Raw genomic sequence first — 144,179 nt, 5'->3', positions numbered from 1 at the left:
CTGGCATTTTTGAGGTCTCACCCATTTCTGTGGCCTTTTTAGAACCTAAGCTTCTAGGGCACAGAGAACTTCATCTCGACGTAGGGCTGAGCAAATGCACGGAGCATTTCTCCATAAGTAGGCATTAAATTCTAAGTCCAGAAGGGGCCTTGAGATGCCCTCTCTTTACTCCTTGGTAGAACTGTTTTAACCATCCCCCGAAAACAGATTTTTTTCTTTAAATCTCAAAATTCAGAGATTCCACAATCAGAACTTACTTCTCATATTGCCTTGTGGTCTGCTGTGGGCATCTGTCGAATGGTGTGAACTCTGCGTGGGGAGCCTGGCCTACCCTCCAGGCCCACGGTTTGGGCTGCGGTGGTGCCATGCTGTGCTCAGGGGCCTTCTTTTTTGGAAGTCTGGGCTCCAGTGAGCCTTGGTCATGTTCTTTTATGGAACCTTGGGTGCTAGACCACTCTGACCCTCAGTCTCATTTGCAGGTTCTGGGGAGGATGAAATGAGCTCATGTGATATCCAGGTGACTGAGGCAGAGTCGGCTCGGGATGAACCTTTGCTTCGTTTTCATTAGCCGTGGAGAAGACGATGACAGCTTGGTGCCTCTCCAACTTTAATATGGGTATGCCTCTCTTGTGGATCTTGTTAAATGCAGGCTGGTATTCAGTAGTTCTGGGTGGGGCCTGGATTCTGTGCTTCTAACAAGCTCCTAGGTGACGGTGACGCTGAGGGCAAGGGTTTGGCACCTGTGTTTCTCCCTTTCCGGAAGAGCAGGATGTCTGCCCCGCCCCCACCCCGAGAGGAGAAAGCATCCGCAACGTGACTACTAGGAACCAGCATCCCTCACAGGCAAGGGACCTGTACCACTGCTCCCAACCATTCTGTCTGAGGCGCAGCAAGCCAAAACACTGAAATGCTGAGGTTTGCAGCAAAGAGGAGGTTTATTCACAGGGCAGCCAAGCGAGGACGTGACGTGACAATAGGTCTCAAATCCGCCTCCCCAAAGGCAAGGGGCTTTGGGTATCTGTGGGATAAAGAATAAAGAAGCAGGGCAGTATGAGGCATGGGGAGCATGAGGAAAGGTGACTGGAAAAAGGTGTGCTCATCATTGTTCTGAGCTGGCGTAACTAGGCTACAGGGCTCAGCACATTCTCAGGCTGGAGATTTCGGCCCTCTGATGGCAGGAGGTCAAAAGGCACTTGCCCAGGTGGAAGATCGGTGGTCCTCTCCACTCTAAACCAGCTCAGCCTAACCAGGCACAGCTGATTCCAAGTTCCTGGACGATCACGGGACAGACATCTTATTGCTTATGCTACATGCTACTTGGAGGACGTGCAGGTGTTCAACCTACCTTGATGAGTGAAGACGGGATTTGACTAATCATGACACATTGTTTCACCTCCAGGCGAGCAGAAGAGAGCTGTAGGCTGAGTCTGGCTCCTGGCACCTGGTATTGGAGGCAGGTGGTTTAAAAACGGGCTCTGCCACCCTCTGTGCGATATTAGGTAGATAGACTATTGAACCTTCCTGTGCCTGTTTCTCCACAAGCAGCATGGGGACGCCCAGAGTCCCTCTCTTGGGGGCTGTTATGAGGGTTCAGTGAGATATAGATGCATGCACAGGCACACGGGAGACACCCACTGTGTGTTCCCTTCGTGCTTATTTTTATTAGGACACCAGTATTGTTAGAAGATTTCTGGTTTGGACAACAAATTACATAGGTGGTCATTGCTATAGTTTATGCAACAGCAATTCACATTGCCATTTGCAAAAATGTAGTTGGTTGTCCAATGGGGATTATAAACATCCGTTTAACATGAGCTACTGAACAGATAGTTTACACAGTAGCTACTTTATTTAAAATCAATTCTCTTTGTTTTCTTAAGCAATTGTTAACCCCCAATTTCGTGAGTACTACCAAGTAAGTCACTTGAAAATCATCTAGAGCCATCTATTTCGCTTAGCAAGCCTAAAGCTATAGTTCAACCATTTTATTTACTGTTCTGTGACAAAAATTACTCTCAACAGCTATCCCCTGGATAAGTAATCAGCTAAAGCTAGTTTGACTGACTAAATCGATTTACTGAGTTAATAAGCCAGTTGTTTTAGAAAAGGTCTAATGCATATTTCTCGTCCATTCTGCATTAAACTATTTCCCATGCCTCAAATGTCTTTCTTCCCATTCGTACATACCCAAATTCCTACTTCTGTGCTGTAGGCCTTGGCTGAACTACACCTGCCTTCATTGAAACTTTTCTGCCCTGCACAATTGGAGATAATTTTAGTCTCCTCATGACTCCCACGGGGTTACCTCTGTTGTGACAATTGACTATTTGGTGGCATATTTTATTTTATTTTATTTGAAAAAGCCTTCCGTTCCTCCGTGCACATCAAACAGTAAATGCTTTCTCTTCGTACACCTGCATAACACTTTTCTGAACTCTTCTGCTCTGGGCAAGATTCATCAGTACACCAGGCAAACATAGTGAAAGAGGAGACAGTACTTGCGTTCTATTCAATTGGGTCTTGATACCTAAGTGTGACTCTTAACCAAGGATTACGCAGTAGTTAAGGACACAGATTAAAGTTGTTTAGGGTGTGTCCTAAAGTGTCAGTGGCAGAATGTAAGTCTCTACTCTGGAAATTGTAGACCTGAGACAGACTACTTCCCTAAACGTCATTTCCTACATCTGAGAAAGATAATAGTATCTACCTTGTAGTAGACCGAATAATACCATTGCCCCCAAATGTCCACATCCTACTCTCCAGAACCTGTGAATGTCACCTTAAATGGCAGAAGGCACTTTGCCAGTGGGATGAAAGTAATGGTTCTCAGATGGGAAGATTCTCCTGGACTACCTGGACGGGCCCAAATATAACCACTGGTGTTCTCGTAAGAGAGAGGCAGAGGGAATTTTTACCCCAAAGAGAATGTGATGATGAAGTTGGGGTTGGATTGATGTGGCCAGAAGTGAAGGAATGCTGGCGAGGAAACAGATTCTCGCTTAGAGCCTCTAGAAGGAGGATGGATGGCCCTGTTGACTCCTGGTTTCAGCCCAGGGAAACTGGTTTTGGACCTCTGTCTTCCAGAACCATAAGAAAATAAGTGTGTTTTGTTAGAAGCAAGCACATTTGTAGTAATTTGTTACAGCAGCCATAGCGAACTAATGCCTACCTCATAGGAAGTATTTCCCCAATTAAAATGTGTGACTGGAAACACACTTAGTGGCATGTGTGACACACACTAGTTATGCTACCGTAGGTCGTTCTTGGAAACTGAAGCCTTGGTTTTGAGGGATCATCAAAACCAGTACAATGGTTGCCATGTTTCTCCTTGTTCAGCCTGGTGACCAACCCGGTAGAGAGAGCTCCATCCTTTCCCCCAGGACACAACCTGTGGGTACGTAGAGGGGAGCGGTTATGTCTCACTTAAGGCACCTTTTTCTTTTCCTTTCTACTTTTGTCTTCGTTAATCTTCATCCAACTGACCTTTCTAAATTTTACAGGAAACAAAACCATTTCTCAGTGGATTCAGATTCTACCCCAAGTTAACATTCCAACCAAGTTCTTGTTCTTCTGGGTCTCATCACCAGAAATTTCTGAGCCTAAACCTTCTCTAGTTTCTAGGATCACTCATTTTCTCATTTCTCCCTTCTCCTTTTAGTTCAGAGTCTTGTCAATTTAGTCCCTTCCCTAACCACAACTTATAATAAGGTGACACAGCAAAGTGATGAAAGTCTAGATGGTCTGGTTTTAATCCCGGGTTTTGCCACCTACTAACTGTGTGGCATTAGGCAAGCTATTCAACGTCTCTGAGCCTCAGTTTCCCCCCAAAAAGTGAACACTATGAATATTCCCTACCACTAGGGTTGCCATTATGAGGAATAAGTGAGTTAATATTTGGTAAGCCCTTAGAATAGTACTTGTTATAGTCTAAGCACTACAGTTGTGCTTGTTAATAATAATAAATGAAATTCCAAGCGTATAACTTACTCAATTTTCTGTCATAACTTTGAAGTGTTGGTCTATCTGTTGGCTCACGTTGCAGGTAAATGAGTCGAGGCATGGGCTGAGGCATTGCTACCACTGGGTGGTGTGTTCCCAGAACTGGGAAGAGCAGTGTGAAATGGGTAGTGGTTCTACTTGGAGACAGGGCAGACTGGAAAATGACAGCCTGGGAAGGAGGTGTGGTGTCCATAGCTTTGGTGTTAGAGGTGCTGCCTGCTGAAGCACCAGTGCCGGCCTAAGCGGTAAATGGGGTGCTGGGGTAAAGAGGAGCAGGATGGAAGATGACAGCCTGGGAAGGAGGTGTGGTGTCCATAGGTTCGGGGTCTGAGGTGCTGACTGCTGAGGCACCGATGCCCACCAAAGCTGAAAATGGGGTGCTGGAGAAAACAGGAGCAGAATAGATGATGACAGCCTGGGAAGGAGGTGTGGTGTCCATAGGTTCGGGGTCAGACGTGCTGACTGCGGAAGCACCGATGCCCGCCAGGGCCGTCAATGGGGTGCTGGGGAAAACAGGAGCAGAATGGAAGATGACAGCGTGTGAAGGAGGTGTGGTGTCCATAGGTTCGGGGTCTGACGTGCTCCCTGCTGAAGCACCGATGCCCGCCAAAGCCGAAACTGGGGTGCTTGGGAAAACAGGAGCAGAATGGAAGATGACAGCATGTGAAGGAGGTGTGGTGTCCATAGGTTCGGGGTCTGACGTGATTCCTGCTGCAGCACCGATGCCCGCCAAACCCGTCAATGGGGTGCTGGGGAAAACAGGAGCAGAGTGGAAGATGACAGCGTGTGAAGGAGGTGTGGTGTCCATAGGTTCGGGGTCTGAGGTGCTGCCTGCTGAAGCACCGATGCCCGCCAAAGCCGTCAATGGGGTGCTGGGGAAAACAGGAGCAGAATGGAAGATAACAGCATGGGAAGGATGTGTGGTGTCCATAGGTTCGGGGTCAGACGTGCTGCCTGCTGAAGCCCCGATACCCGCCAAAGCCGTCAATGGGGTGCTGGGGAAAACATGAGCAGAATGGAAGAGGACAGCCTGGGAGGGAGGTGTGGTGTCCATAGCTTCCATATTAGAGGTACTGCCTGCCTGATCTGAGAGCAGAGAGTGAAAGTGGGAGAGCTTCTTCCTAGATTCTAACTCCTCTGAATTTATAGCACTGGCTCAGCCTGGCTTTATGACATATCCATTGTACGTGTCACAGAGAAAGGGCGGGCGGGGCAGGGGGTGAGGCAGGGGTCACGTGCAAGCCCAGCTGGTGGCTTAACCCAGGCCCAAAGGGAAAGGGTGGGGCCCCTTCTGGACTTTCTAGTGGCTGGGACTTCTCGCTGTGGGTGGCAGGTGTTTGGCGCCAGCTGGGCCACCATGCGGAGACTGCTGGGGACTGTGGGAGCCTCCTCCAGAGCTCACCCTGCCTGGGGACTGGCTCTGCAGGCCCCTCAGCCCTGTGTATGTATCGGCCAGGCCTTCCCCACCACGGGGCCCAGAGGCCAGAGCCTGCTCAGACCTGAGGGCAGGAGGCAGCCAGAGCTTACCAGGGTGTGGGCCACCTCGTCCGGAGACCTCCCCAGCTTCTCTGCGAGACCTGGAGACAGGATCGCCTTCTCCAGGGCTGCTCAGCTGCCAGCATCACCATGAGCCAGGTGGCCAAGGTTTCTGAGCAGGAGATGCAGAGCCCTGATCCGACTGGATACTGCACCCCACGATGTCCCTTCCCGGCAGATAGGTTCTTTCTTCACTTCTTTTTTGAAATCTGGTAAAACAACATTTAAACCTTGGCCTGTCCTTCAGGGTATATAGATGGTAGTGGCTTAGCTGGGATTCGATCCAAGCCTGTGTGATTCCAGAGCTCGTGCTCTGGACTGTGGTGCCTCCTTATCGTATATGCTTCATGTGTTACTTGTTTTTCTTTTTCTCTTGTAGTCCTTATGGTACTTAGCCCTAAGTGCCATACCTGTAACGAACAGCTACACTGCCCTGTAGGAGGTCTTCTTTTGTTCAATGCATGAATTGGTCATCCACCACACTGTGTTGTAATCTCAGAAGATACAGGTCAGGGACCACCAGTTGTCAGCATGGCACCATTCCATATTTCTAATTGAGGCTTGAAGCCCGTATTTTCCCTTTGTCTAGTTTGAAGGATCCAGATATGTCAAGATGATATTCTAGATAAATCATGGGCTATCGTGAAAGAAATTCACCAGTGAATTGTTCCGTATGGATTAGAAGCCAGCTTCTCTGGCCTTCCTGGAGTATATCCAGTAAGGCGTCTCATTCATGTCTAGAAAGCAAATATATCATTTATTGCAACTTCAGCGTGGGGCGATGTATTGGTATAAAGTACGATCAACACAATTTGGTCATTGTGAGTATGCCAGCTGGGTCCACTCTTACCACAGATATGTAACTCTAGAGATTCTTATGCCCAAGAGAGGAGACATACTCTTGGCTGTCTAGGACAAGGGAAGCATGTGTTGTTATTCAGGAGCTGGAAGCTTCAGCATGACAGGTAGGAATTGAACAATCCTGGTCTACACATCACTTGACCTTGCTTAAAACTTGTTTCTTTGGCTTGCTTCATTGGAGTGTTTTCTCCCTCCTGGGGCTGACATTGTCTGTTATGTATCACGCATGTGACATGTAGAAGTTTCAGAACCCAAAATCATATAGATCAGTAAAAATGTATATATATATATATATATATGTATGTATGTATATATTTTAAAACCTATTGAAACTCACACTGGACATAATTCATATATTCCAAAATCAGTTTGACCCTCTGCTCATGAGATTCTTTTTATGGTATGTCCCAGCAAATCTGGGCTTCCATCCCCAATAAATGTTGGGGTTGGAGGACACAAAAGCTTTTGCTCAGACCTAAATTCTGTCTGAACAAAAGGGAAATATTATAAGCCCTTTGTAACCTCTCCAAGAGCAGAAATGATTTACAGCTGTGGCATTGAACCATAATTCCTCGATCTCCTTTGAGAAGAGTTCAGTTAGAAACAATGTCTTGATTTTTGTTTCTTTTGTTTCTTCCCTGTTTTCTTGTCTTGCTTACCAACAATCCATTGTAATTCATGAGTTAGTATGGCAGCAGGCTGAGTGTTCCCTGGAGCTCATTAAATGAACTGTTTTTCCTAAAATGACGTTTTGTCTCCTTGTTTTCAGCCCCTCTTCTTTCCTCTGCCCTTTACTATAACCGGAGCTCAGCAAAAGCTGAGTGGCTTTGTGCAGACCTTACTTAGGTTCAGCCTTTTTTTCTTCATTATTTTATTCACGGCTCCTCCATTTCATTGTTTGCCTTCTCGAAATGTGTTGAAATCTTTCTGTGGTTGATGACTTCCAAAATATCTTGGCTTTTATTGGTTGATTAATTTTGGTATTTCTACAGTTTTATTGAGATATGGTTTCAGGAGGAACAGAAAGTAAATATATTTCCTAGTCTGCCATCTTGAGCTGAAAATCCCTGTGGATTTTAGCATCCAGTGTTCCCATGGGAAAACACCCAACCATGGCATTAATGGATGTAACACTCAAGATTTCAGCTTTTCTTGAGCAATCACTAAGGATTTAATATGTGGTCATTTCTAATGGGGAAATAATAACTATCTCATGACGTTGATTTGGGGATTAAATTAGATAATGAACATGAAAATGCTTTGTAAGATTTAAAATTCTGTAAAAATGTTTTTGTTATTATTTGATTTGTTGCTATTTCAACTTCACTTGACAGTTGTTTATGACCTTGCCTATGTGAGAAAATGCCCTCTGGGTTACTTTTTTGAAAGCCAGAATGTATTTTTCAATAGCTCAACGGAACTGGCATCATTTGTGAAGGTTTAGGGTGAACGGGTAAATGTTTCTTGACCCCTATCACTTTACAGTGTTTTCAGGAACGAACTGACTCATGTATTCCTCTTCCAAATTTGGTTGAGGACCTCCTACCAGCCACATGCTTTACATCAGGTGTTGGAAAGCATCTTCTGGATTTTAAATATCTTAGGCTTTGTGGGCCATATACAGTTTCTGTAGCTTCTCCTCCTCTTTCTTCTTCAACAAGCTTTCTGAACGTGAGAACCGTTATTAGCTCACAGTCCCACAGATCCAGGCTGAGAGCCTGATTTGATTTGTGGCCATTATTTGTCGATTCCTGCCCTGCGTCCTCATTGAGGAGGGGGACCAGGTTTGAGTAATCACTTCTTTGAATCAACTGTTGGTCTTCTGGGGCTTGTCCTTGCTCTCCTACAATCTCTAATCAACGTGGCATCCAGAGAGATCTTGTTAAAACATAAGTCAGATCATGTCACTCAAATTTCTTCAGTGGCTTCTTCACAGAAAGTGCAAAGTCCTCAGAGTGCCTCCACAGACCTAGAAATCTGGGCCTCTGTTTCCTCTCTGAGTGTTTCCTTCTCCTCTCCAATTTGCTCGCTCTGTTTTTCACACGCTGACATCCTTTCTGCTCCTTGGATACTCCAAGCCTACTCTTGCCTCATTGACTTTCTGCCGCAGGCCAGCCGCAGAAAGAGGATTTCACCGCCCAGGGTCAGAAGGGAAGGGGTAAGGAACTGAAGTAGCACCGACGAATGGTGTCAGAAGCCCATGCGGTCAGAAGGCTGCAATGAGAAGCCTACTCACTGCAACAAAGAATAGACCCCCGCTCGCCAAAACTAGAGAAAGCATGCATGCAGCAATGAAGACCCAATGCAGCCAAAAATAAATAAATAAAAAATAAAGTATAGAATCTTAAAAATAATCTATAAAGGATATTACAAGAATAGAATCACAGGCCAGTTTCTCCTTTGAACATGCATGCAAAATGTGTAAAGAGAAGCACAAACTGTATCCATGGTATGTAAAACAATCATATATCAAAATCAAAGTAGCTTTATTCTGGCAATGCAAGGTTGCTTTAATGTCCAAACATGAAACTGATCCCAGGAATGAATTAGAGTGGGAAAAAAGTCATTTAAAACTGAAATCTTGGGACTTCCCTGGTGGTCCAGTGTTTAGAACATGGCGCTTTCACTGCTGGGACCCTGGGGTCCAATCCCATGTCAGGGAACTAAGATCCTGCAAGACATGAGGCAGGGCCACGAGAAAAAAAAAAGGAAAGAAAGAAGTCTTAACCAGGAGAAGCACAAGATCGAATAAACATAACAGATAACACCTTATGAAAAGTAGGTGAAGATTATGGAATATTCTAAAATTTAAAACAGAAAGAACCTTTTAAAGATTCAAAAGGATGTGGCAAATATTGTACATAGGCAAAAATAAAATGAAATAAAATATACAAATGATGGGAGCCCAAAATTCCAGATGCCCAAGTCCTGTCTCTGAAGATTCTCATTCAATGGGTTCAGGATTTCCTCTATATTTATAAAGCTACAGGTGATTCTGGTACGATTCACAGACACAATGTAAAGCTTCTCTTTTACAGGAAAGAATACCAGATTATTTTGTTATCTTATAGTTATACTAACAGGTTGTACTATTGACGGATAAGTCTGCTGTCAAAATGCACCCCCACTAGGGATAAAAAAGGAACTAGTAGTCTCTACTGCTACTTGGTGGCAGCATGCATGTATTGCAAGGGCAATTATTGTAGGAATCCAAATTAGTGGAACATTTTAGAATTGGAAGGCTACATACAGATCACCTAGTCAAGCTTCCAACTATTATAGTTGTAAAAACTAAGGCCCATATAAATGAAATGATTTATCTCCAAAGAGCATTAGTGAAAGTATGAAGTAACAAATACCTCTGAAGTTTTAAATTAGTGCTGTTTTTATCAATCTCGAGTATTAGCTTCAACTTCAGTGTGACAGATTTGGGATTGAATCCTTGCTCATGTTTACTGATTGCGTGCCTTTTAGTAAGTTACTAAAACACATTTTTTTAAAAATAGACGTATTTATTTATTTATCTTTGGCTGCCTAGGCTCTTCGTTGCTGTGCGCAGGCTTTCTCTAGTTGCAGTGAGCGGGGGCTACTCTGTTGCAGTACGCGGGATTCTCATTGTGGTGGCTTCTCGCTGTTGCTGAGCACGGGGTCTAGGTGCGTGGGCTTCAGTAGTTGTGGTTCACGGGCTCTAGCACGCAGGCTCAGTAGTTGTGGCACATGGTCTTAGTTGCTCCGTGGCATGTGGGATCTTCCCGGACCAGGGCTCAAACGTGTGTCCCGTGCACTGGCAGGTGGATCCTTAACCACTGCGCCAACAGGGAAGCCCTACGAATACACTTTTAACTTTGCTTTTCACGTATGTAAAATGGTGAGCCTTGACTGATATAGAACATGAGATAACCTAGCACTGTTCTTAACACATATATGTAGTTAAATTTTTTTGGCTCTCATCCCTCTTAAGCAGCCTCTATCCTCTTAATAAGGAATGTGTCTTTCAGCTAGCAGAGCACCCCAGAGCTGACCACATTCTGGCAAGAGATATAGGATTCTTTTTCTTACTGGGGGTTCTTTATACCTGATATTTGAACTGCACTTAAACATGAACAACTCTTGTTTATACTGTATTAATGGATTTGATGGATGAAGTTTAGAAAGTAATATGCAGGAATTGAGCTGCCTTACTCTCAAGAAATATAATTCGATAGCGGTGGCTAGAACGACAAACAGTGTTTGGACAGGGAGTCCATATTGGATGTGAACTTGCTGTACTCCCTCCCATTCGTCTATTAAGAATAAATAGAATCCTTTCAAAATGTGTTTTAAAGGGCAGTTATTTCTTTCTGCCTCATTTAAGTTACCTGCAAGAGAACGACAATCTCCTGAATCCTTGTTTAATAGGCTTTTAATATAAATCAGCTAATTTTTTGCAACATTTCCCAAACTTTTCATTATCCAGTTGGCTGAGGCTTCTCAACGATTATCATTTCACAACAACATCTCCATCTTCAGCTTCTTTCAATGAATTGGCCTAATAGATGTGCCATTAAAACAGAGCTTCACTCTCAACGTATTTTTAATTTTGTATTCAAACAGTATGAAGGATTCAGCCGTAACAGTGAGTGGATTTCTGATACATGCTACATGATGGATGCAACTAAGTGAAAGAAGTCAGGCATGAAAGGCTACATATTGTATGGTTCCATTTATATGAAATGTCCAGCAGTGGCAAATCCATACACACAGAAAAGATTATACATTAGTGGTTGCCAGGGGTTTGGAAGAGAGGGAAATTGGGAATGACTCCTTAAAATGGGTGTAGGTTTCCTCTTGGTTGATGAAAATGTTTTGCAGCTAGGCAGTGGTGATAGTTGCACAACATTGTGACAGTAGTAAATTCCACTGAATGGTACAGTGAATTGTAAAATGATCCAAATGGTGAATTTTGTGTTATGTTCATTTTACTACAATAAAAAGGGAAAAGAATTGGAGAAAGACTTAGAGTTTGGGAAACTAAGGTGAACTGGTCAAGAAAATGACAGCTCTATTATTCAGTTTTCTCTCAGCTCTCCCAGTGCATTATTAATCCTCAGCAAAAAGTAGCCTGAACTTGTAGATGATAGCCATTCAACACAGTCCAGGGAAAAGTAAATAAAATAAAACCCAACTCTTCTTCTTTAACACATGTATGAAAGGTTAACTTGCTGCTCAGCCACGTGGACGTACATGAAGACGTTTCACTTTAGGTGTCCTCTACTTCAGTACTGTACTCACTTTAGCTCATTCACACATGTAGGCAACAGCATTCCTTAATTCGATGGAATCTGCAGCACTGGTTGTGATCTGTGTCATGAAAAGAAAAGGAAAGGTGGCACAGAAGCCAAGGGAAGAGATTTTCAAGACAGAGACGTTGTTTAAGGTCTAACTCGGCTTGGCGGTCACAAAGATAAGGATTGAGAAGTAGTCCCCTGGACTAGTCAACAGAGAAATCATTGGGGGCTTCAAGGAGGTCAGTTTCACGGGAGTAGTGGGGCAGAAAACAGATCGCAGTGTAGATGGGAGGGGAGAAATGGGGGGCAAGTCAAGAAATTGATGGCAAAGGGAAAGAAGGGAGGGGTGGATAGGAGGACAGGAAAATGGAATGGAGGAGAGCATTTCCTTGTGGCTCTTTAATATGGCTGGGAGGGGCCAACAGAGAAGGAGAGCGTGAAGATGTAGGAAGAGGGGGTGGCATCCCGAGACCAAGGAGGACTGGCCCCTGTCTTCAGCTCCCACCAGCTGGATGTTCCCTTCCTCTAGCTTTCCACATAGGCTGTGGAAGTTGCCCCTTGCCTCCTTGGATCAGCTGCCCTTGATTCGTTCGTCCTTTTCTTATTTCTCAGCACATCTGGGTCATACGTTATGTGAAGACAAACAAATCACCACTGATGCTTAATTTTCTTGAAAAATCCCCCAGGCAGGTACCATTTTGGAGAACTACATATTGTGCCTCAGAAAGCCAAAGTAGCCCATTTTTCCTCTGTCATTGAGAGAGACTGCTGTTTCTTGGAGAACCTGATGAAGAGGGTGACTCGCACTTAGGAATAACGTTGCTTGAAAGGTGCAAAAGGTGAGGTAGTTTGGCTATGAGGGGCCTCTGAGGCCTGAGACTTCCTGAGAGATGGCAGACTCACAGCTCCCATTTCCCTCTGACCCTGGGCTATGAGCTCATCAAATGAGATGGTAAATAAAATCACTGACATGGTTTAAAGGATAATTTTGTTCTCTCTTTTTCACTCAGAGCAAATTGAATGGAACTTGCATACAACATACGGATGAAACATCTATACGAAGGGGCTTGACCATATCCTCATGGTTCCCCTTCCCTTTTCTACATCTGGCCCCTTTAGCTCTGCAGACTTAACGCCACACCATCAGTCCACCCAGTCGGTCCGCTGAATGTCTCTTCCTCCTTCACATCTGGTCCTTGTCGTCACCTTGTTCTCCACTACCGCCCCCTGCAGTAGCTGTTAGGTCCAGAGCGGTTGGTTCACTGTGAGCAAGTAACCGTCAACTCCATGGACGGGTGGAAGTGACTTGGCAGCCGGGATGCGCCCACCCTGAGTTCATTATACCAATGAGGGTCAAGGAGAATGGGGATGCAGCTGGTCTGCAGAGCCCCAGCAGTTCTGAGACACATGCCCCTGGATCCAAACGTTGCTCCATACCCAGCCTTGCCTTTCTTTTTGCTCTCTCTTGACTCCATCCAGGTTTCTGCTCTCCTTGTCCCTTTGGGGAGGGAGGCCAGTACCAGCCCAGGTGTAGTCCCCCAAAGCTTCCTACTTCCAAGCATTACGTAGGCTTCTATATCCACTTGCTTGGGTTGCCCTGGCATTCGTGCCAACAAGTTGAGTGGTTTATGCCCTAGGCTCTCTTTTCTGGCAAGAATGTGCCTAAAAATCTCCACCTCTGGTTTGGTGGCCCCTAAACATTCCCAGTCAGTTTTGGTGAGGGGACACTTGGTGACAGTGTTGTCTTTCGAAATGAGTAGTTCCGTTACCGACAATACTTTGCTCCCCATACATTATTTATAAGGTTTCCCTGTTTGTATGTGCAAACTCTTTGTGTGTATATTTTGAGAAATACATTGTACAGGCCTCTTTTTTATTTCTTCCACACACCCTAGAGATGTCATAGAGGCAGTAAATGTGTCCAACTTTCTGAGAAATTGGAACAATCAAGACTTACCTGTATGGAATGCTGTTAAAGATGTCAATTCCCGCGACAGTACCTTTCATCTGACACACTTAGGGACTGTTAACAGGCTAAAAGTAGTAAAAGACGTGGATAGAGAGAATTTTCATTATCTTGTGCTCTGAAATCTTGGATTTTCACTGGTTTGAATGGGCCTGAAAATGTATTTTTGTTAGTAGGGACATAGAAGCCTCTAGCGGTATTCTTAATAAAGCAAGGTGAGTTGTAAGCAATCATCTGATGGAGGGTAAATGTACCACACTCCAGTTTAAGAGAAATACAATATAAAAGTTTTACCATGGAAGAAAATCTTCATATGATCTTTTGTAAAAAAAAAAAGCTTCAAGAAACGTAAAGACATGACACCATATTCAGTTTAAAGTCAGTGACTTGTAAGCAAGGCAAAGCAAAGACAGTGTGATTAAGGCCGTTGCATTGTTCTGGCATTTTTGAGGTCTCACCCATTTCTGTGGCCTTTTTAGAACCTAAGCTTCTAGGGCACAGAGAACTTCATCTCGACGTAGGGCTGAGCAAATGCACGGAGCATTTCTCCATAAGTAGGCATTAAATTCTAAGTCCAGAAGGGGCCTTGAGATGCCCTCTCTTTACTCCTTGGTAGAACTGTTTTAACCATCCCCCGAAAACAGATTTTTTTCTTTAAATCTCAAAATTCAGAGATTCCACAATCAGAACTTACTTCTCATATTGCCTTGTGGTCTGCTGTGGGCATCTGTCGAATGGTGTGAACTCTGCGTGGGGAGCCTGGCCTACCCTCCAGGCCCACGGTTTGGGCTGCGGTGGTGCCATGCTGTGCTCAGGGGCCTTCTTTTTTGGAAGTCTGGGCTCCAGTGAGCCTTGGTCATGTTCTTTTATGGAACCTTGGGTGCTAGACCACTCTGACCCTCAGTCTCATTTGCAGGTTCTGGGGAGGATGAAATGAGCTCATGTGATATCCAGGTGACTGAGGCAGAGTCGGCTCGGGATGAACCTTTGCTTCGTTTTCATTAGCCGTGGAGAAGACGATGACAGCTTGGTGCCTCTCCAACTTTAATATGGGTATGCCTCTCTTGTGGATCTTGTTAAATGCAGGCTGGTATTCAGTAGTTCTGGGTGGGGCCTGGATTCTGTGCTTCTAACAAGCTCCTAGGTGACGGTGACGCTGAGGGCAAGGGTTTGGCACCTGTGTTTCTCCCTTTCCGGAAGAGCAGGATGTCTGCCCCGCCCCCACCCCGAGAGGAGAAAGCATCCGCAACGTGACTACTAGGAACCAGCATCCCTCACAGGCAAGGGACCTGTACCACTGCTCCCAACCATTCTGTCTGAGGCGCAGCAAGCCAAAACACTGAAATGCTGAGGTTTGCAGCAAAGAGGAGGTTTATTCACAGGGCAGCCAAGCGAGGACGTGACGTGACAATAGGTCTCAAATCCGCCTCCCCAAAGGCAAGGGGCTTTGGGTATCTGTGGCATAAAGAATAAAGAAGCAGGGCAGTATGAGGCATGGGGAGCATGAGGAAAGGTGACTGGAAAAAGGTGTGCTCATCATTGTTCTGAGCTGGCGTAACTAGGCTACAGGGCTCAGCACATTCTCAGGCTGGAGATTTCGGCCCTCTGATGGCAGGAGGTCAAAAGGCACTTGCCCAGGTGGAAGATCAGTGGTCCTCTCCACTCTAAACCAGCTCAGCCTAACCAGGCACAGCTGATTCCACGTTCCTGGACGATCACGGGACAAACATCTTATTGCTTATGCTACAAGCTACTTGGAGGACGTGCAGGTGTTCAACCTACCTTGATGAGTGAAGACGGGATTTGACTAATCATGACACATTGTTTCACCTCCAGGCGAGCAGAAGAGAGCTGTAGGCTGAGTCTGGCTCCTGGCACCTGGTATTGGAGGCAGGTGGTTTAAAAACGGGCTCTGCCACCCTCTGTGCGATATTAGGTAGATAGACTATTGAACCTTCCTGTGCCTGTTTCTCCACAAGCAGCATGGGGACGCCCAGAGTCCCTCTCTTGGGGGCTGTTATGAGGGTTCAGTGAGATATAGATGCATGCACAGGCACACGGGAGACACCCACTGTGTGTTCCCTTCGTGCTTATTTTTATTAGGACACCAGTATTGTTAGAAGATTTCTGGTTTGGACAACAAATTACATAGGTGGTCATTGCTATAGTTTATGCAACAGCAATTCACATTGCCATTTGCAAAAATGTAGTTGGTTGTCCAATGGGGATTATAAACATCCGTTTAACATGAGCTACTGAACAGATAGTTTACACAGTAGCTACTTTATTTAAAATCAATTCTCTTTGTTTTCTTAAGCAATTGTTAACCCCCAATTTCGTGAGTACTACCAAGTAAGTCACTTGAAAATCATCTAGAGCAATCTATTTCACTTAGCAAGCCTAAAGCTATAGTTCAACCATTTTATTTACTCTTCTGTGACAAAAATTACTCTCAACAGCTATCCCCTGGATAAGTAATCAGCTAAAGCTAGTTTGACTGACTAAATCGATTTACTGAGTTAATAAGCCAGTTGTTTTAGAAAAGGTCTAATGCATATTTCTCGTCCATTCTGCATTAAACTATTTCCCATGCCTCAAATGTCTTTTTTCCCATTCGTACATACCCAAATTCCTACTTCTGTGCTGTAGGCCTTGGCTGAACTACACCTGCCTTCATTAAAACTTTTCTGCCCTGCACAATTGGAGATAATTTTAGTCTCCTCATGACTCCCACGGGGTTACCTCTGTTGTGACAATTGACTATTTGGTGGCATATTTTATTTTATTTTATTTGAAAAAGCCTTCCGTTCCTCCGTGCACATCAAACAGTAAATGCTTTCTCTTCGTACACCTGCATAACACTTTTCTGAACTCTTCTGCTCTGGGCAAGATTCATCAGTACACCAGGCAAACATAGTGAAAGAGGAGACAGTACTTGCGTTCTATTCAATTGGGTCTTGATACCTAAGTGTGACTCTTAACCAAGGATTACGCAGTAGTTAAGGACACAGATTAAAGTTGTTTAGGGTGTGTCCTAAAGTGTCAGTGGCAGAATGTAAGTCTCTACTCTGGAAATTGTAGACCTGAGACAGACTACTTCCCTAAACGTCATTTCCTACATCTGAGAAAGATAATAGTATCTACCTTGTAGTAGACCGAATAATACCATTGCCCCCAAATGTCCACATCCTACTCTCCAGAACCTGTGAATGTCACCTTAAATGGCAGAAGGCACTTTGCCAGTGGGATGAAAGTAATGGTTCTCAGATGGGAAGATTCTCCTGGACTACCTGGACGGGCCCAAATATAACCACTGGTGTTCTCGTAAGAGAGAGGCAGAGGGGATTTTTACCCCAAAGAGAATGTGATGATGAAGTTGGGGTTGGATTGATGTGGCCAGAAGTGAAGGAATGCTGGCGAGGAAACAGATTCTCGCTTAGAGCCTCTAGAAGGAGGATGGATGGCCCTGTTGACTCCTGGTTTCAGCCCAGGGAAACTGGTTTTGGACCTCTGTCTTCCAGAACCATAAGAAAATAAGTGTGTTTTGTTAGAAGCAAGCACATTTGTAGTAATTTGTTACAGCAGCCATAGCGAACTAATGCCTACCTCATAGGAAGTATTTCCCCAATTAAAATGTGTGACTGGAAACACACTTAGTGGCATGTGTGACACACACTAGTTATGCTACCGTAGGTCGTTCTTGGAAACTGAAGCCTTGGTTTTGAGGGATCATCAAAACCAGTACAATGGTTGCCATGTTTCTCCTTGTTCAGCCTGGTGACCAACCCGGTAGAGAGAGCTCCATCCTTTCCCACAGGACACAACCTGTGGGTACGTAGAGGGGAGCGGTTATGTCTCACTTAAGGCACCTTTTTCTTTTCCTTTCTACTTTTGTCTTCGTTAATCTTCATCCAACTGACCTTTCTAAATTTTACAGGAAACAAAACCATTTCTCAGTGGATTCAGATTCTACCCCAAGTTAACATTCCAACCAAGTTCTTGTTCTTCTGGGTCTCATCACCAGAAATTTCTGAGCCTAAACCTTCTCTAGTTTCTAGGATCACTCATTTTCTCATTTCTCCCTTCTCCTTTTAGTTCAGAGTCTTGTCAATTTAGTCCCTTCCCTAACCACAACTTATAATAAGGTGACACAGCAAAGTGATGAAAGTCTAGATGGTCTGGTTTTAATCCCGGGTTTTGCCACCTACTAACTGTGTGGCATTAGGCAAGCTATTCAACGTCTCTGAGCCTCAGTTTCCCCCCAAAAAGTGAACAGTATGAATATTCCCTACCACTAGGGTTGCCATTATGAGGAATAAGTGAGTTAATATTTGGTAAGCCCTTAGAATAGTACTTGTTATAGTCTAAGCACTACAGTTGTGCTTGTTAATAATAATAAATGAAATTCCAAGCGTATAACTTACTCAATTTTCTGTCATAACTTTGAAGTGTTGGTCTATCTGTTGGCTCACGTTGCAGGTAAATGAGTCGAGGCATGGGCTGAGGCATTGCTACCACTGGGTGGTGTGTTCCCAGAACTGGGAAGAGCAGTGTGAAATGGGTAGTGGTTCTACTTGGAGACAGGGCAGACTGGAAAATGACAGCCTGGGAAGGAGGTGTGGTGTCCATAGCTTTGGTGTTAGAGGTGCTGCCTGCTGAAGCACCAGTGCCGGCCTAAGCGGTAAATGGGGTGCTGGGGTAAAGAGGAGCAGGATGGAAGATGACAGCCTGGGAAGGAGGTGTGGTGTCCATAGGTTCGGGGTCTGAGGTGCTGACTGCTGAGGCACCGATGCCCACCAAAGCCGAAAAAGGGGTGCTGGAGAAAACAGGAGCAGAATAGAAGATGACAGCCTGGGAAGGAGGTGTGGTGTCCATAGGTTCGGGGTCAGACGTGCTGACTGCGGAAGCACCGATGCCCGCCAGGGCCGTCAATGGGGTGCTGGGGAAAACAGGAGCAGAATGGAAGATGACAGCGTGTGAAGGAGGTGTGGTGTCCATAGGTTCGGGGTCTGACGTGCTCCCTGCTGAAGCACCGATGCCCGCCAAAGCCGAAACTGGGGTGCTTGGGAAAACAGGAGCAGAATGGAAGATGACAGCATGTGAAGGAGGTGTGGTGTCCATAGGTTCGGGGTCTGACGTGATTCCTGCTGCAGCACCGATGCCCGCCAAACCCGTCAATGGGGTGCTGGGGAAAACAGGAGCAGAGTGGAAGATGACAGCGTGTGAAGGAGGTGTGGTGTCCATAGGTTCGGGGTCTGAGGCGCTGCCTGCTGAAGCACCGATGCCCGCCAAAGCCGTCAATGGGGTGCTGGGGAAAACAGGAGCAGAATGGAAGATAACAGCATGGGAAGGAGGTGTGGTGTCCATAGGTTCGGGGTCAGACGTGCTGCCTGCTGAAGCTCCGATACCCGCCAAAGCCGTCAATGGGGTGCTGGGGAAAACATGAGCAGAATGGAAGAGGACAGCCTGGGAGGGAGGTGTGGTGTCCATAGCTTCCATATTAGAGGTACTGCCTGCCTGATCTGAGAGCAGAGAGTGAAAGTGGGAGAGCTTCTTCCTAGATTCTAACTCCTCTGAATTTATAGCACTGGCTCAGCCTGGCTTTATGACATATCCATTGTACGTGTCACAGAGAAAGGGCGGGCGGGGCAGGGGGTGAGGCAGGGGTCACGTGCAAGCCCAGCTGGTGGCTTAACCCAGGCCCAAAGGGAAAGGGTGGGGCCCCTTCTGGACTTTCTAGTGGCTGGGACTTCTCGCTGTGGGTGGCAGGTGTTTGGCGCCAGCTGGGCCACCATGCGGAGACTGCTGGGGACTGTGGGAGCCTCCTCCAGAGCTCACCCTGCCTGGGGACTGGCTCTGCAGGCCCCTCAGCCCTGTGTATGTATCGGCCAGGCCTTCCCCACCACGGGGCCCAGAGGCCAGAGCCTGCTCAGACCTGAGGGCAGGAGGCAGCCAGAGCTTACCAGGGTGTGGGCCACCTCGTCCGGAGACCTCCCCAGCTTCTCTGCGAGACCTGGAGACAGGATCGCCTTCTCCAGGGCTGCTCAGCTGCCAGCATCACCATGAGCCAGGTGGCCAAGGTTTCTGAGCAGGAGATGCAGAGCCCTGATCCGACTGGATACTGCACCCCACGATGTCCCTTCCCGGCAGATAGGTTCTTTCTTCACTTCTTTTTTGAAATCTGGTAAAACAACATTTAAACCTTGGCCTGTCCTTCAGGGTATATAGATGGTAGTGGCTTAGCTGGGATTCGATCCAAGCCTGTGTGATTCCAGAGCTCGTGCTCTGGACTGTGGTGCCTCCTTATCGTATATGCTTCATGTGTTACTTGTTTTTCTTTTTCTCTTGTAGTCCTTATGGTACTTAGCCCTAAGTGCCATACCTGTAACGAACAGCTACACTGCCCTGTAGGAGGTCTTCTTTTGTTCAATGCATGAATTGGTCATCCACCACACTGTGTTCTAATCTCAGAAGATACAGGTCAGGGACCACCAGTTGTCAGCATGGCACCTTTCCATATTTCTAATTGAGGCTTGAAGCCCGTATTTTCCCTTTGTCTAGTTTGAAGGATCCAGATATGTAAAGATGATATTCTAGATAAATCATGGGCTATCGTGAAAGAAATTCACCAGTGAATTGTTCCGTATGGATTAGAAGCCAGCTTCTCTGGCCTTCCTGGAGTATATCCAGTAAGGCGTCTCATTCATGTCTAGAAAGCAAATATATCATTTATTGCAACTTCAGCGTGGGGCGATGTATTGGTATAAAGTACGATCAACACAATTTGGTCATTGTGAGTATGCCAGCTGGGTCCACTCTTACTACAGATATGTAACTCTAGAGATTCTTATGCCCAAGAGAGGAGACATACTCTTGGCTGTCTAGGACAAGGGAAGCATGTGTTGTTATTCAGGAGCTGGAAGCTTCAGCATGACAGGTAGGAATTGAACAATCCTGGTCTACACATCACTTGACCTTGCTTAAAACTTGTTTCTTTGGCTTGCTTCATTGGAGTGTTTTCTCCCTCCTGGGGCTGACATTGTCTGTTATGTATCACGCATGTGACATGTAGAAGTTTCAGAACCCAAAATCGTATAGATCAGTAAAAATGTATATATATATATATATATATATATATATATGTATGTATGTATATATTTTAAAACCTATTGAAACTCACACTGGACATAATTCATATATTCCAAAATCAGTTTGACCCTCTGCTCATGAGATTCTTTTTATGGTATGTCCCAGCAAATCTGGGCTTCCATCCCCAATAAATGTTGGGGTTGGAGGACACAAAAGCTTTTGCTCAGACCTAAATTCTGTCTGAACAAAAGGGAAATATTATAAGCCCTTTGTAACCTCTCCAAGAGCAGAAATGATTTACAGCTGTGGCATTGAACCATAATTCCTCGATCTCCTTTGAGAAGAGTTCAGTTAGAAACAATGTCTTGATTTTTGTTTCTTTTGTTTCTTCCCTGTTTTCTTGTCTTGCTTACCAACAATCCATTGTAATTCATGAGTTAGTATGGCAGCAGGCTGAGTGTTCCCTGGAGCTCATTAAATGAACTGTTTTTCCTAAAATGACGTTTTGTCTCCTTGTTTTCAGCCCCTCTTCTTTCCTCTGCCCTTTACTATAACCGGAGCTCAGCAAAAGCTGAGTGGCTTTGTGCAGACCTTACTTAGGTTCAGCCTTTTTTTCTTCATTATTTTATTCACGGCTCCTCCATTTCATTGTTTGCCTTCTCGAAATGTGTTGAAATCTTTCTGTGGTTGATGACTTCCAAAATATCTTGGCTTTTATTGGTTGATTAATTTTGGTATTTCTACAGTTTTATTGAGATATGGTTTCAGGAGGAACAGAAAGTAAATATATTTCCTAGTCTGCCATCTTGAGCTGAAAATCCCTGTGGATTTTAGCATCCAGTGTTCCCATGGGAAAACACCCAACCATGGCATTAATGGATGTAACACTCAAGATTTCAGCTTTTCTTGAGCAATCACTAAGGATTTAATATGTGGTCATTTCTAATGGGGAAATAATAACTATCTCATGACGTTGATTTGGGGATTAAATTAGATAATGAACATGAAAATGCTTTGTAAGATTTAAAATTCTGTAAAAATGTTTTTGTTATTATTTGATTTGTTGCTATTTCAACTTCACTTGACAGTTGTTTATGACCTTGCCTATGTGAGAAAATGCCCTCTGGGTTACTTTTTTGAAAGCCAGAATGTATTTTTCAATAGCTCAACGGAACTGGCATCATTTGTGAAGGTTTAGGGTGAACGGGTAAATGTTTCTTGACCCCTATCACTTTACAGTGTTTTCAGGAACGAACTGACTCATGTATTCCTCTTCCAAATTTGGTTGAGGACCTCCTACCAGCCACATGCTTTACATCAGGTGTTGGAAAGCATCTTCTGGATTTTAAATATCTTAGGCTTTGTGGGCCATATACAGTTTCTGTAGCTTCTCCTCCTCTTTCTTCTTCAACAAGCTTTCTGAACGTGAGAACCGTTATTAGCTCACAGTCCCACAGATCCAGGCTGAGAGCCTGATTTGATTTGTGGCCATTATTTGTCGATTCCTGCCCTGCGTCCTCATTGAGGAGGGGGACCAGGTTTGAGTAATCACTTCTTTGAATCAACTGTTGGTCTTCTGGGGCTTGTCCTTGCTCTCCTACAATCTCTAATCAACGTGGCATCCAGAGAGATCTTGTTAAAACATAAGTCAGATCATGTCACTCAAATTTCTTCAGTGGCTTCTTCACAGAAAGTGCAAAGTCCTCAGAGTGCCTCCACAGACCTAGAAATCTGGGCCTCTGTTTCCTCTCTGAGTGTTTCCTTCTCCTCTCCAATTTGCTCGCTCTGTTTTTCACACGCTGACATCCTTTCTGCTCCTTGGATACTCCAAGCCTACTCTTGCCTCATTGACTTTCTGCCGCAGGCCAGCCGCAGAAAGAGGATTTCACTGCCCAGGGTCAGAAGGGAAGGGGTAAGGAACTGAAGTAGCACCGACGAATGGTGTCAGAAGCCCATGCGGTCAGAAGGCTGCAATGAGAAGCCTACTCACTGCAACAAAGAATAGACCCCCGCTCGCCAAAACTAGAGAAAGCATGCATGCAGCAATGAAGACCCAATGCAGCCAAAAATAAATAAATAAAAAATAAAGTATAGAATCTTAAAAATAATCTATAAAGGATATTACAAGAATAGAATCACAGGCCAGTTTCTCCTTTGAACATGCATGCAAAATGTGTAAAGAGAAGCACAAACTGTATCCATGGTATGTAAAACAATCATATATCAAAATCAAAGTAGCTTTATTCTGGCAATGCAAGGTTGCTTTAATGTCCAAACATGAAACTGATCCCAGGAATGAATTAGAGTGGGAAAAAAGTCATTTAAAACTGAAATCTTGGGACTTCCCTGGTGGTCCAGTGTTTAGAACATGGCGCTTTCACTGCTGGGACCCTGGGGTCCAATCCCATGTCAGGGAACTAAGATCCTGCAAGACATGAGGCAGGGCCACGAGAAAAAAAAAAGGAAAGAAAGAAGTCTTAACCAGGAGAAGCACAAGATCGAATAAACATAACAGATAACACCTTATGAAAAGTAGGTGAAGATTATGGAATATTCTAAAATTTAAAACAGAAAGAACCTTTTAAAGATTCAAAAGGATGTGGCAAATATTGTACATAGGCAAAAATAAAATGAAATAAAATATACAAATGATGGGAGCCCAAAATTCCAGATGCCCAAGTCCTGTCTCTGAAGATTCTCATTCAATGGGTTCAGGATTTCCTCTATATTTATAAAGCTACAGGTGATTCTGGTACGATTCACAGACACAATGTAAAGCTTCTCTTTTACAGGAAAGAATACCAGATTATTTTGTTATCTTATAGTTATACTAACAGGTTGTACTATTGACGGATAAGTCTGCTGTCAAAATGCACCCCCACTAGGGATAAAAAAGGAACTAGTAGTCTCTACTGCTACTTGGTGGCAGCATGCATGTATTGCAAGGGCAATTATTGTAGGAATCCAAATTAGTGGAACATTTTAGAATTGGAAGGCTACATACAGATCACCTAGTCAAGCTTCCAACTATTATAGTTGTAAAAACTAAGGCCCATATAAATGAAATGATTTATCTCCAAAGAGCATTAGTGAAAGTATGAAGTAACAAATACCTCTGAAGTTTTAAATTAGTGCTGTTTTTATCAATCTCGAGTATTAGCTTCAACTTCAGTGTGACAGATTTGGGATTGAATCCTTGCTCATGTTTACTGATTGCGTGCCTTTTAGTAAGTTACTAAAACACATTTTTTTAAAAATAGACGTATTTATTTATTTATCTTTGGCTGCCTAGGCTCTTCGTTGCTGTGCGCAGGCTTTCTCTAGTTGCAGTGAGCGGGGGCTACTCTGTTGCAGTATGCGGGATTCTCATTGTGGTGGCTTCTCGCTGTTGCTGAGCACGGGGTCTAGGTGCGTGGGCTTCAGTAGTTGTGGTTCACGGGCTCTAGCACGCAGGCTCAGTAGTTGTGGCACATGGTCTTAGTTGCTCCGTGGCATGTGGGATCTTCCCGGACCAGGGCTCAAACGTGTGTCCCGTGCACTGGCAGGTGGATCCTTAACCACTGCGCCAACAGGGAAGCCCTACGAATACACTTTTAACTTTGCTTTTCACGTATGTAAAATGGTGAGCCTTGACTGATCTAGAACATGAGATAACCTAGCACTGTTCTTAACACATATATGTAGTTAAATTTTTTTGGCTCTCATCCCTCTTAAGCAGCCTCTATCCTCTTAATAAGGAATGTGTCTTTCAGCTAGCAGAGCACCCCAGAGCTGACCACATTCTGGCAAGAGATATAGGATTCTTTTTCTTACTGGGGGTTCTTTATACCTGATATTTGAACTGCACTTAAACATGAACAACTCTTGTTTATACTGTATTAATGGATTTGATGGATGAAGTTTAGAAAGTAATATGCAGGAATTGAGCTGCCTTACTCTCAAGAAATATAATTCGATAGCGGTGGCTAGAACGACAAACAGTGTTTGGACAGGGAGTCCATATTGGATGTGAACTTGCTGTACTCCCTCCCATTCGTCTATTAAGAATAAATAGAATCCTTTCAAAATGTGTTTTAAAGGGCAGTTATTTCTTTCTGCCTCATTTAAGTTACCTGCAAGAGAACGACAATCTCCTGAATCCTTGTTTAATAGGCTTTTAATATAAATCAGCTAATTTTTTGCAACATTTCCCAAACTTTTCATTATCCAGTTGGCTGAGGCTTCTCAACGATTATCATTTCACAACAACATCTCCATCTTCAGCTTCTTTCAATGAATTGGCCTAATAGATGTGCCATTAAAACAGAGCTTCACTCTCAACGTATTTTTAATTTTGTATTCAAACAGTATGAAGGATTCAGCCGTAACAGTGAGTGGATTTCTGATACATGCTACATGATGGATGCAACTAAGTGAAAGAAGTCAGGCATGAAAGGCTACATATTGTATGGTTCCATTTATATGAAATGTCCAGCAGTGGCAAATCCATACACACAGAAAAGATTATACATTAGTGGTTGCCAGGGGTTTGGAAGAGAGGGAAATTGGGAATGACTCCTTAAAATGGGTGTAGGTTTCCTCTTGGTTGATGAAAATGTTTTGCAGCTAGGCAGTGGTGATAGTTGCACAACATTGTGACAGTAGTAAATTCCACTGAATGGTACAGTGAATTGTAAAATGATCCAAATGGTGAATTTTGTGTTATGTTCATTTTACTACAATAAAAAGGGAAAAGAATTGGAGAAAGACTTAGAGTTTGGGAAACTAAGGTGAACTGGTCAAGAAAATGACAGCTCTATTATTCAGTTTTCTCTCAGCTCTCCCAGTGCATTATTAATCCTCAGCAAAAAGTAGCCTGAACTTGTAGATGATAGCCATTCAACACAGTCCAGGGAAAAGTAAATAAAATAAAACCCAACTCTTCTTCTTTAACACATGTATGAAAGGTTAACTTGCTGCTCAGCCACGTGGACGTACATGAAGACGTTTCACTTTAGGTGTCCTCTACTTCAGTACTGTACTCACTTTAGCTCATTCACACATGTAGGCAACAGCATTCCTTAATTCGATGGAATCTGCAGCACTGGTTGTGATCTGTGTCATGAAAAGAAAAGGAAAGGTGGCACAGAAGCCAAGGGAAGAGATTTTCAAGACAGAGACGTTGTTTAAGGTCTAACTCGGCTTGGCGGTCACAAAGATAAGGATTGAGAAGTAGTCCCCTGGACTTGTCAACAGAGAAATCATTGGGGGCTTCAAGGAGGTCAGTTTCACGGGAGTAGTGGGGCAGAAAACAGATCGCAGTGTAGATGGGAGGGGAGAAATGGGGGGCAAGTCAAGAAATTGATGGCAAAGGGAAAGAAGGGAGGGGTGGATAGGAGGACAGGAAAATGGAATGGAGGAGAGCATTTCCTTGTGGCTCTTTAATATGGCTGGGAGGGGCCAACAGAGAAGGAGAGCGTGAAGATGTAGGAAGAGGGGGTGGCATCCCGAGACCAAGGAGGACTGGCCCCTGTCTTCAGCTCCCACCAGCTGGATGTTCCCTTCCTCTAGCTTTCCACGTAGGCTGTGGAAGTTGCCCCTTGCCTCCTTGGATCAGCTGCCCTTGATTCGTTCGTCCTTTTCTTATTTCTCAGCACATCTGGGTCATACGTTATGTGAAGACAAACAAATCACCACTGATGCTTAATTTTCTTGAAAAATCCCCCAGGCAGGTACCATTTTGGAGAACTACATATTGTGCCTCAGAAAGCCAAAGTAGCCCATTTTTCCTCTGTCATTGAGAGAGACTGCTGTTTCTTGGAGAACCTGATGAAGAGGGTGACTCGCACTTAGGAATAACGTTGCTTGAAAGGTGCAAAAGGTGAGGTAGTTTGGCTATGAGGGGCCTCTGAGGCCTGAGACTTCCTGAGAGATGGCAGACTCACAGCTCCCATTTCCCTCTGACCCTGGGCTATGAGCTCATCAAATGAGATGGTAAATAAAATCACTGACATGGTTTAAAGGATAATTTTGTTCTCTCTTTTTCACTCAGAGCAAATTGAATGGAACTTGCATACAACATACGGATGAAACATCTATACGAAGGGGTTTGACCATATCCTCATGGTTCCCCTTCCCTTTTCTACATCTGGCCCCTTTAGCTCTGCAGACTTAACGCCACACCATCAGTCCACCCAGTCGGTCCGCTGAATGTCTCTTCCTCCTTCACATCTGGTCCTTGTCGTCACCTTGTTCTCCACTACCGCCCCCTGCAGTAGCTGTTAGGTCCAGAGCGGTTGGTTCACTGTGAGCAAGTAACCGTCAACTCCATGGACGGGTGGAAGTGACTTGGCAGCCGGGATGCGCCCACCCTGAGTTCATTATACCAATGAGGGTCAAGGAGAATGGGGATGCAGCTGGTCTGCAGAGCCCCAGCAGTTCTGAGACACATGCCCCTGGATCCAAACGTTGCTCCATACCCAGCCTTGCCTTTCTTTTTGCTCTCTCTTGACTCCATCCAGGTTTCTGCTCTCCTTGTCCCTTTGGGGAGGGAGGCCAGTACCAGCCCAGGTGTAGTCCCCCAAAGCTTCCTACTTCCAAGCATTACGTAGGCTTCTATATCCACTTGCTTGGGTTGCCCTGGCATTCGTGCCAACAAGTTGAGTGGTTTATGCCCTAGGCTCTCTTTTCTGGCAAGAATGTGCCTAAAAATCTCCACCTCTGGTTTGGTGGCCCCTAAACATTCCCAGTCAGTTTTGGTGAGGGGACACTTGGTGACAGTGTTGTCTTTCGAAATGAGTAGTTCCGTTACCGACAATACTTTGCTCCCCATACATTATTTATAAGGTTTCCCTGTTTGTATGTGCAAACTCTTTGTGTGTATATTTTGAGAAATACATTGTACAGGCCTCTTTTTTATTTCTTCCACACACCCTAGAGATGTCATAGAGGCAGTAAATGTGTCCAACTTTCTGAGAAATTGGAACAATCAAGACTTACCTGTATGGAATGCTGTTAAAGATGTCAATTCCCGCGACAGTACCTTTCATCTGACACACTTAGGGACTGTTAACAGGCTAAAAGTAGTAAAAGACGTGGATAGAGAGAATTTTCATTATCTTGTGCTCTGAAATCTTGGATTTTCACTGGTTTGAATGGGCCTGAAAATGTATTTTTGTTAGTAGGGACATAGAAGCCTCTAGCGGTATTCTTAATAAAGCAAGGTGAGTTGTAAGCAATCATCTGATGGAGGGTAAATGTACCACACTCCAGTTTAAGAGAAATACAATATAAAAGTTTTACCATGGAAGAAAATCTTTATATGATCTTTTGTAAAAAAAAAAAGCTTCAAGAAACGTAAAGACATGACACCATATTCAGTTTAAAGTCAGTGACTTGTAAGCAAGGCAAAGCAAAGACAGTGTGATTAAGGCCGTTGCATTGTTCTGGCATTTTTGAGGTCTCACCCATTTCTGTGGCCTTTTTAGAACCTAAGCTTCTAGGGCACAGAGAACTTCATCTCGACGTAGGGCTGAGCAAATGCACGGAGCATTTCTCCATAAGTAGGCATTAAATTCTAAGTCCAGAAGGGGCCTTGAGATGCCCTCTCTTTACTCCTTGGTAGAACTGTTTTAACCATCCCCCGAAAACAGATTTTTTTCTTTAAATCTCAAAATTCAGAGATTCCACAATCAGAACTTACTTCTCATATTGCCTTGTGGTCTGCTGTGGGCATCTGTCGAATGGTGTGAACTCTGCGTGGGGAGCCTGGCCTACCCTCCAGGCCCACGGTTTGGGCTGCGGTGGTGCCATGCTGTGCTCAGGGGCCTTCTTTTTTGGAAGTCTGGGCTCCAGTGAGCCTTGGTCATGTTCTTTTATGGAACCTTGGGTGCTAGACCACTCTGACCCTCAGTCTCATTTGCAGGTTCTGGGGAGGATGAAATGAGCTCATGTGATATCCAGGTGACTGAGGCAGAGTCGGCTCGGGATGAACCTTTGCTTCGTTTTCATTAGCCGTGGAGAAGACGATGACAGCTTGGTGCCTCTCCAACTTTAATATGGGTATGCCTCTCTTGTGGATCTTGTTAAATGCAGGCTGGTATTCAGTAGTTCTGGGTGGGGCCTGGATTCTGTGCTTCTAACAAGCTCCTAGGTGATGGTGACGCTGAGGGCAAGGGTTTGGCACCTGTGTTTCTCCCTTTCCGGAAGAGCAGGATGTCTGCCCCGCCCCCACCCCGAGAGGAGAAAACATCCGCAACGTGACTACTAGGAACCAGCATCCCTCACAGGCAAGGGAGCTGTACCACTGCTCCCAACCATTCTGTCTGAGGCGCAGCAAGCCAAAACACTGAAATGCTGAGGTTTGCAGCAAAGAGGAGGTTTATTCACAGGGCAGCCAAGCGAGGACGTGACGTGACAATAGGTCTCAAATCCGCCTCCCCAAAGGCAAGGGGCTTTGGGTATCTGTGGGATAAAGAATAAAGAAGCAGGGCAGTATGAGGCATGGGGAGCATGAGGAAAGGTGACTGGAAAAAGGTGTGCTCATCATTGTTCTGAGCTGGCGTAACTAGGCTACAGGGCTCAGCACATTCTCAGGCTGGAGATTTCGGCCCTCTGATGGCAGGAGGTCAAAAGGCACTTGCCCAGGTGGAAGATCGGTGGTCCTCTCCACTCTAAACCAGCTCAGCCTAACCAGGCACAGCTGATTCCACGTTCCTGGACGATCACGGGACAGACATCTTATTGCTTATGCTACATGCTACTTGGAGGACGTGCAGGTGTTCAACCTACCTTGATGAGTGAAGACGGGATTTGACTAATCATGACACATTGTTTCACCTCCAGGCGAGCAGAAGAGAGCTGTAGGCTGAGTCTGGCTCCTGGCACCTGGTATTGGAGGCAGGTGGTTTAAAAACGGGCTCTGCCACCCTCTGTGCGATATTAGGTAGATAGACTATTGAACCTTCCTGTGCCTGTTTCTCCACAAGCAGCATGGGGACGCCCAGAGTCCCTCTCTTGGGGGCTGTTATGAGGGTTCAGTGAGATATAGATGCATGCACAGGCACACGGGAGACACCCACTGTGTGTTCCCTTCGTGCTTATTTTTATTAGGACACCAGTATTGTTAGAAGATTTCTGGTTTGGACAACAAATTACATAGGTGGTCATTGCTATAGTTTATGCAACAGCAATTCACATTGCCATTTGCAAAAATGTAGTTGGTTGTCCAATGGGGATTATAAACATCCGTTTAACATGAGCTACTGAACAGATAGTTTACACAGTAGCTACTTTATTTAAAATCAATTCTCTTTGTTTTCTTAAGCAATTGTTAACCCCCAATTTCGTGAGTACTACCAAGTAAGTCACTTGAAAATCATCTAGAGCCATCTATTTCGCTTAGCAAGCCTAAAGCTATAGTTCAACCATTTTATTTACTGTTCTGTGACAAAAATTACTCTCAACAGCTATCCCCTGGATAAGTAATCAGCTAAAGCTAGTTTGACTGACTAAATCGATTTACTGAGTTAATAAGCCAGTTGTTTTAGAAAAGGTCTAATGCATATTTCTCGTCCATTCTGCATTAAACTATTTCCCATGCCTCAAATGTCTTTCTTCCCATTCGTACATACCCAAATTCCTACTTCTGTGCTGTAGGCCTTGGCTGAACTACACCTGCCTTCATTAAAACTTTTCTGCCCTGCACAATTGGAGATAATTTTAGTCTCCTCATGACTCCCACGGGGTTACCTCTGTTGTGACAATTGACTATTTGGTGGCATATTTTATTTTATTTTATTTGAAAAAGCCTTCCGTTCCTCCGTGCACATCAAACAGTAAATGCTTTCTCTTCGTACACCTGCATAACACTTTTCTGAACTCTTCTGCTCTGGGCAAGATTCATCAGTACACCAGGCAAACATAGTGAAAGAGGAGACAGTACTTGCGTTCTATTCAATTGGGTCTTGATACCTAAGTGTGACTCTTAACCAAGGATTACGCAGTAGTTAAGGACACAGATTAAAGTTGTTTAGGGTGTGTCCTAAAGTGTCAGTGGCAGAATGTAAGTCTCTACTCTGGAAATTGTAGACCTGAGACAGACTACTTCCCTAAACGTCATTTCCTACATCTGAGAAAGATAATAGTATCTACCTTGTAGTAGACCGAATAATACCATTGCCCCCAAATGTCCACATCCTACTCTCCAGAACCTGTGAATGTCACCTTAAATGGCAGAAGGCACTTTGCCAGTGGGATGAAAGTAATGGTTCTCAGATGGGAAGATTCTCCTGGACTACCTGGACGGGCCCAAATATAACCACTGGTGTTCTCGTAAGAGAGAGGCAGAGGGGATTTTTACCCCAAAGAGAATGTGATGATGAAGTTGGGGTTGGATTGATGTGGCCAGAAGTGAAGGAATGCTGGCGAGGAAACAGATTCTCGCTTAGAGCCTCTAGAAGGAGGATGGATGGCCCTGTTGACTCCTGGTTTCAGCCCAGGGAAACTGGTTTTGGACCTCTGTCTTCCAGAACCATAAGAAAATAAGTGTGTTTTGTTAGAAGCAAGCACATTTGTAGTAATTTGTTACAGCAGCCATAGCGAACTAATGCCTACCTCATAGGAAGTATTTCCCCAATTAAAATGTGTGACTGGAAACACAGTGGCATGTGTGACACACACTAGTTATGCTACCGTAGGTCGTTCTTGGAAACTGAAGCCTTGGTTTTGAGGGATCATCAAAACCAGTACAATGGTTGCCATGTTTCTCCTTGTTCAGCCTGGTGACCAACCCGGTAGAGAGAGCTCCATCCTTTCCCACAGGACACAACCTGTGGGTACGTAGAGGGGAGCGGTTATGTCTCACTTAAGGCACCTTTTTCTTTTCCTTTCTACTTTTGTCTTCGTTAATCTTCATCCAACTGACCTTTCTAAATTTTACAGGAAACAAAACCATTTCTCAGTGGATTCAGATTCTACCCCAAGTTAACATTCCAACCAAGTTCTTGTTCTTCTGGGTCTCATCACCAGAAATTTCTGAGCCTAAACCTTCTCTAGTTTCTAGGATCACTCATTTTCTCATTTCTCCCTTCTCCTTTTAGTTCAGAGTCTTGTCAATTTAGTCCCTTCCCTAACCACAACTTATAATAAGGTGACACAGCAAAGTGATGAAAGTCTAGATGGTCTGGTTTTAATCCCGGGTTTTGCCACCTACTAACTGTGTGGCATTAGGCAAGCTATTCAACGTCTCTGAGCCTCAGTTTCCCCCCAAAAAGTGAACACTATGAATATTCCCTACCACTAGGGTTGCCATTATGAGGAATAAGTGAGTTAATATTTGGTAAGCCCTTAGAATAGTACTTGTTATAGTCTAAGCACTACAGTTGTGCTTGTTAATAATAATAAATGAAATTCCAAGCGTATAACTTACTCAATTTTCTGTCATAACTTTGAAGTGTTGGTCTATCTGTTGGCTCACGTTGCAGGTAAATGAGTCGAGGCATGGGCTGAGGCATTGCTACCACTGGGTGGTGTGTTCCCAGAACTGGGAAGAGCAGTGTGAAATGGGTAGTGGTTCTACTTGGAGACAGGGCAGACTGGAAAATGACAGCCTGGGAAGGAGGTGTGGTGTCCATAGCTTTGGTGTTAGAGGTGCTGCCTGCTGAAGCACCAGTGCCGGCCTAAGCGGTAAATGGGGTGCTGGGGTAAAGAGGAGCAGGATGGAAGATGACAGCCTGGGAAGGAGGTGTGGTGTCCATAGGTTCGGGGTCTGAGGTGCTGACTGCTGAGGCACCGATGCCCACCAAAGCCGAAAATGGGGTGCTGGAGAAAACAGGAGCAGAATAGAAGATGACAGCCTGGGAAGGAGGTGTGGTGTCCATAGGTTCGGGGTCAGACGTGCTGACTGCGGAAGCACCGATGCCCGCCAGGGCCGTCAATGGGGTGCTGGGGAAAACAGGAGCAGAATGGAAGATGACAGCGTGTGAAGGAGGTGTGGTGTCCATAGGTTCGGGGTCTGACGTGCTCCCTGCTGAAGCACCGATGCCCGCCAAAGCCGAAACTGGGGTGCTTGGGAAAACAGGAGCAGAATGGAAGAGGACAGCCTGGGAGGGAGGTGTGGTGTCCATAGCTTCCATATTAGAGGTACTGCCTGCCTGATCTGAGAGCAGAGAGTGAAAGTGGGAGAGCTTCTTCCTAGATTCTAACTCCTCTGAATTTATAGCACTGGCTCAGCCTGGGTTTATGACATATCCATTGTACGTGTCACAGAGAAAGGGCGGGCGGGGCAGGGGGTGAGGCAGGGGTCACGTGCAAGCCCAGCTGGTGGCTTAACCCAGGCCCAAAGGCAAAGGGTGGGGCCCCTTCTGGACTTTCTAGTGGCTGGGACTTCTCGCTGTGGGTGGCAGGTGTTTGGCGCCAGCTGGGCCACCATGCGGAGACTGCTGGGGACTGTGGAAGCCTCCTCCAGAGCTCACCCTGCCTGGGGACTGGCTCTGCAGGCCCCTAGGCCCTGTGTATGTATCGGCCAGGCCTTCCCCACCACGGGGCTCAGAGGCCAGAGCCTGCTCAGACCTGAGGGCAGGAGGCAGCCAGAGCTTACCAGGGTGTGGGCCACCTCGTCCGGAGACCTCCCCAGCTTCTCTGCGAGACCTGGAGACAGGATCGCCTTCTCCAGGGCTGCTCAGCTGCCAGCATCACCATGAGCCAGGTGGCCAAGGTTTCTGAGCAGGAGATGCAGAGCCCTGATCCGACTGGATACTGCACCCCACGATGTCCCTTCCCGGCAGATAGGTTCTTTCTTCACTTCTTTTTTGAAATCTGGTAAAACAACATTTAAACCTTGGCCTGTCCTTCAGGGTATATAGATGGTAGTGGCTTAGCTGGGATTCGATCCAAGCCTGTGTGATTCCAGAGCTCGTGCTCTGGACTGTGGTGCCTCCTTATCGTATATGCTTCATGTGTTACTTGTTTTTCTTTTTCTCTTGTAGTCCTTATGGTACTTAGCCCTAAGTGCCATACCTGTAACGAACAGCTACACTGCCCTGTAGGAGGTCTTCTTTTGTTCAATGCATGAATTGGTCATCCACCACACTGTGTTGTAATCTCAGAAGATACAGGTCAGGGACCACCAGTTGTCAGCATGGCACCATTCCATATTTCTAATTGAGGCTTGAAGCCCGTATTTTCCCTTTGTCTAGTTTGAAGGATCCAGATATGTCAAGATGATATTCTAGATAAATCATGGGCTATCGTGAAAGAAATTCACCAGTGAATTGTTCCGTATGGATTAGAAGCCAGCTTCTCTGGCCTTCCTGGAGTATATCCAGTAAGGCGTCTCATTCATGTCTAGAAAGCAAATATATCATTTATTGCAACTTCAGCGTGGGGCGATGTATTGGTATAAAGTACGATCAACACAATTTGGTCATTGTGAGTATGCCAGCTGGGTCCACTCTTACTACAGATATGTAACTCTAGAGATTCTTATGCCCAAGAGAGGAGACATACTCTTGGCTGTCTAGGACAAGGGAAGCATGTGTTGTTATTCAGGAGCTGGAAGCTTCAGCATGACAGGTAGGAATTGAACAATCCTGGTCTACACATCACTTGACCTTGCTTAAAACTTGTTTCTTTGGCTTGCTTCATTGGAGTGTTTTCTCCCTCCTGGGGCTGACATTGTCTGTTATGTATCACGCATGTGACATGTAGAAGTTTCAGAACCCAAAATCGTATAGATCAGTAAAAATGTATATATATATATATATATATATATATATATGTATGTATGTATATATTTTAAAACCTATTGAAACTCACACTGGACATAATTCATATATTCCAAAATCAGTTTGACCCTCTGCTCATGAGATTCTTTTTATGGTATGTCCCAGCAAATCTGGGCTTCCATCCCCAATAAATGTTGGGGTTGGAGGACACAAAAGCTTTTGCTCAGACCTAAATTCTGTCTGAACAAAAGGGAAATATTATAAGCCCTTTGTAACCTCTCCAAGAGCAGAAATGATTTACAGCTGTGGCATTGAACCATAATTCCTCGATCTCCTTTGAGAAGAGTTCAGTTAGAAACAATGTCTTGATTTTTGTTTCTTTTGTTTCTTCCCTGTTTTCTTGTCTTGCTTACCAACAATCCATTGTAATTCATGAGTTAGTATGGCAGCAGGCTGAGTGTTCCCTGGAGCTCATTAAATGAACTGTTTTTCCTAAAATGACGTTTTGTCTCCTTGTTTTCAGCCCCTCTTCTTTCCTCTGCCCTTTACTATAACCGGAGCTCAGCAAAAGCTGAGTGGCTTTGTGCAGACCTTACTTAGGTTCAGCCTTTTTTTCTTCATTATTTTATTCACGGCTCCTCCATTTCATTGTTTGCCTTCTCGAAATGTGTTGAAATCTTTCTGTGGTTGATGACTTCCAAAATATCTTGGCTTTTATTGGTTGATTAATTTTGGTATTTCTACAGTTTTATTGAGATATGGTTTCAGGAGGAACAGAAAGTAAATATATTTCCTAGTCTGCCATCTTGAGCTGAAAATCCCTGTGGATTTTAGCATCCAGTGTTCCCATGGGAAAACACCCAACCATGGCATTAATGGATGTAACACTCAAGATTTCAGCTTTTCTTGAGCAATCACTAAGGATTTAATATGTGGTCATTTCTAATGGGGAAATAATAACTGTCTCATGACGTTGATTTGGGGATTAAATTAGATAATGAACATGAAAATGCTTTGTAAGATTTAAAGTTCTGTAAAAATGTTTTTGTTATTATTTGATTTGTTGCTATTTCAACTTCACTTGACAGTTGTTTATGACCTTGCCTATGTGAGAAAATGCCCTCTGGGTTACTTTTTTGAAAGCCAGAATGTATTTTTCAATAGCTCAACGGAACTGGCATCATTTGTGAAGGTTTAGGGTGAACGGGTAAATGTTTCTTGACCCCTATCACTTTACAGTGTTTTCAGGAACGAACTGACTCATGTATTCCTCTTCCAAATTTGGTTGAGGACCTCCTACCAGCCACATGCTTTACATCAGGTGTTGGAAAGCATCTTCTGGATTTTAAATATCTTAGGCTTTGTGGGCCATATACAGTTTCTGTAGCTTCTCCTCCTCTTTCTTCTTCAACAAGCTTTCTGAACGTGAGAACCGTTATTAGCTCACAGTCCCACAGATCCAGGCTGAGAGCCTGATTTGATTTGTGGCCATTATTTGTCGATTCCTGCTCTGCGTCCTCATTGAGGAGGGGGACCAGGTTTGAGTAATCACTTCTTTGAATCAACTGTTGGTCTTCTGGGGCTTGTCCTTGCTCTCCTACAATCTCTAATCAACGTGGCATCCAGAGAGATCTTGTTAAAACATAAGTCAGATCATGTCACTCAAATTTCTTCAGTGGCTTCTTCACAGAAAGTGCAAAGTCCTCAGAGTGCCTCCACAGACCTAGAAATCTGGGCCTCTGTTTCCTCTCTGAGTGTTTCCTTCTCCTCTCCAATTTGCTCGCTCTGTTTTTCACACGCTGACATCCTTTCTGCTCCTTGGATACTCCAAGCCTACTCTTGCCTCATTGACTTTCTGCCGCAGGCCAGCCGCAGAAAGAGGATTTCACCGCCCAGGGTCAGAAGGGAAGGGGTAAGGAACTGAAGTAGCACCGACGAATGGTGTCAGAAGCCCATGCGGTCAGAAGGCTGCAATGAGAAGCCTACTCACTGCAACAAAGAATAGACCCCCGCTCGCCAAAACTAGAGAAAGCATGCATGCAGCAATGAAGACCCAATGCAGCCAAAAATAAATAAATAAAAAATAAAGTATAGAATCTTAAAAATAATCTATAAAGGATATTACAAGAATAGAATCACAGGCCAGTTTCTCCTTTGAACATGCATGCAAAATGTGTAAAGAGAAGCACAAACTGTATCCATGGTATGTAAAACAATCATATATCAAAATCAAAGTAGCTTTATTCTGGCAATGCAAGGTTGCTTTAATGTCCAAACATGAAACTGATCCCAGGAATGAATTAGAGTGGGAAAAAAGTCATTTAAAACTGAAATCTTGGGACTTCCCTGGTGGTCCAGTGTTTAGAACATGGCGCTTTCACTGCTGGGACCCTGGGGTCCAATCCCATGTCAGGGAACTAAGATCCTGCAAGACATGAGGCAGGGCCACGAGAAAAAAAAAAAGGAAAGAAAGAAGTCTTAACCAGGAGAAGCACAAGATCGAATAAACATAACAGATAACACCTTATGAAAAGTAGGTGAAGATTATGGAATATTCTAAAATTTAAAACAGAAAGAACCTTTTAAAGATTCAAAAGGATGTGGCAAATATTGTACATAGGCAAAAATAAAATGAAATAAAATATACAAATGATGGGAGCCCAAAATTCCAGATGCCCAAGTCCTGTCTCTGAAGATTCTCATTCAATGGGTTCAGGATTTCCTCTATATTTATAAAGCTACAGGTGATTCTGGTACGATTCACAGACACAATGTAAAGCTTCTCTTTTACAGGAAAGAATACCAGATTATTTTGTTATCTTATAGTTATACTAACAGGTTGTACTATTGACGGATAAGTCTGCTGTCAAAATGCACCCCCACTAGGGATAAAAAAGGAACTAGTAGTCTCTACTGCTACTTGGTGGCAGCATGCATGTATTGCAAGGGCAATTATTGTAGGAATCCAAATTAGTGGAACATTTTAGAATTGGAAGGCTACATACAGATCACCTAGTCAAGCTTCCAACTATTATAGTTGTAAAAACTAAGGCCCATATAAATGAAATGATTTATCTCCAAAGAGCATTAGTGAAAGTATGAAGTAACAAATACCTCTGAAGTTTTAAATTAGTGCTGTTTTTATCAATCTCGAGTATTAGCTTCAACTTCAGTGTGACAGATTTGGGATTGAATCCTTGCTCATGTTTACTGATTGCGTGCCTTTTAGTAAGTTACTAAAACACATTTTTTTAAAAATAGACGTATTTATTTATTTATCTTTGGCTGCCTAGGCTCTTCGTTGCTGTGCGCAGGCTTTCTCTAGTTGCAGTGAGCGGGGGCTACTCTGTTGCAGTACGCGGGATTCTCATTGTGGTGGCTTCTCGCTGTTGCTGAGCACGGGGTCTAGGTGCGTGGGCTTCAGTAGTTGTGGTTCACGGGCTCTAGCACGCAGGCTCAGTAGTTGTGGCACATGGTCTTAGTTGCTCCGTGGCATGTGGGATCTTCCCGGACCAGGGCTCAAACGTGTGTCCCGTGCACTGGCAGGTGGATCCTTAACCACTGCGCCAACAGGGAAGCCCTACGAATACACTTTTAACTTTGCTTTTCACGTATGTAAAATGGTGAGCCTTGACTGATATAGAACATGAGATAACTTAGCACTGTTCTTAACACATATATGTAGTTAAATTTTTTTGGCTCTCATCCCTCTTAAGCAGCCTCTATCCTCTTAATAAGGAATGTGTCTTTCAGCTAGCAGAGCACCCCAGAGCTGACCACATTCTGGCAAGAGATATAGGATTCTTTTTCTTACTGGGGGTTCTTTATACCTGATATTTGAACTGCACTTAAACATGAACAACTCTTGTTTATACTGTATTAATGGATTTGATGGATGAAGTTTAGAAAGTAATATGCAGGAATTGAGCTGCCTTACTCTCAAGAAATATAATTCGATAGCGGTGGCTAGAACGACAAACAGTGTTTGGACAGGGAGTCCATATTGGATGTGAACTTGCTGTACTCCCTCCCATTCGTCTATTAAGAATAAATAGAATCCTTTCAAAATGTGTTTTAAAGGGCAGTTATTTCTTTCTGCCTCATTTAAGTTACCTGCAAGAAAAAGACAATCTCCTGAATCCTTGTTTAATAGGCTTTTAATATAAATCAGCTAATTTTTTGCAACATTTCCCAAACTTTTCATTATCCAATTGGCTGAGGCTTCTCAACGATTATCATTTCACAACAACATCTCCATCTTCAGCTTCTTTCAATGAATTGGCCTAATAGATGTGCCATTAAAACAGAGCTTCACTCTCAACGTATTTTTAATTTTGTATTCAAACAGTATGAAGGATTCAGCTGTAACAGTGAGTGGATTTCTGATACATGCTACATGATGGATGCAACTAAGTGAAAGAAGTCAGGCATGAAAGGCTACATATTGTATGGTTCCATTTATATGAAATGTCCAGCAGTGGCAAATCCATACACACAGAAAAGATTATACATTAGTGGTTGCCAGGGGTTTGGAAGAGAGGGAAATTGGGAATGACTCCTTAAAATGGGTGTAGGTTTCCTCTTGGTTGATGAAAATGTTTTGCAGCTAGGCAGTGGTGATAGTTGCACAACATTGTGACAGTAGTAAATTGCACTGAATGGTACAGTGAATTGTAAAATGATCCAAATGGTGAATTTTGTGTTATGTTCATTTTACTACAATAAAAAGGGGAAAGAATTGGAGAAAGACTTAGAGTTTGGGAAACTAAGGTGAACTGGTCAAGAAAATGACAGCTCTATTATTCAGTTTTCTCTCAGCTCTCCCAGTGCATTATTAATCCTCAGCAAAAAGTAGCCTGAACTTGTAGATGATAGCCATTCAACACAGTCCAGGGAAAAGTAAATAAAATAAAACCCAACTCTTCTTCTTTAACACATGTATGAAAGGTTAACTTGCTGCTCAGCCACGTGGACGTACATGAAGACGTTTCACTTTAGGTGTCCTCTACTTCAGTACTGTACTCACTTTAGCTCATTCACACGTGTAGGCAACAGCATTCCTTAATTCGATGGAATCTGCAGCACTGGTTGTGATCTGTGTCATGAAAAGAAAAGGAAAGGTGGCGCAGAAGCCAAGGGAAGAGATTTTCAAGACAGAGACGTTGTTTAAGGTCTAACTCGGCTTGGCGGTCACAAAGATAAGGATTGAGAAGTAGTCCCCTGGACTTGTCAACAGAGAAATCATTGGGGGCTTCAAGGAGGTCAGTTTCACGGGAGTAGTGGGGCAGAAAACAGATCGCAGTGTAGATGGGAGGTGAGAAATGGGGGGCAAGTCAAGAAATTGATGGCAAAGGGAAAGAAGGGAGGGGTGGATAGGAGGACAGGAAAATGGAATGGAGGAGAGCATTTCCTTGTGGCTCTTTAATATGGCTGGGAGGGGCCAACAGAGAAGGAGAGCGTGAAGATGTAGGAAGAGGGGGTGGCATCCCGAGACCAAGGAGGACTGGCCCCTGTCTTCAGCTCCCACCAGCTGGATGTTCCCTTCCTCTAGCTTTCCACGTAGGCTGTGGAAGTTGCCCCTTGCCTCCTTGGATCAGCTGCCCTTGATTCGTTCGTCCTTTTCTTATTTCTCAGCACATCTGGGTCATACGTTATGTGAAGACAAACAAATCACCACTGATGCTTAATTTTCTTGAAAAATCCCCCAGGCAGGTACCATTTTGGAGAACTACATATTGTGCCTCAGAAAGCCAAAGTAGCCCATTTTTCCTCTGTCATTGAGAGAGACTGCTGTTTCTTGGAGAACCTGATGAAGAGGGTGACTCGCACTTAGGAATAACGTTGCTTGAAAGGTGCAAAAGGTGAGGTAGTTTGGCTATGAGGGGCCTCTGAGGCCTGAGACTTCCTGAGAGATGGCAGACTCACAGCTCCCATTTCCCTCTGACCCTGGGCTATGAGCTCATCAAATGAGATGGTAAATAAAATCACTGACATGGTTTAAAGGATAATTTTGTTCTCTCTTTTTCACTCAGAGCAAATTGAATGGAACTTGCATACAACATACGGATGAAACATCTATACGAAGGGGCTTGACCATATCCTCATGGTTCCCCTTCCCTTTTCTACATCTGGGCCCTTTAGCTCTGCAGACTTAACGCCACACCATCAGTCCACCCAGTCGGTCCGCTGAATGTCTCTTCCTCCTTCACATCTGGTCCTTGTCGTCACCTTGTTCTCCACTACCGCCCCCTGCAGTAGCTGTTAGGTCCAGAGCGGTTGGTTCACTGTGAGCAAGTAACCGTCAACTCCATGGACGGGTGGAAGTGACTTGGCAGCCGGGATGCGCCCACCCTGAGTTCATTATACCAATGAGGGTCAAGGAGAATGGGGATGCAGCTGGTCTGCAGAGCCCCAGCAGTTCTGAGACACATGCCCCTGGATCCAAACGTTGCTCCATACCCAGCCTTGCCTTTCTTTTTGCTCTCTCTTGACTCCATCCAGGTTTCTGCTCTCCTTGTCCCTTTGGGGAGGGAGGCCAGTACCAGCCCAGGTGTAGTCCCCCAAAGCTTCCTACTTCCAAGCATTACGTAGGCTTCTATATCCACTTGCTTGGGTTGCCCTGGCATTCGTGCCAACAAGTTGAGTGGTTTATGCCCTAGGCTCTCTTTTCTGGCAAGAATGTGCCTAAAAATCTCCACCTCTGGTTTGGTGGCCCCTAAACATTCCCAGTCAGTTTTGGTGAGGGGACACTTGGTGACAGTGTTGTCTTTCGAAATGAGTAGTTCCGTTACCGACAATACTTTGCTCCCCATACATTATTTATAAGGTTTCCCTGTTTGTATGTGCAAACTCTTTGTGTGTATATTTTGAGAAATACATTGTACAGGCCTCTTTTTTATTTCTTCCACACACCCTAGAGATGTCATAGAGGCAGTAAATGTGTCCAACTTTCTGAGAAATTGGAACAATCAAGACTTACCTGTATGGAATGCTGTTAAAGATGTCAATTCCCGCGACAGTACCTTTCATCTGACACACTTAGGGACTGTTAACAGGCTAAAAGTAGTAAAAGACGTGGATAGAGAGAATTTTCATTATCTTGTGCTCTGAAATCTTGGATTTTCACTGGTTTGAATGGGCCTGAAAATGTATTTTTGTTAGTAGGGACATAGAAGCCTCTAGCGGTATTCTTAATAAAGCAAGGTGAGTTGTAAGCAATCATCTGATGGAGGGTAAATGTACCACACTCCAGTTTAAGAGAAATACAATATAAAAGTTTTACCATGGAAGAAAATCTTTATATGATCTTTTGTAAAAAAAAAAAGCTTCAAGAAACGTAAAGACATGACACCATATTCAGTTTAAAGTCAGTGACTTGTAAGCAAGGCAAAGCAAAGACAGTGTGATTAAGGCCGTTGCATTGTTCTGGCATTTTTGAGGTCTCACCCATTTCTGTGGCCTTTTTAGAACCTAAGCTTCTAGGGCACAGAGAACTTCATCTCGACGTAGGGCTGAGCAAATGCACGGAGCATTTCTCCATAAGTAGGCATTAAATTCTAAGTCCAGAAGGGGCCTTGAGATGCCCTCTCTTTACTCCTTGGTAGAACTGTTTTAACCATCCCCCGAAAACAGATTTTTTTCTTTAAATCTCAAAATTCAGAGATTCCACAATCAGAACTTACTTCTCATATTGCCTTGTGGTCTGCTGTGGGCATCTGTCGAATGGTGTGAACTCTGCGTGGGGAGCCTGGCCTACCCTCCAGGCCCACGGTTTGGGCTGCGGTGGTGCCATGCTGTGCTCAGGGGCCTTCTTTTTTGGAAGTCTGGGCTCCAGTGAGCCTTGGTCATGTTCTTTTATGGAACCTTGGGTGCTAGACCACTCTGACCCTCAGTCTCATTTGCAGGTTCTGGGGAGGATGAAATGAGCTCATGTGATATCCAGGTGACTGAGGCAGAGTCGGCTCGGGATGAACCTTTGCTTCGTTTTCATTAGCCGTGGAGAAGACGATGACAGCTTGGTGCCTCTCCAACTTTAATATGGGTATGCCTCTCTTGTGGATCTTGTTAAATGCAGGCTGGTATTCAGTAGTTCTGGGTGGGGCCTGGATTCTGTGCTTCTAACAAGCTCCTAGGTGACGGTGACACTGAGGGCAAGGGTTTGGCACCTGTGTTTCTCCCTTTCCGGAAGAGCAGGATGTCTGCCCCGTCCCCACCCCGAGAGGAGAAAACATCCGCAACGTGACTACTAGGAACCAGCATCCCTCACAGGCAAGGGACCTGTACCACTGCTCCCAACCATTCTGTCTGAGGCGCAGCAAGCCAAAACACTGAAATGCTGAGGTTTGCAGCAAAGAGGAGGTTTATTCACAGGGCAGCCAAGCGAGGACGTGACGTGACAATAGGTCTCAAATCCGCCTCCCCAAAGGCAAGGGGCTTTGGGTATCTGTGGGATAAAGAATAAAGAAGCAGGGCAGTATGAGGCATGGGGAGCATGAGGAAAGGTGACTGGAAAAAGGTGTGCTCATCATTGTTCTGAGCTGGCGTAACTAGGCTACAGGGCTCAGCACATTCTCAGGCTGGAGATTTCGGCCCTCTGATGGCAGGAGGTCAAAAGGCACTTGCCCAGGTGGAAGATCGGTGGTCCTCTCCACTCTAAACCAGCTCAGCCTAACCAGGCACAGCTGATTCCACGTTCCTGGACGATCACGGGACAGACATCTTATTGCTTATGCTACATGCTACTTGGAGGACGTGCAGGTGTTCAACCTACCTTGATGAGTGAAGACGGGATTTGGCTAATCATGACACATTGTTTCACCTCCAGGCGAGCAGAAGAGAGCTGTAGGCTGAGTCTGTCTCCTGGCACCTGGTATTGGAGGCAGGTGGTTTAAAAACGGGCTCTGCCACCCTCTGTGCGATATTAGGTAGATAGACTATTGAACCTTCCTGTGCCTGTTTCTCCACAAGCAGCATGGGGACGCCCAGAGTCCCTCTCTTGGGGGCTGTTATGAGGGTTCAGTGAGATATAGATGCATGCACAGGCACACGGGAGACACCCACTGTGTGTTCCCTTCGTGCTTATTTTTATTAGGACACCAGTATTGTTAGAAGATTTCTGGTTTGGACAACAAATTACATAGGTGGTCATTGCTATAGTTTATGCAACAGCAATTCACATTGCCATTTGCAAAAATGTAGTTGGTTGTCCAATGGGGATTATAAACATCCGTTTAACATGAGCTACTGAACAGATAGTTTACACAGTAGCTACTTTATTTAAAATCAATTCTCTTTGTTTTCTTAAGCAATTGTTAACCCCCAATTTCGTGAGTACTACCAAGTAAGTCACTTGAAAATCATCTAGAGCCATCTATTTCGCTTAGCAAGCCTAAAGCTATAGTTCAACCATTTTATTTACTGTTCTGTGACAAAAATTACTCTCAACAGCTATCCCCTGGATAAGTAATCAGCTAAAGCTAGTTTGACTGACTAAATCGATTTACTGAGTTAATAAGCCAGTTGTTTTAGAAAAGGTCTAATGCATATTTCTCGTCCATTCTGCATTAAACTATTTCCCATGCCTCAAATGTCTTTTTTCCCATTCGTACATACCCAAATTCCTACTTCTGTGCTGTAGGCCTTGGCTGAACTACACCTGCCTTCATTGAAACTTTTCTGCCCTGCACAATTGGAGATAATTTTAGTCTCCTCATGACTCCCACGGGGTTACCTCTGTTGTGACAATTGACTATTTGGTGGCATATTTTATTTTATTTTATTTGAAAAAGCCTTCCGTTCCTCCGTGCACATCAAACAGTAAATGCTTTCTCTTCGTACACCTGCATAACACTTTTCTGAACTCTTCTGCTCTGGGCAAGATTCATCAGTACACCAGGCAAACATAGTGAAAGAGGAGACAGTACTTGCGTTCTATTCAATTGGGTCTTGATACCTAAGTGTGACTCTTAACCAAGGATTACGCAGTAGTTAAGGACACAGATTAAAGTTGTTTAGGGTGTGTCCTAAAGTGTCAGTGGCAGAATGTAAGTCTCTACTCTGGAAATTGTAGACCTGAGACAGACTACTTCCCTAAACGTCATTTCCTACATCTGAGAAAGATAATAGTATCTACCTTGTAGTAGACCGAATAATACCATTGCCCCCAAATGTCCACATCCTACTCTCCAGAACCTGTGAATGTCACCTTAAATGGCAGAAGGCACTTTGCCAGTGGGATGAAAGTAATGGTTCTCAGATGGGAAGATTCTCCTGGACTACCTGGACGGGCCCAAATATAACCACTGGTGTTCTCGTAAGAGAGAGGCAGAGGGGATTTTTACCCCAAAGAGAATGTGATGATGAAGTTGGGGTTGGATTGATGTGGCCAGAAGTGAAGGAATGCTGGCGAGGAAACAGATTCTCGCTTAGAGCCTCTAGAAGGAGGATGGATGGCCCTGTTGACTCCTGGTTTCAGCCCAGGGAAACTGGTTTTGGACCTCTGTCTTCCAGAACCATAAGAAAATAAGTGTGTTTTGTTAGAAGCAAGCACATTTGTAGTAATTTGTTACAGCAGCCATAGCGAACTAATGCCTACCTCATAGGAAGTATTTCCCCAATTAAAATGTGTGACTGGAAACACACTTAGTGGCATGTGTGACACACACTAGTTATGCTACCGTAGGTCGTTCTTGGAAACTGAAGCCTTGGTTTTGAGGGATCATCAAAACCAGTACAATGGTTGCCATGTTTCTCCTTGTTCAGCCTGGTGACCAACCCGGTAGAGAGAGCTCCATCCTTTCCCCCAGGACACAACCTGTGGGTACGTAGAGGGGAGCGGTTATGTCTCACTTAAGGCACCTTTTTCTTTTCCTTTCTACTTTTGTCTTCGTTAATCTTCATCCAACTGACCTTTCTAAATTTTACAGGAAACAAAACCATTTCTCAGTGGATTCAGATTCTACCCCAAGTTAACATTCCAACCAAGTTCTTGTTCTTCTGGGTCTCATCACCAGAAATTTCTGAGCCTAAACCTTCTCTAGTTTCTAGGATCACTCATTTTCTCATTTCTCCCTTCTCCTTTTAGTTCAGAGTCTTGTCAATTTAGTCCCTTCCCTAACCACAACTTATAATAAGGTGACACAGCAAAGTGATGAAAGTCTAGATGGTCTGGTTTTAATCCCGGGTTTTGCCACCTACTAACTGTGTGGCATTAGGCAAGCTATTCAACGTCTCTGAGCCTCAGTTTCCCCCCAAAAAGTGAACACTATGAATATTCCCTACCACTAGGGTTGCCATTATGAGGAATAAGTGAGTTAATATTTGGTAAGCCCTTAGAATAGTACTTGTTATAGTCTAAGCACTACAGTTGTGCTTGTTAATAATAATAAATGAAATTCCAAGCGTATAACTTACTCAATTTTCTGTCATAACTTTGAAGTGTTGGTCTATCTGTTGGCTCACGTTGCAGGTAAATGAGTCGAGGCATGGGCTGAGGCATTGCTACCACTGGGTGGTGTGTTCCCAGAACTGGGAAGAGCAGTGTGAAATGGGTAGTGGTTCTACTTGGAGACAGGGCAGACTGGAAAATGACAGCCTGGGAAGGAGGTGTGGTGTCCATAGCTTTGGTGTTAGAGGTGCTGCCTGCTGAAGCACCAGTGCCGGCCTAAGCGGTAAATGGGGTGCTGGGGTAAAGAGGAGCAGGATGGAAGATGACAGCCTGGGAAGGAGGTGTGGTGTCCATAGGTTCGGGGTCTGAGGTGCTGACTGCTGAGGCACCGATGCCCACCAAAGCCGAAAATGGGGTGCTGGAGAAAACAGGAGCAGAATAGAAGATGACAGCCTGGGAAGGAGGTGTGGTGTCCATAGGTTCTGGGTCAGACGTGCTGACTGCGGAAGCACCGATGCCCGCCAGGGCCGTCAATGGGGTGCTGGGGAAAACAGGAGCAGAATGGAAGATGACAGCGTGTGAAGGAGGTGTGGTGTCCATAGGTTCGGGGTCTGACGTGCTCCCTGCTGAAGCACCGATGCCCGCCAAAGCCGAAACTGGGGTGCCTGGGAAAACAGGAGCAGAATGGAAGATGACAGCATGTGAAGGAGGTGTGGTGTCCATAGGTTCGGGGTCTGACGTGATTCCTGCTGAAGCACCGATGCCCGCCAAACCCGTCAATGGGGTGCTGGGGAAAACAGGAGCAGAGTGGAAGATAACAGCATGGGAAGGAGGTGTGGGGTCCATAGGTTCGGGGTCTGAGGTGCTGCCTGCTGAAGCACCGATGCCCGCCAAAGCCGTCAGTGGGGTGCTGGGGAAAACAGGAGCAGAATGGAAGATAACAGCATGGGAAGGAGGTGTGGTGTCCATAGGTTCGGGGTCAGACGTGCTGCCTGCTGAAGCCCCGATACCTGCCAAAGCCGTCAATGGGGTGCTGGGGAAAACATGAGCAGAATGGAAGAGGACAGCCTGGGAGGGAGGTGTGGTGTCCATAGCTTCCATATTAGAGGTACTGCCTGCCTGATCTGAGAGCAGAGAGTGAAAGTGGGAGAGCTTCTTCCTAGATTCTAACTCCTCTGAATTTATAGCACTGGCTCAGCCTGGCTTTATGACATATCCATTGTACGTGTCACAGAGAAAGGGCGGGCGGGGCAGGGGTTGAGGCAGGGGTCACGTGCAAGCCCAGCTGGTGGCTTAACCCAGGCCCAAAGGCAAAGGGTGGGGCCCCTTCTGGACTTTCTAGTGGCTGGGACTTCTCGCTGTGGGTGGCAGGTGTTTGGCGCCAGCTGGGCCACCATGCGGGGACTGCTGGGGACTGTGGAAGCCTCCTCCAGAGCTCACCCTGCCTGGGGACTGGCTCTGCAGGCCCCTCAGCCCTGTGTATGTATCGGCCAGGCCTTCCCCACCACGGGGCCCAGAGGCCAGAGCCTGCTGAGACCTGAGGGCAGGAGGCAGCCAGAGCTTACCAGGGTGTGGGCCACCTCGTCCGGAGACCTCCCCAGCTTCTCTGCGAGACCTGGAGACAGGATCGCCTTCTCCAGGGCTGCTCAGCTGCCAGCATCACCATGAGCCAGGTGGCCAAGGTTTCTGAGCAGGAGATGCAGAGCCCTGATCCGACTGGATACTGCACCCCACGATGTCCCTTCCCGGCAGATAGGTTCTTTCTTCACTTCTTTTTTGAAATCTGGTAAAACAACATTTAAACCTTGGCCTGTCCTTCAGGGTATATAGATGGTAGTGGCTTAGCTGGGATTCGATCCAAGCCTGTGTGATTCCAGAGCTCGTGCTCTGGACTGTGGTGCCTCCTTATCGTATATGCTTCATGTGTTACTTGTTTTTCTTTTTCTCTTGTAGTCCTTATGGTACTTAGCCCTAAGTGCCATACCTGTAACGAACAGCTACACTGCCCTGTAGGAGGTCTTCTTTTGTTCAATGCATGAATTGGTCATCCACCACACTGTGTTCTAATCTCAGAAGATACAGGTCAGGGACCACCAGTTGTCAGCATGGCACCATTCCATATTTCTAATTGAGGCTTGAAGCCCATATTTTCCCTTTGTCTAGTTTGAAGGATCCAGATATGTCAAGATGATATTCTAGATAAATCATGGGCTATCGTGAAAGAAATTCACCAGTGAATTGTTCCGTATGGATTAGAAGCCAGCTTCTCTGGCCTTCCTGGAGTATATCCAGTAAGGCGTCTCATTCATGTCTAGAAAGCAAATATATCATTTATTGCAACTTCAGCGTGGGGCGATGTATTGGTATAAAGTACGATCAACACAATTTGGTCATTGTGAGTATGCCAGCTGGGTCCACTCTTACTACAGATATGTAACTCTAGAGACTCTTATGCCCAAGAGAGGAGACATACTCTTGGCTGTCTAGGACAAGGGAAGCATGTGTTGTTATTCAGGAGCTGGAAGCTTCAGCATGACAGGTAGGAATTGAACAATCCTGGTCTACACATCACTTGACCTTGCTTAAAACTTGTTTCTTTGGCTTGCTTCATTGGAGTGTTTTCTCCCTCCTGGGGCTGACATTGTCTGTTATGTATCACGCATGTGACATGTAGAAGTTTCAGAACCCAAAATCATATAGATCAGTAAAAATGTATATATATATATATATATATGTATGTATGTATATATTTTAAAACCTATTGAAACTCACACTGGACATAATTCATATATTCCAAAATCAGTTTGACCCTCTGCTCATGAGATTCTTTTTATGGTATGTCCCAGCAAATCTGGGCTTCCATCCCCAATAAATGTTGGGGTTGGAGGACACAAAAGCTTTTGCTCAGACCTAAATTCTGTCTGAACAAAAGGGAAATATTATAAGCCCTTTCTCCAAGAGCAGAAATGATTTACAGCTGTGGCATTGAACCATAATTCCTCGATCTCCTTTGAGAAGAGTTCAGTTAGAAACAATGTCTTGATTTTTGTTTCTTTTGTTTCTTCCCTGTTTTCTTGTCTTGCTTACCAACAATCCATTGTAATTCATGAGTTAGTATGGCAGCAGGCTGAGTGTTCCCTGGAGCTCATTAAATGAACTGTTTTTCCTAAAATGACGTTTTGTCTCCTTGTTTTCAGCCCCTCTTCTTTCCTCTGCCCTTTACTATAACCGGAGCTCAGCAAAAGCTGAGTGGCTTTGTGCAGACCTTACTTAGGTTCAGCCTTTTTTTCTTCATTATTTTATTCACGGCTCCTCCATTTCATTGTTTGCCTTCTCGAAATGTGTTGAAATCTTTCTGTGGTTGATGACTTCCAAAATATCTTGGCTTTTATTGGTTGATTAATTTTGGTATGTCTACAGTTTTATTGAGATATGGTTTCAGGAGGAACAGAAAGTAAATATATTTCCTAGTCTGCCATCTTGAGCTGAAAATCCCTGTGGATTTTAGCATCCAGTGTTCCCATGGGAAAACACCCAACCATGGCATTAATGGATGTAACACTCAAGATTTCAGCTTTTCTTGAGCAATCACTAAGGATTTAATATGTGGTCATTTCTAATGGGGAAATAATAACTATCTCATGACGTTGATTTGGGGATTAAATTAGATAATGAACATGAAAATGCTTTGTAAGATTTAAAGTTCTGTAAAAATGTTTTTGTTACTATTTGATTTGTTGCTATTTCAACTTCACTTGACAGTTGTTTATGACCTTGCCTATGTGAGAAAATGCCCTCTGGGTTACTTTTTTGAAAGCCAGAATGTATTTTTCAATAGCTCAACGGAACTGGCATCATTTGTGAAGGTTTAGGGTGAACGGGTAAATGTTTCTTGACCCCTATCACTTTACAGTGTTTTCAGGAACGAACTGACTCATGTATTCCTCTTCCAAATTTGGTTGAGGACCTCCTACCAGCCACATGCTTTACATCAGGTGTTGGAAAGCATCTTCTGGATTTTAAATATCTTAGGCTTTGTGGGCCATATACAGTTTCTGTAGCTTCTCCTCCTCTTTCTTCTTCAACAAGCTTTCTGAACGTGAGAACCGTTATTAGCTCACAGTCCCACAGATCCAGGCTGAGAGCCTGATTTGATTTGTGGCCATTATTTGTCGATTCCTGCTCTGCGTCCTCATTGAGGAGGGGGACCAGGTTTGAGTAATCACTTCTTTGAATCAACTGTTGGTCTTCTGGGGCTTGTCCTTGCTCTCCTACAATCTCTAATCAACGTGGCATCCAGAGAGATCTTGTTAAAACATAAGTCAGATCATGTCACTCAAATTTCTTCAGTGGCTTCTTCACAGAAAGTGCAAAGTCCTCAGAGTGCCTCCACAGACCTAGAAATCTGGGCCTCTGTTTCCTCTCTGAGTGTTTCCTTCTCCTCTCCAATTTGCTCGCTCTGTTTTTCACACGCTGACATCCTTTCTGCTCCTTGGATACTCCAAGCCTACTCTTGCCTCATTGACTTTCTGCCGCAGGCCAGCCGCAGAAAGAGGATTTCACCGCCCAGGGTCAGAAGGGAAGGGGTAAGGAACTGAAGTAGCACCGACGAATGGTGTCAGAAGCCCATGCGGTCAGAAGGCTGCAATGAGAAGCCTACTCACTGCAACAAAGAATAGACCCCCGCTCGCCAAAACTAGAGAAAGCATGCATGCAGCAATGAAGACCCAATGCAGCCAAAAATAAATAAATAAAAAATAAAGTATAGAATCTTAAAAATAATCTATAAAGGATATTACAAGAATAGAATCACAGGCCAGTTTCTCCTTTGAACATGCATGCATAATGTGTAAAGAGAAGCACAAACTGTATCCATGGTATGTAAAACAATCATATATCAAAATCAAAGTAGCTTTATTCTGGCAATGCAAGGTTGCTTTAATGTCCAAACATGAAACTGATCCCAGGAATGAATTAGAGTGGGAAAAAAGTCATTTAAAACTGAAAACTTGGGACTTCCCTGGTGGTCCAGTGTTTAGAACATGGCGCTTTCACTGCTGGGACCCTGGGGTCCAATCCCATGTCAGGGAACTAAGATCCTGCAAGACATGAGGCAGGGCCACGAGAAAAAAAAAAGGAAAGAAAGAAGTCTTAACCAGGAGAAGCACAAGATCGAATAAACATAACAGATAACACCTTATGAAAAGTAGGTGAAGATTATGGAATATTCTAAAATTTAAAACAGAAAGAACCTTTTAAAGATTCAAAAGGATGTGGCAAATATTGTACATAGGCAAAAATAAAATGAAATAAAATATACAAATGATGGGAGCCCAAAATTCCAGATGCCCAAGTCCTGTCTCTGAAGATTCTCATTCAATGGGTTCAGGATTTCCTCTATATTTATAAAGCTACAGGTGATTCTGGTACGATTCACAGACACAATGTAAAGCTTCTCTTTTACAGGAAAGAATACCAGATTATTTTGTTATCTTATAGTTATACTAACAGGTTGTACTATTGACGGATAAGTCTGCTGTCAAAATGCACCCCCACTAGGGATAAAAAAGGAACTAGTAGTCTCTACTGCTACTTGGTGGCAGCATGCATGTATTGCAAGGGCAATTATTGTAGGAATCCAAATTAGTGGAACATTTTAGAATTGGAAGGCTACATACAGATCACCTAGTCAAGCTTCCAACTATTATAGTTGTAAAAACTAAGGCCCATATAAATGAAATGATTTATCTCCAAAGAGCATTAGTGAAAGTATGAAGTAACAAATACCTCTGAAGTTTTAAATTAGTGCTGTTTTTATCAATCTCGAGTATTAGCTTCAACTTCAGTGTGACAGATTTGGGATTGAATCCTTGCTCATGTTTACTGATTGCGTGCCTTTTAGTAAGTTACTAAAACACATTTTTTTTAAAATAGACGTATTTATTTATTTATCTTTGGCTGCCTAGGCTCTTCGTTGCTGTGCGCAGGCTTTCTCTAGTTGCAGTGAGCGGGGGCTACTCTGTTGCAGTACGCGGGATTCTCATTGTGGTGGCTTCTTGCTGTTGCTGAGCACGGGGTCTAGGTGCGTGGGCTTCAGTAGTTGTGGTTCACGGGCTCTAGCACGCAGGCTCAGTAGTTGTGGCACATGGTCTTAGTTGCTCCGTGGCATGTGGGATCTTCCCGGACCAGGGCTCAAACGTGTGTCCCGTGCACTGGCAGGTGGATCCTTAACCACTGCGCCAACAGGGAAGCCCTACGAATACACTTTTCACTTTGCTTTTCACGTATGTAAAATGGTGAGCCTTGACTGATATAGAACATGAGATAACCTAGCACTGTTCTTAACACATATATGTAGTTAAATTTTTTTGGCTCTCATCCCTCTTAAACAGCCTCTATCCTCTTAATAAGGAATGTGTCTTTCAGCTAGCAGAGCACCCCAGAGCTGACCACATTCTGGCAAGAGATATAGGATTCTTTTTCTTACTGGGGGTTCTTTATACCTGATATTTGAACTGCACTTAAACATGAACAACTCTTGTTTATACTGTATTAATGGATTTGATGGATGAAGTTTAGAAAGTAATATGCAGGAATTGAGCTGCCTTACTCTCAAGAAATATAATTCGATAGCGGTGGCTAGAACGACAAACAGTGTTTGGACAGGGAGTCCATATTGGATGTGAACTTGCTGTACTCCCTCCCATTCGTCTATTAAGAATAAATAGAATCCTTTCAAAATGTGTTTTAAAGGGCAGTTATTTCTTTCTGCCTCATTTAAGTTACCTGCAAGAAAAAGACAATCTCCTGAATCCTTGTTTAATAGGCTTTTAATATAAATCAGCTAATTTTTTGCAACATTTCCCAAACTTTTCATTATCCAATTGGCTGAGGCTTCTCAACGATTATCATTTCACAACAACATCTCCATCTTCAGCTTCTTTCAATGAATTGGCCTAATAGATGTGCCATTAAAACAGAGCTTCACTCTCAACGTATTTTTAATTTTGTATTCAAACAGTATGAAGGATTCAGCCGTAACAGTGAGTGGATTTCTGATACATGCTACATGATGGATGCAACTAAGTGAAAGAAGTCAGGCATGAAAGGCTACATATTGTATGGTTCCATTTATATGAAATGTCCAGCAGTGGCAAATCCATACACACAGAAAAGATTATACATTAGTGGTTGCCAGGGGTTTGGAAGAGAGGGAAATTGGGAATGACTCCTTAAAATGGGTGTAGGTTTCCTCTTGGTTGATGAAAATGTTTTGCAGCTAGGCAGTGGTGATAGTTGCACAACATTGTGACAGTAGTAAATTCCGCTGAATGGTACAGTGAATTGTAAAATGATCCAAATGGTGAATTTTGTGTTATGTTCATTTTACTACAATAAAAAGGGGAAAGAATTAGAGAAAGACTTAGAGTTTGGGAAACTAAGGTGAAATGGTCAAGAAAATGACAGCTCTATTATTCAGTTTTCTCTCAGCTCTCCCAGTGCATTATAAATCCTCAGCAAAAAGTAGCCTGAACTTGTAGATTATAGCCATTCAACACAGTCCAGGGAAAAGTAAATAAAATAAAACCCAACTCTTCTTCTTTAACACATGTATGAAAGGTTAACTTGCTGCTCAGCCACGTGGACGTACATGAAGACGTTTCACTTTAGGTGTCCTCTACTTCAGTACTGTACTCACTTTGGCTCATTCACACGTGTAGGCAACAGCATTCCTTAATTCGATGGAATCTGCAGCACTGGTTGTGATCGGTGTCATGAACAGAAAAGGAAAGGTGGCGCAGAAGCCAAGGGAAGAGATTTTCAAGACAGAGACGTTGTTTAAGGTCTAAATCGGCTTGGTGGTCACAAAGATAAGGATTGAGAAGTAGTCCCCTGGACTTGTCAACAGAGAAATCATTGGGGGCTTCAAGGAGGTCAGTTTCACGGGAGTAGTGGGGCAGAAACCAGATCGCAGTGTAGATGGGAGGGGAGAAATGGGGGGCAAGTCAAGAAATTGATGGCAAAGGGAAAGAAGGGAGGGGTGGATAGGAGGACAGGAAAATGGAATGGAGGAGAGCATTTCCTTGTGGCTCTTTAATATGGCTGGGAGGGGCCAACAGAGAAGGAGAGCGTGAAGATGTAGGAAGAGGGGGTGGCATCCCGAGCCCAAGGAGGACTGGCCCCTGTCTTCAGCTCCCACCAGCTGGATGTTCCCTTCCTCTAGCTTTCCACGTAGGCTGTGGAAGTTGCCCCTTGCCTCCTTGGATCAGCTGCCCTTGATTCGTTCGTCCTTTTCTTATTTCTCAGCACATCTCGGTCATACGTTATGTGAAGACAAACAAATCACCACTGATGCTTAATTTTCTTGAAAAATCCCCCAGGCAGGTACCATTTTGGAGAACTACATATTGTGCCTCAGAAAGCCAAAGTAGCCCATTTTTCCTCTGTCATTGAGAGAGACTGCTGTTTCTTGGAGAACCTGATGAAGAGGGTGACTCGCACTTAGGAATAACGTTGCTTGAAAGGTGCAAAAGGTGAGGTAGTTTGGCTATGAGGGGCCTCTGAGGCCTGAGACTTCCTGAGAGATGGCAGACTCACAGCTCCCATTTCCCTCTGACCCTGGGCTATGAGCTCATCAAATGAGATGGTAAATAAAGTCACTGACATGGTTTAAAGGATAATTTTGTTCTCTCTTTTTCACTCAGAGCAAATTGAATGGAACTTGCATACAACATACGGATGAAATATCTATACGAAGGGGCTTGACCATTGCCTCATGGTTCCCCTTCCCTTTTCTACATCTGGCCCCTTTAGCTCTGCAGACTTAACGCCACACCATCAGTCCACCCAGTCGGTCCGCTGAATGTCTCTTCCTCCTTCGCATCTGGTCCTTGTCGTCACCTTGTTCTCCACTACCGCCCCCTGCAGTAGCTGTTAGGTCCAGAGCGGTTGGTTCACTGTGAGCAAGTAACCGTCAACTCCATGGACGGGTGGAAGTGACTTGGCAGCCGGGATGCGCCCACCCTGAGTTCATTATACCAATGAGGGTCAAGGAGAATGGGGATGCAGCTGGTCTGCAGAGCCCCAGCAGTTCTGAGACACATGCCCCTGGATCCAAACGTTGCTCCATACCCAGCCTTGCCTTTCTTTTTGCTCTCTCTTGACTCCATCCAGGTTTCTGCTCTCCTTGTCCCTTTGGGGAGGGAGGCCAGTACCAGCCCAGGTGTAGTCCCCCAAAGCTTCCTACTTCCAAGCATTACGTAGGCTTCTATATCCACTTGCTTGGGTTGCCCTGGCATTCGTGCCAACAAGTTGAGTGGTTTATGCCCTAGGCTCTCTTTTCTGGCAAGAATGTGCCTAAAAATCTCCACCTCTGGTTTGGTGGCCCCTAAACATTCCCAGTCAGTTTTGGTGAGGGGACACTTGGTGACAGTGTTGTCTTTCGAAATGAGTAGTTCCATTACCGACAATACTTTGCTCCCCATACATTATTTATAAGGTTTCCCTGTTTGTATGTGCAAACTCTTTGTGTGTATATTTTGAGAAATACATTGTACAGGCCTCTTTTTTATTTCTTCCACACACCCTAGAGATGTCATAGAGGCAGTAAATGTGTCCAACTTTCTGAGAAATTGGAACAATCAAGACTTACCTGTATGGAATGCTGTTAAAGATGTCAATTCCCGCGACAGTACCTTTCATCTGACACACTTAGGGACTGTTAACAGGCTAAAAGTAGTAAAAGACGTGGATAGAGAGAATTTTCATTATCTTGTGCTCTGAAATCTTGGATTTTCACTGGTTTGAATGGGCCTGAAAATGTATTTTTGTTAGTAGGGACATAGAAGCCTCTAGCGGTATTCTTAATAAAGCAAGGTGAGTTGTAAGCAATCATCTGATGGAGGGTAAATGTACCACACTCCAGTTTAAGAGAAATACAATATAAAAGTTTTACCATGGAAGAAAATCTTTATATGATCTTTTGTAAAAAAAAAAAGCTTCAAGAAACGTAAAGACATGACACCATATTCAGTTTAAAGTCAGTGACTTGTAAGCAAGGCAAAGCAAAGACAGTCTGATTAAGGCCGTTGCATTGTTCTGGCATTTTTGAGGTCTCACCCATTTCTGTGGCCTTTTTAGAACCTAAGCTTCTAGGGCACAGAGAACTTCATCTCGACGTAGGGCTGAGCAAATGCACGGAGCATTTCTCCATAAGTAGGCATTAAATTCTAAGTCCAGAAGGGGCCTTGAGATGCCCTCTCTTTACTCCTTGGTAGAACTGTTTTAACCATCCCCCGAAAACAGATTTTTTTCTTTAAATCTCAAAATTCAGAGATTCCACAATCAGAACTTACTTCTCATATTGCCTTGTGGTCTGCTGTGGGCATCTGTCGAATGGTGTGAACTCTGCGTGGGGAGCCTGGCCTACCCTCCAGGCCCACGGTTTGGGCTGCGGTGGTGCCATGCTGTGCTCAGGGGCCTTCTTTTTTGGAAGTCTGGGCTCCAGTGAGCCTTGGTCATGTTCTTTTATGGAACCTTGGGTGCTAGACCACTCTGACCCTCAGTCTCATTTGCAGGTTCTGGGGAGGATGAAATGAGCTCATGTGATATCCAGGTGACTGAGGCAGAGTCGGCTCGGGATGAACCTTTGCTTCGTTTTCATTAGCCGTGGAGAAGACGATGACAGCTTGGTGCCTCTCCAACTTTAATATGGGTATGCCTCTCTTGTGGATCTTGTTAAATGCAGGCTGGTATTCAGTAGTTCTGGGTGGGGCCTGGATTCTGGCTTCTAACAAGCTCCTAGGTGACGGTGACGCTGAGGGCAAGGGTTTGGCACCTGTGTTTCTCCCTTTCCGGAAGAGCAGGATGTCTGCCCCGCCCCCACCCCGAGAGGAGAAAACATCCGCAACGTGACTACTAGGAACCAGCATCCCTCACAGGCAAGGGACCTGTACCACTGCTCCCAACCATTCTGTCTGAGGCGCAGCAAGCCAAAACACTGAAATGCTGAGGTTTGCAGCAAAGAGGAGGTTTATTCACAGGGCAGCCAAGCGAGGACGTGACGTGACAATAGGTCTCAAATCCGCCTCCCCAAAGGCAAGGGGCTTTGGGTATCTGTGGGATAAAGAATAAAGAAGCAGGGCAGTATGAGGCATGGGGAGCATGAGGAAAGGTGACTGGAAAAAGGTGTGCTCATCATTGTTCTGAGCTGGCGTAACTAGGCTACAGGGCTCAGCACATTCTCAGGCTGGAGATTTCGGCCCTCTGATGGCAGGAGGTCAAAAGGCACTTGCCCAGGTGGAAGATCGGTGGTCCTCTCCACTCTAAACCAGCTCAGCCTAACCAGGCACAGCTGATTCCAAGTTCCTGGACGATCACGGGACAGACATCTTATTGCTTATGCTACATGCTACTTGGAGGACGTGCAGGTGTTCAACCTACCTTGATGAGTGAAGACGGGATTTGGCTAATCATGACACATTGTTTCACCTCCAGGCGAGCAGAAGAGAGCTGTAGGCTGAGTCTGGCTCCTGGCACCTGGTATTGGAGGCAGGTGGTTTAAAAACGGGCTCTGCCACCCTCTGTGCGATATTAGGTAGATAGACTATTGAACCTTCCTGTGCCTGTTTCTCCACAAGCAGCATGGGGACGCCCAGAGTCCCTCTCTTGGGGGCTGTTATGAGGGTTCAGTGAGATATAGATGCATGCACAGGCACACGGGAGACACCCACTGTGTGTTCCCTTCGTGCTTATTTTTATTAGGACACCAGTATTGTTAGAAGATTTCTGGTTTGGACAACAAATTACATAGGTGGTCATTGCTATAGTTTATGCAACAGCAATTCACATTGCCATTTGCAAAAATGTAGTTGGTTGTCCAATGGGGATTATAAACATCCGTTTAACATGAGCTACTGAACAGATAGTTTACACAGTAGCTACTTTATTTAAAATCAATTCTCTTTGTTTTCTTAAGCAATTGTTAACCCCCAATTTCGTGAGTACTACCAAGTAAGTCACTTGAAAATCATCTAGAGCCATCTATTTCGCTTAGCAAGCCTAAAGCTATAGTTCAACCATTTTATTTACTGTTCTGTGACAAAAATTACTCTCAACAGCTATCCCCTGGATAAGTAATCAGCTAAAGCTAGTTTGACTGACTAAATCGATTTACTGAGTTAATAAGCCAGTTGTTTTAGAAAAGGTCTAATGCATATTTCTCGTCCATTCTGCATTAAACTATTTCCCATGCCTCAAATGTCTTTTTTCCCATTCGTACATACCCAAATTCCTACTTCTGTGCTGTAGGCCTTGGCTGAACTACACCTGCCTTCATTGAAACTTTTCTGCCCTGCACAATTGGAGATAATTTTAGTCTCCTCATGACTCCCACGGGGTTACCTCTGTTGTGACAATTGACTATTTGGTGGCATATTTTATTTTATTTTATTTGAAAAAGCCTTCCGTTCCTCCGTGCACATCAAACAGTGAATGCTTTCTCTTCGTACACCTGCATAACACTTTTCTGAACTCTTCTGCTCTGGGCAAGATTCATCAGTACACCAGGCAAACATAGTGAAAGAGGAGACAGTACTTGCGTTCTATTCAATTGGGTCTTGATACCTAAGTGTGACTCTTAACCAAGGATTACGCAGTAGTTAAGGACACAGATTAAAGTTGTTTAGGGTGTGTCCTAAAGTGTCAGTGGCAGAATGTAAGTCTCTACTCTGGAAATTGTAGACCTGAGACAGACTACTTCCCTAAACGTCATTTCCTACATCTGAGAAAGATAATAGTATCTACCTTGTAGTAGACCGAATAATACCATTGCCCCCAAATGTCCACATCCTACTCTCCAGAACCTGTGAATGTCACCTTAAATGGCAGAAGGCACTTTGCCAGTGGGATGAAAGTAATGGTTCTCAGATGGGAAGATTCTCCTGGACTACCTGGACGGGCCCAAATATAACCACTGGTGTTCTCGTAAGAGAGAGGCAGAGGGAATTTTTATCCCAAAGAGAATGTGATGATGAAGTTGGGGTTGGATTGATGTGGCCAGAAGTGAAGGAATGCTGGCGAGGAAACAGATTCTCGCTTAGAGCCTCTAGAAGGAGGATGGATGGCCCTGTTGACTCCTGGTTTCAGCCCAGGGAAACTGGTTTTGGACCTCTGTCTTCCAGAACCATAAGAAAATAAGTGTGTTTTGTTAGAAGCAAGCACATTTGTAGTAATTTGTTACAGCAGCCATAGCGAACTAATGCCTACCTCATAGGAAGTATTTCCCCAATTAAAATGTGTGACTGGAAACACACTTAGTGGCATGTGTGACACACACTAGTTATGCTACCGTAGGTCGTTCTTGGAAACTGAAGCCTTGGTTTTGAGGGATCATCAGAACCAGTACAATGGTTGCCATGTTTCTCCTTGTTCAGCCTGGTGACCAACCCGGTAGAGAGAGCTCCATCCTTTCCCACAGGACACAACCTGTGGGTACGTAGAGGGGAGCGGTTATGTCTCACTTAAGGCACCTTTTTCTTTTCCTTTCTACTTTTGTCTTCGTTAATCTTCATCCAACTGACCTTTCTAAATTTTACAGGAAACAAAACCATTTCTCAGTGGATTCAGATTCTACCCCAAGTTAACATTCCAACCAAGTTCTTGTTCTTCTGGGTCTCATCACCAGAAATTTCTGAGCCTAAACCTTCTCTAGTTTCTAGGATCACTCATTTTCTCATTTCTCCCTTCTCCTTTTAGTTCAGAGTCTTGTCAATTTAGTCCCTTCCCTAACCACAACTTATAATAAGGTGACACAGCAAAGTGATGAAAGTCTAGATGGTCTGGTTTTAATCCCGGGTTTTGCCACCTACTAACTGTGTGGCATTAGGCAAGCTATTCAACGTCTCTGAGCCTCAGTTTCCCCCCAAAAAGTGAACACTATGAATATTCCCTACCACTAGGGTTGCCATTATGAGGAATAAGTGAGTTAATATTTGGTAAGCCCTTAGAATAGTACTTGTTATAGTCTAAGCACTACAGTTGTGCTTGTTAATAATAATAAATGAAATTCCAAGCGTATAACTTACTCAATTTTCTGTCATAACTTTGAAGTGTTGGTCTATCTGTTGGCTCACGTTGCAGGTAAATGAGTCGAGGCATGGGCTGAGGCATTGCTACCACTGGGTGGTGTGTTCCCAGAACTGGGAAGAGCAGTGTGAAATGGGTAGTGGTTCTACTTGGAGACAGGGCAGACTGGAAAATGACAGCCTGGGAAGGAGGTGTGGTGTCCATAGCTTTGGTGTTAGAGGTGCTGCCTGCTGAAGCACCAGTGCCGGCCTAAGCGGTAAATGGGGTGCTGGGGTAAAGAGGAGCAGGATGGAAGATGACAGCCTGGGAAGGAGGTGTGGTGTCCATAGGTTCGGGGTCTGAGGTGCTGACTGCTGAGGCACCGATGCCCACCAAAGCCGAAAATGGGGTGCTGGAGAAAACAGGAGCAGAATAGAAGATGACAGCCTGGGAAGGAGGTGTGGTGTCCATAGGTTCGGGGTCAGACGTGCTGACTGCGGAAGCACCGATGCCCGCCAGGGCCGTCAATGGGGTGCTGGGGAAAACAGGAGCAGAATGGAAGATGACAGCGTGTGAAGGAGGTGTGGTGTCCATAGGTTCGGGGTCTGACGTGCTCCCTGCTGAAGCACCGATGCCCGCCAAAGCCGAAACTGGGGTGCCTGGGAAAACAGGAGCAGAATGGAAGATGACAGCATGTGAAGGAGGTGTGGTGTCCATAGGTTCGGGGTCTGACGTGATTCCTGCTGAAGCACCGATGCCCGCCAAACCCGTCAATGGGGTGCTGGGGAAAACAGGAGCAGAGTGGAAGATAACAGCATGGGAAGGAGGTGTGGGGTCCATAGGTTCGGGGTCTGAGGTGCTGCCTGCTGAAGCACCGATGCCCGCCAAAGCCGTCAGTGGGGTGCTGGGGAAAACAGGAGCAGAATGGAAGATAACAGCATGGGAAGGAGGTGTGGTGTCCATAGGTTCGGGGTCAGACGTGCTGCCTGCTGAAGCCCCGATACCCGCCAAAGCCGTCAATGGGGTGCTGGGGAAAACAGGAGCAGAATGGAAGAGGACAGCCTGGGAGGGAGGTGTGGTGTCCATAGCTTCCATATTAGAGGTACTGCCTGCCTGATCTGAGAGCAGAGAGTGAAAGTGGGAGAGCTTCTTCCTAGATTCTAACTCCTCTGAATTTATAGCACTGGCTCAGCCTGGCTTTATGACATATCCATTGTACGTGTCACAGAGAAAGGGCGGGCGGGGCAGGGGGTGAGGCAGGGGTCACGTGCAAGCCCAGCTGGTGGCTTAACCCAGGCCCAAAGGCAAAGGGTGGGGCCCCTTCTGGACTTTCTAGTGGCTGGGACTTCTCGCTGTGGGTGGCAGGTGTTTGGCGCCAGCTGGGCCACCATGCGGAGACTGCTGGGGACTGTGGAAGCCTCCTCCAGAGCTCACCCTGCCTGGGGACTGGCTCTGCAGGCCCCTCAGCCCTGTGTATGTATCGGCCAGGCCTTCCCCACCACGGGGCCCAGAGGCCAGAGCCTGCTGAGACCTGAGGGCAGGAGGCAGCCAGAGCTTACCAGGGTGTGGGCCACCTCGTCCGGAGACCTCCCCAGCTTCTCTGCGAGACCTGGAGACAGGATCGCCTTCTCCAGGGCTGCTCAGCTGCCAGCATCACCATGAGCCAGGTGGCCAAGGTTTCTGAGCAGGAGATGCAGAGCCCTGATCCGACTGGATACTGCACCCCACGATGTCCCTTCCCGGCAGATAGGTTCTTTCTTCACTTCTTTTTTGAAATCTGGTAAAACAACATTTAAACCTTGGCCTGTCCTTCAGGGTATATAGATGGTAGTGGCTTAGCTGGGATTCGATCCAAGCCTGTGTGATTCCAGAGCTCGTGCTCTGGACTGTGGTGCCTCCTTATCGTATATGCTTCATGTGTTACTTGTTTTTCTTTTTCTCTTGTAGTCCTTATGGTACTTAGCCCTAAGTGCCATACCTGTAACGAACAGCTACACTGCCCTGTAGGAGGTCTTCTTTTGTTCAATGCATGAATTGGTCATCCACCACACTGTGTTCTAATCTCAGAAGATACAGGTCAGGGACCACCAGTTGTCAGCATGGCACCATTCCATATTTCTAATTGAGGCTTGAAGCCCATATTTTCCCTTTGTCTAGTTTGAAGGATCCAGATATGTCAAGATGATATTCTAGATAAATCATGGGCTATCGTGAAAGAAATTCACCAGTGAATTGTTCCGTATGGATTAGAAGCCAGCTTCTCTGGCCTTCCTGGAGTATATCCAGTAAGGCGTCTCATTCATGTCTAGAAAGCAAATATATCATTTATTGCAACTTCAGCGTGGGGCGATGTATTGGTATAAAGTACGATCAACACAATTTGGTCATTGTGAGTATGCCAGCTGGGTCCACTCTTACTACAGATATGTAACTCTAGAGACTCTTATGCCCAAGAGAGGAGACATACTCTTGGCTGTCTAGGACAAGGGAAGCATGTGTTGTTATTCAGGAGCTGGAAGCTTCAGCATGACAGGTAGGAATTGAACAATCCTGGTCTACACATCACTTGACCTTGCTTAAAACTTGTTTCTTTGGCTTGCTTCATTGGAGTGTTTTCTCCCTCCTGGGGCTGACATTGTCTGTTATGTATCACGCATGTGACATGTAGAAGTTTCAGAACCCAAAATCATATAGATCAGTAAAAATGTATATATATATATATATATATATGTATGTATGTATATATTTTAAAACCTATTGAAACTCACACTGGACATAATTCATATATTCCAAAATCAGTTTGACCCTCTGCTCATGAGATTCTTTTTATGGTATGTCCCAGCAAATCTGGGCTTCCATCCCCAATAAATGTTGGGGTTGGAGGACACAAAAGCTTTTGCTCAGACCTAAATTCTGTCTGAACAAAAGGGAAATATTATAAGCCCTTTGTAACCTCTCCAAGAGCAGAAATGATTTACAGCTGTGGCATTGAACCATAATTCCTCGATCTCCTTTGAGAAGAGTTCAGTTAGAAACAATGTCTTGATTTTTGTTTCTTTTGTTTCTTCCCTGTTTTCTTGTCTTGCTTACCAACAATCCATTGTAATTCATGAGTTAGTATGGCAGCAGGCTGAGTGTTCCCTGGAGCTCATTAAATGAACTGTTTTTCCTAAAATGACGTTTTGTCTCCTTGTTTTCAGCCCCTCTTCTTTCCTCTGCCCTTTACTATAACCAGAGCTCAGCAAAAGCTGAGTGGCTTTGTGCAGACCTTACTTAGGTTCAGCCTTTTTTTCTTCATTATTTTATTCACGGCTCCTCCATTTCATTGTTTGCCTTCTCGAAATGTGTTGAAATCTTTCTGTGGTTGATGACTTCCAAAATATCTTGGCTTTTATTGGTTGATTAATTTTGGTATTTCTACAGTTTTATTGAGATATGGTTTCAGGAGGAACAGAAAGTAAATATATTTCCTAGTCTGCCATCTTGAGCTGAAAATCCCTGTGGATTTTAGCATCCAGTGTTCTCATGGGAAAACACCCAACCATGGCATTAATGGATGTAACACTCAAGATTTCAGCTTTTCTTGAGCAATCACTAAGGATTTAATATGTGGTCATTTCTAATGGGGAAATAATAACTATCTCATGACGTTGATTTGGGGATTAAATTAGATAATGAACATGAAAATGCTTTGTAAGATTTAAAATTCTGTAAAAATGTTTTTGTTATTATTTGATTTGTTGCTATTTCAACTTCACTTGACAGTTGTTTATGACCTTGCCTATGTGAGAAAATGCCCTCTGGGTTACTTTTTTGAAAGCCAGAATGTATTTTTCAATAGCTCAACGGAACTGGCATCATTTGTGAAGGTTTAGGGTGAACGGGTAAATGTTTCTTGACCCCTATCACTTTACAGTGTTTTCAGGAACGAACTGACTCATGTATTCCTCTTCCAAATTTGGTTGAGGACCTCCTACCAGCCACATGCTTTACATCAGGTGTTGGAAAGCATCTTCTGGATTTTAAATATCTTAGGCTTTGTGGGCCATATACAGTTTCTGTAGCTTCTCCTCCTCTTTCTTCTTCAACAAGCTTTCTGAACGTGAGAACCATTATTAGCTCACAGTCCCACAGATCCAGGCTGAGAGCCTGATTTGATTTGTGGCCATTATTTGTCGATTCCTGCTCTGCGTCCTCATTGAGGAGGGGGACCAGGTTTGAGTAATCACTTCTTTGAATCAACTGTTGGTCTTCTGGGGCTTGTCCTTGCTCTCCTACAATCTCTAATCAACGTGGCATCCAGAGAGATCTTGTTAAAACATAAGTCAGATCATGTCACTCAAATTTCTTCAGTGGCTTCTTCACAGAAAGTGCAAAGTCCTCAGAGTGCCTCCACAGACCTAGAAATCTGGGTCTCTGTTTCCTCTCTGAGTGTTTCCTTCTCCTCTCCAATTTGCTCGCTCTGTTTTTCACACGCTGACATCCTTTCTGCTCCTTGGATACTCCAAGCCTACTCTTGCCTCATTGACTTTCTGCCGCAGGCCAGCCGCAGAAAGAGGATTTCACCGCCCAGGTTCAGAAGGGAAGGGGTAAGGAACTGAAGTAGCACCGACGAATGGTGTCAGAAACCCATGCGGTCAGAAGGCTGCAATGAGAAGCCTACTCACTGCAACAAAGAATAGACCCCCGCTCGCCAAAACTAGAGAAAGCATGCATGCAGCAATGAAGACCCAATGCAGCCAAAAATAAATAAATAAAAAATAAAGTATAGAATCTTAAAAATAATCTATAAAGGATATTACAAGAATAGAATCACAGGCCAGTTTCTCCTTTGAACATGCATGCAAAATGTGTAAAGAGAAGCACAAACTGTATCCATGGTATGTAAAACAATCATATATCAAAATCAAAGTAGCTTTATTCTGGCAATGCAAGGTTGCTTTAATGTCCAAACGTGAAATTGATCCCAGGAATGAATTAGAGTGGGAAAAAAGTCATTTAAAACTGAAATCTTGGGACTTCCCTGGTGGTCCAGTGTTTAGAACATGGCGCTTTCACTGCTGGGACCCTGGGGTCCAATCCCATGTCAGGGAACTAAGATCCTGCAAGACATGAGGCAGGGCCACGAGAAAAAAAAAAAGGAAAGAAAGAAGTCTTAACCAGGAGAAGCACAAGATCGAATAAACATAACAGATAACACCTTATGAAAAGTAGGTGAAGATTATGGAATATTCTAAAATTTAAAACAGAAAGAACCTTTTAAAGATTCAAAAGGATGTGACAAATATTGTACATATGCAAAAATAAAATGAAATAAAATATACAAATGATGGGAGCCCAAAATTTCATATGCCCAAGTCCTGTCTCTGAAGATTCTCATTCAATGGGTTCAGGATTTCCTCTATATTTATAAAGCTACAGGTGATTCTGGTACGATTCACAGACACAATGTAAAGCTTCTCTTTTACAGGAAAGAATACCAGATTATTTTGTTATCTTATAGTTATACTAACAGGTTGTACTATTGACGGATAAGTCTGCTGTCAAAATGCACCCCCACTAGGGATAAAAAAGGAACTAGTAGTCTCTACTGCTACTTGGTGGCAGCATGCATGTATTGCAAGGGCAATTATTGTAGGAATACAAATTAGTGGAACATTTTAGAATTGGAAGGCTACATACAGATCACCTAGTCAAGCTTCCAACTATTATAGTTGTAAAAACTAAGGCCCATATAAATGAAATGATTTATCTCCAAAGAGCATTAGTGAAAGTATGAAGTAAAAAATACCTCTGAAGTTTTAAATTAGTGCTGTTTTTATCAATCTCGAGTATTAGCTTCAACTTCAGTGTGACAGATTTGGGATTGAATCCTTGCTCATGTTTACTGATTGTGTGCCTTTTAGTAAGTTACTAAAAAACATTTTTTAAAAAGTAGACGTATTTATTTATTTATCTTTGGCTGCCTAGGCTCTTCGTTGCTGTGCGCAGGCTTTCTCTAGTTGCAGTGAGCGGGGGCTACTCTGTTGCAGTACGCGGGATTCTCATTGTGGTGGCTTCTTGCTGTTGCTGAGCACGGGGTCTAGGTGCGTGGGCTTCAGTAGTTGTGGTTCACGGGCTCTAGCACGCAGGCTCAGTAGTTGTGGCACATGGTCTTAGTTGCTCCGTGGCATGTGGGATCTTCCCGGACCAGGGCTCAAACGTGTGTCCCGTGCACTGGCAGGTGGATCCTTAACCACTGCGCCAACAGGGAAGCCCTACGAATACACTTTTAACTTTGCTTTTCTCGTATGTAAAATGGTGAGCCTTGACTGATATAGAACATGAGATAACCTAGCACTGTTCTTAACACATATATGTAGTTAAATTTTTTTGGCTCTCATCCCTCTTAAACAGCCTCTATCCTCTTAATAAGGAATGTGTCTTTCAGCTAGCAGAGCACCCCAGAGCTGACCACATTCTGGCAAGAGATATAGGATTCTTTTTCTTACTGGGGGTTCTTTATACCTGATATTTGAACTGCACTTAAACATGAACAACTCTTGTTTATACTGTATTAATGGATTTGATGGATGAAGTTTAGAAAGTAATATGCAGGAATTGAGCTGCCTTACTCTCAAGAAATATAATTCGATAGCGGTGGCTAGAACGACAAACAGTGTTTGGACAGGGAGTCCATATTGGATGTGAACTTGCTGTACTCCCTCCCATTCGTCTATTAAGAATAAATAGAATCCTTTCAAAATGTGTTTTAAAGGGCAGTTATTTCTTTCTGCCTCATTTAAGTTACCTGCAAGAAAAAGACAATCTCCTGAATCCTTGTTTAATAGGCTTTTAATATAAATCAGCTAATTTTTTGCAACATTTCCCAAACTTTTCATTATCCAATTGGCTGAGGCTTCTCAACGATTATCATTTCACAACAACATCTCCATCTTCAGCTTCTTTCAATGAATTGGCCTAATAGATGTGCCATTAAAACAGAGCTTCACTCTCAACGTATTTTTAATTTTGTATTCAAAGAGTATGAAGGATTCAGCTGTAACAGTGAGTGGATTTCTGATACATGCTACATGATGGATGCAACTAAGTGAAAGAAGTCAGGCATGAAAGGCTACATATTGTATGGTTCCATTTATATGAAATGTCCAGCAGTGGCAAATCCATACACACAGAAAAGATTATACATTAGTGGTTGCCAGGGGTTTGGAAGAGAGGGAAATTGGGAATGACTCCTTAAAATGGGTGTAGGTTTCCTCTTGGTTGATGAAAATGTTTTGCAGCTAGGCAGTGGTGATAGTTGCACAACATTGTGACAGTAGTAAATTCCACTGAATGGTAGAGTGAATTGTAAAATGATCCAAATGGTGAATTTTGTGTTATGTTCATTTTACTACAATAAAAAGGGAAAAGAATTGGAGAAAGACTTAGAGTTTGGGAAACTAAGGTGAACTGGTCAAGAAAATGACAGCTCTATTATTCAGTTTTCTCTCAGCTCTCCCAGTGCATTATTAATCCTCAGCAAAAAGTAGCCTGAACTTGTAGATGATAGCCATTCAACACAGTCCAGGGAAAAGTAAATAAAATAAAACCCAACTCTTCTTCTTTAACACATGTATGAAAGGTTAACTTGCTGCTCAGCCACGTGGACGTACATGAAGACGTTTCACTTTAGGTGTCCTCTACTTCAGTACTGTACTCACTTTAGCTCATTCACACATGTAGGCAACAGCATTCCTTAATTCGATGGAATCTGCAGCACTGGTTGTGATCAGTCTCATGAAAAGAAAAGGAAAGGTGGCGCAGAAGCCAAGGGAAGAGATTTTCAAGACAGAGACGTTGTTTAAGGTCTAACTCGGCTTGGCGGTCACAAAGATAAGGATTGAGAAGTAGTCCCCTGGACTTGTCAACAGAGAAATCATTGGGGGCTTCAAGGAGGTCAGTTTCACGGGAGTAGTGGGGCAGAAACCAGATCGCAGTGTAGATGGGAGGGGAGAAATGGGGGGCAAGTCAAGAAATTGATGGCAAAGGGAAAGAAGGGAGGGGTGGATAGGAGGACAGGAAAATGGAATGGAGGAGAGCATTTCCTTGTGGCTCTTTAATATGGCTGGGAGGGGCCAACAGAGAAGGAGAGCGTGAAGATGTAGGAAGAGGCGGTGGCATCCCGAGACCAAGGAGGACTGGCCCCTGTCTTCAGCTCCCACCAGCTGGATGTTCCCTTCCTCTAGCTTTCCACGTAGGCTGTGGAAGTTGCCCCTTGCCTCCTTGGATCAGCTGCCCTTGATTCGTTCGTCCTTTTCTTATTTCTCAGCACATCTGGGTCATACGTTATGTGAAGACAAACAAATCACCACTGATGCTTAATTTTCTTGAAAAATCCCCCAGGCAGGTACCATTTTGGAGAACTACATATTGTGCCTCAGAAAGCCAAAGTAGCCCATTTTTCCTCTGTCATTGAGAGAGACTGCTGTTTCTTGGAGAACCTGATGAAGAGGGTGACTCGCACTTAGGAATAACGTTGCTTGAAAGGTGCAAAAGGTGAGGTAGTTTGGCTATGAGGGGCCTCTGAGGCCTGAGACTTCCTGAGAGATGGCAGACTCACAGCTCCCATTTCCCTCTGACCCTGGGCTATGAGCTCATCAAATGAGATGGTAAATAAAATCACTGACATGGTTTAAAAGATAATTTTGTTCTCTCTTTTTCACTCAGAGCAAATTGAATGGAACTTGCATACAACATACGGATGAAATATCTATACGAAGGGGCTTGACCATATCCTCATGGTTCCCCTTCCCTTTTCTACATCTGGCCCCTTAAGCTCTGCAGACTTAACGCCACACCATCAGTCCACCCAGTCGGTCCGCTGAATGTCTCTTCCTCCTTCGCATCTGGTCCTTGTCGTCACCTTGTTCTCCACTACCGCCCCCTGCAGTAGCTGTTAGGTCCAGAGCGGTTGGTTCACTGTGAGCAAGTAACCGTCAACTCCATGGACGGGTGGAAGTGACTTGGCAGCCGGGATGCGCCCACCCTGAGTTCATTATACCAATGAGGGTCAAGGAGAATGGGGATGCAGCTGGTCTGCAGAGCCCCGGCAGTTCTGAGACACATGCTCCTGGATCCACACGTTGCTCCACACCCAGCCTTGCCTTTCTTTTTGCTCTCTCTTGACTCCATCCAGGTTTCTGCTCTCCTTGTCCCTTTGGGGAGGGAGGCCAGTACCAGCCCAGGTGTAGTCCCCCAAAGCTTCCTACTTCCAAGCATTACGTAGGCTTCTATATCCACTTGCTTGTGTTGCCCTTGCATTCGTGCCAACAAGTTGAGTGGTTTATGCCCTAGGCTCTCTTTTCTGGCAAGAATGTGCCTAAAAATCTCCACCTCTGGTTTGGTGGCCCCTAAACATTCCCAGTCAATTTTGGTGAGGGGACACTTGGTGACAGTGTTGTCTTTCGAAATGAGTAGTTCTGTTACCGACAATACTTTGCTCCCCATACATTATTTATAAGGTTTCCCTGTTTGTATGTGCAAACTCTTTGTGTGTATATTTTGAGAAATACATTGTACAGGCCTCTTTTTTATTTCTTCCACACACCCTAGAGATGTCATAGAGGCAGTAAATGTGTCCAACTTTCTGAGAAATTGGAACAATCAAGACTTACCTGTATGGAATGCTGTTAAAGATGTCAATTCCCGCGACAGTACCTTTCATCTGACACACTTAGGGACTGTTAACGGGCTAAAAGTAGTAAAAGACGTGGATAGAGAGAATTTTCATTATCTTGTGCTCTGAAATCTTGGATTTTCACTGGTTTGAATGGGCCTGAAAATGTATTTTTGTTAGTAGGGACATAGAAGCCTCTAGCGGTATTCTTAATAAAGCAAGGTGAGTTGTAAGCAATCATCTGATGGAGGGTAAATGTACCACACTCCAGTTTAAGAGAAATATAATATAAAAGTTTTACCATGGAAGAAAATCTTTATATGATCTTTTGTAAAAAAAAAAAGCTTCAAGAAACGTAAAGCCATGACACCGTATTCAGTTTAAAGTCAGTGACTTGTAAGCAAGGCAAAGCAAAGACAGTCTGATTAAGGCCGTTGCATTGTTCTGGCATTTTTGAGGTCTCACCCATTTCTGTGGCCTTTTTAGAACCTAAGCTTCTAGGGCACAGAGAACTTCATCTCGACATAGGGCTGAGCAAATGCACGGAGCATTTCTCCATAAGTAGGCATTAAATTCTAAGTCCAGAAGGGGCCTTGAGATGCCCTCTCTTTAGTCCTTGGTAGAACTGTTTTAACCATCCCCCGAAAACAGATTTTTTTTCTTTAAATCTCAAAATTCACAGATTCCACAATCAGAACTTACTTCTCATATTGCCTTGTGGTCTGCTGTGGGCATCTGTCGAATGGTGTGAACTCTGCGTGGGGAGCCTGGCCTACCCTCCAGGCCCACGGTTTGGGCTGCGGTGGTGCCATGCTGTGCTCAGGGGCCTTCTTTTTTGGAAGTCTGGGCTCCAGTGAGCCTTGGTCATGTTCTTTTATGGAACCTTGGGTGCTAGACCACTCTGACCCTCAGTCTCATTTGCAGGTTCTGGGGAGGATGAAATGAGCTCATGTGATATCCAGGTGACTGAGGCAGAGTCGGCTCGGGATGAACCTTTGCTTCGTTTTCATTAGCCGTGGAGAAGACGATGACAGCTTGGTGCCTCTCCAACTTTAATATGGGTATGCCTCTCTTGTGGATCTTGTTAAATGCAGGCTGGTATTCAGTAGTTCTGGGTGGGGCCTGGATTCTGTGCTTCTAACAAGCTCCTAGGTGACGGTGACGCTGAGGGCAAGGGTTTGGCACCTGTGTTTCTCCCTTTCCGGAAGAGCAGGATGTCTGCCCCGCCCCCACCCCGAGAGGAGAAAACATCCGCAACGTGACTACTAGGAACCAGCATCCCTCACAGGCAAGGGACCTGTACCACTGCTCCCAACCATTCTGTCTGAGGCGCAGCAAGCCAAAACACTGAAATGCTGAGGTTTGCAGCAAAGAGGAGGTTTATTCACAGGGCAGCCAAGCGAGGACGTGACGTGACAATAGGTCTCAAATCCGCCTCCCCAAAGGCAAGGGGCTTTGGGTATCTGTGGGATAAAGAATAAAGAAGCAGGGCAGTATGAGGCATGGGGAGCATGAGGAAAGGTGACTGGAAAAAGGTGTGCTCATCATTGTTCTGAGCTGGCGTAACTAGGCTACAGGGCTCAGCACATTCTCAGGCTGGAGATTTCGGCCCTCTGATGGCAGGAGGTCAAAAGGCACTTGCCCAGGTGGAAGATCGGTGGTCCTCTCCACTCTAAACCAGCTCAGCCTAACCAGGCACAGCTGATTCCAAGTTCCTGGACGATCACGGGACAGACATCTTATTGCTTATGCTACATGCTACTTGGAGGACGTGCAGGTGTTCAACCTACCTTGATGAGTGAAGACGGGATTTGACTAATCATGACACATTGTTTCACCTCCAGGCGAGCAGAAGAGAGCTGTAGGCTGAGTCTGGCTCCTGGCACCTGGTATTGGAGGCAGGTGGTTTAAAAACGGGCTCTGCCACCCTCTGTGCGATATTAGGTAGATAGACTATTGAACCTTCCTGTGCCTGTTTCTCCACAAGCAGCATGGGGACGCCCAGAGTCCCTCTCTTGGGGGCTGTTATGAGGGTTCAGTGAGATATAGATGCATGCACAGGCACACGGGAGACACCCACTGTGTGTTCCCTTCGTGCTTATTTTTATTAGGACACCAGTATTGTTAGAAGATTTCTGGTTTGGACAACAAATTACATAGGTGGTCATTGCTATAGTTTATGCAACAGCAATTCACATTGCCATTTGCAAAAATGTAGTTGGTTGTCCAATGGGGATTATAAACATCCGTTTAACATGAGCTACTGAACAGATAGTTTACACAGTAGCTACTTTATTTAAAATCAATTCTCTTTGTTTTCTTAAGCAATTGTTAACCCCCAATTTCGTGAGTACTACCAAGTAAGTCACTTGAAAATCATCTAGAGCCATCTATTTCGCTTAGCAAGCCTAAAGCTATAGTTCAACCATTTTATTTACTGTTCTGTGACAAAAATTACTCTCAACAGCTATCCCCTGGATAAGTAATCAGCTAAAGCTAGTTTGACTGACTAAATCGATTTACTGAGTTAATAAGCCAGTTGTTTTAGAAAAGGTCTAATGCATATTTCTCGTCCATTCTGCATTAAACTATTTCCCATGCCTCAAATGTCTTTTTTCCCATTCGTACATACCCAAATTCCTACTTCTGTGCTGTAGGCCTTGGCTGAACTACACCTGCCTTCATTGAAACTTTTCTGCCCTGCACAATTGGAGATAATTTTAGTCTCCTCATGACTCCCACGGGGTTACCTCTGTTGTGACAATTGACTATTTGGTGGCATATTTTATTTTATTTTATTTGAAAAAGCCTTCCGTTCCTCCGTGCACATCAAACAGTGAATGCTTTCTCTTCGTACACCTGCATAACACTTTTCTGAACTCTTCTGCTCTGGGCAAGATTCATCAGTACACCAGGCAAACATAGTGAAAGAGGAGACAGTACTTGCGTTCTATTCAATTGGGTCTTGATACCTAAGTGTGACTCTTAACCAAGGATTACGCAGTAGTTAAGGACACAGATTAAAGTTGTTTAGGGTGTGTCCTAAAGTGTCAGTGGCAGAATGTAAGTCTCTACTCTGGAAATTGTAGACCTGAGACAGACTACTTCCCTAAACGTCATTTCCTACATCTGAGAAAGATAATAGTATCTACCTTGTAGTAGACCGAATAATACCATTGCCCCCAAATGTCCACATCCTACTCTCCAGAACCTGTGAATGTCACCTTAAATGGCAGAAGGCACTTTGCCAGTGGGATGAAAGTAATGGTTCTCAGATGGGAAGATTCTCCTGGACTACCTGGACGGGCCCAAATATAACCACTGGTGTTCTCGTAAGAGAGAGGCAGAGGGAATTTTTACCCCAAAGAGAATGTGATGATGAAGTTGGGGTTGGATTGATGTGGCCAGAAGTGAAGGAATGCTGGCGCGGAAACAGATTCTCGCTTAGAGCCTCTAGAAGGAGGATGGATGGCCCTGTTGACTCCTGGTTTCAGCCCAGGGAAACTGGTTTTGGACCTCTGTCTTCCAGAACCATAAGAAAATAAGTGTGTTTTGTTAGAAGCAAGCACATTTGTAGTAATTTGTTACAGCAGCCATAGCGAACTAATGCCTACCTCATAGGAAGTATTTCCCCAATTAAAATGTGTGACTGGAAACACACTTAGTGGCATGTGTGACACACACTAGTTATGCTACCGTAGGTCGTTCTTGGAAACTGAAGCCTTGGTTTTGAGGGATCATCAAAACCAGTACAATGGTTGCCATGTTTCTCCTTGTTCAGCCTGGTGACGAACCCGGTAGAGAGAGCTCCATCCTTTCCCACAGGACACAACCTGTGGGTACGTAGAGGGGAGCGGTTATGTCTCACTTAAGGCACCTTTTTCTTTTCCTTTCTACTTTTGTCTTCGTTAATCTTCATCCAACTGATCTTTCTAAATTTTACAGGAAACAAAACCATTTCTCAGTGGATTCAGATTCTACCCCAAGTTAACATTCCAACCAAGTTCTTGTTCTTCTGGGTCTCATCACCAGAAATTTCTGAGCCTAAACCTTCTCTAGTTTCTAGGATCACTCATTTTCTCATTTCTCCCTTCTCCTTTTAGTTCAGAGTCTTGTCAATTTAGTCCCTTCCCTAACCACAACTTATAATAAGGTGACACAGCAAAGTGATGAAAGTCTAGATGGTCTGGTTTTAATCCCGGGTTTTGCCACCTACTAACTGTGTGGCATTAGGCAAGCTATTCAACGTCTCTGAGCCTCAGTTTCCCCCCAAAAAGTGAACACTATGAATATTCCCTACCACTAGGGTTGCCATTATGAGGAATAAGTGAGTTAATATTTGGTAAGCCCTTAGAATAGTACTTGTTATAGTCTAAGCACTACAGTTGTGCTTGTTAATAATAATAAATGAAATTCCAAGCGTATAACTTACTCAATTTTCTGTCATAACTTTGAAGTGTTGGTCTATCTGTTGGCTCACGTTGCAGGTAAATGAGTCGAGGCATGGGCTGAGGCATTGCTACCACTGGGTGGTGTGTTCCCAGAACTGGGAACAGCAGTGTGAAATGGGTAGTGGTTCTACTTGGAGACAGGGCAGACTGGAAAATGACAGCCTGGGAAGGAGGTGTGGTGTCCATAGCTTTGGTGTTAGAGGTGCTGCCTGCTGAAGCACCTGTGCCGGCCTAAGCGGTAAATGGGGTGCTGGGGTAAAGAGGAGCAGGATGGAAGATGACAGCCTGGGAAGGAGGTGTGGTGTCCATAGGTTCGGGGTCAGACGTGCTGACTGCGGAAGCACCGATGCCCGCCAGGGCCGTCAATGGGGTGCTGGGGAAAACAGGAGCAGAATGGAAGATGACAGCGTGTGAAGGAGGTGTGGTGTCCATAGGTTCGGGGTCTGACGTGCTCCCTGCTGAAGCACCGATGCCCGCCAAAGCCGAAACTGGGGTGCTTGGGAAAACAGGAGCAGAATGGAAGATGACAGCATGTGAAGGAGGTGTGGTTTCCATAGGTTCGGGGTCTGACGTGATTCCTGCTGAAGCACCGATGCCCGCCAAACCCGTCAATGGGGTGCTGGGGAAAACAGGAGCAGAGTGGAAGATGACAGCGTGTGAAGGAGGTGTGGTGTCCATAGGTTCGGGGTCTGAGGTGCTGCCTGCTGAAGCACCGATGCCCGCCAAAGCCGTCAATGGGGTGCTGGGGAAAACAGGAGCAGAATGGAAGATAACAGCATGGGAAGGAGGTGTGGTGTCCATAGGTTCGGGGTCAGACGTGCTGCCTGCTGAAGCCCCGATACCCGCCAAAGCCGTCAATGGGGTGCTGGGGAAAACATGAGCAGAATGAAAGAGGACAGCCTGGGAGGGAGGTGTGGTGTCCATAGCTTCCATATTAGAGGTACTGCCTGCCTGATCTGAGAGCAGAGAGTGAAAGTGGGAGAGCTTCTTCCTAGATTCTAACTCCTCTGAATTTATAGCACTGGCTCAGCCTGGCTTTATGACATATCCATTGTACGTGTCACAGAGAAAGGGCGGGCGGGGCAGGGGGTGAGGCAGGGGTCACGTGCAAGCCCAGCTGGTGGCTTAACCCAGGCCCAAAGGCAAAGGGTGGGGCCCCTTCTGGACTTTCTAGTGGCTGGGACTTCTCGCTGTGGGTGGCAGGTGTTTGGCGCCAGCTGGGCCACCATGCGGAGACTGCTGGGGACTGTGGAAGCCTCCTCCAGAGCTCACCCTCCCTGGGGACTGGCTCTGCAGGCCCCTCAGCCCTGTGTATGTATCGGACAGGCCTTCCCCACCACGGGGCCCAGAGGCCAGAGCCTGCTGAGACCTGAGGGCAGGAGGCAGCCAGAGCTTACCAGGGTGTGGGCCACCTCGTCCGGAGACCTCCCCAGCTTCTCTGCGAGACCTGGAGACAGGATCGCCTTCTCCAGGGCTGCTCAGCTGCCAGCATCACCATGAGCCAGGTGGCCAAGGTTTCTGAGCAGGAGATGCAGAGCCCTGATCCGACTGGATACTGCACCCCACGATGTCCCTTCCCGGCAGATAGGTTCTTTCTTCACTTCTTTTTTGAAATCTGGTAAAACAACATTTAAACCTTGGCCTGTCCTTCAGGGTATATAGATGGTAGTGGCTTAGCTGGGATTCGATCCAAGCCTGTGTGATTCCAGAGCTCGTGCTCTGGACTGTGGTGCCTCCTTATCGTATATGCTTCATGTGTTACTTGTTTTTCTTTTTCTCTTGTAGTCCTTATGGTACTTAGCCCTAAGTGCCATACCTGTAACGAACAGCTACACTGCCCTGTAGGAGGTCTTCTTTTGTTCAATGCATGAATTGGTCATCCACCACACTGTGTTCTAATCTCAGAAGATACAGGTCAGGGACCACCAGTTGTCAGCATGGCACCATTCCATATTTCTAATTGAGGCTTGAAGCCCGTATTTTCCCTTTGTCTAGTTTGAAGGATCCAGATATGTCAAGATGATATTCTAGATAAATCATGGGCTATCGTGAAAGAAATTCACCAGTGAATTGTTCCGTATGGATTAGAAGCCAGCTTCTCTGGCCTTCCTGGAGTATATCCAGTAAGGCGTCTCATTCATGTCTAGAAAGCAAATATATCATTTATTGCAACTTCAGCGTGGGGCGATGTATTGGTATAAAGTACGATCAACACAATTTGGTCATTGTGAGTATGCCAGCTGGGTCCACTCTTACTACAGATATGTAACTCTAGAGATTCTTATGCCCAAGAGAGGAGACATACTCTTGGCTGTCTAGGACAAGGGAAGCATGTGTTGTTATTCAGGAGCTGGAAGCTTCAGCATGACAGGTAGGAATTGAACAATCCTGGTCTACACATCACTTGACCTTGCTTAAAACTTGTTTCTTTGGCTTGCTTCATTGGAGTGTTTTCTCCCTCCTGGGGCTGACATTGTCTGTTATGTATCACGCATGTGACATGTAGAAGTTTCAGAACCCAAAATCATATAGATCAGTAAAAATGTATATATATATATATATATATGTATGTATGTATATATTTTAAAACCTATTGAAACTCACACTGGACATAATTCATATATTCCAAAATCAGTTTGACCCTCTGCTCATGAGATTCTTTTTATGGTATGTCCCAGCAAATCTGGGCTTCCATCCCCAATAAATGTTGGGGTTGGAGGACACAAAAGCTTTTGCTCAGACCTAAATTCTGTCTGAACAAAAGGGAAATATTATAAGCCCTTTGTAACCTCTCCAAGAGCAGAAATGATTTACAGCTGTGGCATTGAACCATAATTCCTCGATCTCCTTTGAGAAGAGTTCAGTTAGAAACAATGTCTTGATTTTTGTTTCTTTTGTTTCTTCCCTGTTTTCTTGTCTTGCTTACCAACAATCCATTGTAATTCATGAGTTAGTATGGCAGCAGGCTGAGTGTTCCCTGGAGCTCATTAAATGAACTGTTTTTCCTAAAATGACGTTTTGTCTCCTTGTTTTCAGCCCCTCTTCTTTCCTCTGCCCTTTACTATAACCGGAGCTCAGCAAAAGCTGAGTGGCTTTGTGCAGACCTTACTTAGGTTCAGCCTTTTTTTCTTCATTATTTTATTCACGGCTCCTCCATTTCATTGTTTGCCTTCTCGAAATGTGTTGAAATCTTTCTGTGGTTGATGACTTCCAAAATATCTTGGCTTTTATTGGTTGATTAATTTTGGTATTTCTACAGTTTTATTGAGATATGGTTTCAGGAGGAACAGAAAGTAAATATATTTCCTAGTCTGCCATCTTGAGCTGAAAATCCTTGTGGATTTTAGCATCCAGTGTTCCCATGGGAAAACACCCAACCATGGCATTAATGGATGTAACACTCAAGATTTCAGCTTTTCTTGAGCAATCACTAAGGATTTAATATGTGGTCATTTCTAATGGGGAAATAATAACTATCTCATGACGTTGATTTGGGGATTAAATTAGATAATGAACATGAAAATGCTTTGTAAGATTTAAAGTTCTGTAAAAATGTTTTTGTTATTATTTGATTTGTTGCTAATTCAACTTCACTTGACAGTTGTTTATGACCTTGCCTATGTGAGAAAATGCCCTCTGGGTTACTTTTTTGAAAGCCAGAATGTATTTTTCAATAGCTCAACGGAACTGGCATCATTTGTGAAGGTTTAGGGTGAACGGGTAAATGTTTCTTGACCCCTATCACTTTACAGTGTTTTCAGGAACGAACTGACTCATGTATTCCTCTTCCAAATTTGGTTGAGGACCTCCTACCAGCCACATGCTTTACATCAGGTGTTGGAAAGCATCTTCTGGATTTTAAATATCTTAGGCTTTGTGGGCCATATACAGTTTCTGTAGCTTCTCCTCCTCTTTCTTCTTCAACAAGCTTTCTGAACGTGAGAACCGTTATTAGCTCACAGTCCCACAGATCCAGGCTGAGAGCCTGATTTGATTTGTGGCCATTATTTGTCGATTCCTGCTCTGCGTCCTCATTGAGGAGGGGGACCAGGTTTGAGTAATCACTTCTTTGAATCAACTGTTGGTCTTCTGGGGCTTGTCCTTGCTCTCCTACAATCTCTAATCAACGTGGCATCCAGAGAGATCTTGTTAAAACATAAGTCAGATCATGTCACTCAAATTTCTTCAGTGGCTTCTTCACAGAAAGTGCAAAGTCCTCAGAGTGCCTCCACAGACCTAGAAATCTGGGTCTCTGTTTCCTCTCTGAGTGTTTCCTTCTCCTCTCCAATTTGCTCGCTCTGTTTTTCACACGCTGACATCCTTTCTGCTCCTTGGATACTCCAAGCCTACTCTTGCCTCATTGACTTTCTGCCGCAGGCCAGCCGCAGAAAGAGGATTTCACCGCCCAGGGTCAGAAGGGAAGGGGTAAGGAACTGAAGTAGCACCGACGAATGGTGTCAGAAGCCCATGCGGTCAGAAGGCTGCAATGAGAAGCCTACTCACTGCAACAAAGAATAGACCCCCGCTCGCCAAAACTAGAGAAAGCATGCATGCAGCAATGAAGACCCAATGCAGCCAAAAATAAATAAATAAAAAATAAAGTATAGAATCTTAAAAATAATCTATAAAGGATATTACAAGAATAGAATCACAGGCCAGTTTCTCCTTTGAACATGCATGCAAAATGTGTAAAGAGAAGCACAAACTGTATCCATGGTATGTAAAACAATCATATATCAAAATCAAAGTAGCTTTATTCTGGCAATGCAAGGTTGCTTTAATGTCCAAACGTGAAACTGATCCCAGGAATGAATTAGAGTGGGAAAAAAGTCATTTAAAACTGAAATCTTGGGACTTCCCTGGTGGTCCAGTGTTTAGAACATGGCGCTTTCACTGCTGGGACCCTGGGGTCCAATCCCATGTCAGGGAACTAAGATCCTGCAAGACATGAGGCAGGGCCACGAGAAAAAAAAAAAGGAAAGAAAGAAGTCTTAACCAGGAGAAGCACAAGATCGAATAAACATAACAGATAACACCTTATGAAAAGTAGGTGAAGATTATGGAATATTCTAAAATTTAAAACAGAAAGAACCTTTTAAAGATTCAAAAGGATGTGACAAATATTGTACATAGGCAAAAATAAAATGAAATAAAATATACAAATGATGGGAGCCCAAAATTCCAGATGCCCAAGTCCTGTCTCTGAAGATTCTCATTCAATGGGTTCAGGATTTCCTCTATATTTATAAAGCTACAGGTGATTCTGGTACGATTCACAGACACAATGTAAAGCTTCTCTTTTACAGGAAAGAATACCAGATTATTTTGTTATCTTATAGTTATACTAACAGGTTGTACTATTGACGGATAAGTCTGCTGTCAAAATGCACCCCCACTAGGGATAAAAAAGGAACTAGTAGTCTCTACTGCTACTTGGTGGCAGCATGCATGTATTGCAAGGGCAATTATTGTAGGAATACAAATTAGTGGAACATTTTAGAATTGGAAGGCTACATACAGATCACCTAGTCAAGCTTCCAACTATTATAGTTGTAAAAACTAAGGCCCATATAAATGAAATGATTTATCTCCAAAGAGCATTAGTGAAAGTATGAAGTAAAAAATACCTCTGAAGTTTTAAATTAGTGCTGTTTTTATCAATCTCGAGTATTAGCTTCAACTTCAGTGTGACAGATTTGGGATTGAATCCTTGCTCATGTTTACTGATTGTGTGCCTTTTAGTAAGTTACTAAAAAACATTTTTTAAAAAATAGACGTATTTAATTATTTATCTTTGGCTGCCTAGGCTCTTCGTTGCTGTGCGCAGGCTTTCTCTAGTTGCAGTGAGCGGGGGCTACTCTGTTGCAGTACGCGGGATTCTCATTGTGGTGGCTTCTCGCTGTTGCTGAGCACGGGGTCTAGGTGCGTGGGCTTCAGTAGTTGTGGTTCACGGGCTCTAGCACGCAGGCTCAGTAGTTGTGGCACATGGTCTTAGTTGCTCCGTGGCATGTGGGATCTTCCCGGACCAGGGCTCAAACGTGTGTCCCGTGCACTGGCAGGTGGATCCTTAACCACTGCGCCAACAGGGAAGCCCTACGAATACACTTTTAACTTTGCTTTTCTCGTATGTAAAATGGTGAGCCTTGACTGATATAGAACATGAGATAACCTAGCACTGTTCTTAACACATATATGTAGTTAAATTTTTTTGGCTCTCATCGCTCTTAAACAGCCTCTATCCTCTTAATAAGGAATGTGTCTTTCAGCTAGCAGAGCACCCCAGAGCTGACCATATTCTGGCAAGAGATATAGGATTCTTTTTCTTACTGGGGGTTCTTTATACCTGATATTTGAACTGCACTTAAACATGAACAACTCTTGTTTATACTGTATTAATGGATTTGATGGATGAAGTTTAGAAAGTAATATGCAGGAATTGAGCTGCCTTACTCTCAAGAAATATAATTCGATAGCGGTGGCTAGAACGACAAACAGTGTTTGGACAGGGAGTCCATATTGGATGTGAACTTGCTGTACTCCCTCCCATTCGTCTATTAAGAATAAATAGAATCCTTTCAAAATGTGTTTTAAAGGGCAGTTATTTCTTTCTGCCTCATTTAAGTTACCTGCAAGAAAAAGACAATCTCCTGAATCCTTGTTTAATAGGCTTTTAATATAAATCAGCTAATTTTTTGCAACATTTCCCAAACTTTTCATTATCCAATTGGCTGAGGCTTCTCAACGATTATCATTTCACAACAACATCTCCATCTTCAGCTTCTTTCAATGAATTGGCCTAATAGATGTGCCATTAAAACAGAGCTTCACTCTCAACGTATTTTTAATTTTGTATTCAAACAGTATGAAGGATTCAGCTGTAACAGTGAGTGGATTTCTGATACATGCTACATGATGGATGCAACTAAGTGAAAGAAGTCAGGCATGAAAGGCTACATATTGTATGGTTCCATTTATATGAAATGTCCAGCAGTGGCAAATCCATACACACAGAAAAGATTATACATTAGTGGTTGCCAGGGGTTTGGAAGAGAGGGAAATTGGGAATGACTCCTTAAAATGGGTGTAGGTTTCCTCTTGGTTGATGAAAATGTTTTGCAGCTAGGCAGTGGTGATAGTTGCACAACATTGTGACAGTAGTAAATTCCACTGAATGGTAGAGTGAATTGTAAAATGATCCAAATGGTGAATTTTGTGTTATGTTCATTTTAGTACAATAAAAAGGGAAAAGAATTGGAGAAAGACTTAGAGTTTGGGAAACTAAGGTGAACTGGTCAAGAAAATGACAGCTCTATTATTCAGTTTTCTCTCAGCTCTCCCAGTGCATTATTAATCCTCAGCAAAAAGTAGCCTGAACTTGTAGATGATAGCCATTCAACACAGTCCAGGGAAAAGTAAATAAAATAAAACCCAACTCTTCTTCTTTAACACATGTATGAAAGGTTAACTTGCTGCTCAGCCACGTGGACGTACATGAAGACGTTTCACTTTAGGTGTCCTCTACTTCAGTACTGTACTCACTTTAGCTCATTCACACATGTAGGCAACAGCATTCCTTAATTCGATGGAATCTGCAGCACTGGTTGTGATCAGTCTCATGAAAAGAAAAGGAAAGGTGGCGCAGAAGCCAAGGGAAGAGATTTTCAAGACAGAGACGTTGTTTAAGGTCTAACTCGGCTTGGCGGTCACAAAGATAAGGATTGAGAAGTAGTCCCCTGGACTTGTCAACAGAGAAATCATTGGGGGCTTCAAGGAGGTCAGTTTCACGGGAGTAGTGGGGCAGAAACCAGATCGCAGTGTAGATGGGAGGGGAGAAATGGGGGGCAAGTCAAGAAATTGATGGCAAAGGGAAAGAAGGGAGGGGTGGATAGGAGGACAGGAAAATGGAATGGAGGAGAGCATTTCCTTGTGGCTCTTTAATATGGCTGGGAGGGGCCAACAGAGAAGGAGAGCGTGAAGATGTAGGAAGAGGCGGTGGCATCCCGAGCCCAAGGAGGACTGGCCCCTGTCTTCAGCTCCCACCAGCTGGATGTTCCCTTCCTCTAGCTTTCCACGTAGGCTGTGGAAGTTGCCCCTTGCCTCCTTGGATCAGCTGCCCTTGATTCGTTCGTCCTTTTCTTATTTCTCAGCACATCTGGGTCATACGTTATGTGAAGACAAACAAATCACCACTGATGCTTAATTTTCTTGAAAAATCCCCCAGGCAGGTACCATTTTGGAGAACTACATATTGTGCCTCAGAAAGCCAAAGTAGCCCATTTTTCCTCTGTCATTGAGAGAGACTGCTGTTTCTTGGAGAACCTGATGAAGAGGGTGACTCGCACTTAGGAATAACGTTGCTTGAAAGGTGCAAAAGGTGAGGTAGTTTGGCTATGAGGGGCCTCTGAGGCCTGAGACTTCCTGAGAGATGGCAGACTCACAGCTCCCATTTCCCTCTGACCCTGGGCTATGAGCTCATCAAATGAGATGGTAAATAAAATCACTGACATGGTTTAAAAGATAATTTTGTTCTCTCTTTTTCACTCAGAGCAAATTGAATGGAACTTGCATACAACATACGGATGAAATATCTATACGAAGGGGCTTGACCATATCCTCATGGTTCCCCTTCCCTTTTCTACATCTGGCCCCTTTAGCTCTGCAGACTTAACGCCACACCATCAGTCCACCCAGTCGGTCCGCTGAATGTCTCTTCCTCCTTCGCATCTGGTCCTTGTCGTCACCTTGTTCTCCACTACCGCCCCCTGCAGTAGCTGTTAGGTCCAGAGCGGTTGGTTCACTGTGAGCAAGTAACCGTCAACTCCATGGACGGGTGGAAGTGACTTGGCAGCCGGGATGCACCCACCCTGAGTTCATTATACCAATGAGGGTCAAGGAGAATGGGGATGCAGCTGGTCTGCAGAGCCCCGGCAGTTCTGAGACACATGCTCCTGGATCCACACGTTGCTCCACACCCAGCCTTGCCTTTCTTTTTGCTCTCTCTTGACTCCATCCAGGTTTCTGCTCTCCTTGTCCCTTTGGGGAGGGAGGCCAGTACCAGCCCAGGTGTAGTCCCCCAAAGCTTCCTACTTCCAAGCATTACGTAGGCTTCTATATCCACTTGCTTGGGTTGCCCTGGCATTCGTGCCAACAAGTTGAGTGGTTTATGCCCTAGGCTCTCTTTTCTGGCAAGAATGTGCCTAAAAATCTCCACCTCTGGTTTGGTGGCCCCTAAACATTCCCAGTCAATTTTGGTGAGGGGACACTTGGTGACAGTGTTGTCTTTCGAAATGAGTAGTTCCGTTACCGACAATACTTTGCTCCCCATACATTATTTATAAGGTTTCCCTGTTTGTATGTGCAAACTCTTTGTGTGTATATTTTGAGAAATACATTGTACAGGCCTCTTTTTTATTTCTTCCACACACCCTAGAGATGTCATAGAGGCAGTAAATGTGTCCAACTTTCTGAGAAATTGGAACAATCAAGACTTACCTGTATGGAATGCTGTTAAAGATGTCAATTCCCGCGACAGTACCTTTCATCTGACACACTTAGGGACTGTTAACGGGCTAAAAGTAGTAAAAGACGTGGATAGAGAGAATTTTCATTATCTTGTGCTCTGAAATCTTGGATTTTCACTGGTTTGAATGGGCCTGAAAATGTATTTTTGTTAGTAGGGACATAGAAGCCTCTAGCGGTATTCTTAATAAAGCAAGGTGAGTTGTAAGCAATCATCTGATGGAGGGTAAATGTACCACACTCCAGTTTAAGAGAAATATAATATAAAAGTTTTACCATGGAAGAAAATCTTTATATGATCTTTTGTAAAAAAAAAAAGCTTCAAGAAACGTAAAGCCATGACACCGTATTCAGTTTAAAGTCAGTGACTTGTAAGCAAGGCAAAGCAAAGACAGTCTGATTAAGGCCGTTGCATTGTTCTGGCATTTTTGAGGTCTCACCCATTTCTGTGGCCTTTTTAGAACCTAAGCTTCTAGGGCACAGAGAACTTCATCTCGACGTAGGGCTGAGCAAATGCACGGAGCATTTCTCCATAAGTAGGCATTAAATTCTAAGTCCAGAAGGGGCCTTGAGATGCCCTCTCTTTACTCCTTGGTAGAACTGTTTTAACCATCCCCCGAAAACAGATTTTTTTCTTTAAATCTCAAAATTCAGAGATTCCACAATCAGAACTTACTTCTCATATTGCCTTGTGGTCTGCTGTGGGCATCTGTCGAATGGTGTGAACTCTGCGTGGGGAGCCTGGCCTACCCTCCAGGCCCACGGTTTGGGCTGCGGTGGTGCCATGCTGTGCTCAGGGGCCTTCTTTTTTGGAAGTCTGGGCTCCAGTGAGCCTTGGTCATGTTCTTTTATGGAACCTTGGGTGCTAGACCACTCTGACCCTCAGTCTCATTTGCAGGTTCTGGGGAGGATGAAATGAGCTCATGTGATATCCAGGTGACTGAGGCAGAGTCGGCTCGGGATGAACCTTTGCTTCGTTTTCATTAGCCGTGGAGAAGACGATGACAGCTTGGTGCCTCTCCAACTTTAATATGGGTATGCCTCTCTTGTGGATCTTGTTAAATGCAGGCTGGTATTCAGTAGTTCTGGGTGGGGCCTGGATTCTGTGCTTCTAACAAGCTCCTAGGTGACGGTGACGCTGAGGGCAAGGGTTTGGCACCTGTGTTTCTCCCTTTCCGGAAGAGAAGGATGTCTGCCCCGCCCCCACCCCGAGAGGAGAAAACATCCGCAACGTGACTACTAGGAACCAGCATCCCTCACAGGCAAGGGACCTGTACCACTGCTCCCAACCATTCTGTCTGAGGCGCAGCAAGCCAAAACACTGAAATGCTGAGGTTTGCAGCAAAGAGGAGGTTTATTCACAGGGCAGCCAAGCGAGGACGTGACGTGACAATAGGTCTCAAATCCGCCTCCCCAAAGGCAAGGGGCTTTGGGTATCTGTGGGATAAAGAATAAAGAAGCAGGGCAGTATGAGGCATGGGGAGCATGAGGAAAGGTGACTGGAAAAAGGTGTGCTCATCATTGTTCTGAGCTGGCGTAACTAGGCTACAGGGCTCAGCACATTCTCAGGCTGGAGATTTCGGCCCTCTGATGGCAGGAGGTCAAAAGGCACTTGCCCAGGTGGAAGATCGGTGGTCCTCTCCACTCTAAACCAGCTCAGCCTAACCAGGCACAGCTGATTCCAAGTTCCTGGACGATCACGGGACAGACATCTTATTGCTTATGCTACATGCTACTTGGAGGACGTGCAGGTGTTCAACCTACCTTGATGAGTGAAGACGGGATTTGACTAATCATGACACATTGTTTCACCTCCAGGCGAGCAGAAGAGAGCTGTAGGCTGAGTCTGGCTCCTGGCACCTGGTATTGGAGGCAGGTGGTTTAAAAACGGGCTCTGCCACCCTCTGTGCGATATTAGGTAGATAGACTATTGAACCTTCCTGTGCCTGTTTCTCCACAAGCAGCATGGGGACGCCCAGAGTCCCTCTCTTGGGGGCTGTTATGAGGGTTCAGTGAGATATAGATGCATGCACAGGCACACGGGAGACACCCACTGTGTGTTCCCTTCGTGCTTATTTTTATTAGGACACCAGTATTGTTAGAAGATTTCTGGTTTGGACAACAAATTACATAGGTGGTCATTGCTATAGTTTATGCAACAGCAATTCACATTGCCATTTGCAAAAATGTAGTTGGTTGTCCAATGGGGATTATAAACATCCGTTTAACATGAGCTACTGAACAGATAGTTTACACAGTAGCTACTTTATTTAAAATCAATTCTCTTTGTTTTCTTAAGCAATTGTTAACCCCCAATTTCGTGAGTACTACCAAGTAAGTCACTTGAAAATCATCTAGAGCCATCTATTTCGCTTAGCAAGCCTAAAGCTATAGTTCAACCATTTTATTTACTGTTCTGTGACAAAAATTACTCTCAACAGCTATCCCCTGGATAAGTAATCAGCTAAAGCTAGTTTGACTGACTAAATCGATTTACTGAGTTAATAAGCCAGTTGTTTTAGAAAAGGTCTAATGCATATTTCTCGTCCATTCTGCATTAAACTATTTCCCATGCCTCAAATGTCTTTTTTCCCATTCGTACATACCCAAATTCCTACTTCTGTGCTGTAGGCCTTGGCTGAACTACACCTGCCTTCATTGAAACTTTTCTGCCCTGCACAATTGGAGATAATTTTAGTCTCCTCATGACTCCCACGGGGTTACCTCTGTTGTGACAATTGACTATTTGGTGGCATATTTTATTTTATTTTATTTGAAAAAGCCTTCCGTTCCTCCGTGCACATCAAACAGTGAATGCTTTCTCTTCGTACACCTGCATAACACTTTTCTGAACTCTTCTGCTCTGGGCAAGATTCATCAGTACACCAGGCAAACATAGTGAAAGAGGAGACAGTACTTGCGTTCTATTCAATTGGGTCTTGATACCTAAGTGTGACTCTTAACCAAGGATTACGCAGTAGTTAAGGACACAGATTAAAGTTGTTTAGGGTGTGTCCTAAAGTGTCAGTGGCAGAATGTAAGTCTCTACTCTGGAAATTGTAGACCTGAGACAGACTACTTCCCTAAACGTCATTTCCTACATCTGAGAAAGATAATAGTATCTACCTTGTAGTAGACCGAATAATACCATTGCCCCCAAATGTCCACATCCTACTCTCCAGAACCTGTGAATGTCACCTTAAATGGCAGAAGGCACTTTGCCAGTGGGATGAAAGTAATGGTTCTCAGATGGGAAGATTCTCCTGGACTACCTGGACGGGCCCAAATATAACCACTGGTGTTCTCGTAAGAGAGAGGCAGAGGGAATTTTTACCCCAAAGAGAATGTGATGATGAAGTTGGGGTTGGATTGATGTGGCCAGAAGTGAAGGAATGCTGGCGCGGAAACAGATTCTCGCTTAGAGCCTCTAGAAGGAGGATGGATGGCCCTGTTGACTCCTGGTTTCAGCCCAGGGAAACTGGTTTTGGACCTCTGTCTTCCAGAACCATAAGAAAATAAGTGTGTTTTGTTAGAAGCAAGCACATTTGTAGTAATTTGTTACAGCAGCCATAGCGAACTAATGCCTACCTCATAGGAAGTATTTCCCCAATTAAAATGTGTGACTGGAAACACACTTAGTGGCATGTGTGACACACACTAGTTATGCTACCGTAGGTCGTTCTTGGAAACTGAAGCCTTGGTTTTGAGGGATCATCAAAACCAGTACAATGGTTGCCATGTTTCTCCTTGTTCAGCCTGGTGACGAACCCGGTAGAGAGAGCTCCATCCTTTCCCACAGGACACAACCTGTGGGTACGTAGAGGGGAGCGGTTATGTCTCACTTAAGGCACCTTTTTCTTTTCCTTTCTACTTTTGTCTTCGTTAATCTTCATCCAACTGATCTTTCTAAATTTTACAGGAAACAAAACCATTTCTCAGTGGATTCAGATTCTACCCCAAGTTAACATTCCAACCAAGTTCTTGTTCTTCTGGGTCTCATCACCAGAAATTTCTGAGCCTAAACCTTCTCTAGTTTCTAGGATCACTCATTTTCTCATTTCTCCCTTCTCCTTTTAGTTCAGAGTCTTGTCAATTTAGTCCCTTCCCTAACCACAACTTATAATAAGGTGACACAGCAAAGTGATGAAAGTCTAGATGGTCTGGTTTTAATCCCGGGTTTTGCCACCTACTAACTGTGTGGCATTAGGCAAGCTATTCAACGTCTCTGAGCCTCAGTTTCCCCCCAAAAAGTGAACAGTATGAATATTCCCTACCACTAGGGTTGCCATTATGAGGAATAAGTGAGTTAATATTTGGTAAGCCCTTAGAATAGTACTTGTTATAGTCTAAGCACTACAGTTGTGCTTGTTAATAATAATAAATGAAATTCCAAGCGTATAACTTACTCAATTTTCTGTCATAACTTTGAAGTGTTGGTCTATCTGTTGGCTCACGTTGCAGGTAAATGAGTCGAGGCATGGGCTGAGGCATTGCTACCACTGGGTGGTGTGTTCCCAGAACTGGGAAGAGCAGTGTGAAATGGGTAGTGGTTCTACTTGGAGACAGGGCAGACTGGAAAATGACAGCCTGGGAAGGAGGTGTGGTGTCCATAGCTTTGGTGTTAGAGGTGCTGCCTGCTGAAGCACCAGTGCCGGCCTAAGCGGTAAATGGGGTGCTGGGGTAAAGAGGAGCAGGATGGAAGATGACAGCCTGGGAAGGAGGTGTGGTGTCCATAGGTTCGGGGTCTGAGGTGCTGACTGCTGAGGCACCGATGCCCACCAAAGCCGAAAATGGGGTGCTGGAGAAAACAGGAGCAGAATAGAAGATGACAGCATGGGAAGGGGGTGTGTTGTCCATAGGTTCGGGGTCAGACGTGCTGCCTGCTGAAGCCCCGATACCCGCCAAAGCCGTCAATGGGGTGCTGGGGAAAACATGAGCAGAATGTAAGAGGACAGCCTGGGAGGGAGGTGTGGTGTCCATAGCTTCCATATTAGAGGTACTGCCTGCCTGATCTGAGAGCAGAGAGTGAAAGTGGGAGAGCTTCTTCCTAGATTCTAACTCCTCTGAATTTATAGCACTGGCTCAGCCTGGCTTTATGACATATTCATTGTACGTGTCACAGAGAAAGGGTGGGCGGGGCAGGGGGTGAGGCAGGGGTCACGTGCAAGCCCAGCTGGTGGCTTAACCCAGGCCCAAAGGCAAAGGGTGGGGCCCCTTCTGGACTTTCTAGTGGCTGGGACTTCTCGCTGTGGGTGGCAGGTGTTTGGCGCCAGCTGGGCCACCATGCGGAGACTGCTGGGGACTGTGGAAGCCTCCTCCAGAGCTCACCCTGCCTGGGGACTGGCTCTGCAGGCCCCTCAGCCCTGTGTATGTATCGGCCAGGCCTTCCCCACCACGGGGCCCAGAGGCCAGAGCCTGCTGAGACCTGAGGGCAGGAGGCAGCCAGAGCTTACCAGGGTGTGGGCCACCTCGTCCGGAGACCTCCCCAGCTTCTCTGCGAGACCTGGAGACAGGATCGCCTTCTCCAGGGCTGCTCAGCTGCCAGCATCACCATGAGCCAGGTGGCCAAGGTTTCTGAGCAGGAGATGCAGAGCCCTGATCCGACTGGATACTGCACCCCACGATGTCCCTTCCCGGCAGATAGGTTCTTTCTTCACTTCTTTTTTGAAATCTGGTAAAACAACATTTAAACCTTGGCCTGTCCTTCAGGGTATATAGATGGTAGTGGCTTAGCTGGGATTCGATCCAAGCCTGTGTGATTCCAGAGCTCGTGCTCTGGACTGTGGTGCCTCCTTATTGTATATGCTTCATGTGTTACTTGTTTTTCTTTTTCTCTTGTAGTCCTTATGGTACTTAGCCCTAAGTGCCATACCTGTAACGAACAGCTACACTGCCCTGTAGGAGGTCTTCTTTTGTTCAATGCATGAATTGGTCATCCACCACACTGTGTTCTAATCTCAGAAGATACAGGTCAGGGACCACCAGTTGTCAGCATGGCACCATTCCATATTTCTAATTGAGGCTTGAAGCCCGTATTTTCCCTTTGTCTAGTTTGAAGGATCCAGATATGTCAAGATGATATTCTAGATAAATCATGGGCTATCGTGAAAGAAATTCACCAGTGAATTGTTCCGTATGGATTAGAAGCCAGCTTCTCTGGCCTTCCTGGAGTATATCCAGTAAGGCGTCTCATTCATGTCTAGAAAGCAAATATATCATTTATTGCAACTTCAGCGTGGGGCGATGTATTGGTATAAAGTACGATCAACACAATTTGGTCATTGTGAGTATGCCAGCTGGGTCCACTCTTACTACAGATATGTAACTCTAGAGATTCTTATGCCCAAGAGAGGAGACATACTCTTGGCTGTCTAGGACAAGGGAAGCATGTGTTGTTATTCAGGAGCTGGAAGCTTCAGCATGACAGGTAGGAATTGAACAATCCTGGTCTACACATCACTTGACCTTGCTTAAAACTTGTTTCTTTGGCTTGCTTCATTGGAGTGTTTTCTCCCTCCTGGGGCTGACATTGTCTGTTATGTATCACGCATGTGACATGTAGAAGTTTCAGAACCCAAAATCATATAGATCAGTAAAAATGTATATATATATATATATATATATATATGTATGTATATATTTTAAAACCTATTGAAACTCACACTGGACATAATTCATATATTCCAAAATCAGTTTGTCCCTCTGCTCATGAGATTCTTTTTATGGTATGTCCCAGCAAATCTGGGCTTCCATCCCCAATAAATGTTGGGGTTGGAGGACACAAAAGCTTTTGCTCAGACCTAAATTCTGTCTGAACAAAAGGGAAATATTATAAGCCCTTTGTAACCTCTCCAAGAGCAGAAATGATTTACAGCTGTGGCATTGAACCATAATTCCTCGATCTCCTTTGAGAAGAGTTCAGTTAGAAACAATGTCTTGATTTTTGTTTCTTTTGTTTCTTCCCTGTTTTCTTGTCTTGCTTACCAACAATCCATTGTAATTCATGAGTTAGTATGGCAGCAGGCTGAGTGTTCCCTGGAGCTCATTAAATGAACTGTTTTTCCTAAAATGACGTTTTGTCTCCTTGTTTTCAGCCCCTCTTCTTTCCTCTGCCCTTTACTATAACCAGAGCTCATCAAAAGCTGAGTGGCTTTGTGCAGACCTTACTTAGGTTCAGCCTTTTTTTCTTCATTATTTTATTCACGGCTCCTCCATTTCATTGTTTGCCTTCTCGAAATGTGTTGAAATCTTTCTGTGGTTGATGACTTCCAAAATATCTTGGCTTTTATTGGTTGATTAATTTTGGTATGTCTACAGTTTTATTGAGATATGGTTTCAGGAGGAACAGAAAGTAAATATATTTCCTAGTCTGCCATCTTGAGCTGAAAATCCCTGTGGATTTTAGCATCCAGTGTTCCTATGGGAAAACACCCAACCATGGCATTAATGGATGTAACACTCAAGATTTCAGCTTTTCTTGAGCAATCACTAAGGATTTAATATGTGGTCATTTCTAATGGGGAAATAATAACTATCTCATGACGTTGATTTGGGGATTAAATTAGATAATGAACATGAAAATGCTTTGTAAGATTTAAAGTTCTGTAAAAACGTTTTTGTTACTATTTGATTTGTTGCTATTTCAACTTCACTTGACAGTTGTTTATGACCTTGCCTATGTGAGAAAATGCCCTCTGGGTTACTTTTTTGAAAGCCAGAATGTATTTTTCAATAGCTCAACGGAACTGGCATCATTTGTGAAGGTTTAGGGTGAACGGGTAAATGTTTCTTGACCCCTATCACTTTACAGTGTTTTCAGGAACGAACTGACTCATGTATTCCTCTTCCAAATTTGGTTGAGGACCTCCTACCAGCCACATGCTTTACATCAGGTGTTGGAAAGCATCTTCTGGATTTTAAATATCTTAGGCTTTGTGGGCCATATACAGTTTCTGTAGCTTCTCCTCCTCTTTCTTCTTCAACAAGCTTTCTGAACGTGAGAACCGTTATTAGCTCACAGTCCCAAAGATCCAGGCTGAGAGCCTGATTTGATTTGTGGCCATTATTTGTCGATTCCTGCCCTGCGTCCTCATTGAGGAGGGGGACCAGGTTTGAGTAATCACTTCTTTGAATCAACTGTTGGTCTTCTGGGGCTTGTCCTTGCTCTCCTACAATCTCTAATCAACGTGGCATCCAGAGAGATCTTGTTAAAACATAAGTCAGATCATGTCACTCAAATTTCTTCAGTGGCTTCTTCACAGAAAGTGCAAAGTCCTCAGAGTGCCTCCACAGACCTAGAAATCTGGGCCTCTGTTTCCTCTCTGAGTGTTTCCTTCTCCTCTCCAATTTGCTCACTCTGTTTTTCACACGCTGACATCCTTTCTGCTCCTTGGATACTCCAAGCCTACTCTTGCCTCATTGACTTTCTGCCGCAGGCCAGCCGCAGAAAGAGGATTTCACCGCCCAGGGTCAGAAGGGAAGGGGTAAGGAACTGAAGTAGCACCGACGAATGGTGTCAGAAGCCCATGCGGTCAGAAGGCTGCAATGAGAAGCCTACTCACTGCAACAAAGAATAGACCCCCGCTCGCCAAAACTAGAGAAAGCATGCATGCAGCAATGAAGACCCAATGCAGCCAAAAATAAATAAATAAAAAATAAAGTATAGAATCTTAAAAATAATCTATAAAGGATATTACAAGAATAGAATCACAGGCCAGTCTCTCCTTTGAACATGCATGCAAAATGTGTAAAGAGAAGCACAAACTGTATCCATGGTATGTAAAACAATCATATATCAAAATCAAAGTAGGTTTATTCTGGCAATGCAAGGTTGCTTTAATGTCCAAACGTGAAACTGATCCCAGGAATGAATTAGAGTGGGAAAAAAGTCATTTAAAACTGAAATCTTGGGACTTCCCTGGTGGTCCAGTGTTTAGAACATGGCGCTTTCACTGCTGGGACCCTGGGGTCCAATCCCATGTCAGGGAACTAAGATCCTGCAAGACATGAGGCAGGGCCACGAGAAAAAAAAAAGGAAAGAAAGAAGTCTTAACCAGGAGAAGCACAAGATCGAATAAACATAACAGATAACACCTTATGAAAAGTAGGTGAAGATTATGGAATATTCTAAAATTTAAAACAGAAAGAACCTTTTAAAGATTCAAAAGGATGTGACAAATATTGTACATAGGCAAAAATAAAATGAAATAAAATATACAAATGATGGGAGCCCAAAATTCCAGATGCCCAAGTCCTGTCTCTGAAGATTCTCATTCAATGGGTTCAGGATTTCCTCTATATTTATAAAGCTACAGGTGATTCTGGTACGATTCACAGACACAATGTAAAGCTTCTCTTTTACAGGAAAGAATACCAGATTATTTTGTTATCTTATAGTTATACTAACAGGTTGTACTATTGACGGATAAGTCTGCTGTCAAAATGCACCCCCACTAGGGATAAAAAAGGAACTAGTAGTCTCTACTGCTACTTGGTGGCAGCATGCATGTATTGCAAGGGCAATTATTGTAGGAATCCAAATTAGTGGAACATTTTAGAATTGGAAGACTACATACAGATCACCTAGTCAAGCTTCCAACTATTATAGTTGTAAAAACTAAGGCCCATATAAATGAAATGATTTATCTCCAAAGAGCATTAGTGAAAGTATGAAGTAAAAAATACCTCTGAAGTTTTAAATTAGTGCTGTTTTTATCAATCTCGAGTATTAGCTTCAACTTCAATGTGACAGATTTGGGATTGAATCCTTGCTCATGTTTACTGATTGCGTGCCTTTCAGTAAGTTACTAAAACACATTTTTTTAAAAATAGACGTATTTATTTATTTATCTTTGGCTGCCTAGGCTCTTCGTTGCTGTGCGCAGGCTTTCTCTAGTTGCAGTGAGCGGGGGCTACTCTGTTGCAGTACGCGGGATTCTCATTGTGGTGGCTTCTCACTGTTGCTGAGCACGGGGCCTAGGTGCGTGGGCTTCAGTAGTTGTGGTTCACGGGCTCTAGCACGCAGGCTCAGTAGTTGTGGCACATGGTCTTAGTTGCTCCGTGGCATGTGGGATCTTCCCGGACCAGGGCTCAAACGTGTGTCCCGTGCACTGGCAGGTGGATCCTTAACCACTGCGCCAACAGGGAAGCCCTACGAATACACTTTTAACTTTGCTTTTCACGTATGTAAAATGGTGAGCCTTGACTGATATAGAACATGAGATAACCTAGCACTGTTCTTAACACATATATGTAGTTAAATTTTTTTGGCTCTCATCCCTCTTAAGCAGCCTCTATCCTCTTAATAAGGAATGTGTCTTTCAGCTAGCAGAGCACCCCAGAGCTGACCACATTCTGGCAAGAGATATAGGATTCTTTTTCTTACTGGGGGTTCTTTATACCTGATATTTGAACTGCACTTAAACATGAACAACTCTTGTTTATACTGTATTAATGGATTTGATGGATGAAGTTTAGAAAGTAATATGCAGGAATTGAGCTGCCTTACTCTCAAGAAATATAATTCGATAGCGGTGGCTAGAACGACAAACAGTGTTTGGACAGGGAGTCCATATTGGATGTGAACTTGCTGTACTCCCTCCCATTCGTCTATTAAGAATAAATAGAATCCTTTCAAAATGTGTTTTAAAGGGCAGTTATTTCTTTCTGCCTCATTTAAGTTACCTGCAAGAAAAAGACAATCTCCTGAATCCTTGTTTAATAGGCTTTTAATATAAATCAGCTAATTTTTTGCAACATTTCCCAAACTTTTCATTATCCAATTGGCTGAGGCTTCTCAACGATTATCATTTCACAACAACATCTCCATCTTCAGCTTCTTTCAATGAATTGGCCTAATAGATGTGCCATTAAAACAGAGCTTCACTCTCAACGTATTTTTAATTTTGTATTCAAACAGTATGAAGGATTCAGCTGTAACAGTGAGTGGATTTCTGATACATGCTACATGATGGATGCAACTAAGTGAAAGAAGTCAGGCATGAAAGGCTACATATTGTATGGTTCCATTTATATGAAATGTCCAGCAGTGGCAAATCCATACACACAGAAAAGATTATACATTAGTGGTTGCCAGGGGTTTGGAAGAGAGGGAAATTGGGAATGACTCCTTAAAATGGGTGTAGGTTTCCTCTTGGTTGATGAAAATGTTTTGCAGCTAGGCAGTGGTGATAGTTGCACAACATTGTGACAGTAGTAAATTCCACTGAATGGTACAGTGAATTGTAAAATGATCCAAATGGTGAATTTTGTGTTATGTTCATTTTACTACAATAAAAAGGGGAAAGAATTAGAGAAAGACTTAGAGTTTGGGAAACTAAGGTGAACTGGTCAAGAAAATGACAGCTCTATTATTCAGTTTTCTCTCAGCTCTCCCAGTGCATTATTAATCCTCAGCAAAAAGTAGCCTGAACTTGTAGATGATAGCCATTCAACACAGTCCAGGGAAAAGTAAATAAAATAAAACCCAACTCTTCTTCTTTAACACATGTATGAAAGGTTAACTTGCTGCTCAGCCACGTGGACGTACATGAAGACGTTTCACTTTAGGTGTCCTCTACTTCAGTACTGTACTCACTTTAGCTCATTCACACATGTAGGCAACAGCATTCCTTAATTCGATGGAATCTGCAGCACTGGTTGTGATCTGTGTCATGAAAAGAAAAAGAAAGGTGGCGCAGAAGCCAAGGGAAGAGATTTTCAAGACAGAGACGTTGTTTAAGGTCTAACTCGGCTTGGCGGTCACAAAGATAAGGATTGAGAAGTAGTCCCCTGGACTTGTCAACAGAGAAATCATTGGGGGCTTCAAGGAGGTCAGTTTCACGGGAGTAGTGGGGCAGAAACCAGATCGCAGTGTAGATGGGAGGGGAGAAATGGGGGGCAAGTCAAGAAATTGATGGCAAAGGGAAAGAAGGGAGGGCTGGATAGGAGGACAGGGAAATGGAATGGAGGAGAGCATTTCCTTGTGGCTCTTTAATATGGCTGGGAGGGGCCAACAGAGAAGGAGAGCGTGAAGATGTAGGAAGAGGCGGTGGCATCCCAAGCCCAAGGAGGACTGGCCCCTGTCTTCAGCTCCCACCAGCTGGATGTTCCCTTCCTCTAGCTTTCCACGTAGGCTGTGGAAGTTGCCCCTTGCCTCCTTGGATCAGCTGCCCTTGATTCGTTCGTCCTTTTCTTATTTCTCAGCACATCTGGGTCATACGTTATGTGAAGACAAACAAATCACCACTGATGCTTAATTTTCTTGAAAAATCCCCCAGGCAGGTACCATTTTGGAGAACTACATATTGTGCCTCAGAAAGCCAAAGTAGCCCATTTTTCCTCTGTCATTGAGAGAGACTGCTGTTTCTTGGAGAACCTGATGAAGAGGGTGACTCGCACTTAGGAATAACGTTGCTTGAAAGGTGCAAAAGGTGAGGTAGTTTGGCTATGAGGGGCCTCTGAGGCCTGAGACTTCCTGAGAGATGGCAGACTCACAGCTCCCATTTCCCTCTGACCCTGGGCTATGAGCTCATCAAATGAGATGGTAAATAAAATCACTGACATGGTTTAAAGGATAATTTTGTTCTCTCTTTTTCACTCAGAGCAAATTGAATGGAACTTGCATACAACATACGGATGAAACATCTATACGAAGGGGCTTGACCATATCCTCATGGTTCCCCTTCCCTTTTCTACATCTGGCCCCTTTAGCTCTGCAGACTTAACGCCACACCATCAGTCCACCCAGTCGGTCCGCTGAATGTCTCTTCCTCCTTCGCATCTGGTCCTTGTCGTCACCTTGTTCTCCACTACCGCCCCCTGCAGTAGCTGTTAGGTCCAGAGCGGTTGGTTCACTGTGAGCAAGTAACCGTCAACTCCATGGACGGGTGGAAGTGACTTGGCAGCCGGGATGCGCCCACCCTGAGTTCATTATACCAATGAGGGTCAAGGAGAATGGGGATGCAGCTGGTCTGCAGAGCCCCAGCAGTTCTGAGACACATGCCCCTGGATCCAAACGTTGCTCCATACCCAGCCTTGCCTTTCTTTTTGCTCTCTCTTGACTCCATCCAGGTTTCTGCTCTCCTTGTCCCTTTGGGGAGGGAGGCCAGTACCAGCCCAGGTGTAGTCCCCCAAAGCTTCCTACTTCCAAGCATTACGTAGGCTTCTATATCCACTTGCTTGGGTTGCCCTGGCATTCGTGCCAACAAGTTGAGTGGTTTATGCCCTAGGCTCTCTTTTCTGGCAAGAATGTGCCTAAAAATCTCCACCTCTGGTTTGGTGGCCCCTAAACATTCCCAGTCAGTTTTGGTGAGGGGACACTTGGTGACAGTGTTGTCTTTCGAAATGAGTAGTTCCATTACCGACAATACTTTGCTCCCCATACATTATTTATAAGGTTTCCCTGTTTGTATGTGCAAACTCTTTGTGTGTATATTTTGAGAAATACATTGTACAGGCCTCTTTTTTATTTCTTCCACACACCCTAGAGATGTCATAGAGGCAGTAAATGTGTCCAACTTTCTGAGAAATTGGAACAATCAAGACTTACCTGTATGGAATGCTGTTAAAGATGTCAATTCCCGCGACAGTACCTTTCATCTGACACACTTAGGGACTGTTAACAGGCTAAAAGTAGTAAAAGACGTGGATAGAGAGAATTTTCATTATCTTGTGCTCTGAAATCTTGGATTTTCACTGGTTTGAATGGGCCTGAAAATGTATTTTTGTTAGTAGGGACATAGAAGCCTCTAGCGGTATTCTTAATAAAGCAAGGTGAGTTGTAAGCAATCATCTGATGGAGGGTAAATGTACCACACTCCAGTTTAAGAGAAATATAATATAAAAGTTTTACCATGGAAGAAAATCTTTATATGATCTTTTGTAAAAAAAAAAAGCTTCAAGAAACGTAAAGACATGACACCATATTCAGTTTAAAGTCAGTGACTTGTAAGCAAGGCAAAGCAAAGACAGTCTGATTAAGGCCGTTGCATTGTTCTGGCATTTTTGAGGTCTCACCCATTTCTGTGGCCTTTTTAGAACCTAAGCTTCTAGGGCACAGAGAACTTCATCTCGACGTAGGGCTGAGCAAATGCACGGAGCATTTCTCCATAAGTAGGCATTAAATTCTAAGTCCAGAAGGGGCCTTGAGATGCCCTCTCTTTACTCCTTGGTAGAACTGTTTTAACCATCCCCCGAAAACAGATTTTTTTTCTTTAAATCTCAAAATTCAGAGATTCCACAATCAGAACTTACTTCTCATATTGCCTTGTGGTCTGCTGTGGGCATCTGTCGAATGGTGTGAACTCTGCGTGGGGAGCCTGGCCTACCCTCCAGGCCCACGGTTTGGGCTGCGGTGGTGCCATGCTGTGCTCAGGGGCCTTCTTTTTTGGAAGTCTGGGCTCCAGTGAGCCTTGGTCATGTTCTTTTATGGAACCTTGGGTGCTAGACCACTCTGACCCTCAGTCTCATTTGCAGGTTCTGAGGAGGATGAAATGAGCTCATGTGATATCCAGGTGACTGAGGCAGAGTCGGCTCGGGATGAACCTTTGCTTCGTTTTCATTAGCCGTGGAGAAGACGATGACAGCTTGGTGCCTCTCCAACTTTAATATGGATATGCCTCTCTTGTGGATCTTGTTAAATGCAGGCTGGTATTCAGTAGTTCTGGGTGGGGCCTGGATTCTGTGCTTCTAACAAGCTCCTAGGTGACGGTGACGCTGAGGGCAAGGGTTTGGCACCTGTGTTTCTCCCTTTCCGGAAGAGCAGGATGTCTGCCCCGCCCCCACCCCGAGAGGAGAAAACATCCGCAACGTGACTACTAGGAACCAGCATCCCTCACAGGCAAGGGACCTGTACCACTGCTCCCAACCATTCTGTCTGAGGCGCAGCAAGCCAAAACACTGAAATGCTGAGGTTTGCAGCAAAGAGGAGGTTTATTCACAGGGCAGCCAAGCGAGGACGTGACGTGACAATAGGTCTCAAATCCGCCTCCCCAAAGGCAAGGGGCTTTGGGTATCTGTGGGATAAAGAATAAAGAAGCAGGGCAGTATGAGGCATGGGGAGCATGAGGAAAGGTGACTGGAAAAAGGTGTGCTCATCATTGTTCTGAGCTGGCGTAACTAGGCTACAGGGCTCAGCACATTCTCAGGCTGGAGATTTCGGCCCTCTGATGGCAGGAGGTCAAAAGGCACTTGCCCAGGTGGAAGATCGGTGGTCCTCTCCACTCTAAACCAGCTCAGCCTAACCAGGCACAGCTGATTCCAAGTTCCTGGACGATCACGGGACAGACATCTTATTGCTTATGCTACATGCTACTTGGAGGACGTGCAGGTGTTCAACCTACCTTGATGAGTGAAGACGGGATTTGACTAATCATGACACATTGTTTCACCACCAGGCGAGCAGAAGAGAGCTGTAGGCTGAGTCTGGCTCCTGGCACCTGGTATTGGAGGCAGGTGGTTTAAAAACGGGCTCTGCCACCCTCTGTGCGATATTAGGTAGATAGACTATTGAACCTTCCTGTGCCTGTTTCTCCACAAGCAGCATGGGGACGCCCAGAGTCCCTCTCTTGGGGGCTGTTATGAGGGTTCAGTGAGATATAGATGCATGCACAGGCACACGGGAGACACCCACTGTGTGTTCCCTTCGTGCTTATTTTTATTAGGACACCAGTATTGTTAGAAGATTTCTGGTTTGGACAACAAATTACATAGGTGGTCATTGCTATAGTTTATGCAACAGCAATTCACATTGCCATTTGCAAAAATGTAGTTGGTTGTCCAAAGGGGATTATAAACATCCGTTTAACATGAGCTACTGAACAGATAGTTTACACAGTAGCTACTTTATTTAAAATCAATTCTCTTTGTTTTCTTAAGCAATTGTTAACCCCCAATTCCGTGAGTACTACCAAGTAAGTCACTTGAAAATCATCTAGAGCCATCTATTTCGCTTAGCAAGCCTAAAGCTATAGTTCAACCATTTTATTTACTGTTCTGTGACAAAAATTACTCTCAACAGCTCTCCCCTGGATAAGTAATCAGCTAAAGCTAGTTTGACTGACTAAATCGATTTACTGAGTTAATAAGCCAGTTGTTTTAGAAAAGGTCTAATGCATATTTCTCGTCCATTCTGCATTAAACTATTTCCCATGCCTCAAATGTCTTTTTTCCCATTCGTACATACCCAAATTCCTACTTCTGTGCTGTAGGCCTTGGCTGAACTACACCTGCCTTCATTGAAACTTTTCTGCCCTGCACAATTGGAGATAATTTTAGTCTCCTCATGACTCCCACGGGGTTACCTCTGTTGTGACAATTGACTATTTGGTGGCATATTTTATTTTATTTTATTTGAAAAAGCCTTCCGTTCCTCCGTGCACATCAAACAGTGAATGCTTTCTCTTCGTACACCTGCATAACACTTTTCTGAACTCTTCTGCTCTGGGCAAGATTCATCAGTACACCAGGCAAACATAGTGAAAGAGGAGACAGTACTTGCGTTCTATTCAATTGGGTCTTGATACCTAAGTGTGACTCTTAACCAAGGATTACGCAGTAGTTAAGGACACAGATTAAAGTTGTTTAGGGTGTGTCCTGAAGTGTCAGTGGCAGAATGTAAGTCTCTACTCTGGAAATTGTAGACCTGAGACAGACTACTTCCCTAAACGTCATTTCCTACATCTGAGAAAGATAATAGTATCTACCTTGTAGTAGACCGAATAATACCATTGCCCCCAAATGTCCACATCCTACTCTCCAGAACCTGTGAATGTCACCTTAAATGGCAGAAGGCACTTTGCCAGTGGGATGAAAGTAATGGTTCTCAGATGGGAAGATTCTCCTGGACTACCTGGACGGGCCCAAATATAACCACTGGTGTTCTCGTAAGAGAGAGGCAGAGGGAATTTTTACCCCAAAGAGAATGTGATGATGAAGTTGGGGTTGGATTGATGTGGCCAGAAGTGAAGGAATGCTGGCGCGGAAACAGATTCTCGCTTAGAGCCTCTAGAAGGAGGATGGATGGCCCTGTTGACTCCTGGTTTCAGCCCAGGGAAACTGGTTTTGGACCTCTGTCTTCCAGAACCATAAGAAAATAAGTGTGTTTTGTTAGAAGCAAGCACATTTGTAGTAATTTGTTACAGCAGCCATAGCGAACTAATGCCTACCTCATAGGAAGTATTTCCCCAATTAAAATGTGTGACTGGAAACACACTTAGTGGCATGTGTGACACACACTAGTTATGCTACCGTAGGTCGTTCTTGGAAACTGAAGCCTTGGTTTTGAGGGATCATCAAAACCAGTACAATGGTTGCCATGTTTCTCCTTGTTCAGCCTGGTGACCAACCCGGTAGAGAGAGCTCCATCCTTTCCCACAGGACACAACCTGTGGGTACGTAGAGGGGAGCGGTTATGTCTCACTTAAGGCACCTTTTTCTTTTCCTTTCTACTTTTGTCTTCGTTAATCTTCATCCAACTGACCTTTCTAAATTTTACAGGAAACAAAACCATTTCTCAGTGGATTCAGATTCTACCCCAAGTTAACATTCCAACCAAGTTCTTGTTCTTCTGGGTCTCATCACCAGAAATTTCTGAGCCTAAACCTTCTCTAGTTTCTAGGATCACTCATTTTCTCATTTCTCCCTTCTCCTTTTAGTTCAGAGTCTTGTCAATTTAGTCCCTTCCCTAACCACAACTTATAATAAGGTGACACAGCAAAGTGATGAAAGTCTAGATGGTCTGGTTTTAATCCCGGGTTTTGCCACCTACTAACTGTGTGGCATTAGGCAAGCTATTCAACGTCTCTGAGCCTCAGTTTCCCCCCAAAAAGTGAACACTATGAATATTCCCTACCACTAGGGTTGCCATTATGAGGAATAAGTGAGTTAATATTTGGTAAGCCCTTAGAATAGTACTTGTTATAGTCTAAGCACTACAGTTGTGCTTGTTAATAATAATAAATGAAATTCCAAGCGTATAACTTACTCAATTTTCTGTCATAACTTTGAAGTGTTGGTCTATCTGTTGGCTCACGTTGCAGGTAAATGAGTCGAGGCATGGGCTGAGGCATTGCTACCACTGGGTGGTGTGTTCCCAGAACTGGGAACAGCAGTGTGAAATGGGTAGTGGTTCTACTTGGAGACAGGGCAGACTGGAAAATGACAGCCTGGGAAGGAGGTGTGGTGTCCATAGCTTTGGTGTTAGAGGTGCTGCCTGCTGAAGCACCAGTGCCGGCCTAAGCGGTAAATGGGGTGCTGGGGTAAAGAGGAGCAGGATGGAAGATGACAGCCTGGGAAGGAGTTGTGGTGTCCATAGGTTCGGGGTCAGACGTGCTGACTGCGGAAGCACCGATGCCCGCCAGGGCCGTAAATGGGGTGCTGGGGAAAACAGGAGCAGAATGGAAGATGACAGCGTGTGAAGGAGGTGTGGTGTCCATAGATTCGGGGTCTGACGTGCTCCCTGCTGAAGCACCGATGCCCGCCAAAGCCGAAACTGGGGTGCTTGGGAAAACAGGAGCAGAATGGAAGATGACAGCATGTGAAGGAGGTGTGGTGTCCATAGGTTCGGGGTCTGACGTGATTCCTGCTGAAGCACCGATGCCCGCCAAACCCGTCAATGGGGTGCTGGGGAAAACAGGAGCAGAGTGGAAGATGACAACGAGTGAAGGAGGTGTGGTGTCCATAGGTTCGGGGTCTGAGGTGCTGCCTGCTGAAGCACCGATGCCCGCCAAAGCCGTCAATGGGGTGCTGGGGAAAACAGGAGCAGAATGGAAGATAACAGCATGGGAAAGAGGTGTGTTGTCCATAGGTTCGGGGTCAGACGTGCTGCCTGCTGAAGCCCCGATACCCGCCAAAGCCGTCAATGGGGTGCTGGGGAAAACATGAGCAGAATGGAAGAGGACAGCCTGGGAGGGAGGTGTGGTGTCCATAGCTTCCATATTAGAGGTACTGCCTGCCTGATCTGAGAGCAGAGAGTGAAAGTGGGAGAGCTTCTTCCTAGATTCTAACTCCTCTGAATTTATAGCACTGGCTCAGCCTGGCTTTATGACATATCCATTGTACGTGTCACAGAGAAAGGGCGGGCGGGGCAGGGGGTGAGGCAGGGGTCACGTGCAAGCCCAGCTGGTGGCTTAACCCAGGCCCAAAGGCAAAGGGTGGGGCCCCTTCTGGAATTTCTAGTGGCTGGGACTTCTCGCTGTGGGTGGCAGGTGTTTGGCGCCAGCTGGGCCACCATGCGGAGACTGCTGGGGACTGTGGAAGCCTCCTCCAGAGCTCACCCTGCCTGGGGACTGGCTCTGCAGGCCCCTCAGCCCTGTGTATGTATCGGCCAGGCCTTCCCCACCACGGGGCCCAGAGGCCAGAGCCTGCTGAGACCTGAGGGCAGGAGGCAGCCAGAGCTTACCAGGGTGTGGGCCACCTCGTCCGGAGACCTCCCCAGCTTCTCTGCGAGACCTGGAGACAGGATCGCCTTCTCCAGGGCTGCTCAGCTGCCAGCATCACCATGAGCCAGGTGGCCAAGGTTTCTGAGCAGGAGATGCAGAGCCCTGATCCGACTGGATACTGCACCCCACGATGTCCCTTCCCGGCAGATAGGTTCTTTCTTCACTTCTTTTTTGAAATCTGGTAAAACAACATTTAAACCTTGGCCTGTCCTTCAGGGTATATAGATGGTAGTGGCTTAGCTGGGATTCGATCCAAGCCTGTGTGATTCCAGAGCTCGTGCTCTGGACTGTGGTGCCTCCTTATCGTATATGCTTCATGTGTTACTTGTTTTTCTTTTTCTCTTGTAGTCCTTATGGTACTTAGCCCTAAGTGCCATACCTGTAACGAACAGCTACACTGCCCTGTAGGAGGTCTTCTTTTGTTCAATGCATGAATTGGTCATCCACCACACTGTGTTCTAATCTCAGAAGATACAGGTCAGGGACCACCAGTTGTCAGCATGGCACCATTCCATATTTCTAATTGAGGCTTGAAGCCCATATTTTCCCTTTGTCTAGTTTGAAGGATCCAGATATGTCAAGATGATATTCTAGATAAATCATGGGCTATCGTGAAAGAAATTCACCAGTGAATTGTTCCGTATGGATTAGAAGCCAGCTTCTCTGGCCTTCCTGGAGTATATCCAGTAAGGCGTCTCATTCATGTCTAGAAAGCAAATATATCATTTATTGCAACTTCAGTGTGGGGCGATGTATTGGTATAAAGTACGATCAACACAATTTGGTCATTGTGAGTATGCCAGCTGGGTCCACTCTTACTACAGATATGTAACTCTAGAGATTCTTATGCCCAAGAGAGGAGACATACTCTTGGCTGTCTAGGACAAGGGAAGCATGTGTTGTTATTCAGGAGCTGGAAGCTTCAGCATGACAGGTAGGAATTGAACAATCCTGGTCTACACATCACTTGACCTTGCTTAAAACTTGTTTCTTTGGCTTGCTTCATTGGAGTGTTTTCTCCCTCCTGGGGCTGACATTGTCTGTTATGTATCACGCATGTGACATGTAGAAGTTTCAGAACCCAAAATCATATAGATCAGTAAAAATGTATATATATATATATATATGTATGTATGTATATATTTTAAAACCTATTGAAACTCACACTGGACATAATTCATATATTCCAAAATCAGTTTGACCCTCTGCTCATGAGATTCTTTTTATGGTATGTCCCAGCAAATCTGGGCTTCCATCCCCAATAAATGTTGGGGTTGGAGGACACAAAAGCTTTTGCTCAGACCTAAATTCTGTCTGAACAAAAGGGAAATATTATAAGCCCTTTGTAACCTCTCCAAGAGCAGAAATGATTTACAGCTGTGGCATTGAACCATAATTCCTCGATCTCCTTTGAGAAGAGTTCAGTTAGAAACAATGTCTTGATTTTTGTTTCTTTTGTTTCTTCCCTGTTTTCTTGTCTTGCTTACCAACAATCCATTGTAATTCATGAGTTAGTATGGCAGCAGGCTGAGTGTTCCCTGGAGCTCATTAAATGAACTGTTTTTCCTAAAATGACGTTTTGTCTCCTTGTTTTCAGCCCCTCTTCTTTCCTCTGCCCTTTACTATAACCGGAGCTCAGCAAAAGCTGAGTGGCTTTGTGCAGACCTTATTTAGGTTCAGCCTTTTTTTCTTCATTATTTTATTCACGGCTCCTCCATTTCATTGTTTGCCTTCTCGAAATGTGTTGAAATCTTTCTGTGGTTGATGACTTCCAAAATATCTTGGCTTTTATTGGTTGATTAATTTTGGTATTTCTACAGTTTTATTGAGATATGGTTTCAGGAGGAACAGAAAGTAAATATATTTCCTAGTCTGCCATCTTGAGCTGAAAATCCCTGTGGATTTTAGCATCCAGTGTTCCCATGGGAAAACACCCAACCATGGCATTAATGGATGTAACACTCAAGATTTCAGCTTTTCTTGAGCAATCACTAAGGATTTAATATGTGGTCATTTCTAATGGGGAAATAATAACTATCTCATGACGTTGATTTGGGGATTAAATTAGATAATGAACATGAAAATGCTTTGTAAGATTTAAAGTTCTGTAAAAATGTTTTTGTTATTATTTGATTTGTTGCTATTTCAACTTCACTTGACAGTTGTTTATGACCTTGCCTATGTGAGAAAATGCCCTCTGGGTTACTTTTTTGAAAGCCAGAATGTATTTTTCAATAGCTCAACGGAACTGGCATCATTTGTGAAGGTTTAGGGTGAACGGGTAAATGTTTCTTGACCCCTATCACTTTACAGTGTTTTCAGGAACGAACTGACTCATGTATTCCTCTTCCAAATTTGGTTGAGGACCTCCTACCAGCCACATGCTTTACATCAGGTGTTGGAAAGCATCTTCTGGATTTTAAATATCTTAGGCTTTGTGGGCCATATACAGTTTCTGTAGCTTCTCCTCCTCTTTCTTCTTCAACAAGCTTTCTGAACGTGAGAACCGTTATTAGCTCACAGTCCCACAGATCCAGGCTGAGAGCCTGATTTGATTTGTGGCCATTATTTGTCGATTCCTGCTCTGCGTCCTCATTGAGGAGGGGGACCAGGTTTGAGTAATCACTTCTTTGAATCAACTGTTGGTCTTCTGGGGCTTGTCCTTGCTCTCCTACAATCTCTAATCAACGTGGCATCCAGAGAGATCTTGTTAAAACATAAGTCAGATCATGTCACTCAAATTTCTTCAGTGGCTTCTTCACAGAAAGTGCAAAGTCCTCAGAGTGCCTCCACAGACCTAGAAATCTGGGCCTCTGTTTCCTCTCTGAGTGTTTCCTTCTCCTCTCCAATTTGCTCGCTCTGTTTTTCACACGCTGACATCCTTTCTGCTCCTTGGATACTCCAAGCCTACTCTTGCCTCATTGACTTTCTGCCGCAGGCCAGCCGCAGAAAGAGGATTTCACCGCCCAAGGTCAGAAGGGAAGGGGTAAGGAACTGAAGTAGTACCGACGAATGGTGTCAGCAGCCCATGCGGTCAGAAGGCTGCAATGAGAAGCCTACTCACTGCAACAAAGAATAGACCCCCGCTCGCCAAAACTAGAGAAAGCATGCATGCAGCAATGAAGACCCAATGCAGCCAAAAATAAATAAATAAAAAATAAAGTATAGAATCTTAAAAATAATCTATAAAGGATATTACAAGAATAGAATCACAGGCCAGTTTCTCCTTTGAACATGCATGCAAAATGTGTAAAGAGAAGCACAAACTGTATCCATGGTATGTAAAACAATCATATATCAAAATCAAAGTAGCTTTATTCTGGCAATGCAAGGTTGCTTTAATGTCCAAACATGAAACTGATCCCAGGAATGAATTAGAGTGGGAAAAAAGTCATTTAAAACTGAAATCTTGGGACTTCCCTGGTGGTCCAGTGTTTAGAACATGGCGCTTTCACTGCTGGGTCCCTGGGGTCCAATCCCATGTCAGGGAACTAAGATCCTGCAAGACATGAGGCAGGGCCACGAGAAAAAAAAAAGGAAAGAAAGAAGTCTTAACCAGGAGAAGCACAAGATCGAATAAACATAACAGATAACACCTTATGAAAAGTAGGTGAAGATTATGGAATATTCTAAAATTTAAAACAGAAAGAACCTTTTAAAGATTCAAAAGGATGTGACAAATATTGTATATAGGCAAAAATAAAATGAAATAAAATATACAAATGATGGGAGCCCAAAATTCCAGATGCCCAAGTCCTGTCTCTGAAGATTCTCATTCAATGGGTTCAGGATTTCCTCTATATTTATAAAGCTACAGGTGATTCTGGTACGATTCACAGACACAATGTAAAGCTTCTCTTTTACAGGAAAGAATACCAGATTATTTTGTTATCTTATAGTTATACTAACAGGTTGTACTATTGACGGATAAGTCTGCTGTCAAAATGCACCCCCACTAGGGATAAAAAAGGAACTAGTAGTCTCTACTGCTACTTGGTGGCAGCATGCATGTATTGCAAGGGCAATTATTGTAGGAATCCAAATTAGTGGAACATTTTAGAATTGGAAGACTACATACAGATCACCTAGTCAAGCTTCCAACTATTATAGTTGTAAAAACTAAGGCCCATATAAATGAAATGATTTATCTCCAAAGAGCATTAGTGAAAGTATGAAGTAACAAATACCTCTGAAGTTTTAAATTAGTGCTGTTTTTATCAATCTCGAGTATTAGCTTCAACTTCAGTGTGACAGATTTGGGATTGAATCCTTGCTCATGTTTACTGATTGCGTGCCTTTTAGTAAGTTACTAAAACACATTTTTTTAAAAATAGACGTATTTATTTATTTATCTTTGGCTGCCTAGACTCTTCGTTGCTGTGCGCAGGCTTTCTCTAGTTGCAGTGAGCGGGGGCTACTCTGTTGCAGTACACGGCATTCTCATTGTGGTGGCTTCTCGCAGTTGCTGAGCACAGGGTCTAGGTGCGTGGGCTTCAGTAGTTGTGGTTCACGGGCTCTAGCACGCAGGCTCAGTAGTTGTGGCACATGGTCTTAGTTGCTCCGTGGCATGTGGGATCTTCCCGGACCAGGGCTCAAACGTGTGTCCCGTGCACTGGCAGGTGGATCCTTAACCACTGCGCCAACAGGGAAGCCCTACGAATACACTTTTAACTTTGCTTTTCACGTATGTAAAATGGTGAGCCTTGACTGATATAGAACATGAGATAACCTAGCACTGTTCTTAACACATATATGTAGTTAAATTTTTTTGGCTCTCATCCCTCTTAAACAGCCTCTATCCTCTTAATAAGGAATGTGTCTTTCAGCTAGCAGAGCACCCCAGAGCTGACCACATTCTGGCAAGAGATATAGGATTCTTTTTCTTACTGGGGGTTCTTTATACCTGATATTTGAACTGCACTTAAACATGAACAACTCTTGTTTATACTGTATTAATGGATTTGATGGATGAAGTTTAGAAAGTAATATGCAGGAATTGAGCTGCCTTACTCTCAAGAAATATAATTCGATAGCGGTGGCTAGAACGACAAACAGTGTTTGGACAGGGAGTCCATATTGGATGTGAACTTGCTGTACTCCCTCCCATTCGTCTATTAAGAATAAATAGAATCCTTTCAAAATGTGTTTTAAAGGGCAGTTATTTCTTTCTGCCTCATTTAAGTTACCTGCAAGAAAAAGACAATCTCCTGAATCCTTGTTTAATAGGCTTTTAATATAAATCAGCTAATTTTTTGCAACATTTCCCAAACTTTTCATTATCCAATTGGCTGAGGCTTCTCAACGATTATCATTTCACAACAACATCTCCATCTTCAGCTTCTTTCAATGAATTGGCCTAATAGATGTGCCATTAAAACAGAGCTTCACTCTCAACGTATTTTTAATTTTGTATTCAAACAGTATGAAGGATTCAGCCGTAACAGTGAGTGGATTTCTGATACATGCTACATGATGGATGCAACTAAGTGAAAGAAGTCAGGCATGAAAGGCTACATATTGTATGGTTCCATTTATATGAAATGTCCAGCAGTGGCAAATCCATACACACAGAAAAGATTATACATTAGTGGTTGCCAGGGGTTTGGAAGAGAGGGAAATTGGGAATGACTCCTTAAAATGGGTGTAGGTTTCCTCTTGGTTGATGAAAATGTTTTGCAGCTAGGCAGTGGTGATAGTGGCACAACATTGTGACAGTAGTAAATTCCGCTGAATGGTACAGTGAATTGTAAAATGATCCAAATGGTGAATTTTGTGTTATGTTCATTTTACTACAATAAAAAGGGGAAAGAATTAGAGAAAGACTTAGAGTTTGGGAAACTAAGGTGAACTGGTCAAGAAAATGACAGCTCTATTATTCAGTTTTCTCTCAGCTCTCCCAGTGCATTATTAATCCTCAGCAAAAAGTAGCCTGAACTTGTAGATGATAGCCATTCAACACAGTCCAGGGAAAAGTAAATAAAATAAAACCCAACTCTTCTTCTTTAACACATGTATGAAAGGTTAACTTGCTGCTCAGCCACGTGGACGTACATGAAGACGTTTCACTTTAGGTGTCCTCTACTTCAGTACTGTACTCACTTTAGCTCATTCACACATGTAGGCAACAGCATTCCTTAATTCGATGGAATCTGCAGCACTGGTTGTGATCGGTGTCATGAACAGAAAAGGAAAGGTGGCGCAGAAGCCAAGGGAAGAGATTTTCAAGACAGAGACGTTGTTTAAGGTCTAACTCGGCTTGGCGGTCACAAAGATAAGGATTGAGAAGTAGTCCCCTGGACTTGTCAACAGAGAAATCATTGGGGGCTTCAAGGAGGTCAGTTTCACGGGAGTAGTGGGGCAGAAAACAGATCGCAGTGTAGATGGGAGGGGAGAAATGGGGGGCAAGTCAAGAAATTGATGGCAAAGGGAAAGAAGGGAGGGGTGGATAGGAGGACAGGAAAATGGAATGGAGGAGAGCATTTCCTTGTGGCTCTTTAATATGGCTGGGAGGGGCCAACAGAGAAGGAGAGCGTGAAGATGTAGGAAGAGGGGGTGGCATCCCGAGCCCAAGGACGACTGGCCCCTGTCTTCAGCTCCCACCAGCTGGATGTTCCCTTCCTCTAGCTTTCCACGTAGGCTGTGGAAGTTGCCCCTTGCCTCCTTGGATCAGCTGCCCTTGATTCGTTCGTCCTTTTCTTATTTCTCAGCACATCTGGGTCATACGTTATGTGAAGACAAACAAATCACCACTGATGCTTAATTTTCTTGAAAAATCCCCCAGGCAGGTACCATTTTGGAGAACTACATATTGTGCCTCAGAAAGCCAAAGTAGCCCATTTTTCCTCTGTCATTGAGAGAGACTGCTGTTTCTTGGAGAACCTGATGAAGAGGGTGACTCGCACTTAGGAATCACGTTGCTTGAAAGGTGCAAAAGGTGAGGTAGTTTGGCTATGAGGGGCCTCTGAGGCCTGAGACTTCCTGAGAGATGGCAGACTCACAGCTCCCATTTCCCTCTGACCCTGGGCTATGAGCTCATCAAATGAGATGGTAAATAAAATCACTGACATGGTTTAAAGGATAATTTTGTTCTCTCTTTTTCACTCAGAGCAAATTGAATGGAGCTTGAATACAACATACGGATGAAATATCTATACGAAGGGGCTTGACCATATCCTCATGGTTCCCCTTCCCTTTTCTACATCTGGCCCCTTTAGCTCTGCAGACTTAACGCCACACCATCAGTCCACCCAGTCGGTCCGCTGAATGTCTCTTCCTCCTTCGCATCTGGTCCTTGTCGTCACCTTATTCTCCACTACCGCCCCCTGCAGTAGCTGTTTGGTCCAGAGCGGTTGGTTCACTGTGAGCAAGTAACCGTCAACTCCATGGACGGGTGGAAGTGACTTGGCAGCCGGGATGCGCCCACCCTGAGTTCATTATACCAATGAGGGTCAAGGAGAATGGGGATGCAGATGGTCTGCAGAGCCCCAGCAGTTCTGAGACACATGCCCCTGGATCCAAACGTTGCTCCATACCAGCCTTGCCTTTCTTTTTGCTCTCTCTTGATTCCATCCAGGTTTCTGCTCTCCTTGTCCCTTTGGGGAGGGAGGCCAGTACCAGCCCAGGTGTAGTCCCCCAAAGCTTCCTACTTCCAAGCATTACGTAGGCTTCTATATCCACTTGCTTGGGTTGCCCTGGCATTCGTGCCAACAAGTTGAGTGGTTTATGCCCTAGGCTCTCTTTTCTGGCAAGAATGTGCCTAAAAATCTCCACCTCTGGTTTGGTGGCCCCTAAACATTCCCAGTCAATTTTGGTGAGGGGACACTTGGTGACAGTGTTGTCTTTCGAAATGAGTAGTTCCGTTACCGACAATACTTTGCTCCCCATACATTATTTATAAGGTTTCCCTGTTTGTATGTGCAAACTCTTTGTGTGTATATTTTGAGAAATACATTGTACAGGCCTCTTTTTTATTTCTTCCACACACCCTAGAGATGTCATAGAGGCAGTAAATGTGTCCAACTTTCTGAGAAATTGGAACAATCAAGACTTACCTGTATGGAATGCTGTTAAAGATGTCAATTCCCGCGACAGTACCTTTCATCTGACACACTTAGGGACTGTTAACAGGCTAAAAGTAGTAAAAGACGTGGATAGAGAGAATTTTCATTATCTTGTGCTCTGAAATCTTGGATTTTCACTGGTTTGAATGGGCCTGAAAATGTATTTTTGTTAGTAGGGACATAGAAGCCTCTAGCGGTATTCTTAATAAAGCAAGGTGAGTTGTAAGCAATCATCTGATGGAGGGTAAATGTACCACACTCCAGTTTAAGAGAAATACAATATAAAAGTTTTACCATGGAAGAAAATCTTTATATGATCTTTTGTAAAAAAAAAAAGCTTCAAGAAACGTAAAGACATGACACCATATTCAGTTTACAGTCAGTGACTTGTAAGCAAGGCAAAGCAAAGACAGTCTGATTAAGGCCGTTGCATTGTTCTGGCATTTTTGAGGTCTCACCCATTTCTGTGGCCTTTTTAGAACCTAAGCTTCTAGGGCACAGAGAACTTCATCTCGACGTAGGGCTGAGCAAATGCACGGAGCATTTCTCCATAAGTAGGCATTAAATTCTAAGTCCAGAAGGGGCCTTGAGATGCCCTCTCTTTACTCCTTGGTAGAACTGTTTTAACCATCCCCCGAAAACAGATTTTTTTTCTTTAAATCTCAAAATTCAGAGATTCCACAATCAGAACTTACTTCTCATATTGCCTTGTGGTCTGCTGTGGGCATCTGTCGAATGGTGTGAACTCTGCGTGGGGAGCCTGGCCTACCCTCCAGGCCCACGGTTTGGGCTGCGGTGGTGCCATGCTGTGCTCAGGGGCCTTCTTTTTTGGAAGTCTGGGCTCCAGTGAGCCTTGGTCATGTTCTTTTATGGAACCTTGGGTGCTAGACCACTCTGACCCTCAGTCTCATTTGCAGGTTCTGGGGAGGATGAAATGAGCTCATGTGATATCCAGGTGACTGAGGCAGAGTCGGCTCGGGATGAACCTTTGCTTCGTTTTCATTAGCCGTGGAGAAGACGATGACAGCTTGGTGCCTCTCCAACTTTAATATGGATATGCCTCTCTTGTGGATCTTGTTAAATGCAGGCTGGTATTCAGTAGTTCTGGGTGGGGCCTGGATTCTGTGCTTCTAACAAGCTCCTAGGTGACGGTGACGCTGAGGGCAAGGGTTTGGCACCTGTGTTTCTCCCTTTCCGGAAGAGCAGGATGTCTGCCCCGCCCCCACCCCGAGAGGAGAAAACATCCGCAACGTGACTACTAGGAACCAGCATCCCTCACAGGCAAGGGACCTGTACCACTGCTCCCAACCATTCTGTCTGAGGCGCAGCAAGCCAAAACACTGAAATGCTGAGGTTTGCAGCAAAGAGGAGGTTTATTCACAGGGCAGCCAAGCGAGGACGTGACGTGACAATAGGTCTCAAATCCGCCTCCCCAAAGGCAAGGGGCTTTGGGTATCTGTGGGATAAAGAATAAAGAAGCAGGGCAGTATGAGGCATGGGGAGCATGAGGAAAGGTGACTGGAAAAAGGTGTGCTCATCATTGTTCTGAGCTGGCGTAACTAGGCTACAGGGCTCAGCACATTCTCAGGCTGGAGATTTCGGCCCTCTGATGGCAGGAGGTCAAAAGGCACTTGCCCAGGTGGAAGATCGGTGGTCCTCTCCACTCTAAACCAGCTCAGCCTAACCAGGCACAGCTGATTCCAAGTTCCTGGACGATCACGGGACAGACATCTTATTGCTTATGCTACATGCTACTTGGAGGACGTGCAGGTGTTCAACCTACCTTGATGAGTGAAGACGGGATTTGACTAATCATGACACACTGTTTCACCACCAGGCGAGCAGAAGAGAGCTGTAGGCTGAGTCTGGCTCCTGGCACCTGGTATTGGAGGCAGGTGGTTTAAAAACGGGCTCTGCCACCCTCTGTGCGATATTAGGTAGATAGACTATTGAACCTTCCTGTGCCTGTTTCTCCACAAGCAGCATGGGGACGCCCAGAGTCCCTCTCTTGGGGGCTGTTATGAGGGTTCAGTGAGATATAGATGCATGCACAGGCACACGGGAGACACCCACTGTGTGTTCCCTTCGTGCTTATTTTTATTAGGACACCAGTATTGTTAGAAGATTTCTGGTTTGGACAACAAATTACATAGGTGGTCATTGCTATAGTTTATGCAACAGCAATTCACATTGCCATTTGCAAAAATGTAGTTGGTTGTCCAAAGGGGATTATAAACATCCGTTTAACATGAGCTACTGAACAGATAGTTTACACAGTAGCTACTTTATTTAAAATCAATTCTCTTTGTTTTCTTAAGCAATTGTTAACCCCCAATTTCGTGAGTACTACCAAGTAAGTCACTTGAAAATCATCTAGAGCCATCTATTTCGCTTAGCAAGCCTAAAGCTATAGTTCAACCATTTTATTTACTGTTCTGTGACAAAAATTACTCTCAACAGCTCTCCCCTGGATAAGTAATCAGCTAAAGCTAGTTTGACTGACTAAATCGATTTACTGAGTTAATAAGCCAGTTGTTTTAGAAAAGGTCTAATGCATATTTCTCGTCCATTCTGCATTAAACTATTTCCCATGCCTCAAATGTCTTTTTTCCCATTCGTACATACCCAAATTCCTACTTCTGTGCTGTAGGCCTTGGCTGAACTACACCTGCCTTCATTGAAACTTTTCTGCCCTGCACAATTGGAGATAATTTTAGTCTCCTCATGACTCCCACGGGGTTACCTCTGTTGTGACAATTGACTATTTGGTGGCATATTTTATTTTATTTTATTTGAAAAAGCCTTCCGTTCCTCCGTGCACATCAAACAGTGAATGCTTTCTCTTCGTACACCTGCATAACACTTTTCTGAACTCTTCTGCTCTGGGCAAGATTCATCAGTACACCAGGCAAACATAGTGAAAGAGGAGACAGTACTTGCGTTCTATTCAATTGGGTCTTGATACCTAAGTGTGACTCTTAACCAAGGATTACGCAGTAGTTAAGGACACAGATTAAAGTTGTTTAGGGTGTGTCCTGAAGTGTCAGTGGCAGAATGTAAGTCTCTACTCTGGAAATTGTAGACCTGAGACAGACTACTTCCCTAAACGTCATTTCCTACATCTGAGAAAGATAATAGTATCTACCTTGTAGTAGACCGAATAATACCATTGCCCCCAAATGTCCACATCCTACTCTCCAGAACCTGTGAATGTCACCTTAAATGGCAGAAGGCACTTTGCCAGTGGGATGAAAGTAATGGTTCTCAGATGGGAAGATTCTCCTGGACTACCTGGACGGGCCCAAATATAACCACTGGTGTTCTTGTAAGAGAGAGGCAGAGGGAATTTTTATCCCAAAGAGAATGTGATGATGAAGTTGGGGTTGGATTGATGTGGCCAGAAGTGAAGGAATGCTGGTGAAGAAACAGATTCTCGCTTAGAGCCTCTAGAAGGAGGATGGATGGCCCTGTTGACTCCTGGTTTCAGCCCAGGGAAACTGGTTTTGGACCTCTGTCTTCCAGAACCATAAGAAAATAAGTGTGTTTTGTTAGAAGCAAGCACATTTGTAGTAATTTGTTACAGCAGCCATAGCGAACTAATGCCTACCTCATAGGAAGTATTTCCCCAATTAAAATGTGTGACTGGAAACACACTTAGTGGCATGTGTGACACACACTAGTTATGCTACCGTAGGTCGTTCTTGGAAACTGAAGCCTTGGTTTTGAGGGATCATCAAAACCAGTACAATGGTTGCCATGTTTCTCCTTGTTCAGCCTGGTGACCAACCCGGTAGAGAGAGCTCCATCCTTTCCCACAGGACACAACCTGTGGGTACGTAGAGGGGAGCGGTTATGTCTCACTTAAGGCACCTTTTTCTTTTCCTTTCTACTTTTGTCTTCGTTAATCTTCATCCAACTGACCTTTCTAAATTTTACAGGAAACAAAACCATTTCTCAGTGGATTCAGATTCTACCCCAAGTTAACATTCCAACCAAGTTCTTGTTCTTCTGGGTCTCATCACCAGAAATTTCTGAGCCTAAACCTTCTCTAGTTTCTAGGATCACTCATTTTCTCATTTCTCCCTTCTCCTTTTAGTTCAGAGTCTTGTCAATTTAGTCCCTTCCCTAACCACAACTTATAATAAGGTGACACAGCAAAGTGATGAAAGTCTAGATGGTCTGGTTTTAATCCCGGGTTTTGCCACCTACTAACTGTGTGGCATTAGGCAAGCTATTCAACGTCTCTGAGCCTCAGTTTCCCCCCAAAAAGTGAACACTATGAATATTCCCTACCACTAGGGTTGCCATTATGAGGAATAAGTGAGTTAATATTTGGTAAGCCCTTAGAATAGTACTTGTTATAGTCTAAGCACTACAGTTGTGCTTGTTAATAATAATAAATGAAATTCCAAGCGTATAACTTACTCAATTTTCTGTCATAACTTTGAAGTGTTGGTCTATCTGTTGGCTCACGTTGCAGGTAAATGAGTCGAGGCATGGGCTGAGGCATTGCTACCACTGGGTGGTGTGTTCCCAGAACTGGGAACAGCAGTGTGAAATGGGTAGTGGTTCTACTTGGAGACAGGGCAGACTGGAAAATGACAGCCTGGGAAGGAGGTGTGGTGGCCATAGCTTTGGTGTTAGAGGTGCTGCCTGCTGAAGCACCAGTGCCAGCCTAAGCGGTAAATGGGGTGCTGGGGTAAAGAGGAGCAGGATGGAAGATGACAGCCTGGGAAGGAGGTGTGGTGTCCATAGGTTCGGGGTCTGAGGTGCTGACTGCTGAGGCACCGATGCCCACCAAAGCCGAAAATGGGGTGCTGGAGAAAACAGGAGCAGAATAGAAGATGACAGCCTGGGAAGGAGGTGTGGTGTCCATAGGTTCGGGGTCAGACGTGCTGACTGCGGAAGCACCGATGCCCGCCAAGGCCGTAAATGTGGTGCTGGGGAAAACAGGAGCAGAATGGAAGATGACAGCGTGTGAAGGAGGTGTGGTGTCCATAGGTTCGGGGTCTGACGTGCTCCCTGCTGAAGCACCGATGCCCGCCAAAGCCGAAACTGGGGTGCTTGGGAAAACAGGAGCAGAATGGAAGATGACAGCATGTGAAGGAGGTGTGGTGTCCATAGGTTCGGGGTCTGACGTGATTCCTGCTGAAGCACCGATGCCCGCCAAACCCATCAATGGGGTGCTGGGGAAAACAGGAGCAGAGTGGAAGATGACAGCGTGTGAAGGAGGTGTGGTGTCCATAGGTTCGGGGTCTGAGGTGCTGCCTGCTGAAGCACCGATGCCCGCCAAAGCCGTCAATGGGGTGCTGGGGAAAACAGGAGCAGAATGGAAGATAACAGCATGGGAAGGAGGTGTGGTGTCCATAGGTTCGGGGTCAGACGTGCTGCCTGCTGAAGCCCCGATACCCGCCAAAGGCGTCAATGGGGTGCTGGGGAAAACATGAGCAGAATGGAAGAGGACAGCCTGGGAGGGAGGTGTGGTGTCCATAGCTTCCATATTAGAGGTACTGCCTGCCTGATCTGAGAGCAGAGAGTGAAAGTGGGAGAGCTTCTTCCTAGATTCTAACTCCTCTGAATTTATAGCACTGGCTCAGCCTGGCTTTATGACATATCCATTGTACGTGTCACAGAGAAAGGGCGGGCGGGGCAGGGGGTGAGGCAGGGGTCACGTGCAAGCCCAGCTGGTGGCTTAACCCAGGCCCAAAGGGAAAGGGTGGGGCCCCTTCTGGACTTTCTAGTGGCTGGGACTTCTCGCTGTGGGTGGCAGGTGTTTGGCGCCAGCTGGGCCACCATGCGGAGACTGCTGGGGACTGTGGAAGCCTCCTCCAGAGCTCACCCTGCCTGGGGACTGGCTCTGCAGGCCCCTCAGCCCTGTGTATGTATCGGCCAGGCCTTCCCCACCACGGGGCCCAGAGGCCAGAGCCTGCTGAGACCTGAGGGCAGGAGGCAGCCAGAGCTTACCAGGGTGTGGGCCACCTCGTCCGGAGACCTCCCCAGCTTCTCTGCGAGACCTGGAGACAGGATCGCCTTCTCCAGGGCTGCTCAGCTGCCAGCATCACCATGAGCCAGGTGGCCAAGGTTTCTGAGCAGGAGATGCAGAGCCCTGATCCGACTGGATACTGCACCCCACGATGTCCCTTCCCGGCAGATAGGTTCTTTCTTCACTTCTTTTTTGAAATCTGGTAAAACAACATTTAAACCTTGGCCTGTCCTTCAGGGTATATAGATGGTAGTGGCTTAGCTGGGATTCGATCCAAGCCTGTGTGATTCCAGAGCTCGTGCTCTGGACTGTGGTGCCTCCTTATCGTATATGCTTCATGTGTTACTTGTTTTTCTTTTTCTCTTGTAGTCCTTATGGTACTTAGCCCTAAGTGCCATACCTGTAACGAACAGCTACACTGCCCTGTAGGAGGTCTTCTTTTGTTCAATGCATGAATTGGTCATCCACCACACTGTGTTCTAATCTCAGAAGATACAGGTCAGGGACCACCAGTTGTCAGCATGGCACCATTCCATATTTCTAATTGAGGCTTGAAGCCCATATTTTCCCTTTGTCTAGTTTGAAGGATCCAGATATGTCAAGATGATATTCTAGATAAATCATGGGCTATCGTGAAAGAAATTCACCAGTGAATTGTTCCGTATGGATTAGAAGCCAGCTTCTCTGGCCTTCCTGGAGTATATCCAGTAAGGCGTCTCATTCATGTCTAGAAAGCAAATATATCATTTATTGCAACTTCAGCGTGGGGCGATGTATTGGTATAAAGTACGATCAACACAATTTGGTCATTGTGAGTATGCCAGCTGGGTCCACTCTTACTACAGATATGTAACTCTAGAGATTCTTATGCCCAAGAGAGGAGACATACTCTTGGCTGTCTAGGACAAGGGAAGCATGTGTTGTTATTCAGGAGCTGGAAGCTTCAGCATGACAGGTAGGAATTGAACAATCCTGGTCTACACATCACTTGACCTTGCTTAAAACTTGTTTCTTTGGCTTGCTTCATTGGAGTGTTTTCTCCCTCCTGGGGCTGACATTGTCTGTTATGTATCACGCATGTGACATGTAGAAGTTTCAGAACCCAAAATCATATAGATCAGTAAAAATGTATATATATATATGTATGTATGTATATATTTTAAAACCTATTGAAACTCACACTGGACATAATTCATATATTCCAAAATCAGTTTGACCCTCTGCTCATGAGATTCTTTTTATGGTATGTCCCAGCAAATCTGGGCTTCCATCCCCAATAAATGTTGGGGTTGGAGGACACAAAAGCTTTTGCTCAGACCTAAATTCTGTCTGAACAAAAGGGAAATATTATAAGCCCTTTGTAACCTCTCCAAGAGCAGAAATGATTTACAGCTGTGGCATTGAACCATAATTCCTCGATCTCCTTTGAGAAGAGTTCAGTTAGAAACAATGTCTTGATTTTTGTTTCTTTTGTTTCTTCCCTGTTTTCTTGTCTTGCTTACCAACAATCCATTGTAATTCATGAGTTAGTATGGCAGCAGGCTGAGTGTTCCCTGGAGCTCATTAAATGAACTGTTTTTCCTAAAATGACGTTTTGTCTCCTTGTTTTCAGCCCCTCTTCTTTCCTCTGCCCTTTACTATAACCGGAGCTCAGCAAAAGCTGAGTGGCTTTGTGCAGACCTTACTTAGGTTCAGCCTTTTTTTCTTCATTATTTTATTCACGGCTCCTCCATTTCATTGTTTGCCTTCTCGAAATGTGTTGAAATCTTTCTGTGGTTGATGACTTCCAAAATATCTTGGCTTTTATTGGTTGATTAATTTTGGTATTTCTACAGTTTTATTGAGATATGGTTTCAGGAGGAACAGAAAGTAAATATATTTCCTAGTCTGCCATCTTGAGCTGAAAATCCCTGTGGATTTTAGCATCCAGTGTTCCCATGGGAAAACACCCAACCATGGCATTAATGGATGTAACACTCAAGATTTCAGCTTTTCTTGAGCAATCACTAAGGATTTAATATGTGGTCATTTCTAATGGGGAAATAATAACTATCTCATGACGTTGATTTGGGGATTAAATTAGATAATGAACATGAAAATGCTTTGTAAGATTTAAAATTCTGTAAAAATGTTTTTGTTATTATTTGATTTGTTGCTATTTCAACTTCACTTGACAGTTGTTTATGACCTTGCCTATGTGAGAAAATGCCCTCTGGGTTACTTTTTTGAAAGCCAGAATGTATTTTTCAATAGCTCAACGGAACTGGCATCATTTGTGAAGGTTTAGGGTGAACGGGTAAATGTTTCTTGACCCCTATCACTTTACAGTGTTTTCAGGAACGAACTGACTCATGTATTCCTCTTCCAAATTTGGTTGAGGACCTCCTACCAGCCACATGCTTTACATCAGGTGTTGGAAAGCATCTTCTGGATTTTAAATATCTTAGGCTTTGTGGGCCATATACAGTTTCTGTAGCTTCTCCTCCTCTTTCTTCTTCAACAAGCTTTCTGAACGTGAGAACCGTTATTAGCTCACAGTCCCACAGATCCAGGCTGAGAGCCTGATTTGATTTGTGGCCATTATTTGTCGATTCCTGCCCTGCGTCCTCATTGAGGAGGGGGACCAGGTTTGAGTAATCACTTCTTTGAATCAACTGTTGGTCTTCTGGGGCTTGTCCTTGCTCTCCTACAATCTCTAATCAACGTGGCATCCAGAGAGATCTTGTTAAAACATAAGTCAGATCATGTCACTCAAATTTCTTCAGTGGCTTCTTCACAGAAAGTGCAAAGTCCTCAGAGTGCCTCCACAGACCTAGAAATCTGGGCCTCTGTTTCCTCTCTGAGTGTTTCCTTCTCCTCTCCAATTTGCTCGCTCTGTTTTTCACACGCTGACATCCTTTCTGCTCCTTGGATACTCCAAGCCTACTCTTGCCTCATTGACTTTCTGCCGCAGGCCAGCCGCAGAAAGAGGATTTCACCGCCCAGGGTCAGAAGGGAAGGGGTAAGGAACTGAAGTAGCACCGACGAATGGTGTCAGAAGCCCATGCGGTCAGAAGGCTGCAATGAGAAGCCTACTCACTGCAACAAAGAATAGACCCCCGCTCGCCAAAACTAGAGAAAGCATGCATGCAGCAATGAAGACCCAATGCAGCCAAAAATAAATAAATAAAAAATAAAGTATAGAATCTTAAAAATAATCTATAAAGGATATTACAAGAATAGAATCACAGGCCAGTTTCTCCTTTGAACATGCATGCAAAATGTGTAAAGAGAAGCACAAACTGTATCCATGGTATGTAAAACAATCATATATCAAAATCAAAGTAGCTTTATTCTGGCAATGCAAGGTTGCTTTAATGTCCAAACGTGAAACTGATCCCAGGAATGAATTAGAGTGGGAAAAAAGTCATTTAAAACTGAAATCTTGGGACTTCCCTGGTGGTCCAGTGTTTAGAACATGGCGCTTTCACTGCTGGGACCCTGGGGTCCAATCCCATGTCAGGGAACTAAGATCCTGCAAGACATGAGGCAGGGCCACGAGAAAAAAAAAGGAAAGAAAGAAGTCTTAACCAGGAGAAGCACAAGATCGAATAAACATAACAGATAACACCTTATGAAAAGTAGGTGAAGATTATGGAATATTCTAAAATTTAAAACAGAAAGAACCTTTTAAAGATTCAAAAGGATGTGGCAAATATTGTACATAGGCAAAAATAAAATGAAATAAAATATACAAATGATGGGAGCCCAAAATTCCAGATGCCCAAGTCCTGTCTCTGAAGATTCTCATTCAATGGGTTCAGGATTTCCTCTATATTTATAAAGCTACAGGTGATTCTGGTACGATTCACAGACACAATGTAAAGCTTCTCTTTTACAGGAAAGAATACCAGATTATTTTGTTATCTTATAGTTATACTAACAGGTTGTACTATTGACGGATAAGTCTGCTGTCAAAATGCACCCCCACTAGGGATAAAAAAGGAACTAGTAGTCTCTACTGCTACTTGGTGGCAGCATGCATGTATTGCAAGGGCAATTATTGTAGGAATCCAAATTAGTGGAACATTTTAGAATTGGAAGGCTACATACAGATCACCTAGTCAAGCTTCCAACTATTATAGTTGTAAAAACTAAGGCCCATATAAATGAAATGATTTATCTCCAAAGAGCATTAGTGAAAGTATGAAGTAACAAATACCTCTGAAGTTTTAAATTAGTGCTGTTTTTATCAATCTCGAGTATTAGCTTCAACTTCAGTGTGACAGATTTGGGATTGAATCCTTGCTCATGTTTACTGATTGCGTGCCTTTTAGTAAGTTACTAAAACACATTTTTTTAAAAATAGACGTATTTATTTATTTATCTTTGGCTGCCTAGGCTCTTCGTTGCTGTGCGCAGGCTTTCTCTAGTTGCAGTGAGCGGGGGCTACTCTGTTGCAGTACGCGGGATTCTCATTGTGGTGGCTTCTCGCTGTTGCTGAGCACGGGGTCTAGGTGCGTGGGCTTCAGTAGTTGTGGTTCACGGGCTCTAGCACGCAGGCTCAGTAGTTGTGGCACATGGTCTTAGTTGCTCCGTGGCATGTGGGATCTTCCCGGACCAGGGCTCAAACGTGTGTCCCGTGCACTGGCAGGTGGATCCTTAACCACTGCGCCAACAGGGAAGCCCTACGAATACACTTTTAACTTTGCTTTTCACGTATGTAAAATGGTGAGCCTTGACTGATCTAGAACATGAGATAACCTAGCACTGTTCTTAACACATATATGTAGTTAAATTTTTTTGGCTCTCATCCCTCTTAAGCAGCCTCTATCCTCTTAATAAGGAATGTGTCTTTCAGCTAGCAGAGCACCCCAGAGCTGACCACATTCTGGCAAGAGATATAGGATTCTTTTTCTTACTGGGGGTTCTTTATACCTGATATTTGAACTGCACTTAAACATGAACAACTCTTGTTTATACTGTATTAATGGATTTGATGGATGAAGTTTAGAAAGTAATATGCAGGAATTGAGCTGCCTTACTCTCAAGAAATATAATTCGATAGCGGTGGCTAGAACGACAAACAGTGTTTGGACAGGGAGTCCATATTGGATGTGAACTTGCTGTACTCCCTCCCATTCGTCTATTAAGAATAAATAGAATCCTTTCAAAATGTGTTTTAAAGGGCAGTTATTTCTTTCTGCCTCATTTAAGTTACCTGCAAGAAAAAGACAATCTCCTGAATCCTTGTTTAATAGGCTTTTAATATAAATCAGCTAATTTTTTGCAACATTTCCCAAACTTTTCATTATCCAATTGGCTGAGGCTTCTCAACGATTATCATTTCACAACAACATCTCCATCTTCAGCTTCTTTCAATGAATTGGCCTAATAGATGTGCCATTAAAACAGAGCTTCACTCTCAACGTATTTTTAATTTTGTATTCAAACAGTATGAAGGATTCAGCTGTAACAGTGAGTGGATTTCTGATACATGCTACATGATGGATGCAACTAAGTGAAAGAAGTCAGGCATGAAAGGCTACATATTGTATGGTTCCATTTATATGAAATGTCCAGCAGTGGCAAATCCATACACACAGAAAAGATTATACATTAGTGGTTGCCAGGGGTTTGGAAGAGAGGGAAATTGGGAATGACTCCTTAAAATGGGTGTAGGTTTCCTCTTGGTTGATGAAAATGTTTTGCAGCTAGGCAGTGGTGATAGTTGCACAACATTGTGACAGTAGTAAATTCCACTGAATGGTACAGTGAATTGTAAAATGATCCAAATGGTGAATTTTGTGTTATGTTCATTTTACTACAATAAAAAGGGAAAAGAATTGGAGAAAGACTTAGAGTTTGGGAAACTAAGGTGAACTGGTCAAGAAAATGACAGCTCTATTATTCAGTTTTCTCTCAGCTCTCCCAGTGCATTATTAATCCTCAGCAAAAAGTAGCCTGAACTTGTAGATGATAGCCATTCAACACAGTCCAGGGAAAAGTAAATAAAATAAAACCCAACTCTTCTTCTTTAACACATGTATGAAAGGTTAACTTGCTGCTCAGCCACGTGGACGTACATGAAGACGTTTCACTTTAGGTGTCCTCTACTTCAGTACTGTACTCACTTTAGCTCATTCACACGTGTAGGCAACAGCATTCCTTAATTCGATGGAATCTGCAGCACTGGTTGTGATCTGTGTCATGAAAAGGAAAGGAAAGGTGGCGCAGAAGCCAAGGGAAGAGATTTTCAAGACAGAGACGTTGTTTAAGGTCTAACTCGGCTTGGCGGTCACAAAGATATGGATTGAGAAGTAGCCCCCTCGACTTGTCAACAGAGAAATCATTGGGGGCTTCAAGGAGGTCAGTTTCACGGGAGTAGTGGGGCAGAAAACAGATCGCAGTGTAGATGGGAGGGGAGAAATGGGGGGCAAGTCAAGAAATTGATGGCAAAGGGAAAGAAGGGAGGGGTGGATAGGAGGACAGGAAAATGGAATGGAGGAGAGCATTTCCTTGTGGCTCTTTAATATGGCTGGGAGGGGCCAACAGAGAAGGAGAGCGTGAAGATGTAGGAAGAGGGGGTGGCATCCCGAGACCAAGGAGGACTGGCCCCTGTCTTCAGCTCCCACCAGCTGGATGTTCCCTTCCTCTAGCTTTCCACGTAGGCTGTGGAAGTTGCCCCTTGCCTCCTTGGATCAGCTGCCCTTGATTCGTTCGTCCTTTTCTTATTTCTCAGCACATCTGGGTCATACGTTATGTGAAGACAAACAAATCACCACTGATGCTTAATTTTCTTGAAAAATCCCCCAGGCAGGTACCATTTTGGAGAACTACATATTGTGCCTCAGAAAGCCAAAGTAGCCCATTTTTCCTCTGTCATTGAGAGAGACTGCTGTTTCTTGGAGAACCTGATGAAGAGGGTGACTCGCACTTAGGAATAACGTTGCTTGAAAGGTGCAAAAGGTGAGGTAGTTTGGCTATGAGGGGCCTCTGAGGCCTGAGACTTCCTGAGAGATGGCAGACTCACAGCTCCCATTTCCCTCTGACCCTGGGCTATGAGCTCATCAAATGAGATGGTAAATAAAATCACTGACATGGTTTAAAGGATAATTTTGTTCTCTCTTTTTCACTCAGAGCAAATTGAATGGAACTTGCATACAACATACGGATGAAACATCTATACGAAGGGGCTTGACCATATCCTCATGGTTCCCCTTCCCTTTTCTACATCTGGCCCCTTTAGCTCTGCAGACTTAACGCCACACCATCAGTCCACCCAGTCGGTCCGCTGAATGTCTCTTCCTCCTTCACATCTGGTCCTTGTCGTCACCTTGTTCTCCACTACCGCCCCCTGCAGTAGCTGTTAGGTCCAGAGCGGTTGGTTCACTGTGAGCAAGTAACCGTCAACTCCATGGACGGGTGGAAGTGACTTGGCAGCCGGGATGCGCCCACCCTGAGTTCATTATACCAATGAGGGTCAAGGAGAATGGGGATGCAGCTGGTCTGCAGAGCCCCAGCAGTTCTGAGACACATGCCCCTGGATCCAAACGTTGCTCCATACCCAGCCTTGCCTTTCTTTTTGCTCTCTCTTGACTCCATCCAGGTTTCTGCTCTCCTTGTCCCTTTGGGGAGGGAGGCCAGTACCAGCCCAGGTGTAGTCCCCCAAAGCTTCCTACTTCCAAGCATTACGTAGGCTTCTATATCCACTTGCTTGGGTTGCCCTGGTATTCGTGCCCACATGTTGAGTGGTTTATGCCCTAGGTTCTCTTTTCTGGCAAGAATGTGCCTAAAAATCTCCACCTCTGGTTTGGTGGCCCCTAAACATTCCCAGTCAGTTTTGGTGAGGGGACACTTGTTGACAGTGTTGTCTTTCGAAATGAGTAGTTCCGTTACCGACAATACTTTGCTCCCCATACATTATTTATAAGGTTTCCCTGTTTGTATGTGCAAACTCTTTGTGTGTATATTTTGAGAAATACATTGTACAGGCCTCTTTTTTATTTCTTCCACACACCCTAGAGATGTCATAGAGGCAGTAAATGTGTCCAACTTTCTGAGAAATTGGAACAATCAAGACTTACCTGTATGGAATGCTGTTAAAGATGTCAATTCCCGCGACAGTACCTTTCATCTGACACACTTAGGGACTGTTAACAGGCTAAAAGTAGTAAAGACGTGGATAGAGAGAATTTTCATTATCTTGTGCTCTGAAATCTTGGATTTTCACTGGTTTGAATGGGCCTGAAAATGTATTTTTGTTAGTAGGGACATAGAAGCCTCTAGCGGTATTCTTAATAAAGCAAGGTGAGTTGTAAGCAATCATCTGATGGAGGGTAAATGTACCACACTCCAGTTTAAGAGAAATACAATATAAAAGTTTTACCATGGAAGAAAATCTTTATATGATCTTTTGTAAAAAAAAAAGCTTCAAGAAACGTAAAGACATGACACCATATTCAGTTTAAAGTCAGTGACTTGTAAGCAAGGCAAAGCAACGACAGTCTGATTAAGGCCGTTGCATTGTTCTGGCATTTTTGAGGTCTCACCCATTTCTGTGGCCTTTTTAGAACCTAAGCTTCTAGGGCACAGAGAACTTCATCTCGACGTAGGGCTGAGCAAATGCACGGAGCATTTCTCCATAAGTAGGCATTAAATTCTAAGTCCAGAAGGGGCCTTGAGATGCCCTCTCTTTACTCCTTGGTAGAACTGTTTTAACCATCCCCCGAAAACAGATTTTTTTCTTTAAATCTCAAAATTCAGAGATTCCACAATCAGAACTTACTTCTCATATTGCCTTGTGGTCTGCTGTGGGCATCTGTCGAATGGTGTGAACTCTGCGTGGGGAGCCTGGCCTACCCTCCAGGCCCACGGTTTGGGCTGCGGTGGTGCCATGCTGTGCTCAGGGGCCTTCTTTTTTGGAAGTCTGGGCTCCAGTGAGCCTTGGTCATGTTCTTTTATGGAACCTTGGGTGCTAGACCACTCTGACCCTCAGTCTCATTTGCAGGTTCTGGGGAGGATTAAATGAGCTCATGTGATATCCAGGTGACTGAGGCAGAGTCGGCTCGGGATGAACCTTTGCTTCGTTTTCATTAGCCGTGGAGAAGACGATGACAGCTTGGTGCCTCTCCAACTTTAATATGGGTATGCCTCTCTTGTGGATCTTGTTAAATGCAGGCTGGTATTCAGTAGTTCTGGGTGGGGCCTGGATTCTGGCTTCTAACAAGCTCCTAGGTGACGGTGACGCTGAGGGCAAGGGTTTGGCACCTGTGTTTCTCCCTTTCCGGAAGAGCAGGATGTCTGCCCCGCCCCCACCCCGAGAGGAGAAAACATCCGCAACGTGACTACTAGGAACCAGCATCCCTCACAGGCAAGGGACCTGTACCACTGCTCCCAACCATTCTGTCTGAGGCGCAGCAAGCCAAAACACTGAAATGCTGAGGTTTGCAGCAAAGAGGAGGTTTATTCACAGGGCAGCCAAGCGAGGACGTGACGTGACAATAGGTCTCAAATCCGCCTCCCCAAAGGCAAGGGGCTTTGGGTATCTGTGGCATAAAGAATAAAGAAGCAGGGCAGTATGAGGCATGGGGAGCATGAGGAAAGGTGACTGGAAAAAGGTGTGCTCATCATTGTTCTGAGCTGGCGTAACTAGGCTACAGGGCTCAGCACATTCTCAGGCTGGAGATTTCGGCCGTCTGATGGCAGGAGGTCAAAAGGCACTTGCCCAGGTGGAAGATCGGTGGTCCTCTCCACTCTAAACCAGCTCAGCCTAACCAGGCACAGCTGATTCCAAGTTCCTGGACGATCACGGGACAGACATCTTATTGCTTATGCTACATGCTACTTGGAGGACGTGCAGGTGTTCAACCTACCTTGATGAGTGAAGACGGGATTTGGCTAATCATGACACATTGTTTCACCTCCAGGCGAGCAGAAGAGAGCTGTAGGCTGAGTCTGGCTCCTGGCACCTGGTATTGGAGGCAGGTGGTTTAAAAACGGGCTCTGCCACCCTCTGTGCGATATTAGGTAGATAGACTATTGAACCTTCCTGTGCCTGTTTCTCCACAAGCAGCATGGGGACGCCCAGAGTCCCTCTCTTGGGGGCTGTTATGAGGGTTCAGTGAGATATAGATGCATGCACAGGCACACGGGAGACACCCACTGTGTGTTCCCTTCGTGCTTATTTTTATTAGGACACCAGTATTGTTAGAAGATTTCTGGTTTGGACAACAAATTACATAGGTGGTCATTGCTATAGTTTATGCAACAGCAATTCACATTGCCATTTGCAAAAATGTAGTTGGTTGTCCAATGGGGATTATAAACATCCGTTTAACATGAGCTACTGAACAGATAGTTTACACAGTAGCTACTTTATTTAAAATCAATTCTCTTTGTTTTCTTAAGCAATTGTTAACCCCCAATTTCGTGAGTACTACCAAGTAAGTCACTTGAAAATCATCTAGAGCCATCTATTTCGCTTAGCAAGCCTAAAGCTATAGTTCAACCATTTTATTTACTGTTCTGTGACAAAAATTACTCTCAACAGCTATCCCCTGGATAAGTAATCAGCTAAAGCTAGTTTGACTGACTAAATCGATTTACTGAGTTAATAAGCCAGTTGTTTTAGAAAAGGTCTAATGCATATTTCTCGTCCATTCTGCATTAAACTATTTCCCATGCCTCAAATGTCTTTTTTCCCATTCGTACATACCCAAATTCCTACTTCTGTGCTGTAGGCCTTGGCTGAACTACACCTGCCTTCATTGAAACTTTTCTGCCCTGCACAATTGGAGATAATTTTAGTCTCCTCATGACTCCCACGGGGTTACCTCTGTTGTGACAATTGACTATTTGGTGGCATATTTTATTTTATTTTATTTGAAAAAGCCTTCCGTTCCTCCGTGCACATCAAACAGTGAATGCCTTCTCTTCGTACACCTGCATAACACTTTTCTGAACTCTTCTGCTCTGGGCAAGATTCATCAGTACACCAGGCAAACATAGTGAAAGAGGAGACAGTACTTGCGTTCTATTCAATTGGGTCTTGATACCTAAGTGTGACTCTTAACCAAGGATTACGCAGTAGTTAAGGACACAGATTAAAGTTGTTTAGGGTGTGTCCTAAAGTGTCAGTGGCAGAATGTAAGTCTCTACTCTGGAAATTGTAGACCTGAGACAGACTACTTCCCTAAACGTCATTTCCTACATCTGAGAAAGATAATAGTATCTACCTTGTAGTAGACCGAATAATACCATTGCCCCCAAATGTCCACATCCTACTCTCCAGAACCTGTGAATGTCACCTTAAATGGCAGAAGGCACTTTGCCAGTGGGATGAAAGTAATGGTTCTCAGATGGGAAGATTCTCCTGGACTACCTGGACGGGCCCAAATATAACCACTGGTGTTCTCGTAAGAGAGAGGCAGAGGGGATTTTTACCCCAAAGAGAATGTGATGATGAAGTTGGGGTTGGATTGATGTGGCCAGAAGTGAAGGAATGCTGGCGCGGAAACAGATTCTCGCTTAGAGCCTCTAGAAGGAGGATGGATGGCCCTGTTGGCTCCTGGTTTCAGCCCAGGGAAACTGGTTTTGGACCTCTGTCTTCCAGAACCATAAGAAAATAAGTGTGTTTTGTTAGAAGCAAGCACATTTGTAGTAATTTGTTACAGCAGCCATAGCGAACTAATGCCTACCTCATAGGAAGTATTTCCCCAATTAAAATGTGTGACTGGAAACACACTTAGTGGCATGTGTGACACACACTAGTTATGCTACCGTAGGTCGTTCTTGGAAACTGAAGCCTTGGTTTTGAGGGATCATCAAAACCAGTACAATGGTTGCCATGTTTCTCCTTGTTCAGCCTGGTGACCAACCCGGTAGAGAGAGCTCCATCCTTTCCCACAGGACACAACCTGTGGGTACGTAGAGGGGAGCGGTTATGTCTCACTTAAGGCACCTTTTTCTTTTCCTTTCTACTTTTGTCTTCGTTAATCTTCATCCAACTGACCTTTCTAAATTTTACAGGAAACAAAACCATTTCTCAGTGGATTCAGATTCTACCCCAAGTTAACATTCCAACCAAGTTCTTGTTCTTCTGGGTCTCATCACCAGAAATTTCTGAGCCTAAACCTTCTCTAGTTTCTAGGATCACTCATTTTCTCATTTCTCCCTTCTCCTTTTAGTTCAGAGTCTTGTCAATTTAGTCCCTTCCCTAACCACAACTTATAATAAGGTGACACAGCAAAGTGATGAAAGTCTAGATGGTCTGGTTTTAATCCCGGGTTTTGCCACCTACTAACTGTGTGGCATTAGGCAAGCTATTCAACGTCTCTGAGCCTCAGTTTCCCCCCAAAAAGTGAACACTATGAATATTCCCTACCACTAGGGTTGCCATTATGAGGAATAAGTGAGTTAATATTTGGTAAGCCCTTAGAATAGTACTTGTTATAGTCTAAGCACTACAGTTGTGCTTGTTAATAATAATAAATGAAATTCCAAGCGTATAACTTACTCAATTTTCTGTCATAACTTTGAAGTGTTGGTCTATCTGTTGGCTCACGTTGCAGGTAAATGAGTCGAGGCATGGGCTGAGGCATTGCTACCACTGGGTGGTGTGTTCCCAGAACTGGGAACAGCAGTGTGAAATGGGTAGTGGTTCTACTTGGAGACAGGGCAGACTGGAAAATGACAGCCTGGGAAGGAGGTGTGGTGTCCATAGCTTTGGTGTTAGAGGTGCTGCCTGCTGAAGCACCAGTGCCGGCCTAAGCGGTAAATGGGGTGCTGGGGTAAAGAGGAGCAGGATGGAAGATGACAGCCTGGGAAGGAGGTGTGGTGTCCATAGGTTCGGGGTCTGAGGTGCTGACTGCTGAGGCACCGATGCCCACCAAAGCCGAAAATGGGGTGCTGGAGAAAACAGGAGCAGAATAGAAGATGACAGCCTGGGAAGGAGGTGTGGTGTCCATAGGTTCGGGGTCAGATGTGCTGACTGCGGAAGCACCGATGCCTGCCAGGGCCGTCAATGGGGTGCTGGGGAAAACAGGAGCAGAATGGAAGATGACAGCGTGTGAAGGAGGTGTGGTGTCCATAGGTTCGGGGTCTGACGTGCTCCCTGCTGAAGCACCGATGCCCGCCAAAGCCGAAACTGGGGTGCTTGGGAAAACAGGAGCAGAATGGAAGATGACAGCATGTGAAGGAGGTGTGGTGTCCATAGGTTCGGGGTCTGACGTGATTCCTGCTGAAGCACCGATGCCCGCCAAACCCGTCAATGGGGTGCTGGGGAAAACAGGAGCAGAGTGGAAGATGACAGCGTGTGAAGGAGGTGTGGTGTCCATAGGTTCGGGGTCTGAGGTGCTGCCTGCTGAAGCACCGATGCCCGCCAAAGCCGTCAATGGGGTGCTGGGGAAAACAGGAGCAGAATGGAAGATAACAGCATGGGAAGGAGGTGTGGTGTCCATAGGTTCGGGGTCAGACGTGCTGCCTGCTGAAGCCCCGATACCCGCCAAAGGCGTCAATGGGGTGCTGGGGAAAACATGAGCAGAATGGAAGAGGACAGCCTGGGAGGGAGGTGTGGTGTCCATAGCTTCCATATTAGAGGTACTGCCTGCCTGATCTGAGAGCAGAGAGTGAAAGTGGGAGAGCTTCTTCCTAGATTCTAACTCCTCTGAATTTATAGCACTGGCTCAGCCTGGCTTTATGACATATCCATTGTACGTGTCACAGAGAAAGGGCGGGCGGGGCAGGGGGTGAGGCAGGGGTCACGTGCAAGCCCAGCTGGTGGCTTAACCCAGGCCCAAAGGGAAAGGGTGGGGCCCCTTCTGGACTTTCTAGTGGCTGGGACTTCTCGCTGTGGGTGGCAGGTGTTTGGCGCCAGCTGGGCCACCATGCGGAGACTGCTGGGGACTGTGGAAGCCTCCTCCAGAGCTCACCCTGCCTGGGGACTGGCTCTGCAGGCCCCTCAGCCCTGTGTATGTATCGGCCAGGCCTTCCCCACCACGGGGCCCAGAGGCCAGAGCCTGCTGAGACCTGAGGGCAGGAGGCAGCCAGAGCTTACCAGGGTGTGGGCCACCTCGTCCGGAGACCTCCCCAGCTTCTCTGCGAGACCTGGAGACAGGATCGCCTTCTCCAGGGCTGCTCAGCTGCCAGCATCACCATGAGCCAGGTGGCCAAGGTTTCTGAGCAGGAGATGCAGAGCCCTGATCCGACTGGATACTGCACCCCACGATGTCCCTTCCCGGCAGATAGGTTCTTTCTTCACTTCTTTTTTGAAATCTGGTAAAACAACATTTAAACCTTGGCCTGTCCTTCAGGGTATATAGATGGTAGTGGCTTAGCTGGGATTCGATCCAAGCCTGTGTGATTCCAGAGCTCGTGCTCTGGACTGTGGTGCCTCCTTATCGTATATGCTTCATGTGTTACTTGTTTTTCTTTTTCTCTTGTAGTCCTTATGGTACTTAGCCCTAAGTGCCATACCTGTAACGAACAGCTACACTGCCCTGTAGGAGGTCTTCTTTTGTTCAATGCATGAATTGGTCATCCACCACACTGTGTTCTAATCTCAGAAGATACAGGTCAGGGACCACCAGTTGTCAGCATGGCACCATTCCATATTTCTAATTGAGGCTTGAAGCCCGTATTTTCCCTTTGTCTAGTTTGAAGGATCCAGATATGTCAAGATGATATTCTAGATAAATCATGGGCTATCGTGAAAGAAATTCACCAGTGAATTGTTCCGTATGGATTAGAAGCCAGCTTCTCTGGCCTTCCTGGAGTATATCCAGTAAGGCGTCTCATTCATGTCTAGAAAGCAAATATATCATTTATTGCAACTTCAGCGTGGGGCGATGTATTGGTATAAAGTACGATCAACACAATTTGGTCATTGTGAGTATGCCAGCTGGGTCCACTCTTACTACAGATATGTAACTCTAGAGATTCTTATGCCCAAGAGAGGAGACATACTCTTGGCTGTCTAGGACAAGGGAAGCATGTGTTGTTATTCAGGAGCTGGAAGCTTCAGCATGACAGGTAGGAATTGAACAATCCTGGTCTACACATCACTTGACCTTGCTTAAAACTTGTTTCTTTGGCTTGCTTCATTGGAGTGTTTTCTCCCTCCTGGGGCTGACATTGTCTGTTATGTATCACGCATGTGACATGTAGAAGTTTCAGAACCCAAAATCATATAGATCAGTAAAAATGTATATATATATATATATATATGTATGTATGTATATATTTTAAAACCTATTGAAACTCACACTGGACATAATTCATATATTCCAAAATCAGTTTGACCCTCTGCTCATGAGATTCTTTTTATGGTATGTCCCAGCAAATCTGGGCTTCCATCCCCAATAAATGTTGGGGTTGGAGGACACAAAAGCTTTTGCTCAGACCTAAATTCTGTCTGAACAAAAGGGAAATATTATAAGCCCTTTGTAACCTCTCCAAGAGCAGAAATGATTTACAGCTGTGGCATTGAACCATAATTCCTCGATCTCCTTTGAGAAGAGTTCAGTTAGAAACAATGTCTTGATTTTTGTTTCTTTTGTTTCTTCCCTGTTTTCTTGTCTTGCTTACCAACAATCCATTGTAATTCATGAGTTAGTATGGCAGCAGGCTGAGTGTTCCCTGGAGCTCATTAAATGAACTGTTTTTCCTAAAATGACGTTTTGTCTCCTTGTTTTCAGCCCCTCTTCTTTCCTCTGCCCTTTACTATAACCGGAGCTCAGCAAAAGCTGAGTGGCTTTGTGCAGACCTTACTTAGGTTCAGCCTTTTTTTCTTCATTATTTTATTCACGGCTCCTCCATTTCATTGTTTGCCTTCTCGAAATGTGTTGAAATCTTTCTGTGGTTGATGACTTCCAAAATATCTTGGCTTTTATTGGTTGATTAATTTTGGTATGTCTACAGTTTTATTTAGATATGGTTTCAGGAGGAACAGAAAGTAAATATATTTCCTAGTCTGCCATCTTGAGCTGAAAATCCCTGTGGATTTTAGCATCCAGTGTTCCCATGGGAAAACACCCAACCATGGCATTAATGGATGTAACACTCAAGATTTCAGCTTTTCTTGAGCAATCACTAAGGATTTAATATGTGGTCATTTCTAATGGGGAAATAATAACTATCTCATGACGTTGATTTGGGGATTAAATTAGATAATGAACATGAAAATGCTTTGTAAGATTTAAAATTCTGTAAAAATGTTTTTGTTATTATTTGATTTGTTGCTATTTCAACTTCACTTGACAGTTGTTTATGACCTTGCCTATGTGAGAAAATGCCCTCTGGGTTACTTTTTTGAAAGCCAGAATGTATTTTTCAATAGCTCAACGGAACTGGCATCATTTGTGAAGGTTTAGGGTGAACGGGTAAATGTTTCTTGACCCCTATCACTTTACAGTGTTTTCAGGAACGAACTGACTCATGTATTCCTCTTCCAAATTTGGTTGAGGACCTCCTACCAGCCACATGCTTTACATCAGGTGTTGGAAAGCATCTTCTGGATTTTAAATATCTTAGGCTTTGTGGGCCATATACAGTTTCTGTAGCTTCTCCTCCTCTTTCTTCTTCAACAAGCTTTCTGAACGTGAGAACCGTTATTAGCTCACAGTCCCACAGATCCAGGCTGAGAGCCTGATTTGATTTGTGGCCATTATTTGTCGATTCCTGCCCTGCGTCCTCATTGAGGAGGGGGACCAGGTTTGAGTAATCACTTCTTTGAATCAACTGTTGGTCTTCTGGGGCTTGTCCTTGCTCTCCTACAATCTCTAATCAACGTGGCATCCAGAGAGATCTTGTTAAAACATAAGTCAGATCATGTCACTCAAATTTCTTCAGTGGCTTCTTCACAGAAAGTGCAAAGTCCTCAGAGTGCCTCCACAGACCTAGAAATCTGGGCCTCTGTTTCCTCTCTGAGTGTTTCCTTCTCCTCTCCAATTTGCTCGCTCTGTTTTTCACACGCTGACATCCTTTCTGCTCCTTGGATACTCCAAGCCTACTCTTGCCTCATTGACTTTCTGCCGCAGGCCAGCCGCAGAAAGAGGATTTCACCGCCCAGGGTCAGAAGGGAAGGGGTAAGGAACTGAAGTAGCACCGACGAATGGTGTCAGAAGCCCATGCGGTCAGAAGGCTGCAATGAGAAGCCTACTCACTGCAACAAAGAATAGACCCCCGCTCGCCAAAACTAGAGAAAGCATGCATGCAGCAATGAAGACCCAATGCAGCCAAAAATAAATAAATAAAAAATAAAGTATAGAATCTTAAAAATAATCTATAAAGGATATTACAAGAATAGAATCACAGGCCAGTTTCTCCTTTGAACATGCATGCAAAATGTGTAAAGAGAAGCACAAACTGTATCCATGGTATGTAAAACAATCATATATCAAAATCAAAGTAGCTTTATTCTGGCAATGCAAGGTTGCTTTAATGTCCAAACATGAAACTGATCCCAGGAATGAATTAGAGTGGGAAAAAAGTCATTTAAAACTGAAATCTTGGGACTTCCCTGGTGGTCCAGTGTTTAGAACATGGCGCTTTCACTGCTGGGACCCTGGGGTCCAATCCCATGTCAGGGAACTAAGATCCTGCAAGACATGAGGCAGGGCCACGAGAAAAAAAAAAGGAAAGAAAGAAGTCTTAACCAGGAGAAGCACAAGATCGAATAAACATAACAGATAACACCTTATGAAAAGTAGGTGAAGATTATGGAATATTCTAAAATTTAAAACAGAAAGAACCTTTTAAAGATTCAAAAGGATGTGGCAAATATTGTACATAGGCAAAAATAAAATGAAATAAAATATACAAATGATGGGAGCCCAAAATTCCAGATGCCCAAGTCCTGTCTCTGAAGATTCTCATTCAATGGGTTCAGGATTTCCTCTATATTTATAAAGCTACAGGTGATTCTGGTACGATTCACAGACACAATGTAAAGCTTCTCTTTTACAGGAAAGAATACCAGATTATTTTGTTATCTTATAGTTATACTAACAGGTTGTACTATTGACGGATAAGTCTGCTGTCAAAATGCACCCCCACTAGGGATAAAAAAGGAACTAGTAGTCTCTACTGCTACTTGGTGGCAGCATGCATGTATTGCAAGGGCAATTATTGTAGGAATCCAAATTAGTGGAACATTTTAGAATTGGAAGGCTACATACAGATCACCTAGTCAAGCTTCCAACTATTACAGTTGTAAAAACTAAGGCCCATATAAATGAAATGATTTATCTCCAAAGAGCATTAGTGAAAGTATGAAGTAACAAATACCTCTGAAGTTTTAAATTAGTGCTGTTTTTATCAATCTCGAGTATTAGCTTCAACTTCAGTGTGACAGATTTGGGATTGAATCCTTGCTCATGTTTACTGATTGCGTGCCTTTTAGTAAGTTACTAAAACACATTTTTTTAAAAATAGACGTATTTATTTATTTATCTTTGGCTGCCTAGGCTCTTCGTTGCTGTGCGCAGGCTTTCTCTAGTTGCAGTGAGCGGGGGCTACTCTGTTGCAGTACGCGGGATTCTCATTGTGGTGGCTTCTCGCTGTTGCTGAGCACGGGGTCTAGGTGCGTGGGCTTCAGTAGTTGTGGTTCACGGGCTCTAGCACGCAGGCTCAGTAGTTGTGGCACATGGTCTTAGTTGCTCCGTGGCATGTGGGATCTTCCCGGACCAGGGCTCAAACGTGTGTCCCGTGCACTGGCAGGTGGATCCTTAACCACTGCGCCAACAGGGAAGCCCTACGAATACACTTTTAACTTTGCTTTTCACGTATGTAAAATGGTGAGCCTTGACTGATCTAGAACATGAGATAACCTAGCACTGTTCTTAACACATATATGTAGTTAAATTTTTTTGGCTCTCATCCCTCTTAAACAGCCTCTATCCTCTTAATAAGGAATGTGTCTTTCAGCTAGCAGAGCACCCCAGAGCTGACCACATTCTGGCAAGAGATATAGGATTCTTTTTCTTACTGGGGGTTCTTTATACCTGATATTTGAACTGCACTTAAACATGAACAACTCTTGTTTATACTGTATTAATGGATTTGATGGATGAAGTTTAGAAAGTAATATGCAGGAATTGAGCTGCCTTACTCTCAAGAAATATAATTCGATAGCGGTGGCTAGAACGACAAACAGTGTTTGGACAGGGAGTCCATATTGGATGTGAACTTGCTGTACTCCCTCCCATTCGTCTATTAAGAATAAATAGAATCCTTTCAAAATGTGTTTTAAAGGGCAGTTATTTCTTTCTGCCTCATTTAAGTTACCTGCAAGAAAAAGACAATCTCCTGAATCCTTGTTTAATAGGCTTTTAATATAAATCAGCTAATTTTTTGCAACATTTCCCAAACTTTTCATTATCCAATTGGCTGAGGCTTCTCAACGATTATCATTTCACAACAACATCTCCATCTTCAGCTTCTTTCAATGAATTGGCCTAATAGATGTGCCATTAAAACAGAGCTTCACTCTCAACGTATTTTTAATTTTGTATTCAAACAGTATGAAGGATTCAGCTGTAACAGTGAGTGGATTTCTGATACATGCTACATGATGGATGCAACTAAGTGAAAGAAGTCAGGCATGAAAGGCTACATATTGTATGGTTCCATTTATATGAAATGTCCAGCAGTGGCAAATCCATACACACAGAAAAGATTATACATTAGTGGTTGCCAGGGGTTTGGAAGAGAGGGAAATTGGGAATGACTCCTTAAAATGGGTGTAGGTTTCCTCTTGGTTGATGAAAATGTTTTGCAGCTAGGCAGTGGTGATAGTTGCACAACATTGTGACAGTAGTAAATTCCACTGAATGGTACAGTGAATTGTAAAATGATCCAAATGGTGAATTTTGTGTTATGTTCATTTTACTACAATAAAAAGGGAAAAGAATTGGAGAAAGACTTAGAGTTTGGGAAACTAAGGTGAACTGGTCAAGAAAATGACAGCTCTATTATTCAGTTTTCTCTCAGCTCTCCCAGTGCATTATTAATCCTCAGCAAAAAGTAGCCTGAACTTGTAGATGATAGCCATTCAACACAGTCCAGGGAAAAGTAAATAAAATAAAACCCAACTCTTCTTCTTTAACACATGTATGAAAGGTTAACTTGCTGCTCAGCCACGTGGACGTACATGAAGACGTTTCACTTTAGGTGTCCTCTACTTCAGTACTGTACTCACTTTAGCTCATTCACACGTGTAGGCAACAGCATTCCTTAATTCGATGGAATCTGCAGCACTGGTTGTGATCTGTGTCATGAAAAGGAAAGGAAAGGTGGCGCAGAAGCCAAGGGAAGAGATTTTCAAGACAGAGACGTTGTTTAAGGTCTAACTCGGCTTGGCGGTCACAAAGATATGGATTGAGAAGTAGCCCCCTCGACTTGTCAACAGAGAAATCATTGGGGGCTTCAAGGAGGTCAGTTTCACGGGAGTAGTGGGGCAGAAAACAGATCGCAGTGTAGATGGGAGGGGAGAAATGGGGGGCAAGTCAAGAAATTGATGGCAAAGGGAAAGAAGGGAGGGGTGGATAGGAGGACAGGAAAATGGAATGGAGGAGAGCATTTCCTTGTGGCTCTTTAATATGGCTGGGAGGGGCCACCAGAGAAGGAGAGCGTGAAGATGTAGGAAGAGGGGGTGGCATCCCGAGACCAAGGAGGACTGGCCCCTGTCTTCAGCTCCCACCAGCTGGATGTTCCCTTCCTCTAGCTTTCCACGTAGGCTGTGGAAGTTGCCCCTTGCCTCCTTGGATCAGCTGCCCTTGATTCGTTCGTCCTTTTCTTATTTCTCAGCACATCTGGGTCATACGTTATGTGAAGACAAACAAATCACCACTGATGCTTAATTTTCTTGAAAAATCCCCCAGGCAGGTACCATTTTGGAGAACTACATATTGTGCCTCAGAAAGCCAAAGTAGCCCATTTTTCCTCTGTCATTGAGAGAGACTGCTGTTTCTTGGAGAACCTGATGAAGAGGGTGACTCGCACTTAGGAATAACGTTGCTTGAAAGGTGCAAAAGGTGAGGTAGTTTGGCTATGAGGGGCCTCTGAGGCCTGAGACTTCCTGAGAGATGGCAGACTCACAGCTCCCATTTCCCTCTGACCCTGGGCTATGAGCTCATCAAATGAGATGGTAAATAAAATCACTGACATGGTTTAAAGGATAATTTTGTTCTCTCTTTTTCACTCAGAGCAAATTGAATGGAACTTGCATACAACATACGGATGAAACATCTATACGAAGGGGCTTGACCATATCCTCATGGTTCCCCTTCCCTTTTCTACATCTGGCCCCTTTAGCTCTGCAGACTTAACGCCACACCATCAGTCCACCCAGTCGGTCCGCTGAATGTCTCTTCCTCCTTCACATCTGGTCCTTGTCGTCACCTTGTTCTCCACTACCGCCCCCTGCAGTAGCTGTTAGGTCCAGAGCGGTTGGTTCACTGTGAGCAAGTAACCGTCAACTCCATGGACGGGTGGAAGTGACTTGGCAGCCGGGATGCGCCCACCCTGAGTTCATTATACCAATGAGGGTCAAGGAGAATGGGGATGCAGCTGGTCTGCAGAGCCCCAGCAGTTCTGAGACACATGCCCCTGGATCCAAACGTTGCTCCATACCCAGCCTTGCCTTTCTTTTTGCTCTCTCTTGACTCCATCCAGGTTTCTGCTCTCCTTGTCCCTTTGGGGAGGGAGGCCAGTACCAGCCCAGGTGTAGTCCCCCAAAGCTTCCTACTTCCAAGCATTACGTAGGCTTCTATATCCACTTGCTTGGGTTGCCCTGGTATTCGTGCCCACAAGTTGAGTGGTTTATGCCCTAGGTTCTCTTTTCTGGCAAGAATGTGCCTAAAAATCTCCACCTCTGGTTTGGTGGCCCCTAAACATTCCCAGTCAGTTTTGGTGAGGGGACACTTGGTGACAGTGTTGTCTTTCGAAATGAGTAGTTCCGTTACCGACAATACTTTGCTCCCCATACATTATTTATAAGGTTTCCCTGTTTGTATGTGCAAACTCTTTGTGTGTATATTTTGAGAAATACATTGTACAGGCCTCTTTTTTATTTCTTCCACACACCCTAGAGATGTCATAGAGGCAGTACATGTGTCCAACTTTCTGAGAAATTGGAACAATCAAGACTTACCTGTATGGAATGCTGTTAAAGATGTCAATTCCCGCGACAGTACCTTTCATCTGACACACTTAGGGACTGTTAACAGGCTAAAAGTAGTAAAAGACGTGGATAGAGAGAATTTTCATTATCTTGTGCTCTGAAATCTTGGATTTTCACTGGTTTGAATGGGCCTGAAAATGTATTTTTGTTAGTAGGGACATAGAAGCCTCTATCGGTATTCTTAATAAAGCAAGGTGAGTTGTAAGCAATCATCTGATGGAGGGTAAATGTACCACACTCCAGTTTAAGAGAAATACAATATAAAAGTTTTACCATGGAAGAAAATCTTTATATGATCTTTTGTAAAAAAAAAAGCTTCAAGAAACGTAAAGACATGACACCATATTCAGTTTAAAGTCAGTGACTTGTAAGCAAGGCAAAGCAAAGACAGTCTGATTAAGGCCGTTGCATTGTTCTGGCATTTTTGAGGTCTCACCCATTTCTGTGGCCTTTTTAGAACCTAAGCTTCTAGGGCACAGAGAACTTCATCTCGACGTAGGGCTGAGCAAATGCACGGAGCATTTCTCCATAAGTAGGCATTAAATTCTAAGTCCAGAAGGGGCCTTGAGATGCCCTCTCTTTACTCCTTGGTAGAACTGTTTTAACCATCCCCCGAAAACAGATTTTTTTCTTTAAATCTCAAAATTCAGAGATTCCACAATCAGAACTTACTTCTCATATTGCCTTGTGGTCTGCTGTGGGCATCTGTCGAATGGTGTGAACTCTGCGTGGGGAGCCTGGCCTACCCTCCAGGCCCACGGTTTGGGCTGCGGTGGTGCCATGCTGTGCTCAGGGGCCTTCTTTTTTGGAAGTCTGGGCTCCAGTGAGCCTTGGTCATGTTCTTTTATGGAACCTTGGGTGCTAGACCACTCTGACCCTCAGTCTCATTTGCAGGTTCTGGGGAGGATTAAATGAGCTCATGTGATATCCAGGTGACTGAGGCAGAGTCGGCTCGGGATGAACCTTTGCTTCGTTTTCATTAGCCGTGGAGAAGACGATGACAGCTTGGTGCCTCTCCAACTTTAATATGGGTATGCCTCTCTTGTGGATCTTGTTAAATGCAGGCTGGTATTCAGTAGTTCTGGGTGGGGCCTGGATTCTGGCTTCTAACAAGCTCCTAGGTGACGGTGACGCTGAGGGCAAGGGTTTGGCACCTGTGTTTCTCCCTTTCCGGAAGAGCAGGATGTCTGCCCCGCCCCCACCCCGAGAGGAGAAAACATCCGCAACGTGACTACTAGGAACCAGCATCCCTCACAGGCAAGGGACCTGTACCACTGCTCCCAACCATTCTGTCTGAGGCGCAGCAAGCCAAAACACTGAAATGCTGAGGTTTGCAGCAAAGAGGAGGTTTATTCACAGGGCAGCCAAGCGAGGACGTGACGTGACAATAGGTCTCAAATCCGCCTCCCCAAAGGCAAGGGGCTTTGGGTATCTGTGGGATAAAGAATAAAGAAGCAGGGCAGTATGAGGCATGGGGAGCATGAGGAAAGGTGATTGGAAAAAGGTGTGCTCATCATTGTTCTGAGCTGGCGTAACTAGGCTACAGGGCTCAGCACATTCTCAGGCTGGAGATTTCGGCCCTCTGATGGCAGGAGGTCAAAAGGCACTTGCCCAGGTGGAAGATCGGTGGTCCTCTCCACTCTAAACCAGCTCAGCCTAACCAGGCACAGCTGATTCCAAGTTCCTGGACGATCACGGGACAGACATCTTATTGCTTATGCTACATGCTACTTGGAGGACGTGCAGGTGTTCAACCTACCTTGATGAGTGAAGACGGGATTTGGCTAATCATGACACATTGTTTCACCTCCAGGCGAGCAGAAGAGAGCTGTAGGCTGAGTCTGGCTCCTGGCACCTGGTATTGGAGGCAGGTGGTTTAAAAACGGGCTCTGCCACCCTCTGTGCGATATTAGGTAGATAGACTATTGAACCTTCCTGTGCCTGTTTCTCCACAAGCAGCATGGGGACGCCCAGAGTCCCTCTCTTGGGGGCTGTTATGAGGGTTCAGTGAGATATAGATGCATGCACAGGCACACGGGAGACACCCACTGTGTGTTCCCTTCGTGCTTATTTTTATTAGGACACCAGTATTGTTAGAAGATTTCTGGTTTGGACAACAAATTACATAGGTGGTCATTGCTATAGTTTATGCAACAGCAATTCACATTGCCATATGCAAAAATGTAGTTGGTTGTCCAATGGGGATTATAAACATCCGTTTAACATGAGCTACTGAACAGATAGTTTACACAGTAGCTACTTTATTTAAAATCAATTCTCTTTGTTTCCTTAAGCAATTGTTAACCCCCAATTTCGTGAGTACTACCAAGTAAGTCACTTGAAAATCATCTAGAGCCATCTATTTCGCTTAGCAAGCCTAAAGCTATAGTTCAACCATTTTATTTACTGTTCTGTGACAAAAATTACTCTCAACAGCTATCCCCTGGATAAGTAATCAGCTAAAGCTAGTTTGACTGACTAAATCGATTTACTGAGTTAATAAGCCAGTTGTTTTAGAAAAGGTCTAATGCATATTTCTCGTCCATTCTGCATTAAACTATTTCCCATGCCTCAAATGTCTTTTTTCCCATTCGTACATACCCAAATTCCTACTTCTGTGCTGTAGGCCTTGGCTGAACTACACCTGCCTTCATTGAAACTTTTCTGCCCTGCACAATTGGAGATAATTTTAGTCTCCTCATGACTCCCACGGGGTTACCTCTGCTGTGACAATTGACTATTTGGTGGCATATTTTATTTTATTTTATTTGAAAAAGCCTTCCGTTCCTCCGTGCACATCAAACAGTAAATGCTTTCTCTTCGTACACCTGCATAACACTTTTCTGAACTCTTCTGCTCTGGGCAAGATTCATCAGTACACCAGGCAAACATAGTGAAAGAGGAGACAGTACTTGCGTTCTATTCAATTGGGTCTTGATACCTAAGTGTGACTCTTAACCAAGGATTACGCAGTAGTTAAGGACACAGATTAAAGTTGTTTAGGGTGTGTCCTAAAGTGTCAGTGGCAGAATGTAAGTCTCTACTCTGGAAATTGTAGACCTGAGACAGACTACTTCCCTAAACGTCATTTCCTACATCTGAGAAAGATAATAGTATCTACCTTGTAGTAGACCGAATAATACCATTGCCCCCAAATGTCCACATCCTACTCTCCAGAACCTGTGAATGTCACCTTAAATGGCAGAAGGCACTTTGCCAGTGGGATGAAAGTAATGGTTCTCAGATGGGAAGATTCTCCTGGACTACCTGGACGGGCCCAAATATAACCACTGGTGTTCTCGTAAGAGAGAGGCAGAGGGGATTTTTACCCCAAAGAGAATGTGATGATGAAGTTGGGGTTGGATTGATGTGGCCAGAAGTGAAGGAATGCTGGCGAGGAAACAGATTCTCGCTTAGAGCCTCTAGAAGGAGGATGGATGGCCCTGTTGACTCCTGGTTTCAGCCCAGGGAAACTGGTTTTGGACCTCTGTCTTCCAGAACCATAAGAAAATAAGTGTGTTTTGTTAGAAGCAAGCACATTTGTAGTAATTTGTTACAGCAGCCATAGCGAACTAATGCCTACCTCATAGGAAGTATTTCCCCAATTAAAATGTGTGACTGGAAACACACTTAGTGGCATGTGTGACACACACTAGTTATGCTACCGTAGGTCGTTCTTGGAAACTGAAGCCTTGGTTTTGAGGGATCATCAAAACCAGTACAATGGTTGCCATGTTTCTCCTTGTTCAGCCTGGTGACCAACCCGGTAGAGAGAGCTCCATCCTTTCCCACAGGACACAACCTGTGGGTACGTAGAGGGGAGCGGTTATGTCTCACTTAAGGCACCTTTTTCTTTTCCTTTCTACTTTTGTCTTCGTTAATCTTCATCCAACTGACCTTTCTAAATTTTACAGGAAACAAAACCATTTCTCAGTGGATTCAGATTCTACCCCAAGTTAACATTCCAACCAAGTTCTTGTTCTTCTGGGTCTCATCACCAGAAATTTCTGAGCCTAAACCTTCTCTAGTTTCTAGGATCACTCATTTTCTCATTTCTCCCTTCTCCTTTTAGTTCAGAGTCTTGTCAATTTAGTCCCTTCCCTAACCACAACTTATAATAAGGTGACACAGCAAAGTGATGAAAGTCTAGATGGTCTGGTTTTAATCCCGGGTTTTGCCACCTACTAACTGTGTGGCATTAGGCAAGCTATTCAACGTCTCTGAGCCTCAGTTTCCCCCCAAAAAGTGAACACTATGAATATTCCCTACCACTAGGGTTGCCATTATGAGGAATAAGTGAGTTAATATTTGGTAAGCCCTTAGAATAGTACTTGTTATAGTCTAAGCACTACAGTTGTGCTTGTTAATAATAATAAATGAAATTCCAAGCGTATAACTTACTCAATTTTCTGTCATAACTTTGAAGTGTTGGTCTATCTGTTGGCTCACGTTGCAGGTAAATGAGTCGAGGCATGGGCTGAGGCATTGCTACCACTGGGTGGTGTGTTCCCAGAACTGGGAAGAGCAGTGTGAAATGGGTAGTGGTTCTACTTGGAGACAGGGCAGACTGGAAAATGACAGCCTGGGAAGGAGGTGTGGTGTCCATAGCTTTGGTGTTAGAGGTGCTGCCTGCTGAAGCACCAGTGCCGGCCTAAGCGGTAAATGGGGTGCTGGGGTAAAGAGGAGCAGGATGGAAGATGACAGCCTGGGAAGGAGGTGTGGTGTCCATAGGTTCGGGGTCTGAGGTGCTGACTGCTGAGGCACCGATGCCCACCAAAGCCGAAAATGGGGTGCTGGAGAAAACAGGAGCAGAATAGAAGATGACAGCCTGGGAAGGAGGTGTGGTGTCCATAGGTTCGGGGTCAGACGTGCTGACTGCGGAAGCACCGATGCCCGCCAGGGCCGTCAATGGGGTGCTGGGGAAAACAGGAGCAGAATGGAAGATGACAGCGTGTGAAGGAGGTGTGGTGTCCATAGGTTCGGGGTCTGACGTGCTCCCTGCTGAAGCACCGATGCCCGCCAAAGCCGAAACTGGGGTG

Source organism: Delphinapterus leucas, chromosome 12, assembly GCF_059928025.1.
Source record: "Delphinapterus leucas isolate spDelLeu-1000000601 "Yukka" chromosome 12, BTC_Dleu_Yukka2, whole genome shotgun sequence".
NCBI classification, from domain to species: domain Eukaryota; kingdom Metazoa; phylum Chordata; class Mammalia; order Artiodactyla; family Monodontidae; genus Delphinapterus; species Delphinapterus leucas.
Note: the sequence above shows the minus strand (reverse complement) of the source record.